General features: G+C 44.5%; 3 protein-coding genes across 5 annotated transcripts; 2 read left to right on the plus strand and 1 right to left on the minus strand.

Moving 5' to 3' along the window:
* Nucleotides 1-37,697: 37,697 nt before the first annotated feature.
* Nucleotides 37,698-99,160, minus strand: slc30a6 (solute carrier family 30 member 6). The gene is made up of 15 exons (XM_087849949.1): nucleotides 98,863-99,160; nucleotides 97,748-97,794; nucleotides 96,569-96,655; nucleotides 86,543-86,627; nucleotides 71,709-71,751; nucleotides 70,031-70,096; nucleotides 63,196-63,276; nucleotides 58,571-58,606; nucleotides 55,395-55,489; nucleotides 51,228-51,276; nucleotides 41,990-42,109; nucleotides 41,638-41,740; nucleotides 41,491-41,538; nucleotides 40,798-40,866; nucleotides 37,698-38,626 (listed from the first exon to the last, which is right to left on the minus strand). The coding sequence occupies exons 1-15, from the start codon at nucleotides 99,158-99,160 to the stop codon at nucleotides 38,012-38,014; spliced, it is 1,842 nt and encodes a 613-aa protein (XP_087706075.1). The 3' UTR covers nucleotides 37,698-38,011.
* A 20,313-nt stretch (nucleotides 99,161-119,473) lies between these two features.
* Nucleotides 119,474-129,225, plus strand: sult6b1 (sulfotransferase family, cytosolic, 6b, member 1). 2 transcript variants are annotated; one of them, XR_015719905.1, is made up of 8 exons: nucleotides 119,474-119,767; nucleotides 120,874-120,986; nucleotides 122,950-123,039; nucleotides 123,332-123,458; nucleotides 126,386-126,480; nucleotides 126,564-126,720; nucleotides 126,845-127,022; nucleotides 127,560-129,225. XR_015719905.1 is itself a non-coding variant. In XM_087849950.1 (7 exons), the coding sequence occupies exons 1-7, from the start codon at nucleotides 119,572-119,574 to the stop codon at nucleotides 126,970-126,972; spliced, it is 906 nt and encodes a 301-aa protein (XP_087706076.1). In that variant the 5' UTR covers nucleotides 119,474-119,571; the 3' UTR covers nucleotides 126,973-129,225. The 2 variants fall into 2 exon arrangements, 1 of the variants encoding a protein (XP_087706076.1); XM_087849950.1 differs by having other exon boundaries at nucleotides 126,845-129,225.
* A 2,288-nt stretch (nucleotides 129,226-131,513) lies between these two features.
* On the plus strand, nucleotides 131,514-140,610 carry znf365 (zinc finger protein 365). Of its 2 annotated transcripts, none has more exons than XM_087849951.1 (6): nucleotides 131,514-131,674; nucleotides 132,481-133,154; nucleotides 133,237-133,546; nucleotides 134,016-134,187; nucleotides 134,396-134,445; nucleotides 135,619-140,610. In XM_087849951.1, the coding sequence occupies exons 2-6, from the start codon at nucleotides 132,491-132,493 to the stop codon at nucleotides 135,842-135,844; spliced, it is 1,422 nt and encodes a 473-aa protein (XP_087706077.1). In that variant the 5' UTR covers nucleotides 131,514-131,674; nucleotides 132,481-132,490; the 3' UTR covers nucleotides 135,845-140,610. The 2 variants fall into 2 exon arrangements, with proteins under 2 accessions (XP_087706077.1, XP_087706078.1); XM_087849952.1 differs by having other exon boundaries at nucleotides 134,399-134,445.
* The last annotated feature ends 3,569 nt before the right edge of the window (nucleotides 140,611-144,179 follow it).

A 144,179-nucleotide genomic window follows, 5' to 3' on the forward strand; every position in this document is an offset into this window, starting at 1 on the left:
TCTAAAAACTTTGCACTGTAGTCGTTAAAATCTCATTCTAATAACAGTTAAAAGCACATTCAGTTATTAGGTTTATAGGGTTATTGAATTATGGTGAACGGTTGGTAGAATTGTTTTTAACATTATCTGCACCCTTCTCCAAATCTGTGCCCCCACCTGCCCCCCCAGCAAAAATTTTCTAGACATGACACTGAGTATCTCGGAGCTTTTATTGTTGCTGCTTTTACAGCAATAATATTTTTGGTTGTTTATTTTTATTCTGCACTCACAGAATTAATATGTCATCAATAATGTTGAAATACTTTTTTCACAATTTTTTGTTTTTGTATACTTCATTGATCCCTGCAGGGAAATTACTCTCTGCATGTAACCCACTCACTCAGTGAGGCAGGGGGCAGTGCTTAGGGACGGTGCCTTGCTCAGGGGTACCTCAGGGTAGCTGTTCAGTGGATTTGAACCCCTGACCTTCCGATTACGGGGCGAGCGATCTACCTACTGAGTGAAAAGTTAAATGTAGAGCTCGATTACTGAACTTAAAGTTCAGGTTTATAATCTAAACTTAAATTTATTCACATTTTATAATAAAAAAACATGACAGCACAAAATAACAAGAAAAGTTTTTACTGAAGTTTAAATCCGTCGGGATAATTTATCACTGAAAAAACCTCTATCCCCAAAATGTTGACTGAAATGTGATTACTGCAGGTTTCTGTGTGTTTACAATTTAAATGTCAAATCTGGTCACATTAAGTGTAATTGACTGGCACACGTTCAGCACCAAACACATTCCTGAATGATTCACTATGTGAACCCTGACGCTGACTGTGACCTGATGCTAAACTAATAAAATGTGTTCGTGTAAAGCAGCTTCAGCCGCGGCTCAGCAGCCAGCACGGCCGTCTGCAGCTCACGTTTGCCGTCTGTTTTCCACGATAGTGAGCCGTGGCTTAGACGAGGCCTCTGCGTTTACAGTACAACTTAAACTTTGGGACAGATGGCCTGACGTGATCTTTAAGCTCAGAGGGTTTCCCGCCAGCATACTGTAAGCCCGGCGACCCACCACGCCTAAGGTGCCCCCTGTCGGGGCTCAGCATCCGAGGAATATTAGACATAAACAACAGCACGTAAATAAGATATTCATTAGGGCTGGGTATTGTCACTGATTTCTAGAATCGATTCGATTCCGATTTGATTCAATTCGATTTAAATCTGGGACATTTTGACTCAGACAGTCAGAAATATTATAATTCAGATCAATACATTTACATATTTTTGTATCTATAAAAAGGAAGCTGACACTTTCCAGACTTTATCAAAGGTGTGAGCATCACACATGAAGATGAAGATAAAAAATGAAGGTGATTTTCCTGGCCTTGGATTTTATACAAAATATTCTGCAGTACATCAAAAACGAAAGAAAACCATTAATAAACATATGAACGTTACCTCTGAAGTTACAGCGGTTTTATTAGAGACACAGCGTTTTGCATTTTGCAAATTTTTTTATAAAGTTTAAATTTGTTCAGTATTGAACGGCAGAAATGAGGTTTTCTTTTCGGAAGTAAGTAGAAGGAAAATAAAACATCGGCCGACAGCCTGTAACCAACGGTAGATTTGTGCGTAACAAGCAAGCGAATAATGCAGGAAACAGATTTTTAGACGGGAAACTGTTCTTGAAGTACAGAGAGAGAAAGAGAGAGATTTTATCCTGGTGGAAGCAAAACAGTAAAAGTCAGAGGAAATACATGAGGATGTTTATGTGAAGCGTAGTTTGGATCTTCTTTTGCTGCTGGTTTGGTCAATATTGTTTGGAGAGAGATCAAACTAACAGCTTTAGAATCGGCGCAAAAAGGGCGTGAACACAAAGCGCGGACCCGCCGACAGATCAGAATGAGCGAGCTGTCGGCTTTCGCGCTGTGTGTTTACGTCTCTGTGCAGAATCCGTGTTCCTGCTCTCAGTTACTGTCTTAGCTGTTTGGTGGTTGTTGAAATTTTGTGAGATTTCACCTGAGATTCTGGCATTTCGGGCAAAATTAATTTATATTAAAAAATCAATTCAGGATTTTAATGAATCGATTTCACGTTATCCAAGCCAGAATCGATTTTAATCGATAAATCGATTTTAAAAACCCACCCCTAATTTTCATCGTTTTGACCTGCTGCACACTAGGGGTGGGGAAAAAATGGATACTGTGTAGCATGGTGATATTTTGTTTGCTAATAATGTATGGATACAGGGACAGCAGAAATCGATATTTTGTTACAAAAAGGTTTTTGTGCTCTGACTTCAGAGCATGTTGATCCTTTTTCTGAGCAAGAATCCTGACATTCCTTCACTGTCCAAATGTGACAGTTTACTTATTTTAATTTAAGACATGTTTTATTTTAATTAAGTTTAAAACTTTTTTATTTAATGTAAAATTATATTTTGTTTTAATTTACTTTCAAATTCTTCAGTTGCTGAAGGGGCTGCATAGTTTTCATAAACTGCATAGTTCAGAATAGCTATAATTGTACCAGATGGTTGATTCAGTTAAGTTGGACTAGACTGTAATACAAACCGTTCAGTTTGTCAACAATAAAACTGAAATGAGAGAAAGACTGAGTGTGAGACTTTGATATTAGAGAAAATGAATATTGATAAAGTTTACCTTTATGTACAGAATCTGAATATCGCAAAATATTTTAAAAAATTGCAATAATATCGTATCGTGGGATGTGTGGAGATTCCCACCTCTACTGCACACCTGTGCAGGATGCACTCTGCATATGAGAGCATCAGGCTGCAGAGATCGAGGCTGTAACGCTGATCTAATCAGACTGTAGTTATGTGGTTTCAATAAATGTTTTGATGAGCTTAATAAAACCAATCAATCAATTAAACAGGAGATATGAGCGTGCTGTCAAACTGCAATAACAGACACACAAGTGTGTGTGTGCTGTAAAACACACAGAAACTTGCAGATGTTCTCTACCCAGCCCTCAAGAAAACACACACAGACAAAATTGCTCATTTATGTACAACATTTACACACATGCAGTCAGGCAGACAAACGTGTATGAAGTCACATTTTTTCACTACAGTGTCTCAGACTCCACAAACACACACAGACGTGATGACACACAGCACGTCTGATCCAAACTGCAGGCCGGGACAGCAGATGAGTCCCGGGGGCAGAAACAGTGAACCACACGGCTAAAAATAAACACAAATACACATAATACAGCTAAAGTGAGCGCGGCGCTCATGGTCGCGGGGTCGACAGTCATCCGCTCGTTAAATCCAACTGATTAACTGTTTACGGGGCCAGGTTCTTTTTTCATGTCCTCAAAACTAACTGGGAACCAGTTTGAAACACTTAGTTCTCCCAGGTGTTAGAATAAAGCGACACCCATGTAAACTAAAATTTACAACGACTGCCAAGTTAGGAGGAAGTTAACTACAGACGATGTTAAAAAACAAAAACCTTCAGCTCAGCTGGAAGAAAAGAAAACGAAATCTCAGCCATGTTTGGAGGAGAGGTCGGGCCAGCTGACAGACACGGGGCAGGTGGAGGAAAGTATCAGACGCCAAAAACAGACCAAACTTCAGCTGAGAGAATGTGACCAACGAGACGATCAGCGTTCGGCGAGGCCGTGAGCTTGAAGACGAGCTGACTGTGAACAGAGCCGGAAAGGCCCAACGAGTGTTTAAGGTCTCTGATTTAAAGAGTTAAAAGCACCTCGTCCGCTGTAGGAGACGCTCAGATATCAACACTTATTTACTATGGATACAGTTGCATTTCAATTTGGCAACAGTCGTGTTAAAGGCAGCTGTGGAGGAGAGCGCGCACAGAGCGAGGGGATGATGAAGAGAAGCGTGCTGGTGATGAAGCTGAGCGAGCAGCGGCGTGGCTCCATGCTGATGACGGTCCGTTATAAGCATCAGAAAGGAGGGTTTCTATTATTCGCTCACGATTTGTCAGCACGGTGAAGTCACGGTGGCTACGTCACGTTCACGACAGATGCAGGTGACTAAGTATGCACGGTAGAAAAATGGATGAATAATAAAATCAGGCAACGTCAAACAGAGAAGATCTTTGCGCCTGAGTTATTCTGGGTGTTGTGAAGCTTCCTAATGTGCCAGCTGTGCTTTTGATGCTTCTGCACCTCCGTCACCGTGATGGAGGCCGTCCTCTCTGCTGTGGGGAGACATCGTGGAGGTCGGAGGAGTCGTAGGGACTTTGTTTCCAGAGTTCTGCTGAGTTTGCACATTTTTTCTCTTTTGCTCCGCCTTCCGCTCGACGGTCATGTTGATGTTGTAAAAACGACTCGGTGAAAGATGGGGGAGATTTGTGGTTTGGGTTAAAACGACCCGTTAACGGCGACGAGCCCGTTCGTTCACACATAACGGGAGTGACCGATCGCTGTCGCCTTTGACATCAAGCACAGAGCCACAGCACGCACGGCTCTGCAGACTCCCATCAGCCACGGCGGCAGACTGAGGCCTCGCCGATCAGCCTGGCCGGACTGCTACAGCGCTTCCAAGTGTAGGCGTCTCAAACCAGATGCTGACTGATGTGCACATGAAGCCCGAAGCTGACGTCTCCGTAGAGGGACGAGGCGTTGCTGCTGCTGCGTCACGTTTCAGCCACGTTGATCAAACTTGTCTTGAACTTTAAGATCTCGCTGTTACCATTTGTGCAGACAAACAGTCAAATGTGTGAACTCAACATTTTAAACACATAATACACCCTAATGCTCACACACACACACACACACAGACAGACTTATGGCTCGCTGCCAGCGTCCAGCTGTACAGCCGTTAATGATCAGTGAAGTGCCGACCACCAACGGACTGGTAATGAACCGAGCCAGACAATGAAAGAAGCGTCTGCACGCACCGCCACACTGCACGCACATTTACACTACATTGTAATGGAACAAGATGGCCGATGCATCAACACAGAGGTCACTGGGTGTGTTGGGGGCAAAGCGAGGCTGTCGGGGGTTAATGGCGTGAGGGTGTGGGGTTCACACACACTCACACTCCGGGGTTTGTTTTTGAAACAAAAACCTTCAGCTCTGCTGGAAGAAAAGAAAACGAAATCAGCCATGTTCGGAGGAGCGGTCGGGCCAGCGGACACGGGGCAGGACGAGCGCTCGACTCAGTAAAAGTTCATTTCGTGTGCAGGCGTCGCCCGCTCGCACACGAGGGGAAGCGAAGGCGGCGGTGAAAACAAGGAGCTTCCTTCCAGTCTGCAAAAGTTTTCCAAACAAATCAACTGCAACCGAAAACGGTTTGCGGACACAAAATGGCGGCGCTGGCCGTGGGTGCTTTGGTGGCGCTGTAGTCCTGCAGGAAGGAGGCGACGCTCTCCTGGTTTTTGCTGCAAAAAGAACATTTTTCCTCCTCCGGTGCTTCTGCCGTCGAGCCCGAGCCGAGCCAGCTTCTGTGAGGTGCGTTCAGGGTCGTCGTCGTCTTGTTAAATGAAGTCGTTTCCACTCAGTCTTCGTTTTAGTCTCTGACAGTGGAGCAACTCTGTGTGATCCTCTCAAAGGGAATTAACATCACGGCTGTTTGGGCTTTCTTGATGCAATAAAATAGAAACACCTACAGAAAGCGTGCGAGACGCCGTCGCAGTTTCACGACACTGAAAAATCCTGAAAGTGGAGATAAAATCGTCCCGTTCGAGTCGAGATTACGTTCCTCTTCTCACTTTATTCAACGTTTTCCTACAATTACACGTAATTTACTCGACCGCAGAGCAGCGACCTGGTGATCGTCTGTGTCCAAAACATCAACCGAGCTTTAATTAAAGAACAGCATGAATGTAAAAGAGCTCCAGGTTGAATCCATCGTTTTAAATGTCGCACTTTGAATTTACCGTCAACAGTGCAGCGATTTCATATTTCTGCTTTTAAACCGTTACAGCTTTGCTTCCAAACCAAGTCAGGACATCAGAGTGTTTGTGTATGAAGACTTCAAAGATGTAAAAGAAATACGGAAAATTAGGAATTTTTATTCCGTTACTGAGTTAATTAACTTTAATGTCAGAGCGGTGGGTTTTATTTTAGCAGGTAAAGACACTAAAAAAAATGAATAGAACAGGATATTAAATAAATGTATTATTTAATATATATGTATATGTGTTTATTTGTGTTTTAATGAAGCGTTTCATCTCTGGAGGTAAAAAAGAAAAAACACAAAATATGTAAAATATTTCCAGTGACGTGAGTTTTAAAAACAATCCAGACGAGTTATTAAGAACTAATTATAGAGTAAAAAAATTTCTCTGGTAATAATTTTTAAAGATTATTACAAATATACAGTTACACCTCATTTAAATAATAAATGTATTTTACACAGCATATATTTGTTACCTATAACAGAAGCAGACGATCGTTGTTTTATTGAGGTTTCATTATCAAACTCTTTCTGGATGCTTCCTTACGTTTGTGTGGGAAAAATGAGATTTTTCAATCACTTTGATGTTTACATGCATTATTACAGCCTTTCATTTATTACTGCAGTAATGCTTCACTTGGTTTGTGCAGGATTAAAGGAAAAATAACCCGCAGCAGGTTTATGATGCATAGATGTGGCCGAACGTTGATCAGACATTGGTGAATAAATCAGTGCTCCTTTATGTTGACTATGTTTAAGTGTAAATGATGGAAAATAAGTGCAATAGTGAAATTAACTGACTGTTGCTGCTCCGGGAGCGGGATTGTAATTGTTCCCTAGATTTAGTCAAAACGTGGTGCGGCGAATCGATGTTTTGGTAATAACTGTTAATAAGCAAGATTTGTGCGGTTGTGTTCACAGTGTCGTGTCCACAGTGTCGTGTTCACAGTGTTGTGTTCACAGTGTCGTGTCCACAGTGTCGTGTCCACACAGACGACAGACGAGCCGCCGTTAAAAAGAGGAACTTCCTGTTGGGAGCCTCACGTTTAGCGCGACGTCTCATCGTGTTTTTGACCCCGTGTTGTTGTATAAACTCGTGTCAGGTTATGTCAACATTAAAGTAAAGTTCAGCCATCCACACTTCCTGTAGAGCACCTGCCAATCACAGGGTGTGGGCGGGCCCAGTTACATCATCACATGTAGCCTAGGATGTGCCCCGCCCCTCGCCCAGTATGAGCTGGGAGAGGCACTGCGACCCTCTGCCGGGTGACAGTGGTACCACCGTGAAGTGTTTTGCCTCTGATTACAGCAACTTTATTTATTTAGTTGTTTCTGATATGAAATGAATAAAATAGTAACTTTTAATGTTCAGGTGTCACGCTGTGCTGTTTCGTGTCGGGCAGAAGAAATCAGAGCTCGACGTCTGCGTGGTTGTCAAACGCTTGCTGGTCGACAGGGTCAAAAAAGATTTCAGATTTTAAATCTATCCACTGCTTTAATCAATCGTAAACAAAGGTAAATATAACAGCTGTTAGGCTACAGATGACCAAAACTACAAATACAGAAACTTTAAAATAATATTAATGTGGGCAAAATTACACAAAATTCAAAGATTTTGAACTCTAATATAAATTAATTATATATAAACAATTCTAATATTTAACACAGTAACAATTTTCAGCTGGTTTATATTAGAATATAACGGTTTGTGTAACGCTGAATTAAAAGCAAAAATGCAAATAAAATTAATTTATAGATATAAAATAAAATAACATAAGACGCAAATGTCAGAAATCCATTTGTCACATCTTATATCTGAACACCCACACTTTAATATATTTATGTTATTACTATATATTTCCTGAGGTGTACAGTGAGGTGTGTCCCTTTTGGGAAACTATCCCATCTCTCCTGATCTACATTGTGGGAAACTTTCCGAGGCTCTAGTTCAGAAAGTTAAGACTTGTGAGTGTGAACGGGAAGTTTATCTGAACTCTGGATACGTCCATCCTGAAACTCCGAGGTAATACGGAGCAGAAGTGAGAGCTAACATAGTAAAGTGCTGGTTTCGTGGAAAAGTGGAAACAGGATATGACCGAGTACAAACACCGTCACAGTCTGTGACCTGCACGGTTTATCTGTGAGCCAGGTCCTAATCTGCTTTGGTTTTAGAAAATGAGAAAAACTGGAATAATTAAGTTTTCCCGTGAAAATATCTCAGATGAAACTGGATCCAGAGATCACTCTGGTTTCACAGGCTTACTTCAAGTCTCACAAGTCTCTGAATGCTTTACATGAACTTCACTTCGGCCCTCCGCACAAACATTTTCCTGACACTAACAACACGAGCACGAACACGGTCCCGTCCTTCAGTGCTGTTCTCCGCTTTGTATAGTTACAAGTTTGAGGGAACCGTTTCTTATTTGCGTGATCTATTGTCTCATCATTCAGGTAGGAAACGCTAATCTATCCTCAAATATCGGGAATTCCTTTGTTCACAAACATAAAAGTGTATGCTCTGATATTAAATTTTAAAAAATACTAAAAGAAATAATTTAGTTTATTGTAAAGTGTAATTTTGGACAGACGGATCAACAAACGCAGCTCTATCACCTTTTTTTAAACCCACCACACTTCCATCACAAAATATTCAAGGTTAACAAATGCTGATTTTTTTCAAAACATTATGTTCTTCCTCATCTCATTTATTTCTTATTTAATGATTTATTAATTAATCTAAGTATTTGTACCTAAAACGGGCCAAAGCCTGCCCCGTCCTCATCTCCTCGGTGTGAGTGAACTTGCCCCACGCTGCCCTCTGGATGCAGAGAACAAGCGTTGCTGGAACCTGGAGCACAGAAGCTGCGTCTGGTTGTATTTCAGACTTTGTGTACTTTGTGTTTGCAAAGAGCTCAGAGCTGGTTTCCACTCTGCTGCACATCCACACTGGGAGCTGCCCAGTACGAACACACGCTGTGCTTTTAATAATTACTGTCCACTTCCATGCATGATATTATTGTATTACTGTAGGGTCTACCTTCAAAAAATAAAGATGAATATTCTGATCTTACAGCTGACATCTCTAATTATAGTTTAATAAGAGGTATTTTGTGAATAAATAAAACCTATAATTTATTTATACTGTATGAATATTAAAAGTACTTCTACAATAAAACATAAAAAATTAATAGTTTCAAACAATTTAAATGAAAAAACATTTTTACGTGTATTTATGTCTAAAGTTGTTTCAGTTTATATTCCTGAGATTTTACATTACAAGCAGTAAAAAAAATGCAAATATGAAACCTGCTAAAAATAAATAGATAAATCCCCACAAACACTTTCTTACATGTAACAACCGTCTTCGTGATAATGCTGACCCCCAAACTTTATGAACTGGTCTGAGTCTGGATGTACCGTGTACGGTACTTTACATTTGGTTCTTTCTCACTCGCCTGCTGCACTAAGACGTTCTTTCGAGTACTGATACACAACATGTACACTGTATGCACTCACTGTGAGAGTACTTTAAAACTGTGTTGCTCAGTAAGACTGGAAACACAATCAATTACTGATTGCCACCATTGACTGTGACGCAGAGGCTGTTCACGTGTACGGGAGGATTTTTCCTCAGCACAGTAAACTCAAATGTAGAAGAATGTGAAGAAGAATTTACCTTAAAATCTGAGATTATTGTACAAAATCTGTCACGTAATAGGACAGAGGGTTAAACCTTTCTGTATTTGTAACATGTGGTAGTGCAACAAAACGCACACACACACAAACTTACGTTAACATGAATGATTCTAATGTTTTTGGCCACTTCACAACATTTAAGATTAAAACAGGTCGGTGCAAGTAACATATAATACAGCATAAATATATGCGATCAAATTTTAGTTTAAAATATTTGTAAGTATTTAAATTATTTTAATTCGTTTATTACATTTACAATAATTAATTTTGATAACGTACAAACATTTTGCTTTGAATTGTTCTGAACTCTACAGTAAGGAACTGTTCAAAAGTAAAAATAGTTGATTACAAGTCTGGAACTTTGTTAATGTATAAAAGTGTTCAAGTATTTTCAGCAAAGTATTTGTACATTGTATGTACGTCGTAATTATGCAGCAGAAAAAACCCTGTTTAAAACTGTCAGTCACGTATGGAGTAAAACGTCTGGTTTTTATATCGTTTGCACTTTTCCAACTAAGTTTTTAAAATAAAGTTCAGCATGTTATTGGTATTACAGATGAAGAAAAATGAAAATGTAATTATACGATAATAAATGCACAGACAATAAAGGCAAGCTTCAGGATGTTTTTCTTTGTCCACATTTCTATTATTTAGGAATTAACGGGATGGACAAAATAACAGAAACAGCTCGATACAAGAATAACCTCATATAATTTTCTACATTCTCCTTTTCACTGCTAAATTTCACCAAAAACAATCTTAACCAAATGTTGGATTTCTTTGCAACCCGACTCTGAGGTATTTTTGACAGTTTGTCTTCTTCTTTCTTAAACTTTCTCTGAACTTTCAAACTATTTCTTACCACGACCACAAAGTTGATTATTTTTATGTCTTGTACATCAAGTTTAAAATATTAGCATAGTGTGTTGGTGTCACGAAAGGTCATACAACCCCTTTCTATGACACTATCAGGAACACTGATCATAAAACTAATAAAGGTGTAATGTATCACAGAATAGTGTGCCTAATAAACTGGCAGCTGTGTGTTTGTAACGCTGCTGTTTGTTTGAGTCATAGCTGAACTGTTCGTACAGAGTTTGGTGTGTTTGAATAAAGGAAGGAGACGTTTTATTTTTCATCCCCGCTCCTAAAAAACAGAAACGTGTAGATTAATCCTGACCTTACAGATGTAATCAAGGATGTAAACAACATCCAATTCCTCCTTGGGGTCACTGAACGCAGCCGAGGTCGGCCCCTGAAAACGAGATTTAAACCTCCACGAGCGATTGTGTGTTTGGGAGTAAAGGGATCGCTGATTTTAAAAATACAATAACTGCTGTTAATCTTTCACCTCCAGAATCGGACTGAAATAATAACATGCAACAATATTTAGAGACTGCAGAGCTCCTGTAATCTCATTACAGTGAAGTCTGAAAAGCAAACTTGCACTCACATGTGTTTTGTCTGTTGCTGAACGACCTCAGCTCGGTTTTAATCCCATGAAACTTCCTGTTATTTCCATTTTATGATCCAGATTTAAGGTCAGTTCTCCTTATCCAACACCTCTTACAACAACAACAACCAGCACATGGCTCTTCTGCTTTCATTTCCCTTCCACCTCCACGTTTTAGACTCCCCCAAACACACCGGCACAAACAACCTCAGACCATGGGGTGGTCCAGGAGGGACTCTACTGCCCCCTCATGGACCCCAACTGAACGTTTCCCACAGCAGCTCGTTCACATATGGACCAGTATGCTGACATATTTGGTCCTGTGCTATTTACTCTGTATGTTAGCAACCTGAATTAAAGCGAACGACCTGCTACAACTTCACAGATGTACGCTGATGATGCCATCAACTATCCACACGCTAAACCAAACAGGAGACTGCAGAAGAACTCTGAGTTATACTGGTCCACATATCCGATCCATGTTTGCGTCCTAGTGTCAGTAACACTCTGGAAAGGGATCCAGATGTGTTTCAGTATCAGAAAATATGAATGTAACAAACTTAAAACACAGCGAAGAGACTTAAAAGTAGTTTGCCTAACTTCAGACATCTCCTCCTGAGAATGGAGGGAAATTTTTTTCGTGATTTCCTTCCTTTTTGGAGCTAAAAGAGGTCACTCAAACGCACCAGATATCCAGAAAGCCCAGGATGTGTCCTCGACGACGGGGCAGCTCAAAAGATAGACCAAAAACAAATGTGCATTAAAGAGGACATTAATTAATACGTTGGTTCCCATAAGGATACTGTAGGCTCTTTAGTTTACATTATAAACCACTTTGATGTGACTGCTGTTGTGTTTTGGCTCTATGTAAATTTAAGTGAATTAAATTGAATATTAGGAAGAATTTGTGTTCTTTAAGTTTGACGGGATACATGGTTATGTGTTTGTTTTATCATCCACATGCTCTAGATTTCTAGATTTAGCGTCTACAAATAGGCTGCAGATAAAGAGTATGTTCAGATAAATTACACAGACTTTGAAACTCTCCTGCCTGCAAAGCAGCTCCGTCCAAACCATCAAACCTGTAGCATCTGCTTCAACACAGAACAGCACAAACCTGTCCCGCTGTCCCGTCTTATGTGGGACTGCATTGAGGTTATAGTCTTTACATTCTGATGGTGTCCAGTATTTCCAAGTCAACGCTTCTTTAACTTGAACACCACAGCAGCAGTCGGCCTCCTGCGGACCGGTCAACCACGGATCATGTGCCTCAGTGGCGATCTGGAGCAGTGATGGAGCACCGATAAAGAATGAAAGTTATCTTTGCTATATTATTCAGTTATGCAGAGTTTACTGAGACAAACAGCTTCATGGATTTAAGGGAATAAATGAGTGTAGTAATGCATGTTTATATTATTCACATAGAGATTGAGCTGGGGTAAAATACAGTATATTTGTCTGTCACATGCTGAATGCCAGACTGGTATCCTGCACACGAGTCACATTTTCACCTGCCAAACTGTGGGCAGGGTGAACGGGTCAGGGGGGTCTCAGATCCAGGATTAGATCCAGTCTGGCTTAGAGTAGACCTCAGATCCATCACAACTGTTTCCACATCCCAATGCATTATTCAGGCTTTCCTATCCTATCTTTAATTCCTCTGGGTGCATATCCGTGGTTCAGTAGTGTATGCTTTAATGTTCTGTTAATCAATAATTCATTAAGTTTGTCTATATTAACAGCTCGTGTGGTCATGTCTTTGTTTCTCTTTTGTTTAAGTGTAAGAAAATGTGTTATAGAAATCAAATTTTCATTTCAAGTCGCTGCTATTTTTTCTCTTTAATAAAAAATACATCAGTTATTGCTCCTACTTAAATAAAATACAAGTTCTATTATTTTTTGCTCTTTTTAAAGACGTGCATGCTTACACTGTGAAAGAGTAAAATTACCATTCTTGGTAAAATTTGTTCTGCACGTTTTTTAAATCCTTTGTTGAAATCGTTATCATCAGCAGGTTCTGTTTTTGGTAGCATTCGTGTGCATTCGTGTCCCTCTGTAAACACCACAGCTCATTTTCAAGTTTTGACTTTATGCTGATAAAACTCAGTGGGGTCGTGTCTACGATCCATAAAAAAATGTAGCTGACATTAATTTAGCTCTTTAAGGTCAACTTAATGAATTATTGGTGGAAAATTGACAAAAAGCCTTAAAATTTAGGATGTTTGATGCTTCTAAATTTATTAATGTGCTTTTATTTGATCTTAGATTTTTAGAATATTTGTTCATATTTAAATATCCAGTAACATTGACTTTATTGGTAATCAAAAGATAAGATTACAGCTAATTCACACAGTTATTCAGGTGAAATGTGTTGTGAGTATCACAGAAAACTAGCTCTCCGTTTCTACTTCCAGTTTAAGCTCTCGGTTGTGTTTGTATGAGCCATACAGTGTTGCCAACTCCTCAGTAAGGAAAATCGCTATTGGCTGTCCTAAAAGTCGCTAGAAGTCGCTAAATGACGTCATCACCTAATTTGCATAATTGGTCATGCTAATGTAATTGTAATCTACGTTGTTGGAGAGAGAAATAACATCGTGGACGAGACATAAAGTGAGTAAAAAACGTCCTAAATGCATTTAGAGTTTATTTAGAACTACAAATTAAATTTATTTTAGCAATTATTGTTTTTTTAATGTCACAATTCCAACCCTGCTCCTTTACCCGGGCTTGGACCGGCAAAAGTGACCCGAAATAGGCACTCTGGTGGAGTTACTTTGAGTGTGTGTGTTTATAAGTAGTTTTAAACCTTGTGATCCACAAAACAGCATAAGAGTAAAAGAAGAACTGACTGCGTTACAGCACCCGCTGCTTGTTGAGAGTAAAAGCGATATGCGCTTTCACGTCTTTTTTTTTAGTGACTTTTTGTAGAAAAAAAGTCGCTAGGGGGTCTGAAAACTCGCTAAATATAGCGACAAAGTCGCTAAGTTGGCAACACTGGAGCCGTATGTCATAAACTGCTGCAAATATTTTTTAGAATCACTAACCAATGACAACAGCGTCAAGTCACGTAAGTTTGAAAAGCTGCGTTCATGGAAAAAGCCTAAACAGAGCAGGACTGAAACCCTCGTGATGCCGTCCACGTGAGTTCGAGGTCCAGGCTCCTCTTTTTCCTGTGTTGTTTAAAAATCTAATGCCACATCTAAAAAATTCAATATACTTTCAGTTATTTATCAATTTGATGCAACACATTTTAAGACCACAGTTTTGTGTTGGAGTAAGCCCAAAGCTCTGGCTCGTTTAAGCAATCAAACCCCAGCAACACTTTTGACGCAGCTTCAACACTGTTTATACGTTTATAACACATTTATAACCTGAGAAAAGTCCATTGTGGTGTGAAATTGATCATACTTGTAATGCTGAGATATGCTTTAACATGCAATAGTGGGACAGTTCCTCACACTGCAGGATGCAAACACAAACATTTAATTAAATGGATTCAATTCAGTTTCATTTACACAACATGTCACCTCATACAGTAATGCTGCTTTTATCTGTCATCATGAGAAACATGAGCCCAGTGTGACCTCATGTGGGCAAGATTAATAAAATGACTTAAACATAATTTTGCATTAGTGTAAAAAGTTCACTCTAAAAATCCAACTTTACTTATAGAGCAAAAATAACACCATTGACCAAAGTGCTTTCCAGTAAAAACCAGATAAATCTCATACATTCAACAGACAAAGAAAATTAAATATGAACAAAATAAAGAAGACTAAAAACCTGACTACACGCTAACTCTGGTACTACTCCTAAAATGGAAAAACTGTGTTTTTAAAAGGCCGGACTGGAGACTTGGGCGGGCCGGGTCTGGATCCGTGGCTCTCACAGTCCCGATGGGACAGAGCGGCTGCAGGGGGGAATATGAACTAATGAACTCGAGGGCTAGAAAAACAAGATGACACGGTGCCAGGTTTGTGTTACTGCGCTGGGTTTTTGTGATATAATTGAGTTTTGAGCCTGTTGTTGGCCTCAGAGCTCCCACTGTTCGGATCCCCCTGATTTGTTTCTGCAGGTTTGGTTTCTTGGCTTTATGTCACTTTTTAATTTTTTTAATCATTCATAATTGGGGTTGCTCTAAGTTACTTTCACTTCCTTGTCCCTCACATTTAAATCTACGACACCATGAAAAGAGTTTGCGATGCCATCCTGCTGACCTTTGTTTGACTCGACGTCGACGTGTTTAAAATCGCGGCCTCGCGTTGTTTTTGATTTTTAAGGATGAGGGAGAAACACAGACAGGGCCTTAAAAGATGTGACTGCACAAAATTAACATAAAACAATTAGATTTCAAAATGATGCGGGGTGTTTCATTTTGGGGGGGGGGGGGGGCTGTATGGTTGGCAGTATGAGTTATTTATAATAGGATAAGAGCTGTATGCATTATTCTGTGAAACGTTAGTTATGCATGGTTTTCGATATAATTGTGGTGTTCAAAGACAAATTACACTCATCTGGTGGCTGACCTGTGTAATACAAGTAAATAAACCACTTTGCCAGCAAACCACACAAACCCAGCAGCTCTGTAGGGGCTGTAATGGCGGCAGTTTCATCAAACACGTGGACGTGAGCTTAGATTCACAGGCAAAGCCAACAAACAGGCCGATGAGCCGGGAAAGCTGGTGTCCGCTCACTCAGGACTCACCAACGACATATTGCACAATACATTAAATCTGCCGTCCCCAGCCTCTTTTGCACCACAGACCAGTTTATGGCTGACAAAATTTTCACGGACTGACCTTTAAGGTGTCGCGGATAAATGCTACAAATAAAACCAGTACTGGTACCAAAAAAATATTTATTAATAACACACAGGAAAACAGGGAAACAGAGTTAACGATAAAAACAATAAAAAAATAACGATAAAAACCCTGAAAACCATAAATTTCACACCTGAGCTTCTCGCGGCCCAGTACCAAACGACTCGGGCACCAGTACTGGTCTGTGGTCCGGGGGTTGGGGACCGCTGCATTAAATAACCAGCTGCTAGCTTCCTGCTCTCTTAGCACAGGCCTTTAGCCCGTCATCATGTGACCTGATGCTAACGGTCGGCTAAGGTAAAGAATATGACTCCATTTGTGAGCCAATATATCGGCTTTTTAAAATACCACAAATAACTGATACAACAGATTTAATCACAGTCCAGTTAGTAGTAGCTGGAAGTGCTGCCAGAACCCGCTTGAGCACCACTGAAACGAGCATTTCAGCATTTGAACGCTAACGTTTAATTTATTAAAACTGGTGGAAAGAAAAACAAGATGTAAGCCCCGGCTAATCCTGCAGTCACACGAGGGAGAAACAGGGGGTGCTTTAGTGACGAAGACCAACCACTAACTATAGGACTTTAACCAGAATACAACCCGTTGGCATCCAGCTTAGTCAAGTCCCCTACTGCAAAGACACGTCATAGATGATCCGAGTTAATCGATGCAGACCAGCTTAGATTGTTTACAACCTGCATTTATAAATCAGACTGTAATTATTTGGACAGTGATTGTTGGACTGTTTGCAGACCGGTTGCTTCCTGTCAGGAAAATTATACCAATCAGTCTCTGACAGCAAAAACACTGAATGCAACCACTGATTGTTGGTCATCACGGGGAGGTTACTGTGCTCTGGTGTTCACTCTGGTGTGACTAAACCCTACGTTTCAGTGGTGATAATTATGAGCTGGTGTTTGGAACATTTCAAGTTGCTATACATCAATACAACCATTATAGCCCAGATTTTAATAATATGTCTGCATTAAGTGCATAGTAATTACATAAATTGCAAAAAAGTGCAATAAACTACAAAAAAATTGAAAATCGTTTTTGTTTTTTTAACATATATTTCTAGTTAGAGAAATTTAAGAGGCTTATCCCTCAAAACTGTAAATACAAAAAAGTTGCACAAAATAGTTTCCCACCACAGGAAATTTATTTTGAGTGTCTTCATAGTTTTATTTTTGAAATACACCAATTTTTATATACTGCAGGAAAAACGAAAATAAATATTATAATGCAAATTTGCAAAAAAGCAGCATATGCATCAAAATAAACTATTTCCAGCAGTGCAATATGAGTCCTAAGCATCCCAGAAACGATACAGAAAGTCATAAAGTCAAACATAACTTTTAAAAACAACAGTATAGGCTCATGAGGCCCTGATGGTAAAAAACTACATTTCCGCAAAATGACGTCACTTCTGGTTTCGGGCAGGTCATGGCGGACATGCGATAGTTCACGCTGATGTCTATTCTAACGTAGGAAGTGTTATGAACAGCTGATCGGATCGGCAAAGCGTGTTTCTGGAATATTATGTTTTTGTTGCTGCAAGTGCTTTTTATGCAGTTTTTGCAAAACTATATGTGGAAGGAAACTGTGACCGAGGACAAGCTGATGGCATAAGATGTATGTATGTAAAAAATGCATTTGCTTTGTTGACAAAAAAACAATTGTAACTTTTTATTTTAATTTTTTTTTCCTTCAATCTGTTTTCAGCTTTCCAGCTGAACCAAACTGCACAGTTAATTCACTGTATATAAAAGATGGCCTGAACCACTGTGACATCACCCATCGAGATGTCCAGTCTGGTTCGTCCTCCTTAGATTGTTGCTGGTGTTTACAGAAATAACCTGAGCTCTCGAGCTTCTCCTTAGCTGAGGACTGGCTGTCTCTGCTTGCAGTTTGTTACCTGCACGCTGATTGATATTGGCAGAATATCGCCTCCATTACAGGTATCCAGTTATTTAAATCCACACCTTCCAACCAATCAGAATTCAGAAGTTTCAGCATAACAGCACCGAAGCCACCAGCCAGACTGAGCTGAGAGTCAACAGCTGCTGTCTCAGTATGAAAACACGAGTCTTACCTTAAACCTCTCCGTCACCTGAAGGCGCGCTCAGTGGATGTCCAGGCAGCCAATCAGAGCCACCGCGGTGCCGCTCGTTCAGAGCCGATGAACCGCGCCAAACGGCCTCCAAATCTGCTGCTGCTGTTGTGCAGTGCTGGACTGAAGACCCATAGCGCCGCAGGTCCAGACAGAGACGCCCTCCCGTGCCTCTCCCAGCAGCCTTCAGGAGTGTGTGGCTGAAATACAAAAGAAGAAAGAGGCCGAGGGATAAGTGAGCGCTTCGGCGTGCAGAGGAATGTCTTAATGACTGACTGTCTGTGTATCTAACCTCGTGTTCGTCGTCCCGCTGCTCTTTTATGCTCCAAACCGAGCGTGTGACCTCAGTGCGTGTGAATTAGAGCTTAAACAGACGTAAATGAGGCACACAGCGCCTGAGAGAGTCTGAGTATCGTCCACAGTCAACAGAAAACCTGCAAGACGTGAAAACATGACATTTAATTTCATGCAAGCAGAGAAACACGATTAAATACACTCGACTGACTTACAGCATCACATCTGCGTTGTACTGTCATTTTACACTGTGCTGCTACACAGCGCACATACATGTGACAAATATACTGAAATATTCAAAGACTGACAGTGAAAAATGTGTTTTTTAAATGTATTGAAATGCACTCATATCAAATAAAATTAGCTATTTGTTAGCTAGCAAAGCAAAGCAGGTGCATGTGGTTCTCACTTGAAGAGGTGGATACTGGCGTATTGCTTTACTTTGCTCTTTATTTCGTGCTCGAGGGCGTAAAAATCCTGCACCGATGTGTTGATTGCAGTGTCACGTTTATCCATTAACACTTCAGGGGAGGATTGTTTTTCACCTGTTGAGAGAAAGAAATAATGTGCAAGGTAAAATAAGAAATGAGGTAATGCAAAAAGGCTGAGTAGAAAATGTTGTTTTACTCAAATCAAATCTGCATTTTAGCATTTATGTCACTGAACTGATACGAGATAGTGTCCCATCTTAGGACAACCTTACGGTGGCCCTGAGAGGCCAAACGGACTGCAACTAAAGGAAACACCAGCAATAAGAAAAACGCTGCAAAAGCACACAAAACACAACGGAAAAAGGAAAAAGCACAAGGGAAGTGTTTCCGGGGAGACAATAACCCGACGGACCAGTTGCAGGAACCAAAATATGCTGAGAGACACTTAAAAGTGGAGGATCTGTCGGTTTTGTGAGGAAAGAAAAGATGAAGTGTGTTAGCCTAACTATTAGCATAAAAATCCGTCATCAGTATTTTATGAATCATGATAAACCACACCCACCATGTTTTGAGTTCCTGCAACTGGTCCGTCGGGTTATTGTCTCCCCAGAAACACTTCCCTTGTGCTTTTTCCTATTTCCGTTGTTTTTTGTGTGTTTTTGCAGCGTTTTCCATTAATGTTCGCTAACCTTCACTTCCTGTTACGGAAAACGTTTAGCTGGTAGTTTCAAGAATCCTGTTTTACCCCCCGGACGGTCATAAAAATGGGATTTACTTAAAGGGGTTAACTATTCATAAATCGATAGGCTGAGTGCTTGAAGAGATGATTATGAAGCTACATATCAGACTTTAGCATTTTTAATTTCAGCCTCAGCGGGCTGATGATTGAAAAATGGAGATATTCTATATATGAATGCTTCTGCTCAATGTCTTCGAATGGTTGATTCTGTGTATCGTGCTTCTCTGAGGTTCATCACTAACCGTAAATCTCAGACTCACCACTGTGAGTTATACTCTCAGGTAGGACGTCCTGCTTTGGTAAGTCGGAGGAACTCTCATTTATACAGTTTTATATATAAGGCGATACTTGGGTTGCTGCCTTCTTATCTATGTTCCCTGCTAGCAATGAAACATGCTGGTCGGTATTCTCTTCGTCCGCATGGCTACTTGTTGCTTTCTGTTCCATTTGCCCGAACTGAACTTGGTAAAAGAGCTTTTGTCCATTTAGCTCCCTCGGCTTGGAACAAACTGCAGAAGGAAAATGACTGAATTTATTTCATTAAGTGCTTTTAAATCTAAACTACGAATCCTTGAGGCCAAGTCCATAACATGCAACTGTTTCAATTAGATTGATTGTGATTTTAACAGATTTATTTATTTATTTATTTATATTTGAATTTAATTTTATTTGTATTCTTTCACTTATTGTTGCATGTGTGTTGTTGCTGCCTGTGTTTGAGTAATTTCTGTAACTGTGAGACACCTGCTGCTGCCTATCTTGGCCAGGTCTCCCTTGAAAAAGAGGTTTTTAATCTCAGTGGGATTTTCCTGGTTAAATAAAGGTTAATAAAATAAATAAATAAATAAATGCTCTGACACGCAGTTTTATCAGGTAACTGAAAGTATCAAAGTAGTTGTGAGTATTTCCCAATTGTTATTAATATTATCATTGTTTTACTATTTAGTGAGTCCAATTTTCCATATTTCAAATATTATTTTATATACTTTAAAAAAATACAGAATATACATATTCTATATAAATATTTAGATAAAAACGTTACTGGAAACATTTCTGTTGTAATACTACCAAGCCAAACACAATAAATCCACAGCACCAGATATAAAATCTTCATTTATGGATTTCTGGCTGTCAATAATCCAAAGAACAGCTTTGATAATTGAAGCTCAGATATGGAAACGCAACAAAGACGAGAGAAACACGAGGTTTAAACAACGTTATTTTACACGTTTGTTTCTTTAACTGAAGCCCAAAAAGTTGTATTTCACTATATTGAGATATCTCAGAGATGAAACATGTTCCCAAAATTTGCAGTGGGACAAGTGAGGAAGTAATGACCAGCAGGTGAACCAATCAGGGAGGAGCAGACCATCACAAACACTGACATGAACGCTCAAGGAGGCACCAAGTCCAGTAAATAAAAACAACAACAGTAGAAACCACAAAGTGAAACAGAAATAATGGAGACATGAAGCAAAACACAGGATCGCACGACAGCCAATCAGAAAACCACAAACAGAAGCAGGATCTCAACGATATGACAAGAAATCAGAGTCAGCGTTAGAAGAATAACGAACTCTTTCAAAGCTTCAAACACTAGAATAAAAACCCAAACAGGAAGTTAAGCATATGACACCAAGACCTCTCACCATCAGCGACCATCAGCGGCCTGTGCCTCCAACAAAGCCTTTAAATCAAAACTAATTTTTCTCGCGACCAGTTTGGCAGCGTGGCTGTCGATCATGTCGATCATGTGATGGTAGCAGCAGACATGCGCCAGTCCCAGGAGAGTCTGCAGCCGTGGCTTGGATGGCGTTGCTACAGCAAAGCAGCAGATCTGCTCCGTCTCCTCATCGCTGACACGATCCAAACACAGACGCTTGGTTCCATCACAGGAAGTGAAAAAGAAGTTGAGGTTACACCTTCTGTCCAACGTTAACGTGAAGCAGTCTACCTGTACCTGATGACCACAGGATGAGGTTAAAGGTCACTCGCAGGATCAAATCCACTGATTTAGAAACAGATTTTTAAAATATCACCTGATATTGTCCAGATGTGACTTTGTGTGAAACACGTCTGCTCCAAAGACAGTAAAACTACAAAACGGACAAAAAAACTACAGATTTAAACATTTAGTGACGTCATGCATGTTTCCCATAATGCAGTGCAGTCTGCAGTTATTACTGCACAAGAGGGTTCAGAGTTAATGTGCATGATACACAGCACCTACATGCAAATAGGAGACATGTAGTATAGTGTGTGTGTGTGTGTGTGTGTATGTGTGTGTGTGTGTTGTTGAGACAGAGCCCCCCCCCACAGACAGTCTGGCGTTCAGCCAGGACTGATCGGGGTCCCGAGACGTCCCAGAGAGTGACCCAAAGACTCGGCTGTCGGTCCGCATGAGCATCAAACACACACACACACACACACACACACACCAGCTAGTAGAGTGTGTGTGTGTGGGGGGTGCTATCTGAAGGTAAAGGAGGGGTAAACTCCTCTCTCTCTCTCTCTCTCTCTCTCTTGGCTCCCTCTCTTGGACCAATCACAGATCTACAGGCTGGTGGAGCTTAAATCACAGAACAATAAACTTCTGATCAAATAATCCTTAAAAATAAGTAAAGAGTTGAGACGCGACTGCAGATACATGAAGAGGAAGGACTCGCGCTGTGAGGGCCGACGATTCAAAGTACGGACAGAATGTAGTAATAATGTTTGCAGATGTCACACAGACTCAAACTGTCAAAATCAACACAAATAAAAATCATAAAATCATTTATTTGCTAACTGACACATGCAGACAGCGTGACAGCCTCTGCAGCTGCACCGAAACACCTCTGTGCTCTTATTTTGAAGGATGAGTTCAATTTTGAATATGGTCAGTAAACAAAAACTGCATGTGCACAAAATCCTGTCACATCTGAGGAAACTCATTAATCTGCCCATAAATAAAGTTCAACGTCTGTCATCATTAGTGTTTATTTTATTTTGTTTTGACTTTTGACTTTGTTTGTTTGAGTTTCTGCTGCAGGTTTGCTTGTTTATTGATTTCAGTGTCAGATCTACAGCGCAGGTGTTAAATATAAAAACACTGATTTTTGTAAACAGACTCTCACGGATCATCCAAAGCCTCGTTAGATGAACGACTTCTAAAACTTTATTTTTATTAATTATATTTATAAGGATATTTTTTTTTCATAAAATGCTTGTTTCAAGTGCATTTTATTATTATTCTAATAATCTTGGTTAGAATTATCGTATCAAGCTGTTGTTGGATGTACAGATCCAGAGTTTGACTTTTACATATCTCCTGTGAACGTCCCACGCTGAGCAGAGTTACCGTGTTCCTGAAGTTGTGGCACGTGCACATTTTTCTCCCGGGAACACGCAGCAGCTGAACCTTCGCACACAGTCAGGGTGAGATTTGTTTCTCTGGTCAAAGCGCTGCTTTGTTAGAAGTGACCTTCAGTTTTTAAAAGCTTCCTCCGCTCCCTCCTCTTCATCAGCCTGAGAAGAGCAGGTGGAAGGAAGAAGGTTGGTCTGTGGAGTATTTACTTCAAAAAAAATTATCACAGTTAATATTATTGCATCTGTCAGATTTAATTATTTGTTTATCACCTCCAGACAGAGTCAGAGAGTCTTTGAATAAAGGAACAAAATCCAGAAAAGCATCATCATCAAAGCTCATGTCGCCTCCAGCTCTGTGATGAGCTGATCATCTGGAACCAGCAGTTTAATTCAATTCAATTCAGTTTTATTTATATGGCGCCAAATCACAACAAAAGTCGCCTCAAGGCGCTTCATAGATACAGAGAAAAACCCAACAATCATATGACCCCCTATGAGCAGCACTTTGGCGACAGTGGGAAGGAAAAACTCCCTTTTAACAGGAAGAAACCTCCAGCAGAACCAGGCTCAGGGAGGGGCGGGGCCATCTGCTGTGATTGGTTGGGGTGAGAGAAGGAAGACAGGATAAAGACATGCTGTGGAAGAGAGACAGAGATTAATAACAGATATGATTCAATACAGAGAGGTCTATTAATACATAGTGAGTGAGAAAGGTGACTGGAAAGGAAAAACTCAATGCATCATGGGAATCCCCGGCAGCCTACATCTATTGCAGCATAACTAAGGGAGGATTCAGGGTCACCTGGTCCAGCCCTAACTATATGCTTTAGCAAAAAGGAAAGTTTGAAGCCTAATCTTGAAAGTAGAGATAGTGTCTGTCTCCTGAATCCAAACTGGAAGCTGGTTCCACAGAAGAGGGGCCTGAAAACTGAAGGCTCTGCCTCCCATTCTACTTTTAAATACTCTAGGAACAACAAGTAGGCCTGCAGAGCGAGAGCGAAGTGCTCTAATAGGGTGATATGGTACTACAAGGTCATTAAGATAAGATGGGGCCTGATTATCTAGTTTAGGTAAAACGATCCTGGGAGTCTGACTCCACTCTGCCCTGTGTGACTGCAGCATGGACGCCCTCCACCCTGGTTCTCGGAGGCTCGCCGGAGTGCACATGTGCTCCACAGATATCAGCTGTTTCCTCACCTGAAACTAAAAGTATATTTAGAAAACAAACACGTCGTACGTGTTATTATCCTGCCTCCAATTTTCTGCAACATGCAGTCCGACCTTCAAACCAGAGATATTGAGGTCACATGTTCAGATTTCTGATCTCTGGGCCTTGTTTACCCCTTCTCTCTCTCTCCCTCCCTCTATCCCCTTATTCACACACACACACACACACACACACAGACACACACCCCCCTCAACCCTCTGGCAGTTATCTGTTGTATGGAAACACAGCTAACCCTGCTGCCCTCCGATTGTTCCTGCTAAACCAACCAACCAACCCAGCTGTCCATCCATCCATTCATCCACAGTCAATACGTTACCTACTGTTAACCACACACACACACACACACACACACACACACGCACACACACAAACACACACAAACACAAACACACACACACACACGCTGACATTTGCAGCTGAAACACGGTGGAAACTCAAGCTGGTATCGACTTGAAATTTGGAGAGATTTGCTCAGTGCAGCAAACTGCATCCACACACTCAGCTGCTCCTGTTTCTACTGCCCCGGGCTCAAACGCTGACATTTTATCTGCCGCCGCGTCGCCGCTGAAAACGTCTGACTGTGATTGATTAATGTGCCAACACGGAGTTATGTATCTGCACTTCTGATGATTAATGCCAAACGATTTTAAAGACTAAAGGCCGATAACTCTTTAATGAAAGCGTCTCAGGCTCCAGAGGTTTGTGTTCACTGTTGTAAAACTCAGTAAGTTACATTTGTCTGCAGGTGAGACAAAGCAGGACAAAGCAGGACACTGTGTGATGCTAACAGGTTGATTTTAGTTCTTCGTCACCTTTAAGAAAAAAGTTTTTTGGTACCATTTTCATTCTTCATTTATATTTAAAATTAAGGAATAGTTTGTTTTTCAGTTTACATTTATTTAATTCTATTAAATAATATGATTTGAATTACTAATATTACTAATATTTAATTTTAATTATGAATTAAAGAAAGGACATATTTAAGGTGTACTTGCAGTGCATAGCACAGGAACGCTGCTGGCTTTAAACCAGGGGTGGGCAACTCCAGGCCTCGAGGGCCGATGTCCTGCAGGTTTTAGACCTCACCCTGGGTCAACACACCTGAATCACATGGTTAGTTCGTTACCAGGCCTCTGGAGAACTTCAAGACATGTTGAGGTCGTTTAGCCGGAGGGACAACGATCTGCTATGATGCTTGAGGGCTAAAAATGAGCATATGACATCATTATATGCTGATGATGTAGTGCTGTTTAAAACAATATTATTAAGAACAGACTGAGAACAGAGGTCAAATTCAGGGGCTCCAGTTAGCTGAGGCAAAGCCTCGCGGACAGCTAGCACCTATACAGTCATCTGTGACATCATTCAGTTGTCAGTCAAAGAGGCCACGCCCCTAATAATGCAAAATTTGAGCCTACACAGGTGAGTTAAAAATAAAACCCTCTGGGTTGTTATAAATGGGGAAGTAATGATAGAGAGCACCGTATCAGGCTGCAAACATGCTGCAGGTGGAGCAGAAGGACGCCCGTTTTAATTTTTGAACATTTAAAACAGAAAGTTCAGAAAGTGAAGAAGGAGGTCTGAATATTAAGATCCTATTATCACTTTGATCTCACTGATCTGTGGTTGGAGCTCTCAGAAAAAAAATCCAGGATTTAAACAAGTTGACAAATCAGCTACAAGAAAAACAAGTCTGTGTGTGTGTGTGTGTGTGTGTGTGTGTGTGTGTGTGATAAAAAAGATTTAAATAAAATATGTGTTTAGATAAATTATTATGAACAAAACAAGAATATAAATATAATCAAAGTCTTTTTTCCCTCTCTATGAATGTTAAATATTTCAGGCATATTTAAGTCCACAAAGGTTTAAACTAACCTGCAGTTCCTCTGATGCCCAGCAGGGCGGCAGCAGTGAGTCAGGCCCCATAGACTCCCATGTTAAACCTTTACAGCAGAAATAAACACGTTTACAGGCTGATACACAAACTGATTGGTCTCTGTAGATAATTTCCTTTCAAAACACCTGCACGAGTTTTTATAACTTAAACTGTATCAAGGCTCAACATCTGTATTATTAAGGCCTCTTAGCTACCATAGTATTACCTGATAATTTAGTGGTTCACCTGTCCTAAAGGGGTTTGGCTCTTTAAAACTAGGATGGCGATGACCACAGTGGGGTCTCAGATCAAACCAGTGATGTCACCACTGGGTGGTGTCTCGGTGGCTACGTCCATCATTAATATATTACAGCCTCTGGATTACTATTGTCTAGTGACAACTGCAATTATTTTTAAGGAATATGGACGAGGTGGGGCTGATGGATCCATCATGGATACATGGTGATGATGTCATGTCGACATGGAGCTAAATCTCTGAGGAATGTTTGCAGCTGCTTGTTGAATCTGTGAAATGAAGAATTCAAACAAGTCTGAAGGTAAAATAACAAAGTGTACCTAATGAAGTGGCTGCTGAGTTATTTTTCATCAGTGGAATACCCCCCACTGTGCAGGACAGGGATAACCAGCGTGCAGTACTATTACTACCAGCAGTGGTACTGAAATACTGCTGGTAGTAATAAAGAAAAGATGGAAGCAGCGGTGTCACAGTAACTGTAGGATCAAGTACTGGAGTCAGCATTCAGAAAGCCAAACACACACACACACACACACACACCCTATCCATTGTTAATGGGAGTGAAGCACTCAGTGTTTGACTGTGGGTGAGCGAGGAGGCGGCAGGACGTCAAACAGCATCAACGTCAAAACGAGCAGCATTCAAACTCAGCTCAACGGCGCCGCCCTGCTGCTGCAGCAGGAGCACTGCACCTCATCAGCCTGTGTTCTCTTTAACTGTCTGCAGTTTTACACGATTGAATCTGCTCTCAGCTCACATTTATCAGACTGTACAATGAGAGGAAAGCAGTTTGTTCTCACGGTAACTCAGTCTATGAAGATATACTGACATGGAGCTGTGAGCTGAAGACGTCGCTCTAACCTACGGTGACCGACGGCTTTGACTGGTCATTGTAGGCATTGTTTGTATTTTGAGGAAAGTTTCTGCAGGAATTGTGTGTTTGTGCATCTCCACACATTTCCTGCCATCATGGGTTCAGATCACAGCAGGAGCATTTCAGAGGAACGTTTTAGCTGCAGAGTCTTTGGAATTGAAAGCTTTGTCTTCAGTGGGAACAAATGGAGGTGATCTCGGTGTATTCCTGGGAATTCTACTGTCAGCTACACTTCCTGTCTTTGTCAGTTTGCCCTCCTTTCTAACTGGCCCATCTCCTGTCTGAGCCCCACACATTTGCATCATCGCTTGGAGGCGTTACCCGTTCTGAGGTAAGCTAGCCTCAGGTGGAAGGATGTCGTAAAGTCCTCCAATACAGCATCTGCACTGATGCTGCCTGCAAACCGCACTCTGAAGGTGCTGCGAGTGCTTATGTTCCTGAGCCCATCATCTCAGACTGGAAGTCTTTTTGCAGCCACAGTTATTGCCCCCAGTGGCTATTAAAAGTAATGCAGCTTTAAGCTTGCAGTGCATAGCACAGGAACACTGCTGGCTTTAAACCAGGGGTGGGCAACTCCAGGCCTCGAGGGCCGGTGTCCTGCAGGTTTTAGACCTCACCCTGGGTCAACACACCTGAATCACATGATTAGTTCATTACCAGGTGGTCGTTTAGCCGGAGGGACAACAATCTGCTATGATGCTTGAGGGCTAAAAATAAGCATATGACATCATTATATGCTGATGATTAGGGATGGGTACGGTATCGCACCGGTTCTGACATAAACGGTAATAACCAGACTGAAAAGCAGCGCACATTTCGGTGCTTTTTTTTCCTGAGCTGTGATACACTTTAGATTCTAGCCAATCATTTTACGTTTCCAAGGATAGTAGGCGGGTCCAGGTACGTACGTTCTTTTAGAGCAGAGCTACAGATTAAAAATGCCCAAGGCGAAGCGTCAAAGTCTGGCTGTACTTCACAGCAAAAGATGCAAACTCAGCAGCTGCAACAAGTGCTTTAAGCTGATACTGTGATACTGTCAAAGGAGGTAACACCTCAAATCTGATGAAACACCTGGCGACGCATAGCGTTTTTTTAAAAGCAGAGAAATGCGCCGTATTTGATAGCTTGCTGCGAGACCTCACACCGAGCACATCTACTGCGGGTGTGGTGCCTGTTATCGACCCGGAGTTAGCAACATCCCCCAAAAACCCGAAGAGGAGAGTCCTGGCCCCTAGCCCTGCCAGTGTAGCAGAAATGATGAGGATGATGATGGCAGCAGCAGCCGTTCTTCTCTGCTTGAGTAGCTTAATGTTGTTCGTGTGTAATTTATGTTGAGTAGGCTAACCACGTTATTACATTAATGCATGTAAGGTGAACTAGCAAACATCATCATAGCTACATGCGGCTGTCTTCTTGTTTGATGGCAGATACTCCCTTCACCCTGGACAAAAAGGCTAAAATGACCAAAGAAAAAGTGGAAAACAGTTAAACATGAGAGGTTTTTGGACAAAGTTTGTGTTTTTTCCATTGTTTAAGCTGCTTCCAGCCAAGAGTGATACCATATATGCCCCATAGCTGCAGAAAAGGCTAACATTATCTTTTTACAAAAAAACAGCTGAACATGAGAGGTTTTTGGACCAATTTTGTGTTCTCCATTCTTTAAGCACCGGTTTGAGCACCGTTTAAGCATCGGCACTGTTTCAAAAGTACCGGTTTGGCACCGGTATCGGATAAAACCTAAACGATACCCATCCCTACTGATGATGTAGTGCTGTTTAAAACAATATTATTAAGAACAGACTGAGCACAGAGGTCAAAATCAGGGACTCCAGTTAGCTGAGGCGAAGCCTCGCGGACAGCTAGCACCTATACAGTCATCTGTGACATCATTCAGTTGTCAGTCAAAGAGGCCACGCCCCTAATGATGCAAAATTTGAGCCTACACAGGTGAGTTAAAAATAAAACCCCTCTGGGTTGTTATAAATGGGGAAGTAACGATAGAGAGCACCGTATCAGGCTGCAAACATTCTGCAGGTGGAGCAGAAGGACGCCCGTTTTAATTATTGAACATTTAAAACAGAAAGTGTAGAAAGTGAAGAAGGAGGTCTGAATATTAAGATCCTATTATCACTTTGATCTCACTGATCTGTGGTTGGAGCTCTCAGAAAAAAAAATCCAGGATTTAAACAAGTTGACAAATCAGCTACAAGAAAAACAAGTCTGTGTGTGTGTGTGTGTGTGTGTGTGTGTGTGTGTGATAAAAAAGATTTTGGTTGCTTTAAGAGAGGGAAGCAGCTGTAGTGTGTGTGTGTGTGTTGCTGGATGTTAAACAGACAGTGATTGTGGCTCTAAGTGTTTTTGTTCGACCTCGGGGGATTAGGTCGTTGACTTTAATGTTCCCGCGGCGCTCGGCGCTGTGTGTGTGTGTTGCGTCGGATTAGTCTCTATTTGAAGTGTGAGGTCGCATCTAATCTGCAGGTCGCTGTAAACAGATGCAGTGATCCCTCCTGTCTGAACACAGTGTTCACTGCCAGCGTTACACAACACGCGGAGATTAACACAGTGATTTCACTCTGATCACACAACTGCTTCCTGTGGACGTTTCAAACGAGGCTCCGAGGAATCAGAAAATGACAGCGGGAAGAATTACAGTGACGCACAGCCGCAGGTAGAGATCAGGTGATTCACGCTCTGATTTTTAACCAACTTTAACAAGAAAACGTGGACAAAATCGATTGTACACTCGCTGTGTGGGGCTTTTATTGTGAAAGGCGAGGATGGGAGGAAAACCTTTTCCCACGTGATTAAAACTAATCGTTTTTCAACAACTGGATCAGGCTGAGACAGATGTGAACAAAATGCAGTCGGGTTACGACTGATCAGGAGTGGTTCTCCGTCGCTCTCGACCCTGAGCTGCAGGGAGTGACCAAGAAAACGAGGTCAAAGACACAAGTGGTGGAAATGAGCTTCCTTTGTCTGAGTTCAGCAGATGTGACGACGGTGGGGTGAAAAAGACTTGATGTTTTACCCAGTACGAACCAAAAAGGAGTCACTGTAAACGTCTTGATGCATTCTCAATCATCCAGGAAAATAAATCTCCAAAAGTTGATTCTGTTCATCTGGACGTAGCGTTTTCTGGGAGAAACGTTTCGTCACTCATCCAAGTGACTTCCAAGTTCCCAGCTGGACTTTTGTCAAAGCTGGAAAGGCTCCTAAAGAAAGCTCCAGCCGATCCAGGAGAGAAGGACAACCGCTGCCCAAGCAAAAACCTGTAGTGATCCCATATGCGTCAGGAGTATCGGAGCAGTTGAGACGCATTTTTTCTAAACACCGGGTCTCTGTGGCTTTTAAACCCCAAAACACGCTGCGCCAAAAACTGGTCCACCCCAAGGATCGGGTCCTCCGACACAAACAGAGTAACATAGTGTAGCTGTTAAGTGCAGGAGGATTACCAGGATTTATACATCGGGGAAACCAAACAACCTCTGGCGAAGAGGATGGCACAACACAGAAGAGCTACCTCATCAGGCCAGGACTCTGCAGTCTATTCACACCTACAGGCCTGAATGGGACTCATGGCCATTGATCAGTGGGTTTTGGTCAGTGGTTGTTGAATTTGCATAATTAAGATTAAGGAACTGACCTCACAGCCCATTGTTCCTTCAGTGGGCTGGTTTCAGTCATTATGCAAATGTTCTGTTTATAAGATTGAAAACTGCAGTCAGAGACTGAAGACGTCACCTGGATGATGACGAAACGTTTCTCCTAGAAAACGCTACGTCCAGATGAACAGAATCAACTTTTGGACAGTCACTGTAAACTCACCAGAAACCAGCTTCGACTTCCTGTCGAGTGCCAACACAGGTGCTGCCCCCTAGTGGTTCATTAAAGAGAATCCAGCATCAATAAACTTCCATAACAGCTCCACGGTGCTGTGACCACAGTGGTACGATGTGCAGGCAGACCTCAGATTTCTGGAAGCTGCTGGATATGAAACGACTGAATTTAGTCTAAACGTCTGCGTTCAGAGGTATTTATAAAGATTGGCAGTTGTTTTGAACTCATTCATTTTACATTTCAGTCCTGATTTTCTTTTACTCGTTTCCTGTTTTTCTGCCACCAGAATGATCCTGCACATTAACAGGAGCATGTGATGCCTGGGAATTAGGAAGTATTGTTAAAGCTCGACTGTACAGCAGCCAGAAGGACCCATGTGAGGCTAATAGATAATTTATCACACTGAGCTTATATATCTCCTACAGACCGCGTGCAGGATGATAGCGCTGTCTCCCACAGGACGCAAGACATCACTGAATGTTGTGCCGAGGATGAAAATGATGTGAATCTCATGCTAACTCTATAATGGGGAAAAATCAATACAGCATAGTTTCCCGATGACGTATTGATCCAGGGACAAAACACAATGCATGTGATTGGCAACTCTGCAGCAGTCAGTTGCAGACTGACTGTAGTGAGAGTTTGTTTGCTTCACCATCTCAAAAAGATCAAAGGTGACGTGAGAAACAAAATCACAATATTTGTTATTCCGACACTGCGTTTGACAAAACGTTAAAAATCTGGAGATTCCCACTTTGTGCTAACTCCTTCAGTCCTCGTATCTCAGCCCAACCGAACACTGATGGTGGATTTTCAATCTTCATCCTCATCATCAAAGCATAAAACCATGAGGAGAAGAAAAGCTGCAGAATGAAAAGCTCGATGTTGGCTTTTCCTTTAATCTGTCACCCGTATAAACGATGCGATCATCTCTGAAAGTCGATTCAGGCGACCAGACGTCAGTGAGGTCACAGGCCCCGCCCTTCCCCTCCAGTTTTTCTGCTCCAGTTGGCGCAGCTGAGGTCAGGGTTTGTGACCTCATAGGACCTCTGACATCATTCTCGCCCCCGCGGCTGCTGCTGCCATGACGGCACTGAGCACGTGCACCACATCCCTGCTTTTCATGCAGATATCCTTCTGCGCTGTAATCCTTCTTAACCCGACATATTCCTAAAAGACCAGCAGAGCCTCAGTCACCTCCCTGCAGCCGCGCTCCACCTCCAGCAGGCTGCCCTACATACGCTGCTCTCCTCCTCCTCCTCCTCCTCCTCATCATCATCGTCGTGGTGTTCCAGTCAGTTTTTTTATCCTCAGAAATCACACGAGAAAAATAAGCATGCAAACTTGCACTAAAAATCTGTGAAACAGCGAGGTGAAAGGTGAACCGCGTTATAGCGAGGGACCGCTGTAACTTTGAAGGTAAGTCACAACATACCCTTCGTACATACTAATGTATAGAAACTATACTTGTTACTTTGTTACTACACAGAGATGCTTCTGAATGTGGACGATGTGTCTGCTGCAGTTCTGCTTGTGTTGAGTGTAAACAACTGATCGATCGAAACTCTTTAAACGATCATTAGATTTTTTATGACACAGCAGTGGTGAGTGTTCCCACCTTCTGCTCTTTGTAACTTAACGCCATCTTTCCGTTTTCGAGTTTTGGACATAATTTCGGAGGATATCTTCGCAGCAGCGATTAACCGCAAAGTAAAGCTACCAGAAATGTACAACCCCACATCCGGTCTCAAACCAGGAAGTTAAGGTCTATCAGCTCAAATCCAACGGCAGCCTTTGTAACAGGAACTATTATTACTACTAGACCAGCGGTCTCCAACCTTTTTTGCGCCATGGACCGGTTTATGCGCGACAATAGTTTCACGGACCAGCCTTTAAGGTGTCGCGGATAAATACAACAAAATAAAACTAGTACCGGTACCAAAAAAAAGAAGATTCATTCATAACACACGTGAAAAGACCCAGGAAAACCGAGTTAACGATAAAAACGATAACAAAATAACGCTGAAAACTGATAAAAACCCTGAAAACTATACATTTCACACCTGAGCCTCAACTCTCGCGGCCCGGTACCAAACGACTCACGGACCGGTACCGGTCCGAGGTCCGGGGGTTGGGGACCGCTGCTCTAGAGACACTGAGACTGTGAAGGAGACCAAACAGGTGTGCTCGAAGTAAAGAGATCTTCACTCTGTACATTAACTTTACATCAGCAGGTGTTTGCTTGTGCATAAACCCTCCAACACTGCCTATAAATATCATCGTGGTCGCTCATTTAGGGCCAAGACATTTGTCCAGATCTATTTTTTTCAGCTTGTTTGGTTTTTTAAGGTGAGATCCTGACTCCGCCCTCCTGAAAGAGTAGTGGGATGTCAGAAAGCAGTACTCGAGTAAATGTACTTCTACTTTCCTCGTTAGGTTGCGCGTACGCAGTCGGCCGGTGTGTCCTGAGCTGACCGTGGGGCGGGCAGCGTCGACCTCGGCGGTGTCAGATTTGACCCAGAAAGTAGCGGCGCTGCACTGATCCTGTTCATTTGGGGGGATTTTGGTCACAGATTACAAAAGCTCAATACCATTTGTTTAGTAACAAGCATGTGAAGTCAACACTAATAAAAACGCTGCAGGACCTCGTTACAGGCTTAAGGGCTGTTGAGCACATCCAGCGCTGAGGGAGCAGAAGCTCCCGCTAAGCTTTCCAAGTACTTCTTTGATTGTTCGGTCAAAATCTCCTCCGAAAGCCGCAGAACAAAACCAGAGGAGGGATTATCCTCCTTTGGAGAGGAAATGAAATTCTTCAGAGGCACTTAAACGGGTTCCAGCTTCTGCGAGTGTGTGTTGGGGGTAAATACGAGCGGCGCTGTACGACTTGTTAGCTCCAACAATTTGACACATCATCCAAAAAACGAGGCTCCCTCATTAGAACAACAGAAAGCGCAGCTCGGCAAAACCAAACATCAAATCCTGAAAGATGAAGCCAATGAGGAGGGAAAAGCTGCAGTTCCTCTAACGTCCAGCAGAGGCACCAGCAGTGAGTCAGTCCCCATAGAAATAAACATGTTTACAGCCTGACACACAAACTGCTTCGTCTCTGTGGATAATTACCACCTCTGTAACACCTGTACAGGTGGAGAATGCTTAAATTGTATTAAAGCTTAACATTTGCGATAATAGGGGCGTGGCCTCTTTGACTGACATCACTAGCATTACCTGATAACTTAGTGCTTTACCTGTCTTGCAAAAACCAGGACGGTGATGACCACAATACTTAAACCAGTGATGTCACAGTAGCTACAGCCATCATTTATTTACAGCTTATATTTTTAAGACACACCCTCTAATGATAGCTGTAACAATGACTGAAGGAGGGGGGGGAGGTCAGGTTGATGGACAGGAAACTGATGTTTATGTCCAGTTTCAAATCAGTATCTTAACCACATCTGTGCCTGTGTGATGCACAATTACAGTTTATTAGTGCATCTTCTTCATGGAGCTTGCTAGCATTAGCTTATAGCGCAGCACTCTACCCTCGGGTGCTGAATGTAGTCCCTTCTGGCATTATCCAGAGCACTACTGTTGAGACTTCAGCCTTTTATGTACAGCCTAAGGTTTACCATCAAGGCCTGAATCTGTCGAGCTAAGCAGACAGCAGCTTTTCTTTGCTGTTCGCTGTAGTTAGCGTGTACGCATTAACAAGCTAACTACAGTAGCTTGTTAATGCGTACAAGCTACTGTAGTTAGCTTGTACGCATTAACAAGCTAACTACAGTAGCTTGTTAATGCGTACAAGCTACTGTAGTTAGCTTGTACGCATTAACAAGCTACTGTAGTTAGCTTGTACGCATTAACAAGCTAACTACAGTAGCTTGTTAACATACAGCTTTCATTGTCATCTGCCTGCTTAAGCTAGTGGTAGAAAGGGACAGAGAGGTGGTTAGGGTGGATGGATGGGTCAGTAGACTTGCCGTTATCTGTGTGATGTAGCCATACATGCTAACACTTTGCATCCCATGCTAACACTTTGCATCCCATGCTAGCTAGCATTAGCAGATAGCTTCCACACCACGTGGGCAAACGTTTGAGGCTAAAAAACAAAAGCCGTGGCTTCAAAATCTGAAGCCAAGAAACCAGTGAGTGACCTCATGATGATAGCGTGGAAGCTGGATCCCCATCTTTTATGTACAGTCTTTGCATTCGAACTAAAGTCGGATTGTTGGGTTTGTAGCAGAGCTGAAAACGTGAACCAAACTAGGCCAGTTTAAGTGGCAGCAAAGTGCAACTTTGTTCTTCTGAAAGGTGAAAGGCGTTGTGCTGAGGACATACGGAGGTGATCAGCTGCCTCTTCAGTGAGTTTTTGTCTCAAAGATGGACTCGAGGATGTCATCTATCCTCAGTGTTTTACTTCTGCTGCTGAAATTTATGATAAAGTTTCATTTGGTGGAGAGCTGTGTCTCATGTAGTTGAAAGTCCTCAGATTTGAGCCGAGCCCTGCAGGGATCCTGATCACAGAGGAAACATGAAGCTCGGAGTAAAACGTGTGAATGTTTCATGGGGAAGGAAATGCATTTGTCAGTTTGTGTGAGGCTCAGCGATGCGTTTCTGTGAGAGATGAGCATCACTGCGTTTACCGCAGAGGGAGCCCGAGAGGGGACGAGGTGTGTCGGTAAACATTTGGTCGCGTTTGGCACATTCTGGGACAAAGTTTTGAACACGCACCTCTTTAGTAAACTCCTGGGAAAACGGCGAGCTTCCCTCCGTGCCCAATCTTCTCCCCGTCGTTGGATTTGAACAAACACAGTGATCAATGTGCGCCGAGCTGGAAAAAAGCAAAACTTGGGCCTATTAGCGGTTTTTGGAGACCAGGCGGGTCCCTCAGTAACGGGGTCAGGAGTCTGTTGGCCTCCTAACACGTTGCGACTCCGTCGGCCTCGAAGCTGTCTCCTCGCTTCATTCTCATTCGCCGGCCTGCGGCGTCTCTCACTCATTTGAATATTTTCTGGGCTGATGAGGATGCGAGGGCGGCGAACCGAGGGCAGAGAGGGTAACGTAATTGCAGGGGACAAAATAATGACCAGTTGCAGCAAAGTCGCTAAAGTGTGTCATCCATTAAAATGCAAGCGTGTGGCTGAGCACGCTTTGTGGCGTCGGCCTCGTTGGATGTGACAGCAGAAACAAGATGAAGTGAGGACACGCCACAGCGGCGTGCTCAGACCCTGTGATGCTTCCAGGGTTTGAAAACTGTTCAGGACCTCACAGGTCCATGAGCTCCACGTCACAAAATGATCGCAGCGAAAAATTGAACAGCGAAAAATGAAACTTCAAATCTGAGCGAGCGCGCTGCCACGGGAACGTGACTTTCACAGAGAAACCCCCGGATCCCCCCACTGACACGACCGCTGTGGGCAAACCTCCACCCGCCCCACTCCACCTAAACAGGTGACAACAGATTTTAGAGCTGCTCAGTCTTTGATTTTATTTATTTTCTGCTGTGTTTTACTCGCATCTATTTGAAAGAGTGCAAACACAAAACATGATTTTATTTTATTTATATGGTTGAATATGCAGACAATAGGTTTAAACGTTAAACACATTTCTTCTTGCATATAGTTTAATTTTTGCTTGATGCAACGTGCATAAAGTTAAAAGATTAAAACTAAATAAAAGTTTTAACAGGAGACGTTTTCATCTGATTCAGTTTATATGATGCAGAAAAAATAGAACTGGGCTGGAAGGTCTTTGTCTTTATTACTCAGGTTGTGTATCATGCTTTTAAAGAGTAACTAAGTAACTAATTACTTTTGAAAATAAGTAACTTTAAACGTGTTTTTCTGCCGTCATTATGAAGTTCAGCAGAGCAGCCAAAAAAACTGGAAACATAATTTAAAAGTACTAAATCGAGGTCCTGTAAAATATTCATAATATGAAGGTAAAACTTTGGATTTATTAAATATAATAAAGTTATTAATCTAAAAAAATCAGCTGATTCTGAGGGTCAGGTGAACCAATGAGGACCTGTCTGTGTTTGTGTTGGGCGTGAGAGAGGACGGGCAGAGGATCATCAGGCCAAAGATGAGAGGTCAGGAGGTCACCAGCGTCCTACAGGACACGACGATTCCAACGAGCTCGTGTTCACAAAATCAGACGAAGCTTCAGATGTTGAGAGTCGAGAATGTCTTCAGTCAACTTCCAACCTCAGAAAACGAAAATTTAAGAAGTCGGGAAGTTTTCCCGGCTCGGACTTCAGAACTTCAACGATTTGTTTTTAATGACTGGAGCGTCACAGCCGACATTTAGTGTCATTAGGAATGTTTGAGTTCGTTTGGCTTCACTCGGTTCTCCTTCAATCATTCCCTCGACCTCCTGAGACTGAAGGACAGCGAGGAGGAAGAGGAGGAAGAGGAGCTGATCTGTGCGACTGTATCCAGAGCCTCATGGCCTCTTTGTGAGCTCGTCTGTTGGGGATGTGCAGCCCTGACTTCCTGATTAGGACCCGCCTAAATAAAAGCTGCTCTCCTCCTCCTCATCATCTCCACACGCCGGGACGCGGGAAACCTCGTACAGGCGCGGAGTCACTGATGGTGTTTAAAGTTTAATAGTTGATGGACTGAGCAGATCGGATAAATGGATTTATCGGATAAAGATCTGGGAAGTTTCCTGATCACTTAGCTCACCTTTCCGTGACGCGGAGCTCCACCACGAAGTCGGTCTGTGAGGAAGTTCTTCGTTAATAAAATCGACTCAAACGAAAAGATAAACGTTTCTGATGTTCGGTGAATCTCGCTGTGATGTTTCACGTAATGCTGGAAATATTAAACATCAAACTCTTAAAGGATTCAGACTCAAAGACTTTTATTTTTTTAAGGAATGTTTGCAGGAAAGAAAAGCTTACAAAGTACGAGCACGCCACTTTCTAACCGCCAAACCTCGCGATCAGTCCCATGACAAAGAAAGCACTCAAAGATACGCGGTGGTCCCCTCGCCCGGACAATAAATACGTCACCACCATCGCTCCTCTGAAGTCATCGACATCTAACACCAGAAACTGGCGCCGTCATCGATGCTGTGACGCCGCTGCCCGACTCGACGTTCCCGAGGAGCCGACTGTCACAAATGAATTTACCTGAAAGTCCTGAACCCGCCGGAGCGGTCACGGCCGGTACTGTCGGTACTGCGACTGTGAAGCCAGAGGGTTTCCGAAGCGCAGCGGCGCCGTCGACCCGCCAAACGCAGTTCTGTAGCTCTGAGAGGATGGCCCCCCGCCCAGTCCGAGCCCGACCCCCAGACCCTGTGTGCCCAGTCCCATCCCGCCACCCGGCCGCGCCAGGCCCTGATTCAGCATCCCTGTGTAGGGGGTCGACCCGTAGGAGAGTCCCAGGCCGCCGTACGGCCTGTGGGTGTGGTGTCCCAAAGCGGCGAGGACCATCGGCTGCACGTTCCTCCCCGGAGTGTCGAAGGAGAACTCCGGAGGGGGGCTGGTGGGTTTGGAGGGGGTGGAGGTCAGCGGGTCGAACTCTCCTCCCGGGGATAAGAGCAGAGGAGGCAGCGAGGAGGCGAGGGCGGCGTAGCCATCGGCAGCACCCAGCGGGGAGGCAGCGGGCGAGGAGGACGAGGAGAGGGCCCCGGTGAGGAGGGGCCGGGACCAGTCGTCTTTGAAGATCTGCACGGTCAGCGTGGAGACGAGCGGCAGCAGCCGGTTGGTGACGTGAGCCAGAACCAGCTGCTCGTTGGCGTCGCGGCGGATCCGGACGTGGGCGGAGCCAGCCTGAAACACAAGAACAGAGAGAGAGAAGAGCTGACGCTTCAGTAACTGCTCAACAAAGCGATTAAATACAAACACGCTCCAGATTACAGTGAGCCTGATCATGCAGTTCCTCTGACGTCCACACGGGGCTCACTCCACATACACGCCCATGTTAAATGCCCAAATATGGTCGTATCTGTCCCCAAAAACCCAAAATGAAGCAAAAAAAGCTTCAAAATGCAGAAACCAGCGGGTTATGTGACGTGGCCACGCCCACACGGCCTGAAGTGTCTTCCAGTCCGTGACGCCGTTATCGGTGCGCAGACACGAGAGCGATCATCTGATCCGAAATCATGCAAACAGTTCAGATGCAAACTCGGAGACGGACAAAGACGTCTCCCGTGTTCCTGCAGCGCTGAACGGGAAAACCGAGCGGCGTCACAAACGTGAAACGAAGCTGGACTCTAAAAGCTGTTAAACTCAACCTCTGACCTTAAAACATTAAACACAGTTTGTCTGTTGTTGGAATATTCAGACCTCACAAGGACAGACTCTCTCTCTCTCACACACACACACACGCACACACGCACACACACACACACACACGCACACACGCACACACACACACACACACACGCACACACACACACACACGCACACACACACACACACACACACACGCGCACACACGCACACACACACACACACACACGCACACACACACACACACACACACACGCGCACACGCGCACACACACACACACACACAGCGAATCGCCCCATGGGGCAGAAGTGCAGTCAGGGGTCAAATCAGTTTGGACAGCTGCTTTGTTAGCAGTGGGCCAACAACCAACAGTTGTGTAACTGCAGCAGCATCACAAACGACAACACGAGGGGCGGCGGCATCGACAACACGATCACAAACAATAAAAACAGCATCAGGGCGAGGTAAACACGGGCGCTGCGCCGCCCGGAGGCAGGCGGAGGAACGGCGGCCTTCATCCTTCATACCAGAGAGGAGCTTTCAGCAGACACACGCCTAAGGTTTGGCCTGTAACCATGGATACTGTGGTGATGTCATCTTTAACCACAGACACGAGGCTCGGCTGGAAACGCCTCCGTGCCTCGCAGCTCTTCGTTTACAGGAGATCCAAGAAGAAGTCTAAACTCAACCTGAAGTCGCCGATTTCAACCAAATTTAAACCTCAAAGCTCCCACCCCTCCCCCCACCCGACCCCACCACCCCACCCATCTAAACCCCGGGAACCAATGGGTGTGTTCCCTGAAGTCTCGAGGGCGCTGCAGGGTGGATAAATTTGACTAAACGTTGTGTTTTGGTTTCATTAGCATGTACGAGCCGGGTGCTATCAAACTGTGCTAGCCTTATGTTAGCGTCTCAGTACAAAACTCCAATAGGAAAACTGCTAATTTAAGACAATAAGCTATAAGCAGAACTGAACGCTGACTCATGAAGCACAGACGAACTATTTTATCCCTGTTTGAACTTTGTTGTTTTTCATTAGCGTCTGCTTCACTTTTACTTCCTCACTTTGTTTTTAGGACGTTAAAAAAAACGCAGGAAGTGGACAGGAAGTTCTCCTCGCGTGAACCTTCAGGCTCAACAGCAGCACGGTTAAATTATCCATAAATTATAATGAGCATCTGAGCCCGGCAGAGGAGACTGTCGGTGTGTGCGCTCCTCGCTTCCCGCCCTGAAAGCCAGCTGGGTTTGTTTGCGTCGCGACGACAGCAACACGAACAACAACACGAACAACAACAACAACAACAACAACGCACCCCCAAACAACAGAGAGGGAGAGGAGGGGGGGGGGGCAAGTCTCCGCATGAATGAGTCGTTCCTTCTTTTCGTCTCGTTGAACAAATCCCTGCAGATCATCGCTCTAATCCGACGAATGACGGAGGAGCGGACGGAGACGGGACAAACTCAACAGGAAGAGGAAGAACCGTCGAGAGGAACTGATCAGCAGACCCTGAGAGACCTCTGACCCCGCGCACAGCGAGCGGCTGTAAGTAACCCGAGTCATTTCTTTAAAAGAGATCGCGGCGCCCTCACTCATTTATTTACTACGAGTCTGCAGAGCCGCACTCAGGCTCAGCCCAGGATACGTTTTCCTTATCGGGCTTCACTGATTCCGACGCCGCGATTAACCGGATAAGTTAATGTCACTCACCAGACATCCAAAGCCAACAGTCCAGAAGTGCTCGTTTCGGACCTCCAGCACCCCGTCCAGAGTCGACACCTGATTGGACACAAGAAGGCACAAACAGCCAATCATAATCAGTCATAATCAGTCAGTTTAACGTCGTTTACGGTGTTTGCTCGCTGGTTTCCGTCTGACGTTGACCTCGTGTTGTGTCTGAAGGACTCAGAAACTAAGCTGCCGTCACCGTGGACATGAATGAAGGAAACATGAACAGCAGCCATGTTTGAAAGCTCAGGACTCGTTAACTCTCTTTAATTAAAGTTCATGTTGGGAGATGAACGCCATCGTGCGACAGGAAGCTGAAAACGGAAGCTGTGAAATGATCCGCTCAGTCAGTAATCTGCTACTTCGTGGTTTGGACTGACTGAACGAAGTCGAGATGCTGAGCGTCGGCTCCGAGGCGTCCGGTCAGCTGCAGAGGTTTCTGCACAGTTTGATGGTGCAGTGTGCTGGACACCCGATCGACACGTTTGAAATTTGATCTTAAAAGCCAAAAGTGAGAGTTTTATGTAACAATCTGGACTCGATGTAAGTGATTCATGAGAATTTGATTTGTGGATTTGCTCCAGTTTGTTTGGATTTTAAACTCTGGGATAAAACTCAGCAGCAGAAACACTTCCTGTTGTTGCAGTAACGCTGCGATAAAGCGCCGGCTCTCACCTCTCTCAGAAGCTTGTCCAGCTGCCCGATGATGTGGGAGGGCGTGGTCTGTGGGCGAGAGGCGGTTAATAATCACACGGCTTCCATACCTGCATCGTATTTTGGGGTTAAAGGTCAAAGGGGAGCGCACTGCCTCGTCTGTCTCACCTGCAGCAGCACTTTGCCGCTGTACACGCTCATGGGATACATGGTGCCGAAGGTCATGAGGGCGATGGCGACCGCAGACGCCGTGTCCACCGCGTTGAAGTTACTGAGCACACAGATCACAACAGGAGAGAAGAAACGGTTCAAACATGAAGAAGATTTCCACTTTTCTAAAATAAATAAACGACATCACCGTCACCACCACAGATAATTCATCCGTGCACGTTTGCCGCTCTGAGCTCAGCACCGCTGAAGATAAAAGGGAAGCAGGGCTGGAAACAGGAAGCTGAGCACACTCGGGCTCGTGGACGAGCGTGAACGTGAGGATTTACATCCACACAGATTAAATTCTTACTTGATTTCGATGAGCATGTAGGTGATGCACAGGGACAGAGCTCCCGCCATGTTGATCAGGACGAAGGGGTTCATGCGAGGCAGCAGCACGCTGCTCAGGCCGGGAACGATGCCACACAAACTGCACACAGACACACAAACAGAAACAGGATTAGTGCACACGATCACCTCCACATTCTCCCACTGAACGAACTGCAAAAGCTCCTCCAGCGTCAATAAAACAGAAAAAAGATTAAAACACGACCGAAACATGAAACAGGTCACTTCCTAAGGAAGCTTCCTTTACCTGTTTCCTACATCCTAGTTTTGATTTATGATTTTTGTTTGATTTTCTAACTGTATGTTATTAAAAATAAGTGCAGTTATGCTCCCGTGCATATTCTTTATGATTAAAATGAAATTGTTTTAAGTAGTTTTAAAGTAAGCTGCCCTTGAACTCGGTGAAGATGCACCTGAAACCATTTAAAGTCATTAAAATCAGACGAACACTCGGAGGAGCAAGGACGGATGTGTGACAGTCACCTCCCCGTCGCACGAGCTCGTTGGTCGTGCAGCGAGCAAATTAAAAACAAAACTGTAAACATCACGTACGATGCGTCCCGGAGGCGTCAGATGATCCATGAATCACTCAGCCTCAGCTTAATAACTCCACGTCTCACGTTTTGCGATGCAGAAGAAAACTTTCTGCCGAAGTTAAAATCTTTGGTTGGATTTGCTTCTGTTCACGTCGGCTTCGCTGCACAAAATCAGACTGTGTAAAAATAGGTGTGAATGCACCTGAGGGGTTCTCGACTGATGACCTCACAGGGTCACCCTCACCTCATTGGCTCATCACAGACACAGCAGCAGGTTCAACTGGTTAATAAAAGGTCAAATTCTCGCACCTGAGTCTGTGTGCTCTTTCTGGCGTCAAACAGGTAACAGGTGCACAAAGGTATGAATTTAAACTGACTTCATAGTTTCATCGTATCTGAAACCCAGCAGCGTCTCTGGGAGGCAGCGCCCTGAATCCTCTGGTGTTTATATTTGTCTTCAGGTTTAGGCCTTTAACCCGATCACGCCATCATAATGGACTTTAGGGGGATTTGAACTGAACCTGATGGGATCATTCTTGTTTTGTTTCGTGTTAGTTTAAGCTCCCATCGAGCTCCCGCACATCCTGCCTGAGCATCGGAGCCGTCACACGAAAAACTCCCTCTGAGTTCATGCCAACAGCAGCAAACGGTTTAATGTGGGAGGAGCTGACGGGAACGCTGATGTAAACGATCCCGGGAGTTAAACACTAAGGACGCTCCAAGAAGCAGCGACCCCGACTCCATGATCATCAGAAGGAAATAGGCTCTGAAGATGAAATATAGTTTCTCCCACAGTACAAAAGAAAACCCTGATAAATGATAATAATACAGAAATATCAAAAAGAATTTAAATTGGTTTATTATATATATATATATATATAAAAAAATATATTTAAAAAAAAAAAAATATATATATATATATAAAAAAATATATTAAAAAAAAAAAAAAATATATATATATATATATATATATATATATATATATATATAATTATTATTAAATACAGTCAAATGTATCAGACAACAGCAGATATTAATATTTATACAGATACATTTTCATTATTTGCTGCTGGTTGGATAATAATAATAATAATAATAATAAAGAAGAAGAAGTAACAAATATAATAAAGGTGTGTGATGAAAGTCGACCACCTGCAGGAACAGTTTGACCCCTCGACCTTTATTGTTCCTCTCAGCTGAGGTCAAAGGTCACGCTAGCGTAAACAGCACCTGTGGAGCTGCGGAAAGTTTCGGTTTCTTGCTCAAAGGCACTTCAGCAGGAAACGATGCATCTGACAGGACCTGATGTGATGTGACAGCGTGACGTGATGCAACGCGGCGTGACACACGAAGACGCGGTGGCGGGATGGAGCGTCACAGAGACAGCGGCATGGCGCCGGATGTTCAGCCTGAGAAGACTCGACTGAACGAGGTCAGAGAGGACGCCCGTCGATGACGCCTCGTCCGTGGACGAAGATCGAACGCAGCCTGTGGACGGACTTTAAAAAGGCTCGCCGTCATTTTGTAACCAGCTAAAGAGAAACGTTGGCCTCAGGACACGCTGCCAGAAATCCTGCTGTAGAGAAGTGAAGTATCCTGTAATCTTCAGACAATAAGAAAAGGACATCCTCCGTCCTAATCCCGCCCCAAAACCTAAAAGAGCCCGGCTACGGAGGACCCACAGTGCCAACAACCAAAATCAGAGACTGAATATGTCACACGGCCGCACTCTGTCCGCTGCCTGGGCGTGTATCATTAGATGATGATTAGAAAGAACGCAGCGACACGCATGTCAACACGTAATTAACGTCAAACGTGTCATTCAGAGAGGCGTGTGCTCGCCACGGGCGGAGCTGGAGGAACAGACGGGGGGGGGGGGGGGGGGGGGCATCACATGTTTAGCAACAACAACAGAAACGCACGTGCTCCTCCTTTAATGTCTTCAAGGTCGGCTGACGGCGTCATCAGATCCTGCGGCGGCTCCTCGGACGGTGAATAATGGAGGGCCGGGCAGGACGCGGTGACGTTAGCGGGATACTCGAGCACATGTTGTGATTCACCGGAGGACGCGTTCATCTCTGAGCCACGGCGAGGAAACCTGAGCGATGAGTCACGACACGGGAGCTGCCGGGTTCCCCTCGCCAGGCTTAGGAGGTGCTTTTATGTCCCCGCAGGACCTTTGAGGCGTGCAGAAATAATCTTCCTCATCATCATCGTCTCTGCTCGTAGCTTTAAGATTCATCAGAATCATTTCATTAAAGCAAAAATGGATGTTTAAAGAGTTTTTTCCTTTAATTTACGTAAAACTGAGGCACAGACGAAACAAAATGATCATCTGATCTGAAGGAAAGCTCCGCCTCTTTAATCTGACACTCAGTGAAAACTGAGACTTCTTGTCTTTGTTGGAACGAGCAAAAGACAAAAAGGAGGCGAGACTCAGAGTGTCGAGGATGAGCCTGACAATCCCAGCGATCCCATAATCCGCGCTGATGCATTGATATAATTTGACATGTGACCTTGTGCGTGCTCATCCAGAGCGGCTGCAGGATTTAAGCAAAGTCACAAACGGACTCTTGATACCCCGTGGCGCTCTGCCGGCTCCACAACGAACCCCATAACAAGACAAACGCCCAAACTGCAACCCGTTAACCTGTGGGAAAACTCCAGGTAAGGGGCGGAGCCTGGACACAGCGCTGCAGGAGGCAGGACCACGACTACTCGATCACTGTGAACTCTCCAGGCTGAACGCGGCTCGACTGAAGCGCCGTCTGAAGCATGCAGCGATCTGCTCAGGGGACCAATCACATTTAAAGCTGCTGCTGTTCACGCCCAGTGGAGACGAACGATTGTTTATTTGAAACAACGACAGCGTAGTCGGTATAAATGCACGCGGTCCAGCGCTGAAGCTTTGAACTCGGCGTTTTCACTGATACCATCCGAGGAACACCTGACCCTCATTAACCACTGAGCACACCTGGGATAACCCTCTAAAGCCCGTCCACGTTTAAACCAATTAACTTGTTGCGTACACTTTGTAGCCGGTCACTAGTGGACATTCGTAGATAAACCTTTAATGCTTTTACCACCTCGTGCATCCATCAGCTGCATCCTCGACTCACACTGAGAGAAGCTCGATGCAGGTTTGAATCTCTGTCAGAGGTTCTGATGGAGCTGCAGGGATGGACCGATATCACGCATCGGTCCGATACTGACCTAAATTACTGGATCGGAGAGAAATAAAAAATCTAATCTGATCCATTCAATATCACCAAATCACCTCCCAAAACTAGCGACACGGCGTAACTCAGCTCATAACGTTAGCACGTCGGAGCAGTATGGCCCTTTCTCAATTCTCAAGTACGCGAGTACGTACTCACCGAGAACGCGAGCACGGACTCGCGATTTGTACAATTGGAACACCAGCGTACTTGATGATGTCACAGGTCCGGAGCTTTTACTGCCGTCCTTAATTTAACTGTGAGTAATATGTTATGAAGCTTAACTTTAATCACAGCCAAACCGGTTTACTCAGGAACAAATAAAACACTGAAATAAACCAAACATTAACATTTAGAAGTGATCTAAGTGACTTATATATCATGTTTAACCTCAGTAGTGAAATCTCTATTAATAAAAATAGTGTACATGTACATACGTGTACATACCTTAATAAAAACAAGCAGGTGAGATGCTAGAACGCTTTTATTTTATACAATAGACAGCTACTGGGGTTTGTTTAACCTGAGTAGCAAAAAGACCGCAGGGGGTTGAAAACGATGTGCCGGGAGTCCGCTGTTCTCGCCGGCTGTAATAATCCTCGACCTCGCTGTCTGCTGTGGAGCTGGCGGGTCACAGACGTCTCCGAAAACGTCGGACCTCGTTTGGAAATATATGATATCTTGATAAATCGAGCCGATATTTGAAGTTTACACAGCTACATTCTCGCTTGAAAAGAACTTAAAAGTTTATTTTGTGACCCAGAAAGAGTAATATTTAAAAGTTTTTAGCCCCGCTCGTCCGCCATTACCGCGTTTGAGTTTTGGACGAAATTCTGGGATATTTCGCTGTACCAAGTCCACACAAGTCACCACCGATGCATGCTCGATAAAACGGGCAGAGCGAGAACACATCCGGGACTGATGACGTATCACGAGTACACGAGAACGCAAGTACGCACAAGTACGTATATTGAGAAAGGCCTTATGTGTCACGTGATAGAGCAGCTGTGGCGTGCCAGACCTGTCGGCGGTCTGGTGGCGCATTTGAAGCCTCGCTACCAAACCGGCATTTCAAAGTAACAAAGTGGTATCGCGCCGTCTCTAATTTCTACACTGCAGTATGTTTATAAATAACGTCGTTCCCGTGGCTACGCTTTTAGCATCTAGTTCCAGAAAACATCTGCAGGAAAAAAACTCCAGATCAACACAATTTAAGACAAACTGGTTTCCAGTCTCAGCTTCCACCCACAAATATCAGGTGTGCAGATATTCAGCTCCCTGCAGCCTCACTCGAGTTCACAGTGAACGGTGACAGACCCGTGGAGTATGAAACAATAATTTACATCCAGCCTGTGAGCACATAAAGGCATCAGGAAAGGTAAAATTCATGCAAGGTGAAGTGTTATTGGAGCCAGTGTGACTGCCCCCTGCTGGCCGTCAGAAACACTTCTCTGTGTGCGACACGTCTCAGATCCGGGAGCTACGGCCCGACGGCTCCCGAGGGAAACGTCTGCGTTTCGAGCCGCTAAAAGCTTCTCCGTGTTCAGCGGCGAGCGTCTGACTGAGCCGTGTCTGTTTGCTGCTGAGCAGGTACTCCGCTGTGGCTTTTTAGAGCTTCTCCTCTGAACACAGACGCCTGCTGCGAGTGAAAACAACGCTACGGGCAACCGCTCTCGCGCTGTCACAATATTTTCACATCGTCATTAGAAAAAAACGCCAGTTTAAAAAGAGAGAGAAGAAGACGCTCAGTGATACAGCGAGTGTGTTTTTACTTCACTGCAAAAGGAGCCCTGCAAACACAGCAGCTCAATGTAAACATCACACGATCTGCAGGGGAAACAAATATGTGTAAAGACTTCAGTTCAATGATGAACATCTGCAGTCACATCTGTCTGCTGCCCGGGCTAATCTAAGCTCATTGTGACATCACTAGTCTAGTCCAATCATCTGTGTGCTGGTCTTCTCCAGGCCAATCAATTAGATGGACAAAGGAAAACAAAGAGAAAATGAAATTACCAACAAATGTCGAATGATTTTGACTGTGGTGACGTCCTGCCTGCACAGACAGAAAAAGACGTGGGACTCCGTGACCGCCGTGGCACAATCACGTCTCCTGTGACCAACAAGTCGGCTCCATCAGAGGTCAACCATCCATCATGTTATCACGGTGATGCAGACACTAGTCTCCGCCCCCCTGAGAGCACAGGTAGAAGCTCCCTTGACCCTGAGAGGTTTGCGCGCAGACTGAATCTGGGGGTGGCTGATGCCGTCCTCTGCATGCACGGTTAGAAACGCCTCCTCTGGTTCCTCACGTGCGTTGACGCGATTCAGCAGCTGCTACTGAGAGAGAAGCTGCAGGAAACACCTCAGGAGGCGATAACGTCTCCGTTCCTGCTCACCTTCCACACTTTGAGGTCAGAAACACTCTGGATGTGTTAGTGATGTTCAGGAGGACAGATCTGCTCCTGCATGTGATAGCAGCAGAGATGGTGAGAGGACGGCTACACAGCTGACGTCTGGGACAGGATGTCAGGGAGGTCCGAGAGTCGCGTACCTGGGCGCCGCACTGATAACAGGCCGAGCTCAAGACCAGTGCAGAGGCTGGATACGAGAAGGATCCGAGCAGGCTCTGCTTCCAGGGTGGATTTCTGCAGTAAGATGGGGGAGCAGCATCGAGCTGCAGGCTCCAGCAGACGGGATAAACTGATCAGGAAGTCGGGCTCTGGGATTGGAGGCCACCAAGAAACAGTGATCCATCATGGATAATCCCGACCACCTCCTCTCCTCCTCTAACACAGGAGCTGCCCTGAGCGCAGACGCAGGAAGACACATCTGCCAGATGTTGTGACTCTTCATCATGTCTGCCGTAACAAACGCACAAATCCAGGAATAATAAAGAATTTCTCATCTCTGTATGCAGACGTAGACAAATGTGTTGTATTTTGTGCATGTGTGTTTTAAATAAAGTTACTATTTAAAAAAACTGGAGACGGTGCAGCGATGCTTGGAAGTAACGGACGAGCAGGATCAGGGCTTGTTAATCCAAATCTGCACGTTTTTTACTTCCTCTGTCTCTCTCCTCCCCAGTGGCAACTTACACACACACACACGCACACACACATGCACGCACACACACACACACACATGCATGCACACACACACACACACACACGCGTGCACACAGAGCTCAGGCTTCTGGCTGGTGAGGCTGACCGAGCAGCAGGCTTTATATAACCCAGTTGGCCCTCAGACCATGCTGGGGTTAAGTGGGGACAGGCTGTGATAACACACACACAGTAACACACACACACAGTAACACACACACAGTAACACACACACAGTAACACGCACACACGCAGTCAAAGAGTGGAAACTAGGCTGGGACGTCCTGTTCACTTCTGCCCTCTCAGCCAATCACGGCGCAGTTCTGTTGCACAACTCTCCAGGCTGTCACCCTGAGTAACCCGCGCCGACTGAGCCGCTGACTCTCAGCGTGTGCGTGTGTGCGTGCGTGCGTGCGTGCGTGTGTGCGTGTGCGTGCAGACATCGTATATTTCACCCACTTCGGATGCCGGAGCGATGCAGCAGCATGGAATATTTATCACAGGAGCAGCAGAGGCTTCAGAGCCGGTCGACGGGCTGCACGCAGGAAGTTGCCTTTGGCGTTTCATCAGACGCGACGACACAATCATCAAACAGCGATTAATGCTTCGTGCTTTAATTGCATAACTTGACAGAAGGAAGCTGAATTCTGGGAAGCGTTTCAAATTCCTGATTCCATGTTTCTATTTTTGGATTCGACTGCAGCAGCTTTGCACGATTCACTGTTAAAATAATCAACGTTTACCTCACCTGCTGGTTAATAAGCCCCGCCCACATATTAAGCACATCGTGCGTCACCCGACTGCCACCTAGTGGACAGTCCTTGCTACTCGCTCTCACGCGTCCGTAAAGAGCATCCTTTGTTCTCATTGGCAGTCACTGGGTTTGGACTGATTTCATCAGCCAGCAACCACACGCCAACCACTCGCCAACCACTCGCCAACCACTCGCCAACCACACGCCAACCACTCGCCAACCACACGTCAGAGGGTCATCTCGCCAACCACTCGCCAACCACTCACCAACCACACGCCAACCACTCGCCCACCACTCACCAACCACACGCCAACCACTCACCAACCACTCACCCACCACACGCCAACCACTCGCCCACCACTCGCCAACCACTCGCCAACCACTCACCAACCACACGCCAACCACTCGCCCACCACTCGCCCACCACTCACCAACCACTCACCAACCACTCGCCAACCACACGCCAACCACACGCCAACGACTCACCAACCACACGCCAACCACTGGCCAACGACTCACCAACCACACGCCAACCACTCGCCAACCACTCGCCAACCACACGCCAACCACTCGCCCACCACTCGCCCACCACTCGCCAACCACTCGCCAACCACACGCCAACCACACGCCAACCACACGCCAACCACTGGCCAACCACTCGCCAACCACTCGCCAACCACTCGCCAACCACTCGCCAACCACTGGCCAACGACTCGCCAACCACACGCCAACCACTGGCCAACCACTCGCCAACCACTCGCCAACCACTCGCCAACCACTGGCCAACCACTGGCCAACCACTCGCCAACCACACGCCAACCACACGCCAACCACTCGCCAACCACACGCCAACCACTCGGGGAACACAAACTTTTTCCTGGAGGCGTTTGGCTGTCAGAGGGTCATCTGCCAGTCTGTGCGTCTGCGTCACTGACGCCTTATTTCGCTTTCATTTGCTTAATGTCACTTCCTGTGGTACGCCCCCTGAGGTCATCTGCCATTGTCCAACTCTAAAAATCAAACTCTGCGGCGCCGCTGAGACTCAAAACGTCCAAATCCCTCCAGTTCAAACGGACGGACCGGTGTGGCTGTTTCCCCGGGTCGGCCACGACCCAGGCTGAGCGTGACGGGTGCAGTTTGATGATGCTGCAGAAGAGTCGTGCCTGTTGTTGCTGACGTCTCATTCTCTTAAACGCCATCGATCGGCCTCAGAAAGACTCGCGGTTACGATAATATTCACTGAACTAACGCAGCATCGGTGGCGTAGCTTCGCAGGCTTTTCCTTCCTGACCAAGGAAAACGTCGGCAGTTCTTCTGGGCGCTGATCCTCCGGATCAACAGAATTTAAGACAAACTCTGCTCTGGTGCAAAGTCTCAGCTTCCAACCACAAATATCAGGTGACCAGAAACTGTCAGCGGGGGGATATTCAGCCCCCTGCTGCCTCGCCTCTGCGGACAGAAACTGATCTAACAGCTGTTTCTGAGAAGACGAATCAATGAGGCTGACCTTTGACCCCAGAGGACATACACCTGGGCAGGATAGATGTGTGTGTGTGTGAGTGTAAGCAGAGCGAGGAAGCGTCCTTACCTTCGACTTAAATCTGCCACGTGCTCCTGAAGCCAACTGCTGCTGGCCGCTGAGGAGAGAGAAAGATCGGTTTAATACAGCAGCCTGTCTGAGGGTCCGAGGGTGGAGCGAGGGTGGAGCGAGGGTGGAGCGAGGGTGGAGCAGTGCACGGACATGATGAGCCCGGCTCATCGATGGCTGCACTTGTTAAACTGTTCAGATCAAACACGAGGAAACTGGGGTCAGTGTCGCATTTAAAACCAAAGGAAGCTCGAACTGTTATTTTTAACCGCCGAACTCTTTGATGGCGTTTTTAATCTTTGCTATCTGAGCTGATCGGGACCTGATCAATGTGAAAACAAAGAGTTGCCTGATTTTTGTTTCTGACAAAAATGTGATGTCCACACATGAGGAGCCGGGTCCTCGCAGGTTAAACTGAGTTCACTTTCTTATTTTTTTTAAACTTTTCTGTTTTGGAAAATGTGGTTTCTGCCCTTCGAGCGCTTCATGATGTCACTCCTGTATTTAACGCCTCTCAATGAATACAAACGTGATTGGTCGGATCATCGACACTGATCGCAGAGCCTCTCACCTGCGCCGTATTAATCTTACAGTTCTCATTGGATGAGAGCATGGGCGGTGCTGGAGGGTAACTTATTACATTTACTCGAATACTTCTGTGCTGTGGTGCCATGGTTTTCTGGAAATGCATCAAATACTCAACTTTGTAATTTATACTTGTACAAGGGAATTATTTTAAGTTTAAGATTCTGTATGATTAAAGTTCATGTTTAGATTAGAGTGAAGATTAAAGAATAAAGTTTTTTATATTTATGTGCTCGCCACACACGTATGACCCCAGCTGTAGGAATATTTTATGATCATAAAATTGTTTCCTGTTTCTCCTCCTGCATCTTTTCACTACAGGCTTTGATTTTGTCGAACACAGCTGAGCTACAAGATTCACCGCTGCAGGTACTCAGTGCTCGAAGTGACGATTAAAAGAGCCCAGCTGACAGAGATGAGTCGGGCTTATGAACAAACTGATAGAAAACCATATCGGATCTCTGTAGAGGAAGCAGGTGTGACAGACTCCGCCCAGCCTGCGTCCTGGCCCGAGTCCTTCAGCGTTACAGTTTCAGACACGATGACGCTTGTTGTGGAGGAACGGAGAAGCTCGAGATGGAGAGTGGAGGACACGTTTCTGTCTCAGTGTCCCAGCTGTTTCACTCCACAGCTGCCTCTATCAGCTCCGTCCTATAGATCTGACACTCGCAGTTACCAGATTTCTTCTTCTTCTTTTTTGGTTGTTGGGTGGGCGGGGGTGGGGGGAATCTGATTACAGTGTTTAAAGTGAGGAGGGCGTCGCCGCCTCCACGATGAGGGATAAAAATACCTCCCGCTCGTCTTTAAAAAAAGATTAGCGCTCTCGCTCGGCTGCGCCGTCCCACCTTTAATGTTTGAAGACGCCGCGAAGCCCGAAGGCTCGGCGTCGGGTCAAAGGCCCTTCACATCCCATCCTGCTCAACCCCCGAGTGTGTGTGTGTGTGTGTGTGAGGGAGAGTGTGTGTGCTCTGTTTGTTTTGCTAGCAGGGTGAGTCAGTCTAAACAAACATTTTAATGGAGTGACTTATTTATGATCCGTGTGCACGAGGACGCCGCGTGTGTGTGTGTGTGTGTGTGTGTGAGTGTGTTGGCATGTCTTTCTGCTCGCATGGCCCCCTGGCACACTACATTACCACTGTCTGGAACATGGTTGCGTAATGCACTTTTAGTCTCGCTCCATCAGAGATGCTGTGTGTGTGCGTGCATGTGTGTGTGCGTGCATGTGTGTGTGCGTGCATGTGTGTGTGCGTGCATGTGTGTGTGCGTGCATGTGTGTGTGTGTGCATGTGTGTGTGCGTGCATGTGTGTGTGTAATGAGTGAGAGATTGTGTGCTTCAGCAAAGTTAAGTGCCCGTGTGTGTTTGTGTGCGAGCGCGTGCAGCTTCATCCCCCTCCTGTTCCAAAATGTCAGATGTTAAGTGATGTTGAGACTGCTCCGAACGCAAGAACAGACAGCTGACGAACACACACACACACACACACACACACACACACACACACACACACACACACACACACACTCTCTCTGACCTCATTCATCGGTAGACTGTTCATGCAGTGAGTCAGCCGGAGAGGAGAGGAGACGAGGGGAACACATGAGAGGAAAGGAGAGGAGGAGAGGATCTGTCGTCTCCTTCCATCTTTTTATTTCTCCACATGATGACGGTTTGGATTTTTAAGGAGAAATGATGGGAAAAGGAGGCTGGAGTGAAGGAATGAAGGGAGCAAAGAAGGCTCTAAGCTGTGTGGCTTGTTGTTTATGGACCTTTCAGGCTCCTCCTCCCTGCACAGGTGTACACCTGGTTGCCCAGGTATATTCTGAGGTTTATTTTTACTTTTTCATCCATCAGATTTTTAAAGTTCAGTTATCGCTACGAAGCTCAGGTGGACTTCAACTCCAACATTAGTCCTTGTTCTGCTCTGGAGAATTTTAATTCAGGTGATTATAGGCAGGGTGGAGCGGGTGGAGCGGGTGGAGCGGGTGGAGACGAGTGTCAGGGGTGAGCTGTGACAGGAGGAGAGCAGGAAGACTGAAAGAGGAGGTTTAAAGATGGCGCTGAGAGCTCCTGTGATGGTTTGGAGACGGAGCTGAGCTGATGTTCACTGGGAGCGAGCGGGAAGTCTGTATCCTACGTGGGTGGACGGCGAGTCGACTCCTGGTGCTTTTAAATGTTCTTAAAAGGGACTTCAGGAAACCTTCAGGAGCATGGAGCCGCTTTAACCTTTAAGACCGACCATAGAACCAAGTCCGCCAGAGCTTATATTATATGTTTACATGCTGTGGAGCCATTTTTGGGAGCATTTCAAGTTGCTATACATCAATACAACCATTACAGCCTAAATTTTAATAATATGTCTGCATTAAGTGCATAGTAATTACATAAATTGCAAAAAAGTGCAATAAACTACAAAAAAATGTAAAATCGTTTTTGTTTTTTTAACATATATTTCTAGTTAGAGAAATTTAAGAGGCTTATCCCTCAAAACTGTAAATACAAAAAAGTTGCACAAAATAGTTTCCCACCACAGGAAATTTATTTTGAGTGTCTTCAGAGTTTTATTTTTGAAATACACCAATTTTTATACACTGCAGGAAAAACGAAAATAAATATTATAATGCAAATTTGAAAAAAAGCAGCATATGCATCAAAATAAACTATTTCCAGCAGTGCAATATGAGTCCTAAGCATCCCAGAAACCACACAGAAAGTCAGAAAGTCAAACATAACTTATAAAAACACCAGTATAGGCTCATGAGGCCCTGATGGTAAAAAACTACTATTTTCCGCGAAAATGACGTCACTTCCGGTTTCGGGCAGGTCATGGCGGACATGCGATAGTTCGCGCTGACGTCTATTCTAATGTAGGAAGTGTTATGAACAGCTGATCGGATCGGCAAAGCGTGTTTCTGGAATATTATGTTTTTGTTGCTGCAAGTGCTTTTTATGCAGTTTTTGCAAAACTATATGTGGAAGGAAACTGTGACCGAGGACAAGCTGATGGCATAAGATGTAAGTACAACTCCTCCGGTTTCATATGCAAAAAAAATTATTGCGTTAGCTTACGTGGTTGCAGAGCTACCGGGATTTAAAAATAGTTACGCAAAACAGAGCGTGCCGGCTTTAAAGGGTTAAAGCTTCAAATCTAAAGACATTCATTTCACTCTTGTTTGTAAAAGGCTCTGAATCCATTAGGTTTGGGTTGAACTGAGTGTTTTTGATATGTGCTTCAAAATGATGCCCCAAAACCTTTAGATAACACGTCTCACAGAAACCTTAGTGATGGGTTCAGATAACAATAGCAACTGCAAACACACATTCTCGTTTTGCTATCTTAGTGAGGACATCTACTTGAAAAATAAATGCTAACCCTTAGCCTGAGCCTGACCATAACCCAACTGTAACCCTGACACTAAAGCCACATTTTGAGTCTCAAAAAATGCCTTCAAGCTTGTGGGGACCCCACGAAGATATGAATACACACACACACACACACACACACACACACACACACACACACACACACACACACAGCAGGTGAGGACACGCGCTGGTTTAACTGCGATGAAGAGGCAGGACGTACCTTCTGAGACGTAGGCGAATGGTTTGTTCCTGACCGACAGTAAAGTCAGCAGGTTGAAGAAGAGAGCGACGAAGGTCCCGACCAGCAGACGCCCGCTGCAGACAGAGAGGAACACGTTCAACATGTTATCCAGACACGGTTAGGTCTGCAGACGTTCCCACAGGAACACGAGGTTCACATGTAGACAGATCTGAATCAAAGGACTCTGATCGCCTCAATTCAAGGAGCCAAACACAAATATTGCTTTAAAGGTTTATGACTGCAGTCGCTTTTGTTCATTTTCAGATGAAGAAGTAGAATAAAGTCCATGAAAAAATCTAAGATACACTTTTTGTATTTTAAACATACATGTTAAAGGAATGACGGTCGATTGTGGATTAAGATGCTGGAACGATGAACTTATATTTGCTTTTTCTTTCTATTTAAATGAAATAATTTGTGCTGGCAACCTCAGGTGTGCCATCTTCTTTATATTTTGCGTTCACTGAGATTTTTGTATTTTTTAGCTGCGGCTCTTTGAGCATCGAGCTCTGATCAGGGATGGATTTCCATCGATCAGAGTTGGATTCAGGAGCTGATGATCGGCTTGCTGCACGAGGTTATTGTAGTTATCTAAAACTAAAAACTTAAACCTTTAAAAAACTGAAACCTCGAGGGTTTCACTTACTAAACAAACACTGAAACGATGAAGTGGAGCAAACAGACTGAACCCCCACGTGGCCACACCCTCGCCTCCCCGAGACCTTTCCCAGCGATCGGGCCCTCAGATCATCTGACCGCGCTCTCAAGGCTGTACCTCCTAAAGTGTGACCCTGAAAGCGCACGTTTACAGGGTCGCCTTCATCTGTCATCACTGATCTGAGCTACAGCCATGCATGCTGGGATATGTACGCCTCTTTAATGGGTGAAGCACTGCTCTAAGACCTGCTGTACACATGAAGGTAAAACGTTTAGAGTTTGTCAAAGTAAACCAACAATTTTAAGGTTTGAAACATTTTAACAAGTGAAATCTAAAAAAAGTCGTCGTCAGCTAAACAGCTGAAGTACAGATTAGTGTTTTTAATTAACATCCTTGTAATAAGAGCCTGTAAATAGATGCTCAGTAAACCGTGTTAATGAGACTTAATAAACAAACAAACAGAGTTTGAGCTCGACGGCCGTTTGAGTGATTAAAATTTAATGGTTAATGTTTTTAAGGCTTTGTCTTTGTGTCCCCAGAAGAAGTCGAGTGACTGTGTAGTGTGAGCACAGATTCACACACACACACACACACACACACACACACACACACACACACACACACACACTCACACTAATCACACGGGACAATCCATTTAAGAGCCTAGAAATTTGGTCCAAACAATCAGCGGGAGGCGAAACGCTGCCCGACGGTGAGCCAGAATAACTGGATGATAACCTCCTCCTCCCTTTAAAAAGGAGATTAAAGAGAGAGAGAGTGTGTGGATGTCTCTCGCTCGGCGGACACCTTTCATGCCGTCCAATCACATCTCGTCAGAGAGGAGAGAGAGAGAGAGCGGAGTGGGGGGGTAATCTCGTCACAAGAGACAGGTTTAAAGCTCGCTGTTTTATTTTATAAAAGCCGTCGCTAATCTGCTTTAGAACCGAGAGATGGACAAAGACGGAGAGGGGACGAGCGAGAGAGGAGAAATTATATTGCAGAAATCAATAATCGTGATTGTTTTGGTCAGATTTTAAAATAACTATCACTGACTCTGGGTCGTCTGGTTGGGAGTTTAGGGGAGTCGTCGTGTAATCAGTATAAAAGAGAGCCGCAGTTTCTGAAACACGAAGCCGATACTGCCTTAAACCTGCATTCTGTTTAACATCCACCAGGGGGCGACAGGTGTGGGACGAAAAAGACTTCCAGTCCTGCTGAAACTAAGAGAAAACTCAAAATCAACAACCTGTAGTGATGACTGGAAAAATAACAATCGGTGAGCTGGTTCTAAAAGCGAGGTTGAGACAAGCGATGGAGGCAACCGCCAATCAGAGTGAAGGGTACGATGGATTGACTTATTCTGAGTGGTAAACATATCAGAGATATGGATCCTGTGGATCCTGAAATACCAACCACCAGATACAAAACAGTGCAGGAAACTTAAACTAAAGTTATTGAAGGATCACTTTGCATGAAGGCGGGACATCAGCACGAGGTGCTTCTGACATGGAAGGCCAGCCTGAAACCTCCACCATGAGAAGTATTGCTGCGTCACGTGGGGGTAACGAGAAGCTTGGGCAGCATCAGGTTATCCCCAAGCTTTCCTGGACTAACCCGGGGTCTCCTTTTGGTTTGGCGTCCTGATATCCAGGAGACGAACTCGGCTGACCACTTCCATCTGAGTTCACGACCGTTAGCGACTCAGCTCCCTTTACCGCGATGGTTTGGTACAGTGCTCGCATCACTGGGACCAATCTGGAGTCAGCGTCTCACTCCATCTTCAGTCACCGCTGAACAAAATCGCAGGTTTTCTAAAGTCCTCTCGCTCGTCACTCTGGTTCTAAAAGACCAAGATGGCGCCTGTGAGAGTTCTCAGCTCACAGCTTCAGAACACGCATCCATCATTCTGCTGTCTGTGCTGAAGAGACTCGCACTCCTGTACCGTCGACAAACTAAAATATAGACCAGAGACTTCCCATTCAGACGCAAACTGAGTTAAACTTTGGTGTTTGGCTGCGCTGACGCCTCAAAGGTTCAGTAAAACCTCCACGCTCCACCTTCCCAACGCTCATATCTCCACTCTGATTACCTTGATGTTTATTTCAGACGTGACAAGAAATCTGAACAACCTACAGAAAACTCTGACACCAGGAAAACACTCGGTAGGTATGGAAAACATAAACGATACCACTAACGATACTGGTCTGCTTTAGTTGGTGTATGCAGACTGGTCAGTGAAGGAGGCGAGGGTTCAGCGTGCTGCTGTGGACAAACACCATCCTCCGACTCAGTCCCAATCCCGCCGTGTTTGTGGGTCTGTCTGACCCAGTTTGTTTGGGATGTTCTGTTCTGACAACAGCTGGCAGGCTCTGTGTGTGTGCTTTTACAGACACACACGGGGGTATCATGCTGTGTCTGTTTATTTTACAATGTCACATGGGAATGTGTGTGTGTGTGTGTGTGTGTGTGTGTGTGTGGGTGCAGGGGTAATACTTACGTATGGACCTCAGGCTGCTCCATGAAGCGCTCCACACTAACAAAACAGAAACAAACACCGTCAACAACAGCGGCCAGGTGGGACTACACTGTGTGTGTGTGTGTGTGTGTGTGCGTGTGTGTGTGTGTGTGTGTGAGAGCTAGAGGCAGAGTGATCGAGACAAATGAAATGAATGAAAGGAGACAAGGGGTGAACAAACAGAGAGAAAACAGGAAATACATTAACACACATGCACGCACAAGCATGCATGACATGGTTTCATCTGGCTCCGCCCCCTGTGCTGCTGCCCTACTGAGCCTTTCATGGTGTGCACAGATGCCCCCCCCTCCCCCAACATGCACGCGCACACACACACAAATCTTTGTGTGTGTGTGCGCTGCCTCGCTCACAGGGAGGAGCAGAAACGAAGAAAATCACAGACCTTTAAATTAAACAGCAGCATCAAAGCCGTGAACGTCCACCAGCAGCACACAGGAAGATTTAACCCTCGAGTGCCTGGCCTGGTGCACAGTCACCAAACATGAGTGTATCAGATGAAATGGTCACGACTTTTAACCTGTTCATTTGAGTTTCTACTCGTAACTGCAAATCCTCCAAAGAGAGCCATGTTTCCTGACTTTCTTTCCTAAACCACCTCAACCTGACGGAGCTGCAACTCCACGCCGCCTTCAGAGCTCCTCCTGTCTGAGCTCCTCCCCGTACCTCGAAAGACAAATCTCATTCCTGCTGTTTGCATCTGCAGCCTCATGGTTCTGGTCATCCAAGAGTTCATGACAGAGGGAGCCACAGACAGAGGGAGCCACAGACAGAGGGACACAAGGACAGAGGGAGCCACCGACAGAGGGACACAAGGACAGAGGGAGCCACAGACAGAGGAACCCACCGACAGAGGGACACAAGGACAGAGGGAGCCACAGACAGAGGAACCCACAGACAGAGGGAGCCACAGACAGAGGGAGCCACAGACAGAGGGAGCCACAGACAGAGGGACCCAAGGACAGAGGGACACAAGGACAGAGGGAGCCACCGACAGAGGGACACAAGGACAGAGGGAGCCACAGACAGAGGAACCCACAGACAGAGGGACACAAGGACAGAGGAACCCACAGACAGAGGGAGCCACGGACAGAGGAACCCACAGACAGAGGAACCCACAGACAGAGGAACCCACAGACAGAGGGACACAAGGACAGAGGGACACAAGGACGGAGGGAGCCACAGACAGAGGGACACAAGGACAGAGGGAGCCACAGACAGAGGGAGCCACAGACAGAGGGAGCCACAGACAGAGGGACCCAAGGACAGAGGGACACAAGGACAGAGGGAGCCACCGACAGAGGGACACAGACAGAGGGAGCCACAGACAGAGGAACCCACCGACAGAGGGACACAAGGACAGAGGGAGCCACAGACAGAGGGAGCCACAGACAGAGGGAGCCACAGACAGAGGGACCCAAGGACAGAGGGAGCCACCGACAGAGGGACACAAGGACAGAGGGAGCCACAGACAGAGGAACCCACAGACACAAGGACAGAGGGAGCCACAGACAGAGGAACCCACAGACAGAGGAACCCACAGACAGAGGAACCCACAGACAGAGGGAGCCACGGACAGAGGAACCCACAGACAGAGGAACCCACAGACAGAGGAACCCACAGACAGAGGGACACAAGGACAGAGGGAGCCACAGACAGAGGAACCCCCCAGACAGAGGAACCCACAGACAGAGGGACACAAGGACAGAGGGACACAAGGACAGAGGGAGCCACAGACAGAGGGACCCACAGACAGAGGGAGCCACAGACAGAGGGACACAAGGACAGAGGGAGCCACCGACAGAGGGAGCCACCGACAGAGGGAGCCACAGACAGAGGAACCCACAGACAGAGGGACCCACAGACAGAGGGACCCACAGACAGAAGGACCCACAGACAGAGGAACCCACAGACAGAGGGACACAAGGACAGAGGGAGCCACAGACAGAGGGAGCCACAGACAGAGGAACCCACAGACAGAGGGACCCACAGACAGAGGGACACAAGGACAGAGGGACCCACAGACAGAAGGACCCACAGACAGAGGAACCCACAGACAGAGGGACACAAGGACAGAGGGAGCCACAGACAGAGGGACACAAGGACAGAGGGAGCCACAGACAGAGGGACCCACAGACAGATGGACCCACGGACAGAGGGAGCCACAGACAGAGGGTAGGTGGACTGACAGATCTAAAGCTGAGCTCAGTCTGATAACACGTCTGTATCAAACCTCACATTCCTCCTTTGCATCACTCGTGAAGAAGAACATCCCAGAATATCTGCGCGCTCTCTCAGCCCTGAGGTTCTGGGACTAAACACCTTCATGGTTAAATTTAGGCACTGAAAATGAGGTGCAGGCTGTTTTTCATCCATGTCACCTCCGTGAATCTGCACAGAGAGACAGACTCTGCAGCAGTAAATCTCGTGACCCTCGGTGTGTTAGGTCGGAATTAGAAGCTCGCCACACCGATGATCCAGCTGATGTACGAGTCGTGGTGAACTTGACGTGTTGAATTTACCTGAGACATTTCACTGACAGCTGCAGTGCTGTTTTTGTTTTTCACAGGTCTGAACTGAAGACTTTAACCTCACTGAACCACAAACCGATCGGCCGTATTTAACCCTGATGAGATTTTTGCTTTTATTAATGGAGCTAATCAAGTTTACTCGGAGTAAATCACTTTATGCAGCATTCAGGTTTGCAATATTAAAACTAAGACCCAGGCTAAGCTGCAGAGTCCTGACTGAGCGCAGACAGAGAGCACATTTCCCCATCATTAGTGTCTCTGTGGAGAAATGAATTTAAAATCCTTAAACGTCAGGCCCGATTAAAGACCTCGTAGCAGCACATCCTCCACACACTGCAGGCTGACTCGTGGTTTGCAGAGTAACTCAACGTTATAATGGAAGGCACAGCAGTCAGGACGCTCTCCTGTGGAGCGAGTCGCAGTAATAAATACAAATGAACTTTCTGTGAATCTCATTTTGCTCTTACACAAAGGCCACGTTTACAAACTGCTCTGTGCTATTTTAGGTGTGTGTGGTCAGTTTTCCTCGACGCTCCGTTAATAAATGCATTTATGCGGATTGATAAATGCTGAGGCCAATATTCCCAAAACACACACATGTGTCTGCAGATGAAAGTGTGAACAGACCTGTGTGTGTGTCTGTGTGTGTTTCAGTTTACTGGAAAGGGAAAGGAACCCCTCCCTCCCCTGAGAACTGACCGCAGGACAACCTCACACAGACCACCTGAAGGTGTGACTGTGTGTTTGTGTGTGTGTTACACTGACAGACACAGCTAGGCAGTGACATTCCCACAGTCTGAAAAACATCTCACACACACACACACACACACACACACACACACACTACAGAAACCCACTTGGCCAAAAAGTGTTTGTGTTTTAGAGTTTAGCAGAAAAACTATTTCACACCCATTTTTGTCCAGTTGTTTAACCCTTTAAGACCTACCATAGAACCAAGTCCGCCAGAGCTTATATTATATGTTTACATGCTGTGGAGCCATTTTTGGGAGCATTTCAAGTTGCTATACATCAATACAACCATTACAGCCTACATTTTAATAATATGTCTGCATTAAGTGCATAGTAATTACATAAATTGCAAGAAAGTGCAATAAACTACAAAAAAATTGAAAATCGTTTTTGCTTTTTTAACATATATTTCTAGTTAGAGAAATTTAAGAGGCTTATCCCTCAAAACTGTAAATACAAAAAAGTTGCACAAAATAGTTTCCCACCACAGGAAATTTATTTTGAGTGTCTTCATAGTTTTATTTTTGAAATACACCAATTTTTATACACTGCAGGAAAAACGAAAATAAATATTATGATGCAAATTTGCAAAAAAGCAGCATATGCATCAAAATAAACTATTTCCAGCAGTGCAATATGAGTCCTAAGCATCCCAGAAACCACACAGAAAGTCATAAAGTCAAACATAACTTTTAAAAACACCAGTATAGGCTCATGAGGCCCTGATGGTAAAAAACTACATTTCCGCGAAAATGACGTCACTTCCGGTTTCGAGCAGGTCATGGCGGACATGCAAAAGTTCGCACTGATGGACGTAGGAAGTGTTACGAACAGCTGATCGGATCGGCAAAGCGTGTTTCTGGAATATTATGTTTTTGTTGCTGCAAGTGCTTTTTATGCAGTTTTTGCAAAACTTATGTGGAAGGAAACTGTGACCGAGGACAAGCTGATGGCATAAGATGTAAGTACAACTCCTCCGGTTTCATATGCAAAAAAAAATTATTGTGCTAGCTTATGTGGTTGCAGAGCTACCGGGATTTAAAAATAGTTACGCAAAACGGAGCATGCTGCTCTGACCGGTTTTAAAGGGTTAACATCAGTCTCATCACAGTTTGCAAGAACTATAACTGTCAGTTTGTGAGATCACTGTTTGAAAAACGCTGGCAGGAGTAAAGAAAGAAGGACTTTTTCCACTTAGACGTGAATGAAGTGTGTGTTCACACTTTTACCCGAACAAACCACGGGTTCACAAACGTTTGAATGTTCCTACAGGAGGATTAAAAGTGTGTGTTAGAGAGACCTACACACCTTTCCTTCAGGATGAACAAAGCTCCCAGCTGGACGAGAACAGTGGAGGCAAAAACTGCCAAAACTTCCAGTCTTTCAAACCTGCAGACAAGAGGAACACACACACACACATAGTCAGATATATATACACACGACACACCAACACACTCATCAAAATCCAAAAACGCTGATGTTTTGGACTCATGCGGTCAGTTCCTGGCGGCTTTGAGCACCTATGAGCAATATTCCCACTGCAGCAGCTTCGGCGGCCGAGGGAGATCTGCTCAGCATCTACAGGGTTGGATGCTTGATTCAGATTCTAGGTCTAAATGTTTCCCTGAAACACCTCAAGAAAAAGAGATTACGATTTCTATTTTCATGGGCCTCTGTCAAAAACAAAAAAGTAAAAATCGGTAGATTAAGAGCAAAAAAAGGAAAATTACGGAGTAAAAATAGTCAAATATAGAATAAAACAGAATGGAGTTTATTGCTTCCAGACTCAAACATGAAGCTGAGGTCTGTCGTCTCCGAGCCTCGGCACACGTCCCTGCTTTGGCTTCACACTTTAATGCTCATGCACAGGAACACAGCCTGACATAACCTCTCCACAGGGAGACAAAGGAACCGCTCCACTCTCTAACACCAGCTTTACTGAAGCATATTCAAATATAGTCACTCAAATATACATTAGATCCAACTCACTACAATAACCTGAACCAGGATGTGCCACAGCTGCAGATGCATGTCAAATCAAAACGAAGCAAGCGTCGGCCTCAGGGCGAAGAGATGAAGCTGCGACTCAAAGTACTACAGCTGCAGTTCCTCTAGTGTCCACCAGAGGCTCCGTCAGTGAGTCCGTCTCCATTAGGGCTGGGTATCGATTTTGATTTCTGTGATCAATTCGATTTAATTCAATTTGGACTCAAACGGTCAGAAATATTATAATTCTGATCATTTATCAGCACATCGCCATACTTTATATATGTATAAAAACAAGGCTGACGCTGCGAGACTTCATCAGAGGAGTGAGCATCACAGCAGACGCCTTTGTGTCAAAGTCACTGAGGATAAAACAGAAAAACATGAAGCACATGTTCCTGTTCTGGCTTTTTCTAACAGAGAACCTTAAAAATATTCTGCAGTCGGTCAAAAACTGAAGAAAACCACGAATCAACATCTTTACGTTACCTGATGCTGCTGAAGTGAAGCAGAGCAAAGTTACAGAGGTTTGATTACACGCACAGCGAAGAGTTTTGTAATTTGGCATCACTTTAAAAAGTTTACAGAAATGAGGCTTTACTGTCATTTTTGGAGGAAAAAAACCAGCGGCCGACAGCACTGAACACAACTGTAGACTCGTACGTAACAAGCAACAGAATAATGCAGAAAACTGAGATGTTTGATGGTAAACTGGAGTACGCTGAGAGAGAGAGCTGTGAGGAAGTGTGATTTTATCGTGGTGGAAGCAAAAGTAAAAGAGAATTCATGACGATGTTTATCGAACGTGTAGTTTGGATCTTCTTTTGCTGCTGGTTCAGTGAACTTTGGCTGGAGTGATGAAACCTGCAGCCTCAGAATCTGTGAGACGTCGGCTTTCAGCCCCGGGGGCGTGTCCGTACCATCGAGTGACCGTGTACCTGCTCTCATTTACTGTTTCACCGGTTTGGCAGGTGCTGAAATAGTTTTGTGACCTTTAACCTGAGATTCTGGCGTTTCTGGCAAAATATATTTACAGTTAAAAATCGATTCAGGATTTAATGAATGAATATCGTTTTATTCAAACTAAAATCATTTTGAATTGGAAAAAATGATTTTTTAAACCCACCCCGAGTCCCCTCAGACTCTCAGGTTAAAGTTTACATCCTGATGCACTGATGTAAATTTAAGGAGGACTGGTTCGGTTTGATCCATTCGATCCCTGTACAACCGTTGCAAGAGCTTGGTTCGCGTTGCCGGCAATAAGTCGGACTCGTTCCCGGTGGGTGATGGGCTCCGCCAGGGCTGCCCTTTGTCACCGGTTCTGTTCATAATTTTTATGGACAGGATTTCTAGGCGCAGCCAAGTGGCGGAGGGCTTTCGCTTTGGTGGCCTCAGAATCTCATCTCTGCTTTTTGCGGATGATGTGGTTCTGTTGGCTTCATCGGGTGAGGGCCTCCAGCTCGCACTGGAGCGGTTCGCAGTCGAGTGTGAAGCAGCGGGAATGAGGATCAGCACCTCCAAATCTGAGGCCATGGTTCTCAGCCGGAAAAGGGTGGAGTGCCCACTCCGGGTCGGGGATGAGTTCCTGCCCCAAGTGGAGGAGTTCAAGTACCTCGGGGTCTTGTTCGCGAGTGATGGGAGAAGGGAGCCGGAGATCGACAGACGGATTGGGGCTGCAGCTGCAGTAATGCAGACGCTGCACCGGTCCGTCGTGGTGAAGAGGGAGCTGAGTGTAAAAGCGAAGCTCTCAATTTACCGGTCGATCTACGTCCCTACCCTCACCTATGGCCACGAGCTGTGGGTAGTGACGCAAAGAACGAGATCGCGGATACAAGCGGCAGAAATGAGCTTCCTCCGAAGGGTGGCTGGCCTCTCCCTTAGAGATAGGGTGAGAGCTTCGGCCATCCGGGAGGGGCTCAGAGTAGAGCCGCTGCTGCTCCACATCGAAAGGAGCCAGCTGAGGTGGTTCGGGCATCTGACAAGGATGCCTCCTGGGCGCCTCCTGGGAGAGGTGTTCCAGGCATGTCCCACCGGGAGGAGGCCCCGGGGCAGACCCAGGATACGCTGGAGAGATTATATCTCTCGGCTGGCCTGGGAACGCCTTGGTGTTCCCCCGGATAAGCTGGAGGAGGTGGCTGGGGAGAGGGAGGTCTGGGCCTCTTTGCTTAGGCTGCTGCCCCCGCGACCCGGCCTCGGATAAAGCGGATGAAGATGGATGGATGGTTCGGTTTGAGTCTGCAGTCTCAGAGGAGGAAGCTCAGGTAAAACATACTGACGGCTGCATTACGTGTGAGTATTCTCTGTGAGGAACCAAAGCTCAACACCAGCTGATTCAGACCGGAGTAAACCCTTTTGTCACCAATAACAACCATGAATACACCTGAGTTTAACTCCACCCTCTCACATCCACCCTGTTTATCGCACACATTCACACGTTCTTTCCTTTCACAGGAAGTACAGTTTCTCTCAGAAGACACTTTGATTTCCAGGTGCCTGTTTAGCCCCTCCCTCTCGCAGTCATCTGTCCTGACCCTGCAGGTCTTGTTGAGGTGAACAGATCGGGACTAAGAGGCTGAGTGGATTCAGTCTCAGCTCTAAAGAACAAACTTGGCTGCACAGTTAGAGGTTTGGTTTCTGAATGTGACCGCGTTCAGAAATCTCTGAACCTCTCAGCCGGTGTCGTCACCGCCGCTCCGTTTGTGGCAGCACATCGTGTGGGCGGGACTCGTCACCGGGGAAAAATGGGGATGTCTATTTCCGAGCAGCGAGATAAGGCGGACAGAGACAGGAATGGGGCGACGCCAGTCCTTCGCACAATGGTGGCGACAGTGGTGATGAGCTGTCAAGATACTGTTGCCATAGAGACAAAAACCAGAGACTTATGAAGCGACTGGATTTGTCCAAAGTCCTTCAATCTCAGAAAAACCCTGTTTAAGTGCGAACACTGATGGATCTGAACTCTTCCATACTTATTTTTCCTAAAGATAACTATAACATGTGCCAATTCCTGTTTTTGATTTTAGACCAATAAGATTCAGCAGCTCGTAGGACCGCCTTCAGCAACAGTAAGCTGCTGTGATGGTGTCTACTCTTCTTTACGGCGTTGCTTCAGCTCACAGAGGTTTTCAGCACAGCTCGTTGAAGCTGCAGCATCTCAGTCAAGCTGAGCTCTGCGCTGTGACATCACCATCGCTGCAGCTTCATTCTGTCCTTCTTCAGCTGTTCTGTTGCAGGTTTGCTGCTGTGATTGGATCTTTGTCCTGTAGCTGTGGGACACATGTATACTGAGGAGTTCACGGTCCACTCCACGTGCTCACAGCTGGTCTGAGGAGTTGGTTTTGTGCATTAACGTCTCCTCTGTGGTCTCGTCTGTTCCAGCCGTCTTGTTCTTTGTTCAGATGCAGCTTTGCAAACCTCAGCTGTGCTGCTAGCCTTTCCAAACCTGCCATGACCTTTAACCTTCAGCCTGCTAACTGAGGCCTGTAGAGTCTGCAGTGGAGCACAGCCCGGTCTGACCTCAGGGGGACTTTGCTGGACGTCCATTCCTGAGAGGACTGTGGCATTAACACACCTGAGCGCTCCAAACCTCTGCTTTACAGATGTGCTCACTCTTACTGATGCTCAACTAATCAAGTGCGTTGATTAGCAGCACCTGCCTGGTAATCCAAACAACAAATATGTGTGTGTGGTGGGGACGGGGGGGACGGGGGGACAAGGTCTTGTGAGAGACTTTACTCGACGCCAGCGGACTAACTCCCAACGCCTTCAGGTTAATGGGTTCCTCGTCTCACCAGGACTGCAGAGTGGGGACGCTCACATATGACCCACTGATGTGGGGTCAAAGGTCACACTCTGCTCTGCAACCTCCTGTGGTTAATCTACACAGGCTCCACGTGAAGCTGCCGTCTCCTCCGAGTTAAAGATAAGATCGATATTGATCGTACATGAAGTCAGAGTTTAGTGAGGACGCGTTATTACCGTCCATCACGCCGCTGACTGAGTCACTGCTCAACCTGGAAACGCGCTCAGTGCTAATGAATCGACACCACGCTGTCGGGTGATGACGATGATGTTTTGGGGGAAACAGAATTAGAAGCTGCCTCTTCGTTCTGACAGCCCTGTCACAGTGCAGATGACAGCTGCGCTATTCATGGTTTATAATTGGTTCAAACATTTGAGTCTAAACATTTATTCACCCTGTAAATCCACTTTGTGTTATAGTCACACACTAATGCAGCGTATGAAAGCTCTTGGTTACTTTTAGAATTTAACTGTTATTATGTGAAATTATTTTCATGTATCTGAGATATTTTATTTCTAACAGTTTGCATTTAGTGTTTAATTTCATGTTCTTAACGTCTGGGATGAATAAAAGAATATTTCTGATTAAAAATACTTATGGGGATAGTTTTGACTGCTAATTTAAATGTTTGAATGATAACGTCCCACTGTGATCAGGTGGTCATCACCGAGTTAAGATCTGGATCATGTTGATCTTTTTTGATGTCCCTTATTAAATTGTACATTTACTGTTTTCTTGTTTTTATGCATCATGTCTTAATTTTAATGAACTGTAAATTGTCTTTATCAGCATCATTTCATACAATTTATTTTATTTGTATATTCTAAACATACTCTGGGTATAATTACAGTTAATTGGTCATTTTGGGCAGATAAGCTCCGCCCACCTACTGATCAAACCTTTGGTTTGTGAAGGATGCCCAATCAGAAGAACGCTGATTTCATGGAGGAATTAAAATAGTTTGATGATCCTACAGGCTGCAGAAAAGCACAGAATCAGTAAAATATGGATTATTTCGAACTGTGAATCATGCAAAGCTGCTCTAACAGAGTTAGAATAAAAATATGGAGCTGGATAACTTTCATGATAAGCTACTGTGATCAAACTAAACTGCAGCCTGAGGTGAAGAATTAGAACAAACATGGATCAGGCTAATTCCTGAAGAGACCAGTCCAGCTCCGGTGGGGTTTAAAGGAGTCAGACACTGGTTGAACTGGGCTGTGGGCCATTTAGGTACTGAAAGTCCATTAGGACACACACACAACTGCAGACACACAAACACACACTTGGGCATTATGGGTGTCAACTGAAGCTGAAAAGCAGATTTCCACACGATCACCAGTCTCCCACACCTCAAGGTCAGAGATCACCTGTCAGCTGCAAAAGCACTGTTTAGCCAGCTCACAGACACACACAGACAGTAAACTGGCTGTGTGTGTGTGTTCGTGAGAGACACACAAACAAATGACAGCACATAAACAAACACATATGGAGCCCAAACCAAAAACAAGAAAGCGATGCTGATACATTCATGTCAGTAACGACTGCAGTAAATATAAACCAACGGATGCCTAAAAGTAAAACTCTCAGGTCTGGACCTGGAAAATGAGTCTACAGTCTGGAGTGGATCACGGCCACAGAAGGTCGCTGCTAATTTCACTTTTCAGAGACAACGTTTAACAATGAAAACCGAAAGCAAAGGCGCAAAGGATCCCACAAATCTGCTCAGAAATACTGCAGCGTGCGCTAAAAAGGACGGGCTCGCTCAAAATTACACTTCAAAAGAAGTACAGCAAAGCATAGACTGTATAATAAAGATGGAGCTAATCACTGTGCATTAAGTCCAATTTTTATGCTTCAACTTAAGCATTTTACACAGACAGAAATACCTGCTAATTAATGCTGGAGACGTCACAGACAGTCTGTTCAAACGATATCTGGTCCAACTGTAAAAACACGGCCCAGAGGTCCCGTTCAGAGGACAGCTAGCAGCTGTCAGTCAAAGAGGCCACGCCCATAATAATGGAAACATTTTGGTTTTAATACAATTTAAACAGCTAAGTTATAAAAACCTTTTCTCCCTGTACAGTTGTTGTGAAATTATCTATAAAAACCAGAACAGTTTGTGCATCGAGCTGCAAACACGTTTATTTCTGCTGTAAAGTTTAACATGGGAGTCAATGGTGACGGACTCACTGCTGACTCTGCTGGACGCTAGAGGAACCTCAACATGGAGGTGGTTTGATCTAAACCAGGCAGAATTTACTGATGTTTGTTTATATGTTTATTCAAAGAAAATGTATATAAGTATAACTGTGGTGTACAACACGTTCTGGATTATTATGGTGGACTCACCCAAACGAGTAAACCTGGCTGGGTTTCTTCATGGTCACCCAGGAGCTGATGAGACAGGTGATCAAACTGCAGGTCAGAGGAAGGAGAAGAGGAGGATGAGGATGAGAGGAAGCAAGGGTGATGGCAGGGAAAGAGAAATTGGGTGATTGATGGAGTGGATGGAGGAGGACAGACGAGAGAAGAGCAGATAGGAAGAGTCAGCGAGAGACAAGCGGCAGAAAAAAGAAACCAACACGACACAGAGGTCGGCCCAAGTTCACCTCCTCCTGATTTATTTTTCATTCATAACAATCTCAGAAGTTATTTTTATAAGGAGCAGAATAGGGCTGCCACAAACGATTATTTTTGCGATTAGTCGACTAATCAGATCATCATCCATCTGCTCTTATATAACTATCATTAGCTTACAGCTTTAAGTGTTTAAGGTATGTGCTAACTAAAAATAAAGACAAGAAGATAGTTTGTTAAATTTTAATGAAATTTGCAGATTGTTTCGGTGAAGTTTAATAAACTCCTTGCTATCTAAAATATAACAGGACACCGGAGTAAATTCTCCAGCATCTCACACTTCTGATAATCAGCTGTCTGCTTGACGTTTATTCAGCTGTGTAAAAACTATAACTTTAATCTCAGCCAAACCGATTTACTCAGGAACAAATAAAATACTAAATAAGCCAAACAATAACATTTTTAAGTTATCTAAGTGACTTATATATCATGTTTAACCTGAGTAGCGAAAGACGGCGGTGGGTTTGGAAACGATTTGCCGGGAGTGTCACGGCTCTAGTGAGCCTAGCCCCCGGCTAGCTATCGAGCTAGTGGGTAACAGACGTCTCCGAAAACGTCGGAGCGCTTTTGAAAATATGTGGTGTCTTGATAAACTGAGCAGATATTTGAGGTTTACACAGCTACATTCTCGCCTGAAAATATGTTAAACGTTTATTTTGTGACCCAGAAAGAATAATAAGAGTAATATTAAAACTAACTAGCTGCCGCCATTGTTGGAAACTGAGCTGGGCTGCGCTATGAATTCTGGGACACAGCTTCTTCTTCTTCGGGGTTTAACGGCATCTGGCATCCTTGTACATGCAGTGCTGCCATCTTCTGTTTCAGTCCGTTATTACACTCTTAAATCCTACTACTTATTCCTGCGTCTTTTGTGATCTTACAAAGCTTCAAACGACGCGTCGACTATTAAATCAGTCGTTGACGATTTTGATAGTCGACGTAATCGTGACTATTCGACTAATCGTGGCAGCCCTAGAGCAGAACATGAAAGTACAAAGCTACGCTGAGCAGGCTGAGTGCAATCTGCCATCAGTTTCTGCGCTCAACCCATCGATCAACCTGCCAAACATCTTCAACCGACTCTAATCTATTAGACTAGTCTAGTCTGCAACCTGCTCCAGGGTTTCTGTAACACTCCCAAGACTGTTAAAGACCTCAATAAATACAAACTAAGACCAAACAACCACATTTTGTGTCACATTAGAGTTTTTATTTTTTTAATGGAAACCTGCAGACACCAGTGGCAAACCTGTTCTGCAGAAGCTTTGAGTTTATCAGTTATCCAAAACTACACTCCCACGTTTTAATAAACTATAATAATAATAAACTTTAAAGTGCCAATAAAATCAGAGGAAACAGAAATATGAGGTAACACAGGTAACCCACTCACCTGAAGAGGTCAAAGATGGTGAGGTACGTGTAGGCAGTTAAAGCTGAAACGACAAAACAAAAGACGGTCGAGTTAGAATTTTTGTAATTTCATGTATTTGAAGATTTATCTTCATCTACATTCTGGACGCGTGTATACGCATAAAAGAGGTAACTGACAAGAATAAGACATTTAATAAAATTACCCACAACATTTAAATTGTCTTCATTTGGTGAATTAAATGTCATGAATACAACTCAGTGTATTAACCAGCATCTGTAATGAAGCGAGAGGTTGATTCATCAAAAACAGTTCTAACGTCAAACTGCGTCTGATGGAGTTTGGCAAAAACACACAAACTGAAACACAAAGTTAGTCTGACCTGCAGATCTGTTGCCATCATCTGGTACTTACAGTTGCAGCAGATCCTCAGAAACCATTAAATGTTTTTCACTGACTGTAAAGTGAGTGAAGGTGCTACAATCAGTTTGTTAGCAATGAACGGTCGGACACCCATCCATCAGGGTAAAGAGAACTGAACAAAGTTTGTACACAGAAGTCGAGCTCAGCGCTATAAAATGCCAAATCCACAGTGCTTGCCTATGAAAATCTAAAAATAAACATAAATTAAAAGCCAAAGTGAAATCTCTCCTTATATATCGAACAGCGTTCTGTTCTATAATCTCCTCTCGCTGCCTGTTTGCATCCGTCCTTTAATCACTGCCATCATACGGTCACAGTTTGCTATTGTCTCTGGAAGCAAGGCCTGAATCTGTCGAGCTGAGCAGACAGCAGCTTTTCTTTGCTGTTTGCTGTAGTTAGCTTGTACGCATTACCAAGCTAACTACAGTAGCTTGTTAATGCGTACAAGCTAACTACAGTAGCTTGTTAATGCGTACAAGCTAACTACAGTAGCTTGTTAATGCGTACAAGCTAACTACAGTAGCTTGTTAATGCGTACAAGCTACTGTAGTTAGCTTGTACGCATTAACAAGCTACTGTAGTTAGCTTGTACGCATTAACAAGCTAACTACAGTAGCTTGTACGCATTAACAAGCTACTGTAGTTTGCTTGTACGCATTAACAAGCTACTGTAGTTAGCTTATACAGTAGTTAGCTAACTACAGTAGCTTGTTAATGCGTACAAGCTACTGTAGTTAGCTTGTACGCATTAACAAGCTAACTACAGTAGCTTGTACGCATTAACAAGCTACTGTAGTTAGCTTGTTAATGCATACAAGCTAACTACAGTAGCTTGTTAATGCGTACAAGCTAACTACAGTAGCTTGTTAACATATAGCTTTCATTGTCATCTGCCTCCTTAAGCTAGTGGTAGAAAGCTAACAGCTAGGTATTAAGTGAGGTAAGACGTTCTTCTTTGATCTCAGAGATGGTAAAGCTTAGCTTTCTAACAGTATCGAGTCAGAAATGGTAAATATATTTCATGTTCATTTATTCTGGTCTTATTGACCACTCAAGGTACCCGATGCTACAAAAACATGCCCATTAGTGCAGCATGTAATCTATCACAAACACACATATACACTGATGGATGCATTGGGGACAATTGGGTGTTCTGTCTATGGCCCTTCCAAGCCACTGTAGATTATTTTGGGATGCTAAAATAATCCCTAGGCTTAGTGAAATCTAATATTTTTACCCAGTTTGGGGCATTTTGTTGGCATTTCATCCTTCAGTTGTACAGTGTGAGGTTTACTGTTCGTAAATTAACTTCCACGTAATCCAGTGGTTGCTGGTGCGATCGGGGGGACACACGGAGACTTTTACGACTGTCCAAATGAAATGGGTCGGTTTATACAGACTGTTTACTACCAAGCTTGACTGCAAGCCACTAAATCAGTCACTGAGTTAACAAGTCAGTAAATCACGCGGGCAGACAGTCAGCCAGGCTTTCACCGAGTTAATCACCCAGACTAATTACCTGGCTCGTTTCCAGCCAGGTAAGCTGAAGCGGCAGTTAGCCAGTTAGCAGACCAATTAGGCAGTCGGCCAACAAAGTAATCAGTGTGTTAACCAGCCAGATACAAATATCGGCCTGGCTTAAACCCTGCCAACCTGCCAGTCCGTCTGTCGATCTTTCGGCCTGTCTGTCTGTCCTAATGCTTGCCTTCCTGTAATCAGGCTGTGCTGTGGGGGATGAGGGGAGCGGATTAGAGCGGCTTTGTGCTGAGAGGAACATTTTGTTTCCCCACCACCGCCGTTCATGTTGGCCAACCTGACGTCCTGTAATCCTGACAGAGAGGCCCCGCGGCAAAAACCCAAAGAGAGGCAGACGGACAGAGAGGGAGACGGGCGGGAGGGCTGAGTGACAGATCGACAGGCTGGGAGAGGGAGGCGGGGGGAGACAGATGGATGGATCGAGGCAGGGAGACGGGCAGAGAGAGGGAGGTGAGAAGGCGGATAGACAGCATGATGGACGTGTGGACGGACGGGTGCAAAGAGGGAAAGTGAAAGAGTGAGAAAGAGTGAGAGACGACCCCTAAATGTGGCGAGAGCAGACAAGAAAAGGGAGACTGAACCAAAGAAAAGTGTTTGATAACAATGGTTTGATTCTAAAAGAAAAATCTATCCACATGCTCCTCGTGGAGAATAAAGTATGACTAGTCTCTGTACAGGCGCCGGTGCGACCAACAGCATTTATTTCAGCTTTGACGAGCAGGAAGTTGTCAACAGTTCATGGAAAGACAAGAAGCCCTTCTTACATACCGATCCTTCAGATTGATTGCTAACAGCTGTGGCTCTGATAAACTATTAATAAATTATTTACAGTTAGATTACTGCTCAGTGCTCCAAATCAATACCCACATTCATCATGTGTTCAGCCTTTTAATCACATCCTGCTGTCACAGAAGGACCAGAATAGTTTTTTCCAAACTTAACGTAAGAACTCTTCAATAACACTAATTAAAACCGGGCGATATGACCAAAAATATCACGATATACATTTGAAAATTTGCGATAACGATATAACTGACGATATAACTGACACAAGACAAAATACTTTACAACTCCACAACTTTATTAGTGCAAAAAACCCCATCAATGTATTTTCACTTAAACAAGCAGCTGTTTTTTTATGTGCATTAAAGTTATATAAAAATTTAACAGTGCAAATGCAAATTCCTCGCTGACAGTTTAACCAAAAGACATTTCCAGTGGAAACTGGCCGACATATCCTCAGCATAACCATGTATAATATCCACAAAACTTAAAAAGAGGTCATACACACACAATACGGTAATATTATGTTGAAGCGCAGTACGTATCACTCCGCGAGGCTCCGCCTACGATGCTGTAATGCTCCGACAATCCATCAAGCGGTGCGGCTTCGTAGCTCAGCAAAGTCGTACTGAAACATTTGACAGATTTTCGAGCGCCGTGCACATAAAATCGTTTCGAGGTCAGTAAACACAAACAGAGTTCATACATAAGGCACACGGGATTATAAGGGGCTCTGTCGACTTTCAGAAAAATCAAAGGATTGATTTTAAGTGCGCCGTATTTTCCAAACAACACGGTAATAACGACGGCCCGCTAGCATGCGCTACCAAAAATAGTGCTTTGTTGTGTATCTGACGGACGAAAGCTAAACCAGTTCCACACCAGTGAAGCTGCAGCATTTTTACAAACCAGTTCAGGTTCATCTGTTTCATTCAACGATCCACTTTCGCTCTTCTCATTCTGCATCGCCGCCATGTGCGTATGTAAACAAAGGCTCTGCGCATGCGCGTTTTACCCATATCCTATCGCGATATTTAATTTTCTTATCGTTGCCCAACATTATACCGGTATTACATGAACGGTATGATATGGCCCAGCCCTAACACTGATAATCTAATTAAAATGTGAATTAAAATACATTCATGTCAGTTTCACTTTGACACCATCCACCTGCTTCATCGCGGCCCGGCACGCTCCAACAGCCAGTCAGACAAATTTGCTTCGTAACAAAAACCTCTGAGAAAACAGCAAAGTGTGAAGCCGGCCTCCAAACCAGTCCAGAGGGATCAGAACTGAGACACTGGGCCCTGATTTAGGGGCTTTTCCTCCCCACTGTTACTGTGCTGGCTCATCGTAGGGTCTTACACTCCTCGAGGAAACTGCTGCTGGGATTTATCACCATATAAACAACTTTACTGCACTAAATCTGACCTCTGACCTCAGTCAACACTCCCCTGTTGAGTTTCTGGTCCCGCGCTAGCGAACAAGTGTGCGGGTCCCAGTTTCTGTTCGCTTGACAGCTTAAAACAAGATGGCGAGCCCCACAAAAAGGCGACGCTACGTGGGGTGCATCGCCTTTCACACGGACAGCAGCTACACGGAGCGGACTGTGCTGGGTGCATCAGACTGTTAAAGCTTCAAATCAAGTGTGAAGTGGCACCTCCACGCCTCAGCCTGTGGTTCTCTTAGATTTCACCTGAGCCTTTAAAGTTTACCCAGAATGCAATTTTTGACGTTTTCTCCAGGATCAGAAACCTTTGGTATGATTCTGCTGCTCAAAGCTGGTCACAGACGCAGGAACCTGTGTTCCTGGTTGACTTACAGTAATATAAAATAATTTTCAGAAGGTCCTTTTGCTGACTTTATTTTGATATGCAGCAGCTCATCTCTCCACAGGGATCAATGAGCGTTGATGTCACTGTGTTGAATCAAGAGCTGCAGACAATAAAAGCAATAATAATACAAACGCTGACATCACAGTGACCCTGAAACAGGCCGCAGCCAATCAATACCTGGGCTGAAATTTCCCCTTGCTGTGCTCAGATAGGTTTACATGTACACTGCAGACACACACACACACACACACACACACACACACAGTTGAATTCCTGTCCCAGCCTCCTGCTTACAAACACTGACACCCAGAGGACGTGTGGATGTGATACCAGAGCTGCAAACACAGCAGACGGGACATTATTCATCTGTAACACACACTCAAGCTAAAAGGAACAGATGGAGAACATTACGCTGAGCTACAAAACAAGAAAACACACACATGTATATTAGAACATGTAGACACATAAAGGCCCCAGAGGACCTGAACTCAATACTCAGGACAGAACGAGAGGATTAAGATCCCTGTGTTTGTTTTCAGGAATGATCGATGGAGGGGAGGGCAGCAAATCTGTCACAAACACTCGTCTCTCTTCATTTTTTGGCCTAACTCTTCTGTTCTCTTTGCTCCACGTCTTTCCCGGGTTTGTTTCTTCTAAAACATCGAAGGAGGAAAGCAAAGTGTGAGGATTTAACACAGAAGGAAGAAGGAAAGCAGCCGGGAGTGGACGGACAGATGAGAGAGGAGAAATACGAGCAGCAGGATGAATATTTAATGGTGTCTGCAGAGGAGAAGCCCAAACACACACACACAGGAATCAGAGTTAAAACTATAAGCGCACACTGGCAGACGGACGCTGCACCTTCACAGGTTGCAGATTCTCTAAGAAAGTTTCTACGAGTGCGTCTAAACCAGCTGCCCCTCCCGTAACCATCACGCCCTCATGATGGACTCCTGCTTCACGGTCTTGGACTGCAGCTGGTGGTCTTTGGGGCATTGAAGCAGCTCTCCACCTGCTGCAGGGTCTGGTTAGCGTGGCCTTCCACCTCTCACCACCTCCAGGCCAGAAGGACCTCCATCAGCAGCTGTGACACTGGAAGAAACCTATCAGAGAGAAGCTAGACCAACCAGCCCAATGAGCCGGCCTGCAGAGCAAACAGGACAGCTGGTTAGGACCGCCATCACCAGCTGCATCACAGCAAGCACCGCCTCAACAGCAGCCCGACCAGCAGCAGGCACAAAGATGGCAGAACTGCAGGGAGAGCATCACCCATTCGTTCTGATCTTCGACGCGTCAACGTCACATTTTAGATGCCGCCATGTTGTTTTGATATGGATGAAAGGGCGGAGCTTTAGCCAATAAGCTAAAGCTTCTATGGTTAGCAACAGCATCCACACTGATCTGCACTAATTAACGCGACATGAAAAACGATTTAAATACCAAGAAAACTGGAGCTGAGTTAGTACAGTGACCTCACAGCAGCACGACTTCCACCTCACCGCTTTCTGTTTGGGGCAACAGTTACACACAAAAACACACTCAGATACTCTTTACTCTGACATGATGCCCAACCCTGACCCTGACCCAACTGTAACCCTGACACTAAAACCACATTTTTGTCGTGTCCAAATTCATGGGCTGCTTCACCTGAGGCCGCATTTGTAGACCGATTACGTCACAGCGACGCGCCGAAGGCTGTCCAAATTCGTAGACTCCTCCGAATGCGGCCGACAAATGCGTCCTCCTTTTCCCCGAATTTGAAGGATGGGTCGGGTGTGTCCTTCTTGGCCCACCATATCTCAGAATTCATAGCGCGGCCCAGCCGAACTCCAGTTTCCAACAATGGCGGCCGCTACTAAGTTTTAAAATTACTCTTACTAATCTTTCTGGGCCACAAAATAAACTTTTAACATATTTTCAGGCGAGAAAGTAGCTGTGTAAACATCAAATATCTGCTCGGTTTATCAAGATATCACATATTTGCAAAAGTGCTTCGACGTTTTCGGAGACGTCTGTTACGACCAGCTCGACAGCTCGCCGGGAACTCGAGGGTCACTGATGCGGCCGAGAACGGCACAACTCCCGGCACATCATTTTCAGATCACCGCGGACTTTCGCTGCTCGGGTTAAACGTAATATATAAGTCACTTAGACAACCTAAAAATGTTATTGTTGGGCTTTTTTCAGTGTTTTGTTTGTTCCTGAGTAAATCTGTTTGGCTGAGATTAAAGTTATTAGATTAGATAAAATAAAACTTTATTAATCCCCCGGGTGGGTTCCTCCTTAATTTTTACACAGCTGACTAAACGTCAAACAGAAAACTGATTAAACAGAAGTGTGAGACGGTCGAGAGTTTACTCCAGTGTCCTGTTATATTTTAGACAGCAAGGAGCAGACGGCGAGTTTATTAAACTCCACCGAGACAGCGGTGACGCTAATCAGAAGGCTAGACCGTCCAATTTCACGGCCGTTTACTTCCGGCCTACCCGACCTTCTGAGGACCCGGCCCACGTAGACCGCGAAGGCCGGGTCCTCAGGAGGATGCAGCCCATGAATTTGGACACGACCTTTGAGTCTCAAACTTATGGGGACCAGGCTTTTGGTCCCCACAAAGATATGAATACACACACACACACCAAATCGGGATCTGGATGTGCTAACCACAGAAAATAGCAGCTTAGTGTCATTGGTTCCGGCAACCAGTAAACTGACACACACACACACACACACACACAGCGGTCGTGGTGTCAGTTCAGCTCTTATGTGGTGCAGATGTAAACTAAAAGCTTCTATCGAACGCCTCAACTGCTGCGGTGAGGAGGAGGATCCTCGGGGACGAGGAAGAAGATGAGGAGGAGGAAGAGGAGACGGCCGGGACACGGGAGGAGGAGGAGGTGCACTGCTGACCACTGAGGAGGAAACTTTAAACTGGAGAAGGCAACACACACACACACACACACACACACACAGTCTTCATCAGCTTAATGTGAGGAAATAAGCTGGAGATCAATCAAATCAGACTGGGGACCGTCGTGTCCATACGATCATATTTTAATTATTTAATTGGTCAAACAGAAACAGACACGCCCTCGTCATCCTCGGCAGATCTTCGTCGATATGAAACCAGAGCGACGGCGCTCTCAGTCAGACTCTCGTGTCTCCACGTGGGAGTTCAGAGGCAGCTGGCTCTGATATGTTAAACCACACAGCCCCCCCCTCGCTCTGACCCCGCAGCCCCCTCCTCTGGCACTGCTGATGAGGATAATCAATAAAACACGATGAAGATAAGCAGCAGGGCTGTGTTAAGGCTGCCTCTGCTGACTTGGATCTGCATTTAGGAAGAATTTCAGAGCCAAAGGACGATCTTCATGACAGATCAGGTCACCCTGATCCTGCTTTTCAATCATTTTCCAGAGTCCTCGTGATCCCATAAAGTGCTGCAAACACTCACATGAACTTTCAGCACAGAAAACTGCAACAAATCAGTTTTCCAATTTCTCCAAAATCGGTTTATTAATGACCGGGTGGAGCTCTGCTGTGGTGGGATCTGTGGTAGCCTCAATAAAGAGCTTCATGTCTTAGGAAGCGAGCGTTGTTACCCTGCATGTTGGTTCTGATTTCCTCTAAGTTTGGGACCGTGTGGGACGGACGGCTGCTCAAAACAGGCGACGGCACATTAACCCTCCATGTTTGGTTCAGGCCGGCCCACGCGTTAAGGCGAGCACGGAGCACATACAGTCGAATCACTCGGTCCTGCAGTCTGAACCCAAACAAGCCGTCGTTATAATGAAGTGACTGCAGTTTGCAGCAGGCTGCGGCTTTAAAGGTGGGACCGCTGGGAGCACAGTCACAGACATCAGTGTGTTTAGGAGATCGAGTCATAGGAAGAGCCAGGAGCACATGTGGTGGCTGTTTGGGGAGCAAGAGGAGTGGATCTCTCACACACACACACACACACACACACACACACACACAGCTACAGCAAATGTGTGTGTGTTGGCTGTACTGAAGGCCCCGTGGGACGAACTGCTTCACCAGCTGTGTTCTGACACACAGGAACACTGAGGGCCTGGGGACAGCGCACACACACACACACACACACACACACACACACACACAGATAACATGTGTGCACTCAACCGTGTCGGGATGAGAAACAAACAAACTCATGGATATGCACACAAACACTGCAACAGCCGAAAACACGACTGAAATATTCCAACTTCTACAGTCAGAGCAGGAAAACCGTCGTTTCTACTCGAATTTAAAACAAAACTGCAGAAAACATCAGATTCTTTTATCATCTGTCTCAGAAACACGACGAACAAAATCAAACTAAGCTCTGCACATCACAAACCCCCACACAGAGGGCAGGTCTTCTATCCTGAAATCACACACCTATCCTTTCATTGTCTTAATGTGAGAAAGTCGAACACACACACACACACACACACACAGACACACACACACACACACACACACAGGCTCACTCTTCAACTCTCCGGAGGACGGAGGACGTGTGTTTATTCGTCTGTTGACGACACTTGACCTGGTTTGTCTGAGCTGCTCTGGGCCGAAAAACAGCTGGAGACACACACACACACACACACACACACACACACACACTCAAAATATTTAAACTATATATTGAACCTGGGCATTAACCCTTTAAGACCTACCATAGAACCAAGTCCGCCAGAGCTTATATTATATGTTTACATGCTGTGGAGCCATTTTTGGGAGCATTTCAAGTTGCTATACATCAATACAACCATTACAGCCCAAATTTTAATAATATGTCTGCATTAAGTGCATAGTAATTACATAAATTTCAAAAAAGTGCAATAAACTACCAAAAAAATTAAAATCGTTTTTGTCTTTTTAACATATATTTGTAGTTAGAGAAATTTAAGAGGCTTATCCCTCAAAACTGTAAATACAAAAAAGTTGCACAAAATAGTTTCCCACCACAGGAAATTTATTTTGAGTGTCTTCATAGTTTTATTTTTGAAATACACCAATTTTTATACACTGCAGGAAAAACGAAAATAAATATTATAATGCAAATTTGCAAAAAAGCAGCATATGCATCAAAATAAACTATTTCCAGCAGTGCAATATGAGTCCTAAGCATCCCAGAAACCACACAGAAAGTCATAAAGTCAAAGATAACTTTTAAAAACACCAGTATAGGCTCATGAGGCCCTGATGGTAAAAAACTACATTTCCGCAAAATGACGTCACTTCCGGTTTCGGGCAGGTCATGGCGGACATGCGATAGTTCGCGCTGATGGACGTAGGAAGTGTTACGAGCAGCTGATCGGATCAGCAAAGCGTGTTTCTGGAATATTATGTTTTTGTTGCTGCAAGTGCTTTTTATGCAGTTTTTGCAAAGCTATATGTGGAAGGAAACTGTGACCGAGGACAAGCTGATGGCATAAGATGTAAGTACAACTCCTCCGGTTTCATATGCAAAAAAAATTATTGCGCTAGCTCACGTGGTTGCAGAGCTACCGGGATTTAAAAATAGTTACGCAAAACGGAGCGTGCTGCTCCGACCGGCTTTAAAGGGTTAATGTGGGTTGTATGATTTTAGAAATGTTAATTCAGTGATATATTCAGCTGCAGGATCCACCCTGCACATCTGCACTGACTGTACGGGTGAAGATCTCAGGCAGGGTACAAACCACCACCCCCCTAACGCTTTTAAAGACAGCAGTTATTTTAAATAAATCCACAAGTACGGTCTGCCATCAGAAACCATTTCTGGGTCCAAACACTCGACTGGTGCCATCAAATGATCGGTGCACACCGCGAAAACTGAGCTCAGAGTCGTGCAGATGAAAGCCTGGAGAGGCCGAGGACGACCACGGCAGAGTTTTAGGGGGACGTCTGTGCTCTGAAATAAATAAAACTGAATTAAGAGACGAGAGGCTCGTCCCACCCAGGAGCTGCTGCAGGGAATAAAGTGACAACGTTTATTCAGCCTGGAAGCCTCGAAGCAAACATGCACGTGCAATTAGGTCCAACTGTGTGAAAGGAGGAGGAGAACATGAAGATGGAGCAGCCATGAGCTGGGAGGAGGGTGGAGGGTGGAAGGTGGGGTCAGGGGTTGAGACAGGCAGGAGAGAGAGAAGGAGGTGAGTTCAGGTAAGTGCTGAGAGGTGTGTGTTTGTCAGGGAAACAGAGGGGGAGACGGGATCAGTGTGTGTGTGTGTGTGTGTGTGTGTGTGTGTGTGTGTGTGTGTGTGTGTGTGTGTGTGTGTGTCCATATCAAATTGTGCAGTGGATCACTGGATCGTTTTTCAGCTTTCTACAAAATGAAGACATCAGCTTTTTGTCTCTCACACACACACACAGATCTGAAGAATCATCATCAGATTAAGTTTCAGCAACACTGGCTGCTTAAACAGCGTGCACACGCACACACACACACACACACACACACACACACACACACACACACACACACACACACACACGCACACACACACACACACACAGTCTGAGCTCTCACATTTAAAGAGCTTTTTGTAGTTTCCCTCTGCAGTGCTCGACTAAAACTTCCACCAGCAGGGGGCAGAGTTTCACCAGCGTGGTGACATGTTTCGTGTGCCGCAGGTTTCGCTTTTTCACTTTTATATAAGCCCACGTGTCCCACAGAGCTGTAACGAACACCTTCCTCATTAACACTGACATAAAGATTACAGCACTGCGCCACCTTGTGGTATAAAATGGTACTGACTACAATGGTGCAGCGTGGTTCGACTTCTGTGTATAGCGATGGTTTCGTCCAACGCTGTTGATGCCTGTGGTCGTTTGCATTGAACCGTTTTTAAACCTTTTTAAGCATCGTTGACGGAGCCTGCGTTAAACTGAACATTCACATCGTTGCTTCACATGATGTCAGCTAATAAATAATCAGATTCATCATATTAGGCAATCTCAGTCGGCTCGCTCGTGATGTAACACTAAAGTTTCATTTATTCATGACAGGCAACGTGTTTACAGGTAACTACAGAGTGTGTTTTTATGTCTTCAGATATATTTTTTCATTAATTTGATTTATTTGATGTATATTTTATCATTTGTAGGATCACCTTAGAGTCTCTGTATCTGTCCCTGATTTAGCTTTAAATACCTGCTCCTCTCCAGCATTTAAACCAGGTTCCTGTCTGTTGTCTGTTTCTCACAGTTATGCAGACCACCCTGACATGCCTTCATCTGGATACAAGTGCTGTACAAAAGGCCTGAACCACCCTCATTTCTTCCTTTTTTGCGTAGATGTGTTGTTAGGTTGGGATCAAGTAAGATTAGGCTGAGATTAGATCAAAAGTTCAGGAAACTGACTGTAGAGAACATACCATCCTCTGATGGCTGTAGATCTATGGTGTGTATTTAAACGTCAGCTAAGCCGTTAGTCGTGAGCTAAAGAGTGTGTGCAAAGGGAGGTCAGCGGGTACACGTCTGCGTGTGTGTGGGCGGAGTCACATGTATGTGGCTCATGCTTCATTTAAAGGCTGCCTCTGCACCACAGGTGCTGGATGTACACATTTTATTTCAAACGCACCAGAAAACACCAGCAGCTGCAGTGAAGTACGAGCAAATTAACCTCCAAGTTAAACTGCATAAAAGTGTCCAATAAGTCGCCTGTAAATGAGGCATTAAATTTGTCTCCGAGCGTGACATCATTGAGAATGTTGGCATGATTTAACTGAGCTGGTCGGCTCCTGTGATGCTGCTGTGATGCTCTGTGTGCTCAGGCCCACAGCAGCATCACAGCAGCATCACAGCAGCATCACAGCTCCACCCTCCCTGCACTCGCTTTGATGGTTGACCCAGGGCATTTAAACTCATCCACCTTCATCTCCTCTGCTCCTCACATGTTCACCTTTCTTCTACTGACTTTCACTCCTCTCCTCTCCAGAGCATACCTCCACCCGCTCCACATCACAGCGTTGCCTGCTCACACCACAGTCCAGAGACTCCTGCCTGACCCCATCCATCAGCCTGTCCATGACCCCTGCTCGTATGCAGGTCACATCCATCCATTCGCTTCCGCTTCTCCTTTTCAGGGTCGTGGGGGGCGCTGGAGCCTATCCCAGCTGTCATTGGGCGAGAGGCGGGGTACACCCTGGACAGGTCGCCAGTCTGTCGCAGGGCCAACACACAGGGACAGACAACCATTCACGCTCACATTCACACCTAGTGACAATTTGGATTATCAATTAACCTATCCCCACAAGCTGCATGTCTTTGGACGGTGGGAGGAAGCCGGAGTACCCGGAGGGAACCCACACAAACATGGGGAGAACATGCAAACTCCACACAGAAAGACCTGATGTTGGAATTGAACTCAGGACCTTCTTGCTGTGCGGCAACAGTGCTAACCACCTGCTGCCGTCAGGTCACATCCATTTTGTCTGAATGACGCTGGAGCAAAGGTCAGAAATCACCGACATCCTTCAGATTCTCTGCGTCAGTGACGGAAGCACTGATGTTGCGTATTAAATCTAAAACATCCGATGTTCTTCAGCGCTGGTGACGTTGATGATGAAAGAATGAGGAAGAACACATTCAATCAGATAACAGAGTTTTTAGGAAGGATTTTCCAGTGACTCCATCTGAGAAGTTCAGAGAAGCTCTTCTTCTAAAAACTCCGGCCAGGATGGAGACGAGGAAAACTCTGTTTTTGCATTTACGTGTGGACGAGGAAAACGGAGAAAACGCAGCGTCAAAGGTGTGCGCCTTTTTTGACGTCACACTGTGCGCCACGTTATTGTTTCGGTGAAATGAATTTCTACAATACTGTTACTGTTAATTGTACTCTCTGCAGTGTTTAAATGCTTACATATACACACACAGTTACTGTCCCTCCACACATACGACTCGGTTCTGCTTCTATGCCCCATCTTTGTTTACTATTTCCCACCGAGGCTTCTAGACTTCTGATTGGCCAACATTTCTACACGGTTAGGAATATAGTGCCACCTGCTGCTTTGGCATGTTCCTAGCAGCGTTTTCCTTCATTTCTGCCTTTACGTGTGGATGTAGCCTCAGTTTCTGTTTAGATCAGTTTTAGTTAAATGTAAGCAGTATCAGTCTAAATACAATTAGGGAGTCTTTACATGCCAGAAAAAGGGGCGGAGCCTGGACTGGAATCATGAGCTGCACAAACGCCGCCCAACAAACACGAACGTAGCGGACGCCGCAGCGTGAGCGCCGCTGTCTTTTTCTCAAAGGGTGCCTCCATAAACACCAGCACGTGTCGTACTTCCTCGTAACCTGTGTTAAAGTTGTGTTTGCTGCCGAGGTCGGAGGAGACTTCCTCGCTGCAGAGGACTGTCTGCAGCGTTGAGACCGGCCCGCTGTCTGCGCCCGTTCTCCTCGGGGCCAAGTATCGACAGCGGTGTCGCCTTCCCCTGTTTGTTCGATACCTCTGTTCTCTGCTTCCTGTCTGCGCGACACCCGACGCCACCGCCCCGTGTGTGCGCGTCTCGGTGCGCGCGTGTCTGCAGTATTTGCAGGCAGAGCAGGGGATAAAGTTGCATGTTGTTCTTTTCATGGCAGCGTTTTTCTGAGCGATGGATCCCTGAGAGGATTTAATGTTGGTGGGCATACACGGGCCTCGCTGACCATAAACACGCCGCCTCACCCTGCTGGAGGCAGACGGAGCATCAGCACAAACACTAAATAATCAAACCTGAGCCTGTAACACTCACACGAGTTTAAGCTGTGACAACCGATATTCCAGGCTTTGGGAAGTTTCTCTCCTCGGCATCATTCCCACTGATCTATGAATCCACCAACCTGTGAGCAGACGTCTCCTTCCCGTCAGCTGAGAGACTGATTTAAACCCGTCGCTTTCATACACGGCGAGCACAGAGCTACGAGGTGGAACGGCTCTGCTGTGCCGCTGAGTTTGGAGAGGGAAAAATAAAGCGTGCCTGTCAATATGACAGATGTGTTCTCTGTGTTGTAGCACCGGAGGGCGAAAGCAGACGCTGTGAAGGACTCTGTTTCTTCAACGTGCCCTTTAAAGTGCAATATTTTGACTGAGGTGACCTCCCCGCCGCCGCCGCCTCAGACACACGCACACAGCAGCATCAGGATCAGCCTGACCCCCTGCGGCGAGACGATCCTGCCTGTGTGTGTGTGTCAATCTGTGTTTACGGTGTGTCGACAGGTATCTCTGCCGGTTAACATCCGCGACTGTGTGTGTGTGTGTGTGTGTGTGTGTGTGTGTGTGTGTGTGTGTGTGTGTGTGTGTGTGCTCACCCATGCTGTTGGTGGAGCTGCACCACATCAGCAGACAGCCGGTGCACAGCAGGTTGAGCACCCCGAACAGCAGGATCCTCCACGACTGCAAACGACAACAAACAAACAAGAAAGCCGTCAGAGAGCGGCGGCTCAAGCTCCGGGTCGAGGCCCCGCTGAGGCCCCGTCATACCAATAAGCGGTCCTTTAATCAGCATCACATCAGCGAGAGGCACGAGGGACTTTACTTCACTCATAGTGCTGAAGAGATGTTTTGAAGCCGTTTTGAAGCTTTTTACCGACTGAGATGGATCAGTGTGGTTAACCATATGAAGCAGAACAGATACAATCATTTTAACCCTGGAGAACCAATGGGGTCGGATCTGACCCCATTGGTTCTCCAGGGTTAAGTTTATTTGCACATGTGAGGCAAATCTTTTTCGAACATGCAATAAAAACAAAAAGGTTCATAAACGAGCAGGAACCAGCGCTCCTCAGACATCTTTACATCCGGCGAGCGAGGAGCAACGTCAGCTGATCAGAGTCAGGCTTTGATCAGCTGACGCTCTGTAAACCAAACAAAACTCAGAGTGACACAAGATTTCTTTATTTTTTAAATACATTTTTTGATCACGTCTCAACCGCTCACTACAGACAGCTCTCCTCTAACAGGCAATCAGAGCTCCAATCAGACTGGGAGCTGCTGGTTTTGGCTCTTGGACGGCAAGGGTGAGTTTCCCACCTGCAGTCCCGCCGCTCTGAGCTCGGTGAGATTTAAGTAAACGCTCTGAGTGAACGAGGCTCGGCCTTGGCGGGACACGCTCGCTGAGGTCTGAATCAGAAACACGAGCCCAGAGGAAGGTCACATTCAGAGCAGGAAACGGGCTCGGTGATGACAAAGAGCAGCTCTGCCCGTCAGGAACGTCTGCAGGGCCGAGCCTCTTGTTCCAAACAGAGAAATAAACGAAGCAGAACGCCAAGCGTATACAGCGCTGAGCCACGCCTCATTTCTTTAGATTTTTAAGTTGTTCTCTGGACATCGGCTGCTTCTTCACTCATTTCCAGTGCGGTCCATGTACTTGATCATTTTCACTGCAGTTTCATGTTTAAACCACCTACGACTCATTCAAGCAGAAATAGCTTCAAACTCAAAGGATGAATCAGTGTTATGTCGACACACAACTGAGCGCCTGTTACCAGCAGGTGTTTCCATTTCTTTAGTAGAATCTATGAAAAATGCCAAAATCTGACATAAAATAGTATTTTTGCACCAACAAGGTGAAAAAAATAGCTGAAAACTTGGCATATGGAGCACAAAAGAAGAATTTCTTCTTCTCCTTATTATTTACAACAGATCAGAGACGACCTGGACCTTCAGCTGATCGTCTACTGCTGACTGAAGCCTCCTCAGAAATGTCTTGTGGAAGGGCGGCTGTCAGTATTTCCATGTATGTTTGCATGTTTCAATAAATTACTGCATCTATTACTGCAGCAACACATAAAGAAGGGCTGGCTCAAGACTTTCACACAGTGCTGTGTTTCTTAGCATTCAATGATACGCACCAGCAGACCCGTACGCAGCATTTATAAAGACAAAGACATAAAATAGGCCTAAAGCAGGACCTCCGTATGTCATGGTGGCTCAACTTTACCTGAGAAAGCTACACCAGTGTTAGCTTCTGTCTTCATGTATGGTTTGTGCTGGTAACCAGTAACGAGGCGACATCAGTGATTACTGGATGTTATTCCCAACAGGAAACCTTGACTCAAAGAAAATCCTGCTATTAAACTTCCTTCTCTCAGCCCAACCAATCACAGCAGATGGCCCCGCCCCTCCCTGAGCCTGGTTCTGTCGGAGGTTTCTTCCTGTTAAAAGGGAGTTTTTCCTTCCCACTGTCGCCAAAATGCTGCTCATAGGAGTCATATACATTTTCTCTGTAGGGTCTACCTTACAGTATAAAGCACCTTGAGGCGACTGTTGTGATTTGGCGCTGTATAAATAAAACTGAATTGAGAAGATTTCACTTTTAACAACAGAACAGCTGATCAAAGTGCTGTACAAAAACAAAAAGAAAAGAAATAAGAGAGCAAGAAAAAAAATAATAAATCCGTACAGGTGCATAAACTCACACTGGTTTAAAAGCCAAGGAGAAAAGGGATGGAGCTGCCTGACCTCCAGAGGCAGCTCGTTCCTCATTATAGGAGCCAACACCGCAAAGGCTCCGTCTCCTCAGGATTTATAAAAACAGTCAGCCTGGTTCTGATCTAAGCTGATCATGGGGCGATCGTGGCTGATCATGGGGCGATCGTGGCTCAAGAGTTGGCAGTTCGTCTTGTAATCGGAAGGTCGCCGGTTCGAGCCCCGGCTCGGACAGTCGTTGCGTCCTTGGGCAAGACACTTCACGCTACTGGTGATGCCGCGATATGGCAGCCTCGCTTCTAAGTAAGTAAAATTTTATTCATATAGCACCTTTCAAGATAAAAATCACAAAGTGCTTCACAGAAGCTAAAACCTAAAAATAAAAATCAACCAAAAGCAAGTTTAAAAAGATGAGTTTTTAGCTGTTTTTTAAAAGTGACCACTGAGTCCACAGATCTCAGCTCAAAGGGAGACAGTTCCACAATCTGGGGCCACAGTCACAAAAGCTTTGTCGCCTTTTGTTTTCAGCCTCGTGTGTTGGACAGCAAGCAAGCCCTGGTCACATGACCTCAGGGACCTGCTGGGAATGTATGGATGTAAAAGTTCACTTCTATATGTTGGTGCTTGTCCATGCAGAGCCCTGAAGGTCAAGGTCAAAACCTTAAAGTGGATTCTGAATTTAACGGGGAGCCAGCGCAGCTGGATCAGCAGGGGTGTGACATGGGAGGACTTGGAGGACTTGGTCAGAAGCTTTGCAGCAGCGTTCTGAACAACTTGCAGACGCTCCAAAGAGGCTTTACATGAACAAGTAAACAAAGAATTACAATAATCCAGACGAGATGAAACAAATGCATCAATGACAATTTCCAATTCGGAGCGCGATACAACGGGACTCAGCTTAGCAATGTTTCTCAAGTGATAAAAACAGGAACGAACCAAAGATTTTACATGAGCATCCAAAGTCAGAGCTGAGTCAATAGTAACACCAAGGCTCCTGATAGACGGTTTGGCAAATGTAGCAAGTGGACCCAAGTTTTCCATAACACTAGGTACAAACAAGAACTTCAGTCTTCTCCTCATTTAGTTGAAGAACGTTTCCACCCATCCAGCCTCTAATGGAGTCTATGCACTTATGCAAAATCTGTAGCTTGGAAACATCACGGGGCTTAAAGGAGATATATAACTGAATATCATCTGCATAGCAGTGATACGAAATGTCCTTAAAAGTGCTCAATAAGTGCTGAAGAGGAAGTAAATATAGCAAGAACAATAAAGGCCCCAAAACTGAACCTTGTGGCACACCGTAGGCAAGAAAAGTAGAAGAGGAACTGTGCTTAGAGGTAGCCACAGAGAAGGATCGTTCATGCAAATAGGATTCAAACCTGTCCAAAGCAGCCCCTGATATACCCACCCAGTGTCTCAGCCTATCTAGCAGAATATGATGGTCCACAGTATCAAAGGCGGAGGTCAGGTCCAACATCAACAGAACGGAGCATTCTCCTGCATCACACTCTGTCAGTCTGCCCCAGGGCAGCTGTGGCTACACCTGCAGCTGCCTCCACCAGTGTGTTAGAGTGAATGAATGGTGTAATTCTAAAGCGCTTTGAGGGTCTCGAAAAGTGCTATATAAATGCAATCCATTATTATTATTATTATTATTATAAGAGCACTCGACGGCACGTGAGGGTGAAGCTCGCACAAATAAGAAGGGGCAAGAGACGCATTCCTGTTGTCTGCATAAAGCTTTGTTGTTACAATTTGTTTTACAGCCTTTAGTTAACAGTCAACAAAAGAAATTTAACTGCGTCTTCCTACAATGACAAATAAAAGATCTCAATCTTAACCTTAATAAAAAGCATTTGTGGGTTTTATGGGCAAACACACAAAGGTGACACAACTCCAACAGAGTCCGCAGGTAAACGTTCAGTGTTTGTACTGTGAGTACAGCCCGTTCCCTCAGCCTGGATGTGCAATCAGCAGAATTTTCAATGAAGAGAAAAAACCTTGAGTCCAGGCTGCGTGTGTGCGTGTGCGTGTGCGTGCACGCCTGTGTGTGTCAGAGGGGAGAGAAACGAGAAATGGAGCGAGGCGGGCGAGCGACTGTGTGTTTGTGTCCTGGCCTGTCACTTCGTGTTGGAGTCATACGCCGTGGTGGGGAGCGCCGAGTGCTGTGAAATCTACAATTACTGTGGTGTGCTGTGTTATGACAGCGTCGGGGCGTCTGGTGACAGCACTAGCCAGCGACGGGCATGGGAGACCTTCAGTGTGTGTGTGTGTGTGTGTGTGTGTGTGTGTGTGTGTGTGTGTGTGTGTGTGTGTGTGTGCAAACACAGAGACAGCACTCGAGCCAAAACACCCCCCCACCTTCGCTTCCCTCCACGTACGCAGAGCGCCCAGGGGAGCGCGCACGGCGGCCACATTGCGACGCTCTGCTGCCCCCGTTTGTCCGTCGGCGGCCTCGCCCGGCCGTCCGGCGGCAGCGTGACGGCGTGCAGGCATATTGAGGCTTCATGTGACACTGGAGTGACAGAGGGTCGGTCGCCAGGTACTGTATTAAAATCCCGAGTCGCTGCTGATGCCAGGCGCACCGCCACGTAGCGCCAGCCACATGTGTGTCATCGTGGCGAGCAGAGGTGTGACTCACACCAGTCTCGAGACTTTGTGCAGAGCGGGATTGTGGGATATTTTTTTGCGTGTGGCGAAACCCGCCGAGGCTCGCTTTAGGTGGCAATTAAAACACAAGGACTGACCTCCGATGACCTCGGTGTGGCGCTCAGACCGCGCCGACAGGCCTCGCTGTCTCCAGGGTGGCAGTGTTCTCCTCTCAAAATAAACCCTCTTACATAATGAAGCGGCGGCGGCTGCAGACGAGTTTTCCCGCTCGTTTGAAGCCTGCCCGTCTCTCCCTGCCGCCCTGCGGTCGTGTCCTTCCTGATGTCCCCGTTCAGCTTCGTCGGGACATTTTGCTTTCAGAACGTCGATGCAGCTCCGCAACCCTGTGCTGAGGGAGAGCTGCAAGAAGCTTCCACTTCTTCTTCCCAGGTCTAAAGTCTCCTCCTGTGTTGGAGGAGGATCTCATCAGCATCGTGTCTCCAGCTGGTCTTCGTGGCACAGTGGTCAGCGCCGGTGCAACCGACAGTCCAGGGTTTGAATTCAGTTTGAACACGTGACCGTTCAGCTCAACTTGTGATTCTAAATTGTCTGTAGGTGAATGTGACTCTCTGTTAGACCTGTGATGGACCAGCGACCTGTCCAGGTGTACCCGCCCCTGTCCCGCCCTGTGTCAGCTGGGATTGGCCCAACCCCCCTCAGCTGACGTTTGGTTCGTTTTCAGTGTCTTCTTCCTGCCGTGTGATGTCGTTTGTCTTGACGAAGCTCTGAAGATTGTTTTTTGGTTTTTAAGCCCTTCAGTCTCAGATGCCGTCCGATGGTTATGGGGCTGCAGTCGCACCAGTAACGGCCTTATATTGGGTCGAGGATCGTCCAGTGTCTCAAAAGACAGCCAATCAGACATTTTTTGGGGTCTTCCACTTGATTCTTTTGTTCCGTAACCCTCAGGATCCTTTAAGACCAAATGACCGTCTCACTGCGTCCCTGTTTATGCAACACGACCACGTTCAGGGTTTGTTTACCTTTGCCATCAGGACTACCTAACAGAACATGACAATGAATCCACATTTTTGCACCGATTTAAAGACACGTGGTTCTAAACCTTTGATCACCTGTTTCGATTTAAGTGTTGTTTTCAATAAATTGCTCAAAAAAGTTTCTGTCTCACTCACATTTCTTCTTGTTGCATGTTGAAGCTCTACTTGGAACCTTGTTGAGATCCAACAACGCAAAATATAATTTTTGTTGTTGTTGTTGTCATTTTTAAAGTGGTTTTAAACTTCTGATCAGGACTGCACCATCTCTCTGGCCGACTACCATTACATTTGAACTAGCCTGACTTCAGTGCTGCTGATTTTCCTCCATCATTTGTACGTTTTAGAAATCCTTCAGACTCCTTTAAGTTCTGCTCCTTGTAAATCCTCGTTTTAACGTAACAGCTGGGAGGAGAGCCGCACTGATCGCTGCATGGGCCGTTTTTAACGCTCAGTTTGTCTGATGTCAGGAACTAAAAGAAATGGCTGAGAGCAGAACATACAGCTGGAAGTCTGACAGTAACATAATCACACAGTCACAGCCGTTTCTGTAGGCCGTGAAGCCGCAGGAAGCTGCTGCAGTATTCTCCTGAGCAACAGGTGTTGCCACTCAGACGATCTACCACACATATGAAAGGAAGATTCAAAACTAGAAGCAAAGCCATTAAAAGGTGTTTTTATTTTTAACAGATTGTTTCATCGTTTTGAACATCTGCAGCATGTCGGTCTATAAAAATCTGAATCTGTGAGCTTCTGAATGGATGTGTCATTAACACGCTGGTCAAAGCTGACACGATCGTACACTCGCGTCTTCAACCAAGAGCTGCACCACCAACCGAAAAGACATCAAAGCTGCCACTCGCACCGGTGGATGCGATGCCAAATTGGTGGCACAGATTTCTTCCATTTAAACCACTGGATACGTCTATTTCCTGGTTTGCTGCCTCTTTTTAAAATAAAACTTCTAAACGATTGTCCTGGGTTTCACTGAGCCACACTCACACCTTTACACTGCTTCTCTCCACTACATCTACATCAGGGGTGTCCAACTCCAGGCCTCGAGGGCCGGTGTCCTGCAGGTGTTAGATGTGTCCTTGATCCAACACAGCTGATTTAAAGGCTAAATGACCTCCTCAACATGTCTTGAAGTTCTCCAGAGGCTGGTAATGAACTAATCAGTTGATTCAGGGTGAGATCTAAAACCTGCAGGACACCGGCCCTTCAGGCCTGGAGATGTCCACCCCTGGTCTACATACTACTCTTTTTCCATCATCACACAGCTCGCCGTTTGTGCCTCTTTCACACGAACTCGTAGTCAGACTGGGAGAGCCCGCGCTGACTTTTCCAGTTGGTGACCACCTTTATGTGACCGCTTGGCTGACATTAGGAAACGAAGGCCATCCCCCAGCCGGCACAGGACGCACGTTCACTTTGAGGCACATTTAGGCAGCGAGACGCCGACTTCGTTTCACAGAGCTAATGTCAGTATTTATGGCATAAAACCTGCAGATTTCAGCGATCAGTAAAACCTCAAATCAGATGTTGACGAGCTTTATTGCACAAACAGGAGGTGTAAGCGGAGACTGGAGGCGAGGCGCTGAGGGAGCACGTCTCAACTTTTGCTGCTTTGAATCGCGTTTGGTCGCTAAGCCGTGTACGACACCGCGTAATCCAATCCCGGGCTCTACGGGGAGGCCGGACCCCCTGCTAGTGCATCACCAAAGTGGATTATAGCACAATAACACACGCACGCACACGCACGCACACACACACACACACATTTAATCCTTTCACATTCATTACCATGCCTTCAGTGTTTTTGCTTTTTTTGTCCTGTCCTGAAACATTTTTAGCTCCACATCTGTGCCTGTTTTGTTTTGGCTCTACCTTATTTTTTAATGCACTGTAATTGTATTTTTATTTATAAGCAGGAATCAGTACAAACTCTGCTTCTGCTCCCTGTTTTTATGTTGTTGTTGAATATTTAATTTATGTGCATGGGGGAAATCGCAGAAGAACCCGCCCTGGGATTTAAAGTCGTGTTGCAGGAAGAGATGCTGACGAGACGCCTACAGCAGGCGGCGTGAACCGGAGGCTGCAGCAGGAGCCAGAAGCAGGAAAACGCGATGTCTGAAGCACTAACATTTGCACTACACAGCTCCTACCAGCATTAAATTCAAGCTGCTCAGATTTAGGAACTTTCAGATGATGATCTGAGCTCTCGGAGCGACGACAGCTGGATTTCAGTGAGAGCAAACCAAAGGACCACTCAGTATATTTATTCCATGTCACTGTTTTTCTTTTTTTATACACTGGGATTATTCTGCGTGTTACAGCTGGAGATGTTTTCACATTTTGTGATGGACTGATCCAACTTTTTCCCGTTCTCCTCCGATACTGCGGCTTTGGGAATCGGTTGACCCCGAGCACTGATCTGATGTGTTAAAATAATACCGGGGTCAAGTCCTCCCCTTTGCCGTGGATCCGTGTTTTCAGGCCGTGCCAGGCATCATGATTCAGGCCCGGACGCTAAACGCTCACCTACGAGCCCGGCCCGGCCTTAGAGATGAGCGGAGGAGTTAAAAATAGATCCGCTGCTCCTCGTGTTGAAAGCGAGCCAGCTGAGGCGGCTCAGGCGTCTGCTTTGGATGCATCCAGAGCGCCTCCCTTTGGAGGTTTTCTGAGGACATCCAGCTGGGAGGAAACCTCGGGGTAGACCCAGAGAGAGAAACCCAAACCTTAGCGTGATAAAAGCGTGTTCCCATTTCTGCTCAGTCTTTCTTTCCCTTTTTATTCTAAACCGCACGAGTTCTAATGACTGTTTATTCACTTCATCTTTTACCTCTATCACCTCCCGTTTCAAGTGGAACTTCAGAGTTAAATGTGCTCAGATTTGGTCACCGAGCAGCGATCTCTGCTGGAAACGCCGCTAATAAGTCAGAGGTGGTGGAAAGCTCACGGGGTTGATGGAGGGTTGTTTTAAAGGCCTGGAGTTTGGTGTTAAAGGATTATCTGGATCCAGACCGAGCGTGGACATCGACCAAATGAAGTGACAGGCTGACGGCGATCACCCACAGAGAGTGGCCACCTCCTGGTGTGGGTGATCCTGGTGAGGGCGTGCCATTTGCTTTTACAGCCTGTGATTTGGTCATTCGAGGGCGAGTCGGAGTGATGCAGGAGACTTTAAATTAAAAACACATAATATATCCACACAGCCTTTAATCTGATGACCTCTTCACTCAATTCAGCACATACATGCAGACTTTGGGAATCTACAGGGATCTCCCTCTTTTTCACCAACATCAGCCACAGCTGCAGTAAATATCACTCAGACGGAGCACAAACACAAACTCAAAGGTTTCACTGCCAGAAATCTCGCTCCCGTGTGTTCATGTGTTCATAGAAATGAAACCTTACACTCAAAGTAAGCCCGATCTGCGATTAGGTGTGTGTGGCATTCCCAGTGAGTTTTTACCATTGCAGTTAAAACACCCAGCGCTGCATGTTCATAAAAAACATGATTAAACTCTTTTTTTTAAAATCTACGGGTCTTTATGATGTCAGAGAGAGAGACTCGTGTGCAGAAGCCCCACCCACCTGCTTTTCAAACCTTATTTTTCCAAAAGCAGCCAATCAGAAGAAAGTCTTTGGAGGAAGGAGGAGCTAAAGCAGCTTGTTTCACACTGGATGAACCGAGGGCGCCATATAAGAAAACTTATTCTGAGCTGTTAATCATGCAGAGCTCACCACAGGGCTGTTTTTACCTGCCACGGCTCATCTAGTGTGGAACAAACAATAAAAGCTGGTTTCTGAACAGATTTTGAAACTGCAGGTTGAGTCATGAAAGTTTGAGGGAAAGGTTTGCTACTAAAATCCTAAATTCTACTCGGTTTAATCTTCCAATCAGAGGGAATATCCTAAACTTTAACCGAAAAGCAGCAGCAAACAGATGAGAGCAGGAAGCAGATGAACGGAGGCTCTGCCGGCGCTCCGAGGACCTTTAACGAGCTAAAGAACGTGAAATCAGCTCACGAATGACGATGTTTTCCTCTGAGGGTTTCATCCCTGCTGGAACACGGTGACCTTTCAGGAAAACAGGATTACAGGAGGTGTTTGGGCTGGGCTCGGTGTATGACACACAGCGTCTAACCAGCTTATCGGGATTATAACGTGAGGATCCTTCAGATGATCGCCGCTCAGTGAAAACGAGAGGAGGCCAAACAACCAAAGCCCGGAGAGGACACGACGTGTTTCATCACTTACTCGTCTGTCTGAGGACACCAGCCTGAACTCCTGCAGAAGCTTCCCAAAGATGGATCTGTGCGTCTTCCTGAACGGGTGAATAGTCCCCTGAAAATTCAAAGCACACGAGGAAGAGCCATCAGAAGCAAAATAAAAGCCCTTGGTCCGGCTGTCAGTGAAATTAAACTACGATCAGGTCCAGCAGAGCAGCAGGCAAACATTGACCTACACCGCCACCATGTGGCCGCGTGTTGTAGCACATTTATTTCAGCTTCCTGATAACCTGAAGAACAACTTTATTCTAAGTTTGTAACACTGAAGGAAAATAAATCGCAGTGAAGTCGGCTCAGTTTTCCATCCTGGGTCAGATCCTCTGATCTTCATGGGCTGGACGAGTGACACTTTGCCTTCTGTCAGTGTAAACAAGTTTAATTACACATTTAAAATCCCTGCTACATGTTAATACAACAAAAAACACACATCTCAGCTTTTCTTCATGAGACACAGATTTGCTGTAGAAAATGGAAAAATGTCTTTTTGTAAAATGTTAATTCTAAAATTCATTGTTTATCGGTCACTTTGGTGCAGGATGAATCAGCCGTGAGCTCTTTATCAGCAGGAAAGCTGCAAAACTTTGAGACGCCCTCCTTCACTTTTTCCAAAGCTTGGAGACATTTTTCAGGGAAATGTGCAGAGACGGGCTGACAGATTCATGCAGGGAAACAGTTTATGATTAAAAGTGTCACAGCCTGGCCAAAGCAGCACTCACATTAGAGGCACTGAGAGCGATCAGACCAGAGTTTCAGCTAAAATTCTGCAGATTTTAAAGAAGACAGAAATGTTTTGAGGTGATACCAAATTAAGTCTAACAGTTTTCAGCTTTTCGATGTCGTCAGATGACGACTAATAACTCTGTAAAACCCAAGCGTGTGCTTAAAAACAGCTGAAACCCAGAAAAACCACAAAATGTTCATTTAAATATTTTATATTTGCATTTTTCTGACAAATGACTGTTTTGCATCACACATGAAAGCCTTAATTAAAGCTTTGCTTGGCTTCTTTCTACAAATCCTTTGTTCCAGTTTCACACTGGAGAGAATTTCTCTCTCTGTGGCCAACCCTCCACTCCTCGGAGTTTGACACGTGGACCATTGGAGACATAAGAGAGAAACTATGACTGTGAAACCTGAGGAAACTCACCAGGACGTAGGTGTCGTGCTCGTGCTTCTTCCTGTGCATCGGGACGTCTGTGGACGACAAAAATCAGTCAGTGTGTTACAGCACAACTACAGAAGGACTCAAAAGTGTGATTACAGCCTTATAGGACAGAAACGTTTGTCCCGTCTCAGGTTTTCCAGGTTTCCAGCTTTTGATTGACTGGGTCACAGCTGATGTGGTCCTCGATGCCATCACTAGTTCTCAGAAGAACTATTTTAAGCTGGAGCACTTTTTTCTGCTTTGCAGCCTCCTTTAACTCATCAGAGCTGCACATAAACCAGTTCTCCACCTGCTGCAGGTGCTGATCCTTCATCTTGTAGCAAACAGACAGTCAGGTCAGCCACAGCAATCTAACCAGGGCTTTCCACAGATCAGGTCCCTTCCGTTGTTCAGCAAAAGGGTGTTTTTGATCCAAGTGGTTGACAATTTTAAAGATTTATCTGATTATTCATAAGAGGTCCAAACTGATATTAACACACTGAGCATGTTTCAGCTGATTTCACATCAACCACGAGACAGCAGGACATAAAGAGATTCTTCCATCCACTGTCTCGTCCAGCTTCTCCATCTAAAAGGAACTAGTTTCCTATAAAATACCTGCACACACACTTCACAGGTGTAGTGAGCAGATATTAGTGAGTCTTTCTTTAACAATAAGATGAAATGGAGCAGTTACCATCAGGTTCTGCTGACTCCAACAGAAAGGTGGCCCTAACCCTGTCGCTTTTACAGATGTGCTGGTTGTTGCTGGATCCACCGAGAAGGACCAAAAGAGCCACGTTAGGCTGATTATTTAGCTGATTATTTCACGGGAGCCGGTGAAGGACTCCTGCTTCACCCTTTTCCATTAAAGGGAGGAAGCAGGAATGGTGGAGGAGTGCAAATACGCCGTTTAAACGTTAAACTGCTTTCTACGAACTGATTATCCGGATACATCCCTCACCAAAAAAAGACGACAGGTCTAACTGACTCAAACCGGCCGTTAGCCACGGTGCTAGTGTCGTTTCAGCCGGTAAACAGCCGGTAACTAGTCGGTAAACTCCGGAGCAGCTGATTGAATACGTGTTGTTAGCCGTTAGCCTGCTAGCATAACAAACCTGAATCCTTGATGTTGAGGACATCCACCGACACCATGTCCGGTTTATCCAGCGGCCCCACCTTCCTCTCCGTCACCCCGGACGGCACCACGTCCGGCTTCGGGCCGAACTTTCTCGGGTAAAAGTCCCCGGCATTGTGATAAGATAGACCCGAGGACGTGGACATCATTCCGTCCATCGCCATTTTGGACTTCCTGTTCCCATCAGTCTGTTCGTTCTTTTGGTTGCGCCGCGCATGCGCCACTCCACCAATCAGCGGAAGCGCTGAACGTTTACAGCTCAAGCTATGGAAGACCATTTGGGCTAAGGCTTTTTTTATATATACAATTTAGAAATTGAAAAATTAGAATTTAAAAACTGTTAGTGTTTGCTCCAAGTCCTGAGAAATTAAAAGACAGGGCATCCTGCGCCAAATCAAACATGTTACAATGGAGAGTGATGAAGGAAAAGCTCACGTGTAGAGGTGAGGGTAGGGACAGCAACTTAAGAAAACACAGGCAAATAGAAACACGCTGCAAAAGTGCACAAAATACAACAATTGTTGGTAAAAACAAACAATATCTGGCGACATAGTAACTTGACGGACCGGATGCGGAAGTGACAAGCTAACAGTAAACAGCAAACTCTAGCTGTATCCCAATTCAGGGTCTGCAGCCTTAAAGTACGCAGTCTCAACAATCCTCAAGGGCCGCTGTAGAAATGTTTAGCTGATTTAGAGTTTAGAAATGTGTTAACATAGAATCTAGAATTATTGTAGAGACACTGACACTGCCCTCAATGTAATAAAGGCCTGATGGTGTCCTGAATTTAGGAGCAGAGTATAGGAGACCCTCCCCAGTTGAACTGTGAAAGTAAAACAGAGAGGAGTTAATCCTGAGAGGAAATTCCCCAGAGAATGTTTGGGTGGGGGTCTCAACATTTGACCTGGATAACTGTGGTCTGGAAGGGAAATGGGTTTTTTATGACCTCTAGGGAGTCACCTACACCCACAGTGTTTTAACTGTCACGCACACTCACTTACGTGCACACACATACACACAGGTATGCGTACACAGTCACACACGAGCACTCACATAGACAGACACAGAGTTTGCAGCACACCGTAGGGGGGTTTTATGATGGGGACACCTCTATAAAGCTGGCTGTAACTAACAAAGGGGTGAAGATTTTGCAGAGGGACACACCGGCCTCGTCTTCCCTTCTAGAAGTGCATGCTTAAATGAAGATGAATAAAGATGAATAAAAGTTTTGTGAAAATGATACTGAGTTCCGGTGCCGTCTCTGGAAGTTTCGACGAATAAAAGAACAGGGGTAAAACTGATTTCGCAACAGTTTTGGTGCCGAAACCCTGGGATTCGCTCGAGGCCCAGAGAGGATGAATTGGCAGAGCTGAGATCGTGAAACGAGGCGAACAGAGAGCTAGCTCACATGATTAAAAGGTAAGCACTAGGGGTGCAACGATACAACAAAATTCACGGTTCGGTTCGGTTCGATACTTTGGTGTCACGGTTCGATATTTTTTCGATACAAAAAAAATGTTCATGCCTTTTTATTAATTTGTCATTTATTAAATTTTCACGGCACATTCTGCACCACCTCTCTGTGCGTTCATCATTTGTTTGAAGCCAGCTCACCTCCTGCAAACACTTTTCCGAGAATACGTGCTTCTTTTGTGGTTCGGACTCCTTCTGACATTTCTTTGGAGGTGGAGGAACATCACAGTAATTGTTTAAAGGAGCTTCTTCGACATCTTTAAGAGTTCTAAACAAATGTCTGTCCTCTTCCTTAAAATCTTATGTACGCAAACACGCGTTGCAACTTCTTATCTTGTGCGGGTTTTTATTTTGACAGCGAATGCGCACCTGCGGACCACTTATGTGCAGCCCTGGTTATTTAGCTCGTCATATTGCAGCCACAGAAATTCTTTTGTCCATGAAACCATAAAGCTGCACTTTCTTTTTGCCTTATAGTCTGATTTGTCATAACCTTTCCGTTTTGTCACTTCTTCACCCTGACCTGTCTTATTTGGCTCAGCAGAACTAAAATATATATCCTGCTGCTTTTACACACGCACTAACATAACGCTCAGCGATTCTCTGCGCGATCAACCTCTCACATGTTTAAGCTGCGGGAGATTTCACTTGTCATGTTTGCATAGTAAGCTAACGATTGATAAGACGATGTCAGAGGAATTGGTGCGCAAATTATCATCACTCACCAATCAGTACTGTCGCTTTCTATACACAGTTCACGCGATTGCAAAGTGAAAGCAAAAAACAAGCGCAAATTCAAACGCGATTTCAGTATGTCACATATTGACAGTGGCCGATGCCAATGACATAATTACCCAGCTACATTTCCGAAAGAATGCAAAAGCATTGACATATATTTTTCCTTCCTACGATAGGCCGACGGGCAGGGCAGAGATAGATTTTGGTAGCCCGACTGGAAAAAAGCCCCAGGACGTCGGGCTAGCGATTTTGTGAGCCCTGTATCTGATTGAGGAATCACTCATCTTTGGAAAAGAGAGTTTATTATGGAGAAATGTCTCTTTCCAAAATAAAAGCTATACTATACGCTTCTTCTGGGCTATATTCTCAGCAGCATATTAAACATATCAGGTCCCCATAAGGAGAATCATGTGCTAACGGCTGTCTAAATGACTCGGGTAAAGTTTGTAGCATGCGTGCTTGTTTTTGTCTGCTTCCACTTGTCTTTGCACTAGGATGATGTCGGAGTAAATGTGCAGTCATATTGGTTGTGTTCCCACTAGTGCTGTCAGCGTTAATCTGAAATGACGTTAAGGTCACAACACGGCAAATCTCCGTTAACGAGCTACCGCGGATCGCCTCATGAGTGGGGCTGGAAGACGTCAACACATTAACGAGCTAACTGCGCTAACACACTAGTTCCCACCAATTGAGCATTGCTGGCACATCCAACATACTGTTTTACTTTTGTCCATGACACGCTTACCTTCAGGGTCATACGTCACATGAAAACCAAAATAGTTCCAAACGCCAGATCTGAATGAGGGTGGGGGAGGTTCAATCTGCCATGTTGCAACGAGCTTAGCTTCTGTCTAGCTAGCTTGCCCTGCGCTCAGTGAATCTGTGTTCGACTACTCCGCCTAGGCTGCACTGTCGAGCGCAGATCCACTGAGCGCTCAACACAGACAGCATCGTCAGAAGGAAAGTTGATAAAATAAATTAAAAATGTTGTATCGTTCGATACATATGCGTACCGAACCGAAAGCACTGTATCGAACGGTTCGATATCGATACGAGTATCGTTGCACCCCTAGTAAGCACGACCTGTTTATTTTCGAACCGTGCATATTGTTTAAAGCCTAAATTATCTGTTCGCTAAGTTGAACGTATCGCAGTGTAAATTCACTCAGTAGAAAAAATAAGGCGGCTAGCGTCCGTCTCAGTGCGTTAAAGCAAGAGACTTTTGTAAGAACTCCAAGTTGATGTTTAGCGTACTGTGAGCGACTAAAGCAAGAGACTTTTCTAAGAACTCCAAGTTGATGTTTAGCGTACTGTGAGCGACTAAAGCAAGAGACTTTTCTAAGAACTCCAAGTTGATGTTTAGCGTACTGTGAGCGACTAAAGCAAGAGACTTTTCTAAGAACTCCAAGTTGATGTTTAGCGTACTGTGAGCGACTAAAGCAAGAGACTTTTGTAAGAACTCCAAGTTGATGTTTAGCGTACTGTGAGCGACTAAAGCAAGAGACTTTTGTAAGAACTCCAAGTTGATGTTTAGCGTACTGTGAGCGACTAAAGCAAGAGACTTTTGTAAGAACTCCAAGTTGATGTTTAGCGTACTGTGAGCGACTAAAGCAAGAGACTTTTCTAAGAACTCCAAGTTGATGTTTAGCGTACTGTGAGCGACTAAAGCAAGAGACTTTTCTAAGAACTCCAAGTTGATGTTTAGCGTACTGTGAGCGACTAAAGCAAGAGACTTTTCTAAGAACTCCAAGTTGATGTTTAGCGTACTGTGAGCGACTAAAGCAAGAGACTTTTCTAAGAACTCCAAGTTGATGTTTAGCGTACTGTGAGCGACTAAAGCAAGAGACTTTTCTAAGAACTCCAAGTTGATGTTTAGCGCCCCGTAAGAACATCTCAGTGCGTTAAAGCAGGAGACGTTTGTTACGGATTAGTAGAATCGGTGTTTCATCCGTCTTAGTTATTAGGAAAAAAAGTGGCGGTGTGTGATCCGTCCTCCGTGCGTTAAAGCAGGAAACGTGTGTTACTATTAGTTAGAAAGCGGGGTTTAAGGCCTCGTCGCCAGCTGAGGGCTGCGTGTGTCACGGGTTTGGTTACCCCACCTAGTCTCGGACGCGGGGCTAGGACCTGTGAGGGCAGGAGATCCAGGGTGGTGACCTGGGGATTCGTGGCTCCTTAAATAACTAAGTCCCTGTCACAGTCTAAAGTATGCATAAAAGCAGGATCGGTTGCTTTCGCCGGTTAGATTCCAAGCTGAGTTGAACCAGTGCCTGATGCAGAAGGAGGACGGTGTAGTGTGTGTGAAAGCGCCGTTAGAGTCGGCGTCTCGTCTGAAGTACGGGAGTCAATTAAAGTAACAAAAAGAATTTGTGTCTAAAAGTGTGTGTTTGTGGTGTGTAGAAATTGCGGCAGGAGGCCGTGTCGCGAATTGTTGCAAACTGTGAAGTCAATTGGGGGGTTTAATTTGGTTTTATTTTTTATGGGGAAGAGAAACTGCGGTATCCAGTCCGTGGCGCAGTTTGAATAATTCGTGAGGCAAATGTGGCGCGATCTGAAGATCGTGAGCCTAATTGTCCTAGTTAGGTTGAGGTGTATAAGAGCGGACGGCACCCGTTTTTTGTTCTGATTAGGGCGTTGTCCTGAATCAGCAGAAGTGTCTCGCAGAAAGTTTGAATGAAGTGTGTGTGTGAGCCAGCCTCGAGGGGCGGGTTCACAGGTGGAACGAACGAGGAGTAAAATGTGCGTGTGTGTGAGAGAGAAAGAAAAGGTGGGGGCGAGTGACCAGCCTGTGAGTGTGTGTGTGAATTCCTTGATGACAAATAGGGAGACAAAGTAGATTAGTTGATTTTCTGTGAAATAATAATAGTCAAGAAATCGTAGTGATCAAATAGGAGAAAATGAACTAAAGTAAATAAAGCAAATTAAAAAGTGGATTAGCGTTAAAGTAATGATAAATAAATCAATAAAACTAATAGTGACATTTAAAGGTGACCAAGTATTCAAGGATGAATGGAGAATTTGATTGTGGACTGTATGAGAGCTGTTGGGGTGAAAGGAAAATGAGGTTGGAGGCGTGAGTTAACAGGTTAATGTGTGGGTGTAAAACAATGAGGTAAAAAGAGAGAGAGAGAGAGAGAAAGAAAATGATGAAAACAAAGAAAATAAAAAGTGTGGAAGTGTGAGTGGGAAATTGTCTCCAACTGGGGGAAGCAGTGACACTACAGGTCACCTTCTTCCCCTGCTGGACACAAAACAAAAATAATTTGGAGTGTTGTGGATGAAAAGAATTAATAACAACATCAAGAAGATTTTTTGTGTTTGCGGTTAAGATCAAATAAAAATTTCATTTTTGGGGTTTGAAGTCAGTAGAGTTCAAAACAAAATAAATAGAGATGTGTTGCTTTAGGAGTGATGAAAACATCTGCAGTCACAGTGAATAATGAAAGTCTCTCAGTCTGTCGATTACAGGTGGGGAACGGACCTGGATCAATTCTCCATGGGCAGCAGTCGGAAGAAAATTATAGGTTAAAATCATTAGTAAAATAAAATAGAAACACCCAGCCAGAACTTTTGGCTGAATTGTTTTGCAGCTTCCAGTCCTCATCCTGAACAAGCAAGCTCCAAGGAAGCTAATCTCTCCCTGAAGACACCGAGTGCAGTTCCAGAAGCACGAGCATGAACATCAACAGTGGACAGCAGTCCAAGAGACAATACCAGAGTTCTGAGCAGAGAGGTCCAGCAGTGCTGTGGGCAAACGACATCAGAAAGAGAAGATCCACCATCTAGATTGGATGGATGGAGATGCGTTTCCAGCAAGCTGCAACCTCACTGTGTGTGAAGGACTTTTGAGAAGACTGTCTGAGTTTGACGTTTGCCATGTTTGGAGCGAGATGGCAATGAAAGAGACAGTGGGACAAAGAGATACACGGGACAAAGCTGAAAAGAACTGACTGCCATTGGACAGAAAAGTGGGAGAGAAGAACGGAGAGAAAGGAGCAGAAGAGGACTGAGGCTGCTGTTTTAGTTTGGGGAATTAAATTGGGTTAAGGAATCCAGGGAGACAAACGACTGCCTGGAAGTGGAGGATTGACACAGTGTCCAGACCACCACAAAAGGGGGAGGAAGACAAGCACTGAGGTATGCAAGAGTACTGTTAGAAAAATGGAAAGTGACACCACACATGCACATGATATGCACTAGAGATAACACCAAATCATACACAAAGTCGCACACATCCAAAGAGGGTATTTTTAGAAGGGGTTAACAACACACAGCGTGGTTGCCGATGGTAACCTGCAAGCATTTGGGGTTTAACTGTGCCTGACTATGCCAGAGTTTTTCATTTAGATGTTTCTGAAACAAAATTTAGAGTGAACGGAGTTTTGTTTCAGAAAAAAGGGGGAAGGTACATAAAAGGATACATAGAAATAAAAAATGTATTAACCCGACTAACACACACACACACACACACACACACACACACACACACACACACACACACACACACACACACATAATGAAGCTCATCAGGATCAAACACAATTTTAAGTAGGCAATACTGTAACCATCATCCTGTCTGGTTTATTGAGTGGGTTGAGAAATGATACATAGATGACTGAATCAGTATTATTTTGGGGAACATGATAGCAGGGGCCCCACGACCCTGAAAAGGATAGGCGGAAGCGAATGGATGGATGGATGATAGCAGGGGTGAACAGAATCCTGCAGCCAGAGTTTAAAAGAGTGAAAGTAGCAGATTTTTTGTTTGTTTTAGATTTGGTGTTTTCTCACCTATAAGAAAAAGAATATTCTGTGACAAGTCCTAAGACCGGGCTTCTGTATTTTTATTTACTTTTGTTTTTCAGTTTTATCTTTTATTTTTCATTTAATTTTTATTTTTGAACAGTGCACTGATTTTTGTTTGTGAATTTCTTTTGTTTAAGCAGATCTGCACGTCGGGAATTAAAAGTGGTACACGTCGTCGAGAAAATTGTTGCAAGTGAGTTTCTCCACATTAAAATGGGCTCTGGAGAAAGCCACTTATTTGGGACAATTAGAAAATGAGAGTCCCTGCCTAAAAAGGATTCAGCGAGGTAATCCGACCTAAAGTTCTTCTTTTTCTTTTTGAAATGACGTCATTTTGCTGAGGGTGGAAATCAAATGCGGCGATGGTTTCCACTATCAGCAAAGAAAGAAAGAATGGATGAATGAATGAATGAATGAATGAATGGAAATAAAAACAAACTGACTGACCGGTAAAAGCTGACAAGACTTGACCACGACTCAAAGTTAACCTCCACCTAGACAGGACAAAAGGGTGGATGAATTTATGTGTTTCTTTTTACAGGAGCAGAAAGATGACAGCAACATCTGAGGTTGCGTGAGCTTTGGCCGTACCGATTTAACTTGTAAAGGCCACTTTCTGTGTTTGTGAATCTACTAGGGGTGTGTTATTCAGAGGCTTGTGTTGCTCACAGAGATTACTGTGAGAAAGTGTGTATACATCTGCGCAGCGCTAACATTTACATTCTCTTCTCTACAGCATTACAGTTCTTAATGTGACTTGATGATGTGATTTATAACAGAACAATTGGTTGATGTTTGTTTCTCTACTACAGGATTGATGATGCTGTTACACTGTGTTGTTGGGAAAATGTTGAAGGTTACTTTGACGATGTGAATAACGTGAGAAATTTCCTGTGTTGAAACCAGTGTCATTCCTTTTACAGCAGGCTTAATTTTATGGCCTTTTACGGCACCTCTGGAACCTATCGACCTGCGCCTGACCACCAGGATTGTCTATGTGTGCTCCTAATGTTTGTTTTTTCTAGGAGTGGATGTAGAGCATTCAGCAGAAAACAGACAAGTGACATGAGGAAACAAATAAGAGATGCAGTGTTTATGGAATAGTTGAATATGAGCTCATTAGCTGGCCACTACTGAGCTCATAGTGATAAAATGGGTGGAGTGACATTGTTTAAGGGAAGTCACTGATTAAATTGTGGAATAAATTGGGATGATTCATGATTTGGGACAAATTACGGTAATAATAGTGATTTAATGATTGGAGAAAACCTGCACATGATACTTGTCTTTTATGCTGAATACTTTATCACTCTTATGATCTACAGTTGGTTGCAAATGTGAAGTTTGTTTTAACAGATTTGTCTTCCAGGATACAGGCTCCAGGTGGAGCTGGGAGTTAAATAAGCTGAACATGTAACTGCTGATTAATGTTTTTACACGGGGTTACAGGTTGGAGTATGGCTGCTCCAAGTGGGAAACCCTGGAGATTGTTTTAGCGAGAATGTGCAACATTCTTGTACATGTCTCATTGGGGAGTTGACACATGGTGGAAGCCATGTGGGGAGAGGAGTGTTATTTTTTAATCTGTAGATGTCGTGAGGTGCCATGACGAGAAGGAGTGGCTGAGAGGATCGTCCACAAGATGGGAGCTGAGGCCAGGAGAGAGGCTTCAGGAGGATCCGAGATCATCTTCAGCACAGCAGAGATCACACAGAGAGCTGTGCTACTGAGCTTCCAGGAGATCAAGAGGAGACTTCCCACAGCAAGATTTTAAATAAAATGAGAGATTCATCGTTGACATTGAGGAAGACAACTAAGGTGTACGACGTGCTCTGCCTTAAATCTTCAGCAGCGTTGGACGCGACAACTCGAGGGATGGAGAGAGCGTGCCAAGCTCCAAAAGTGACAGCGCAGAGGAAGTCCAGCGATGGAATTGTGTTTCTGTGTGAAGCACAAATACTAGGAGACTGGGAAATAGTTGACACCACTTTTCCCAAGGATGAAGATCACCTAAAGTGTGTCACTTTGCCATGCAGATTTGATGCTCTGCAGAGAAGCCTTCCGCGAGGGAGGGATGTAAACAGACGAGCCTTTCATCTACATTTAATTCATGTCAACTTCTTTAGGCTGGTTGAGGGGGAATTGGAGAGAAACGGTTGTGTTAGGTGTGACTGTTGTAATTGTAACTGTGATTTTTTTAAAAAGTGAATTGCCCAGAGACAGATCTGAGTCCACTCTGGGGATACCACCATCACAGGCCACCGTGAAGCGAACCAAACGTAGTGAAACAGGTCAATCAGATGAGTGTTTTGATTATTATGGCGGTATAGAGTTGGACTACGTTAAAGGGTCCACAATCTCGTATACATTTGATCTTTGCGCTGTCATTAAATGTAAGGGCTTGCTGAACAGTTGGGTCCAACATGTTTAATGGCAGTACAAAATCAGATGGCGTTAGATATGTTGTTGGGAGAAAAAGGGGGCGTCTGCGCGATGTTTGGGGATATGTATTGTACTTTTATTCCAAATAACACAGTCCCCCGATGGCTCTGTGACCCGAGTTCTGGAAGGCCTAAAGACGTTGTCCACCACAATGTATGAGCATTCGGGATTGGATAACCCGCTGGAAGCGTGGATGACCTCTGTCTTTGGCAATGAAAAGGTTTCATTATGTCAATTATGGTTTCTTTGTGTTTTTATTGCAGTATCAGTGACATGTGGGTGTTGTTGTGTGCCTTGTATCAGAGCCTTGTTCGTAAGACTCATCAATCGTGCTGTGGGAGAATCTGATACAAAGGCAGACATCATGATGCCACTTTTGGGAAATGGGGAGTCACAGTATGAAAACATTATGGTGAAAGATTTAGTGTAGTTTTATCTGCCATAGGGCAGATAAAAAGGGGGATTTGTAGAAATGTTTAGCTGATTTAGAGTTTAGAAATGTGTTAACATAGAATCTAGAATTATTGTGGAGACATTGACACTGCCCTCAATGTAATAAAGGCCTGATGGTGTCCTGAATTTAGGAGCAGAGTATAGGAGACCCTCCCCAGTTGAACTGTGAAAGTAAAACAGAGAGGAGTTAATCCTGAGAGGAAATTCCCCAGAGAATGTTTGGGTGGGGGTCTCAACATTTGACCTGGATAACTGTGGTCTGGAAGGGAAATGGGTTTTTTATGACCTCTAGGGAGTCACCTACACCCACAGTGTTTTAACTGTCACGCACACTCACTTACGTGCACACACATACACACAGGTATGCGTACACAGTCACACACGAGCACTCACATAGACAGACACAGAGTTTGCAGCACACCGTAGGGGGGTTTTATGATGGGGACACCTCTATAAAGCTGACTGTAACTAACAAAGGGGTGAAGATTTTGCAGAGGGACACACCGCCCTCGTCTTCCCTTCTAGAAGTGCATGCTTAAATGAAGATGAATAAAGATGAATAAAAGTTTTGTGAAAATGATACTGAGTTCCGGTGCCGTCTCTGGAAGTTTCGACGAATAAAAGAACAGGGGTAAAACTGATTTCGCAACACCGCGTACTTAAAGACCGCTAAGGTCGGAAGTGCGAGGCTTGTGAAATGGGACGGTGTAGCCTCCGTTGCGCTGCCCAGGTTGCCTAGCAACCATGATACTAACAGCTGGAAACGTTTCATACAGCTTTGTTTGACAGAAATGAAGGAGAAAATCTTTTGTTCATGTGTTTGTTTGTTTCTACATGAGCTTTGATCATTCTCTGATTAAGCTCAGCTATTGAACGGCGTATATTTTAAAGTAAAGGCTTTAAAACCAAGTTAGTACAAACGTCACTAATGTCACATGACTTTGCCGACATGTGGCCAACAGTAATGTTTTAATGTTCTTCGTTATTAAACATTTGCACATAAATAAGTGACATAATATTCAGTACTTACTTAAAGTTTACTCTTCCGGCGTCCCTCATCCGCCGTTTTTTTCCCGGCAAAATTATCCACACCCACCGCCGTGCTATGCATTCTTGGATATGTTGGGCCACGAAGTCTACACCGCCACGTCCTAAAAATTCAGGGAAATGAAGGACGCATTTGAGGGCCGCATTTCGAGCAGCCTTTGAATTGGGACAGCCTTCGTCGCGTCGCGGTGACATAATCGGCCTTAAAATGCGGCCTTTAAGGCTGCATGTCATGAGACATGAGACCATTGTCTATCACACTTTGGTAATTTAATGTACATATAATATGTCAGACATTACATTTATTGTATTAAATTAGATGAATTTAATTAGAAAATTTAAACCTGTTTCAAATACCATTTGAGGTGCAGATATTTCTATTTCCTATCACTTTGTATCTTGTTCATCTCAAAGACAAATATCCTTTACACTGTATATAAGGATGCATTATCTATGAAAGAGATAAATATTGTTCTTTTAATATATGGTACCCCTACATTTGTCTGAAAGCTTACCTGTATGGGCAAAAATAAATCACAAGATGTGATTAATTACAAGTTTCTGATGAAAGAATTTGACTAATATATTAAATTTTCCTTTATTGGGTGAGAAACGTCAGGCCACATCATAACTGTCTTAGTTCATATAGAATAGATGAGAAATGATCCTTTAAACAGGCTGATTTTGCTAAATGGGTCAAACACATAACATCCTTATGAAATATGATGTAACACTATAGGTCATCATAAAGCGTATAAACAAAAACAAAAACATGGCGGCTTGATTACTTTCTCCCACACTGAAAACTTTAATGATAACATTATTTGAACATTAAAAGACAGATGTTGGAGAGATAATTTTAATTTAAACATTTGTGGCTCAGAGAGCAGTCTCTCAGCTGGTGCTGGCTCTTCCTCCTCCTCCTCTTCCTCGCACATGGCTGTTTGTCCTAGTGTGATATCAGGGGTGGAGAGCCTCCGTCCCATCAGAGACACCACAGTCCTCACTCTGGACACTTGCACTTCATGGAAATCTAACATGTGATAAGCTGCAGGATTCAAGTTCATACTTTTATTTTACAATCAGAGAGAAAAAGAGAGGAAGGGAAACGTGCAGGACAGACAGAGAAGTGACGGGCTCAGGTGGTGTACAGAACTACAAAAACAGTACAAGGAGTACTTCCTGTTTGTGTTAGTATTAGAGCTACTAAATAAGATGAGAGCTACATGTTCCCCCACGGGCCAAGCGTCCGGCTCCTGTGAACAGTGTTGGGAAGGTTACTTTTAAAATGTATTCCATTACAGATTACAGATTACATGCCCCAAAATGTATTCTGTAATGTATTCCGTTACGTTACTCAATGAGAGTAACGTATTCTGAATACTTTGGATTACTTAATATATTATCATGCTGTTTACAACTACATGAATGTACTATTGCTGTGATTTATTACTGTTACTGAAGGTCCGCGGCTCCGAACCGTAGTAAAGGGACCTCTGGCTAATACGGTGGGTTCTGTGTCGGCTCGTAGCTGAAAACTAGCTTTACTTTGTTGTCTGGGTCAACTTTGCTAGCAGAGACAGAGAGAGGCGTTGAAAGGCTGCTCCAACAGAACTTATTGTTTCAGAGGAAAACACGAACACGGTGTACAGTCGAGTCTTAATAGCTTACTTACAGCTGGGCTCGTCAGGCTCTCTTCTTGGCTGCAGTGGTTATTATTATATTTACATGCTTCCAGCTCCCGTTTTTGCTCGATGACAGCTCGTACTTTTTCTTTTTCTCCCTCCCTCGCTCACAGATACATAACGTGTATGGCAGTCCATTCTCCCTGCAGCACGGACTACACTGCCCATGATGCTACATTCTTTAGAGCTATACCTGTAGCATTCTGCCTGTTAGCTTAGCACAACAACAACAAAAAGGCCTCTCTCACCCAGGAAACACGCAGAGCGAGAGCGTCACCCTGTAACCATGGCAACCGTAACGCTGCCGCCTGGAACAACAGAACGTAGCTGTCAAACAAAACCCAAACAGTCCTGACCCGCCACAATATGAAACAGGGAAGTACCGCCGTGTAATCCATTTATTTCAACAAAGTAACTGTATTCTAAATACCACCTTTTTAAATGGTAACTGTAACAGAATACAGTTACTCATATTTTGTATTTTAAATACGTAACGGCGGTACATGTATTCCGTTACTCCCCAACACTGCCTGTGAATAAACTTGTTTCTCCTTAAAACAAACGTCATTTTAGCTCGACACCAGCAGAACCAGCTTAGTGTAATCGACCCTGATGTTTGTGCATCACTGTAAAAGTGAAATTCAGCTGAGTGTTGCCAGCATGTGTGTGGGTGTCACATGTTCCGTTTTGGGATAGTCTGCCATTATTTATCTATAACATCGTAATCGCTCTGTAAGGTTGATGTCAGTCTGTGAACGCCGTGCGTCATAAAGGCTTTGTGAGAGCCGTTTAATCTTTGTGAGATTAAACGCAGTACACTTTTAGAAGTTTACTCTTTGGCTGTCGGTCATTAAAAAATGATCCACCGCCACACTTCCATCAAATCACTTTCCCAGAAACACTTCTGATTTCTTTCCAGATTTTTTTCTTTTTCCTTTGCAGCGTTTTCCCATTTCTGTTGTGTTTTATGTGCTTTTGCAGAGTTTTCTATTTGCAGTTCGCTTGGCCTCTGAGGGCCACCGTGCATTCAGCTCTCACAGGTAGTTCAGCAGAATACTGACGTATTGCACTTAAAAACCAGATTCATTGATAGAGCCCGATCACTGCGCTGTGTGCGGCTTATTTAGTGAGTGAAGCTCCTGAACAAACACGCGAGGCACATTTGTGATTCAGCTTTCTCTGTTTGCCTGATTACTCTCTGCAAAACCTAACTAAAACCTTCACCACCAGGGGGCGGCGATGTGACAGTAGGTGTTTTATCTTCTCCTTATCCAGCTCAGGGTCACCGTGAGGTCACAGCTTTAAAATCTTGATATTTAACTTTAGCTAACCTCAGTTTTCACAAGACAGAAATTCTACTGATTTCTCTTTCTCATAAAATTTATGCCAAAAATATTAATAGTATAAAGTGGCTAATATTTTTTAAACGTTTTGCTAGATGTAAATATTTTTGTCCATGTTGCCACTGAGCAGCGTCCTCTTCTCTAACATCAGTCTGTGATAGTCTGATGGAGGATTCCAGCTGCTCCAGATGTTCCAGATGGCGGGCCGGTTCAGCGGCTTTTCTCCTACGAAGCCGTGCTCAAACACGAAGGCCTCCTTCAACAACACATCTGGATGGAGCCTTTCCAGATGTGCCAGCTGCCAGTTCCATAGACACTGATGCCCCTCCTCCTTTGACCTGAGCGCTGATAACGAGCCTCCTCCTTAGTCTGAGGACACGGCGTCCACGTTTGGATGGGTCTGACCTCAGATCAGTTTTAGGGAGCTTCGGTCCACGGTCACGGTCACACGAGCGTCCAGCACGGCGAGCTGCTCACAGAGCCCGTGCACCGATTTCATCAGAGTCACAGTTATCAGCCTGATCTCTAGATGACGAGATGTTCACAGTGAGGAACATGATTCCAAAACTCTTCCAATAAGTTTTAGACGCAGCTCCAACTTGTGCCTCGCTAAGATGCTGTTTTAAACCTGATCATGTGACTGACCTGCAGCCTGTTCACCTGTAAAATCTGCCTCCAGCTATTCCAGCCTGTTGTTGCCATGAAATAATAAAACATGTCAGTTTGAACATTTCATTTGTTTTGTCGTCTATGGTGAATAAATGATGAGGTTATGAAAACTGCAGAATCAATGCATTCTGTTTTTACTCACATTTCATGCAAACTTACAACTTTTTGAGAATTTTGATACAAAGAAATAGTAAACTGAGATATGTTCATACTTATAAACTTCAGCCAATCTGTGTTCTTCCGTTTTACTCAAACCTCTGCTGCCTTTTATTTACTTTCTAATCGTTATTATGGCGATGAGTAAAGCTCGGGAACAGGCCTGGCATCATCCTGATGAAGTGAAATCATTCCCAGCAGAAACAGACGCGTCTTTGTAGGTGTTTGAAACGCCAGCAGGAGAAGTCAGCAGGGTGTAAAATCATCCATTAATTAAACACTTTAAGAGAAAGACGAGGAAGCGTGACAGATTCAGGCATGGAAATGTGTGTGTGTGTGGAATCTGCTCCTTTGCGTGGAGCTGAATGGAGTTTTTTGTTTGGGACAGTTTGCAAATGACACCGTGAGGCCCCGATCGCCACTGTGGCCGAGAGGGGCCCCGGGCGGAGAGCCAGGATGTAAGACAGCGGGTGAAGAGGGGAGGGGGAGGGGAGTTATCTGAGGACAGCAAAGAGGAAGGGTGAGGGACCAGAAGGACAAGCGAGCGATTCAGACTTGCAGATTCTTTTGTTTTTAGACCAAAGGTATTTTTCTCTGTCCGGCTTCATCTCAGAGCCCTGAAGAAGGATCTGCTTCTGCCACATCTGCAAACCTTCAGAACAAAAGTGCCGCGGTGCAGCAGGGATGCTGCTGATCGTTTGAGCTTTTAGATTTTGGTGCAAATCAAACTAAGACGTAGCATCACTGAGTTCCATCTTCAGTCTCTCTCCTGATTTCTCCGCTCTACGTGACCCGAAGAGAAAAACGTTGCGAGTAAAACCAGCCGGCTCAGAAATTATGAGATGAAATGTTTCATCTAAATCTACAGAGAAAAAGACACAAACATGCAGATGATGGAAAAACACCCCAGATCAATAAAAATGGAAATGTTTGATTTATTTTAAAGGTTTACAAATTTAAAAGACAAAAACATCAAAATCGTCTGTAATTTTTTAGAAAACTGACATTTATGAATGAAAGCAGTTTCTGCATACAGATGACATTAACGTTGCATGTTAGGATATAAAATAAGGTCAGGTTTATTTATTAAGCGCTTTTCGTAGACAGGCAACAAAGGTTAAAATAAAGAAAACAGTAAGTAATAAAATATAATCAATGCAAATTCAAAACAATTCAAAAGTGTTGATTAACTGCTTTTTAAAGGAGTCAACAAACGTAGTTGTGGTGGGAAACTGTTCCACAGCCTTGGTGCCACAGACTGAAAGGCTCCGCCCCCTTTTCACCAACCAACAAACTGTGAGCAAAGACAGCGAGCAGCAGTGTAACAATAACATTTTTAACATACGTCAGAGTTGGCTCAGAGCGATCCTGCCACAGCGAGTCCTCGTGTGCAGCTGCTAAGTGACGAGGGGCGTATGTGTGTTGATGATGCAAATAACGGACACATGCAAACACAAGCAAGGAGACCAAGCAGAAAAGGGACGAATAAAACACGACCTAGAACATGTTACGAGTAAATGGTGACCTCATGTCTCAGGATAACTCCACCTGAAGACCTGAAAGCATTTTGATAATGACGTGTTTACAGTGTTCAGTACTCTTAAATAAAGGGTGTATTTGATGGTAATTATTATACAGTTTGTCGATTGCTGTTCTTCATTCTTTTCAGACGTCAGACGTCTATTTTGTCGTCACACTGTGACTCAGGTGTGAGCCCCCTGGACAGCTTTAGTGGACAGATGTTAAACTTTAACAGTATTAAGTTCTGTAGTTTTTCCTGTTGATAAAGACTCCCACCACTCATTGCACGACAGTGCTGTCAGGGTTCCTGGTCTCCCCACCCAGCATGTTTAGTTCTTCGTGATTTTTGTATTATTGTACTTGTGAGTTATTCTATGGTTTCTAGTTTCGATCCCTTGCCCTTCATGTCTCTCTGTCTCCCCTCTGTTCTGTCTGCATGTTTGAGTTTCCCTCTGTGTCTTTCGGTTCTTAGACCTCTGCCTTGTGGTTTATGTCTCTGTGTTTCTTAGTTGCTGTCTCCACCGTGTCAAGTTCGCATCTCTGTGTCATACTTCCTGTTTTACTTTGAAGGTCTGCTTTGCTTGTCTCGTCAGTCCTGATTTCTCCCAGCTGTGCTCTCCTTCTGTGTCTCATTCCCCTCGTTACTTCCCAGTGTATTTAAACCCTGTTTCTCTGAGTCAGTGTCGTGTCGTCCCTCATGCTGTGTGTGTCTCCCTGTGAGTTTAGTTTGTCGTTCTCCAGTTTAGTATGCTTTTCCCAGCCAGCAAATAAAGCTGTGGTTTTGAGTTCCTCCCTCGTGTCTAAGAGCCTGCATTCCTGCCTGCATGACAAGTACGAGGACATTTTCTGTGAATAAATGAATTTTCTACACATTTATCTTTTTATGTCCCGTCCGGCTCTGCAGCAATCTCAGTTATTGTCTGAAGGACAAGAAAAATACCCAACAGATTTATTTTCCCAAGTAGGCCATACTATACTACTACTACTACTATACTGGTTTACTTGATTGTCATATTTTATTTGACCTTTATTATAATTATTTATTTATTTTTATTTTGAGTTATTACAATCCGAATGCACAGGACGGGGGAAGAATGAGAGGTGAAGGGTTTTAATGAAGGAGGAATAAACTGCTTGTGGCCTTTTACGTGATAACTTATGGTAACTGCAGCTACTGCACGTAGCGCCATTAAAAGTGTTGCATAAAGCAGCTCCTCCTCATCCTGTTTCTTCACGTGTTTGCGGGACTGACGACTCACCATGACACATTATTTTCGTGTAAAAAGATTATGTCACCGTCCTGACCCATGCACTAGATGATTTCCTAATTCCTCGTCTTCCCCGTTTCAATCTTGCTCTTCCTGTTTGCTTGAATGTGGGCGTGTCGCTGCCCTCTGTACCTGCTGAGGGTTGAACCACAGACAGTGTTATGGTACCTAAAGTAATCCATTGAACCTCTGACTCCATCTTAATCTCACAAATCCTTCAGTCACGTCTCCAGGTGGGCCACACCTGGACGGGTCACACGGCTGTCTCAGTGGAGACACACAGCCATTCAGCTCCATGCAGGTCCTCCCACAGCACTTTGTGTGTGTTGGATTCAAACCCAAGACCTTCCTGCTGCGAGCCAACAGTGCTAACCACAGCACCACTACTTTATGCTTAATCACCTAATGTCAGTGCGCCTCTGCGTTCTCTGCCGACTTCATTAAACACACTAAAGCTGCTGTTCAGAAATCAGTCAGCTGATTCTGAGCTCTTCCCCACAGGTTCATTGTTTTAACAAAATGATTTCATGATGATTTATCTGTTTACAACACTGGCGAGAACAATAACAATGTAGATCCTAATGAAAAACAGTTTCTGTCACAGTGACGCGAGCAGGAGGAGGCTCTCGTTGAGCTGCAGAAGAATATAAAGACATAGACGCCCGATGGGAGCCCGAGTTAATGACATGATGCAGCTTAAATCTAATATTTGAATGTTTCACTGATCAGTGTCAAAATCCACCCACGTCTACTAGGGGTGCAACGATACACAAAATTTACGGTTTGGTTCGATACTTTGGTGTCACGGTTCGATATTTTTTCGATACAAAAAAATGTTCATGTTTTTTTAATTTGTCATTTATTAAAATTATAAATATATATTTTAACTCAAAAGTACAGTTTTTAAATGTAATGTTGCTGAAACAACAAAGTAATAAAATAATAAATCTATCTGATGGAGAAATCACTCATCTTTGGAAAAGAGAGTTTATTACAGAGAAATGTCTCTTTCCAAAATAAAAGCTATACTATACGCTTCTTCTGGGCTATATTCTCAGCAGCATATTAAACATATCAGGTCCCCATAAGGAGAATCATGTGCTAACGGCTGTCTAAATGACTCGGGTAAAGCTTGTAGCATGCGTGCTTGTTGTTTTTGTCTGCTTCCACTTGTCTTTGCACTAGGATGATGTCGGAGTAAATGTGCAGTCATATTCGTTGTGTTCCCACTAGTGCTGTCAGCGTTAATCTGAAATGACGTTAACGCCACAACGCGGCAAATCTCCGTTAACGAGCTACCGCGGATCGCCGTTAGCGAGCTAACTTCGCTAACACACTAGTTCCCACCAATGTAAATGAGCATTGCTGGCACATCCAACATACTGTTTTACTTTTGTCCATGACGCGCTTACCTTCAGGGTCATACGTCACATGAAAACCAAAATAGTTCCTAACGCCAGATCTGAATGAGGGTGGGGGAGGTTCAATTTGCCATGTTGCAACGAGCTTAGCATCTGTCTTGCTAGCTTGCGCTGCGCTCAGTGGATCTGCGCTCGACAGTGCAGCCTAGGCGGAGTAGTCGAACGCAGATCCACTGAGCGCTCAACACAGACAGCATTGTCAGAAGATAAGTTGATAAAATAAATTTAAAAATTTGTATTGTTCAATACATATGCGTACCAAACCGAAAGCACTGTATCAAACGGTTCAATATCAATACGAGTATCGTTGCACCCCTAACGTCTTGAGTATTCTACTCAATGTAACAGCAAAACAATTTCTTTTGCTCTTTTTTGGGACAAACTTGCCTACAACGCAAATATGAAACAAACAAAGAGTCCCTGCAGTCCTCAGCTGCTCTTTGATATTTGATAAGCAGACATTTTTACATTAATAATAATTATAAATGAGAGAGTGAATAACAGTCGTGTCCCGATCGCTGCGTCTGTTCCCAGAGCTTCACTCGTTTCAGTTTGTGAGATATTTCAGACTGACTTTCTGTTCTTAGAGTTAGTTGAATCTTGTAGTTCTCACAGTAGTTTAGCTTTGTTAGAGCATTTGTATCTGCTGAGTTGTAAAGCTTGGTGCTGTCTCGATGCTGAACAACTTTATTGTCGCGGCGCGTTTGAGGAATGTGACATGTTTTTCTTGTCAGGGAAATGTTTACTTTCCAACGACTTTTGCACAGCAGCTCGCTGACACGAAGGCAGACGAGTGACTCGCGTGTGGAGGACTGTTAGATAACTCACAGCCTCACCCACAGGGACCCGCATGGACCGGGGCTGAGCTGGGCGCTTCTCCTCTGGAGGAATGTAGCTGTGCGCAGCCACCGAGGCCTCTTTCTAAGAGACTGACACATAATAGCTTCCTGAGGTTTGTGTGATAAATGAATGAGGATTAGCCCCGCCCACTTATAGCACGCTCTGCTCTTGGAGCCTGGCTCTCGTTTTGCCCACGAAACAAGTTTTCTTAACTTTTTCGGTGTCCAGGAATTAGACACGGCCTTAAATAAAGGCTTCACTTGTATTCAGGTGTCAGGCTATGAAACCACACAACTGGTTAGTTGTGCAGCAGGAGTGATGGGCTGAGTTGGTCACGTGAGAGACAAATACATGACAAAAAAGACACGAAGGCTTAAATGTGTTTCACTAAAGCAACAGTTTCTAAAGCTTCCTGTGCCACTCGTCATTGTCGGCTAATAGTTCACATTTAGAGGATCGCTTCAGGAAGCTGTTTACAATTCACCGACCAGAAAGGAGCACAGGAAGCTCATCTGTAACGCTTTTGTGTGTGTGTGTGTGTGTGAGTCAGTCTGGCACCTCCATATGGTGAACTTTGTCCAGAGATCCCCATTCAGCCTTCAGCCACGCCTCCATGAATCCAGGGTTTTCTGCATATATGTGTGTGTGTGTGTGTGTGTGTGGAGGGGGAGGTGCTTATGCCTCCTCCTCCTCCTGTTGTTCCTACTTTACACACACACCCTTTTCCCTCTGTGTCTCAGTTCTGCTTTCTCACTTTCAGCTCCAGCAGCGTCTGCAGCTTCTCCCGAGTTTCCTTCCTCTTTGAGCCTCTGCTCCGTGCGTAAGTCAGGATGAGCGACGAGGGACCGATGGGCCCGTTGCAGGCCAAGATGCTGAAGGCGAAGGAGATGAGTGAGGAGGAGAAGGTGTACAGATACAATGGTGTGCTGTACTTGACCCTCCTGTCTCCCGAGGAGCATTTAAAGTGTGTGGAGAAGATGCAGGCCAGAGAGGACGACACCATGCTGGTGGCTTACCCCAAATGTGGTGAGTGATGCTGATCGAGTCAAAAAGATCTGTCAATGAGCTGAAGATGAGAGCCTTTCATTTAAAAACACCAACATGTTTTTAGTCGTGTTTAAACTCCATCAGACGGTGTGACCTCTGACCTATAAGCTTTCTAGGTGCAATCCCTGAACTCTTCACTCTGCAGCAGCCAGACTCACTCGAGAGTGCACAACAATGTGCAATCAATCATGAGCCGACTACTGAGAGATGATTTAAAAGGCGAGGAAAAGGTTCAACACGCCGGATATTAATCAGAGCAGGAAAACAAATCCAACAGCTGTAAAACAAAGACAGACAGAAGGTGAACTTTAGGGGCAAAGATTACAACAGCGGGAAACACGTGAAAGCAGGAAGTGACGAGTCTGAAATGAGAGCACAAAAAACAAACAGACGAATATCAGGAAAAACGGGGAAGCCACAGTTGAAGTTTGGGACCTGCTCGGCTCATTTTTACTTCCTTATTTTGTTCTTAGACAGCTGTGCACGACTAACAGCTCAACACTGATCCTTTTCCTCAGACAGGGATACCCCTCTCTGTGACATCATGCAGATCTGAGAGTATAACAGCTGTGTGAGCTTTAGTCTCACAGGGAAACACTGAGCTCAGCATTAGAAACATTCACCACCACTTCAAACCAAACCTACCAGGTTACAGCAAAAGTTGAAACTTGTTTTCTGTTGGAGAAACTTTTTAAAGGCCGTCAGTGGCTGATAGCTGAGTCTGACACTCTCCTGATGACTTCCTGCTCTTGGCTGCTTATTTCAGGTCATATTGAATAACAGGTTTTAGCTCAGTTAGAAAAATGTAGATTTTTGGTCATTGAAGTGTCAGAAAGGATTATCCAATATATTCTCATTGACTAACAGCTGATGATTGACAAGGCGTTAGCCAGTGAGCGTGCAGCTCGTTGGCTAATGCTCCACCAAAGCCAGCGTCACGCAAATATAAGCAAACAGATCTGCACAGAAACGACCAAAGAGAGCTCCACCTCTCCCCCGAGGTTCACGAAAGGGTTGTAGGCCTTATATCTGTGTAATCTCTGCAATGATAGGACAACCGCATGTGTGTGTGTGTGTGTGTGCAGGTTTCAACTGGATGGTCGGGGTGATAAAGAAGATCATCACAGCGTCTACAGGCGTGAAGTCGGAAAGCAAAATCCCGCCGCTGATCGAGTTTCATGGACCAGAAAATTTTAAGGTAAGTCAGTGAGCTGATCTCAGACCAGCAGGGCAGCTTTTCATTCATTGAATCCAAAACTGGCTGCAGAGACCAGCTGCAGGAAAGACCTGCAGAGCTTTGGACACTGTGTCGGTGCATGTCTGTCGGTGTGTGTGTGTGGGTTATATAATGTATATCAGTCATTATTATTACAGTTATTGTTAGAAGCCGGCCTCCTGTCTGCAGGTGTGCTGTACAGGTGAAAGGTTGCAGAGCGTCTCTGTGTTTGCGTGACACACCTGCTCCTGTGCAGACAGCAGATACCATCTAACAGAGCGGGCGCGGCGACACGCCTGAAGCACGTGTGTGCGTGGTGCTTTTAGCTATGTGATAAACAGCATGGTTTAAGAAACTGGCAGGCTTTGCTCCAGGGGAGGCACATTCACTGTCTGCAGCGTTCGTGTCTCTCAGTGCAGTTTATACCCGTAACCTTCTGATGAAAATAAAGACGTCATTCAAACCCAGAAACCACAGAAATGCATTTTCCCCTCGTGCATTCTTCTTTAATGTGAGCTCATTTTTACTGTCAGGCTCCACTACAGTGGCTTTGCATGATTCCCGCTTCAGAATAATCTGCATTTATATCGTACTGGGCCGACTGTGGGCTAAAACCCGGGAGAAGGCTGTCCGTTTTCTACAGTTTTGGCCTCATCGTTACAACTTTAAACCAAAACACATCAAATAAATGAAAGAAGCAGGTCTCGTTGTACTGGAACCTTTACAGCACAGTACTGACGAGGTCCCTGATCCACATCTGGATTCCTGTCAGGCTTCTCCTCAGCGTTCAGTCACTGAGCTGCTTCAACATTGCAGATTTTATGAGATGAAAGGTTTAAATCAGACCCTGAGATGAGATCATATCTATGTAAAAACAGAGCAAAATATCTTTTCAGTCTTTGCTTTCTTCAGGAAGTTGGTTTGTCTGCTCCCATGTGGAAGTCATTTACTTCCTGATTCCTACACAGTTCATGTTTAGAGTATGGAGGCCTTTCCCTCAGTTTCTTTTGACAGCACTGATATGATCCCAGAGTCGCCTGAGGAAGAAAAACCAGTAAAACCTGTGTTTAATAACTGCACGTTAAAAAGTGCAGTTAGATCACACGTGCCTGCCTAAAGTAGAAGAACTAATATATTTGTATGAAGTCATATCAAGTGAAAGGTTGGATTCAAGCGCGCCAACTTAACTGTGATCAAACAGTTTGTGAATATTTTAAAAGAATAAATCCTGAAACTACGTTTAAACGTTTGTGTTTGCAGCTTGACTGCAGCTGAAATCACTTCCAGGTGTGACGTAATCACGTGAAGCAGCTGCTTTGTTTGTTCCTGTTTGGATTTACAGCGTTTTCCTCATAATTTTCCAAAACTTAAATTCGGTTTAGCTGGAAATAAATCAAAGATACTTAAAAATAAAAAAATTAATTAAATTAGTATTTAAATAGCAGCTTTCAAGACAGAATCACAAAGTGCTGCACATATAGCAGTCAACAAAGTCCACAGAGTTCAGCATTTTTGTGGTTTGACTCTGGGAAAAGCAGCTGATTGGCTCACTGAGGAGCAGATGTGATTCCCTGAAGGTGCTTTTTCACTTCCTGTTTGAAAGAAAAGGCACATCTGGGTGTGTTGCAGCTGTTCAGTCAGAAACGTGCAGACAGTAATTCACCGTGAGTCGAACCCTGTAGCATTACAACCCTGACAAATTACAGCACAGGAAGCAAAATCCTTAAAAGCAAAGCAAATGTGCTTTAAGCAGACTGACTCGACCCAGAGAATGTGAAGCTGCAGACCGCTGCTGGTCCTTTGGTACACTGGGTTCCTGAAAAGCCTCACCCTGGGCCAAAGTGTTTGCACAAGCAACGCCTTCCCTGCTCTCACCACAACAAGACTCCAGGAAAGTGCATGTCACAAAATGTTGGTAAATATGGTATGTTGTGTCCACCCTCAGAAAGTGGAAGAAGCTCCTTCTCCAAGATTCCTGGGGACTCACCTTCACCCCGACAACATTCCTGCTTCCTTCTACGAAAAGAAGACTAAGGTGAGTTTCACGAGCTCTGCAGGAGACGTTCAGCTGCATACTGCTGCCACAAGCATCTCAGTCCCACAACGAACTGCAGCTTTTCCAAATGTAACCCCAGGATTTAGATGCTTGGTTGATGACAGTGGAAACTAAGAAAAAGAACAGACCGACGCATGGACCCTGCTTTGAGGAAAAATGTGGCCAATGTTCAGAGTAGTTGTAACTGTTGTTCCTGTCTTTCTGTTCTTGTATCCTTTCTCTCCTGTCTCCACGTCAATAAAATCTAATTTGTGTGGTTTTTCTTGCACAGATTCTGGTGGTCTTCAGAAACCCGAAAGACACAATGGTCTCCTTCTATCATTTCTCCAACAGCAACCCAGCGCTCCCATCCGCAAAGTCCTGGGACACCTTTTACTCCCAGTTCATGAGTGGAGAAGGTGAGCAAACAAACCGAGCATAATACTTATTAATGTGAGGAACGCCGGAACGCTGTGGTCCAAACTTTGTCCCTAAAACCAGCTTTTGTTTCACTCTTTGATTTGGTTTCATAATCCTGAGCTTTGCTGCACTTGTGGCCTCACAAACAGCACATAGTGCTGACTCAGCAGGGTCACAGTGGAAGTGTTGGATTGGTCCAAGTGGGGCAAAGAGCTGCAGTTGCCCCACTTAGTGAGTTTTCTATGCCAGCACAGCAATAAAACAGCTCGTTTAGATGCTTATCAGGCCTGTACTGAGCACAGAGATGCTTGTCAGAGCAGAATAAACACAGATACCATAACCTGGAAGTTTGAGATTTATGATGTCTAGGGATGCAACGATACCAATTTTTTCAAACCGATACGATACCGATACTTGGATCTGAGTACTTGCCGATACAGAGTACAAAAACCGATACTTCTACCACACACACACACACACACACAAATGCAATGAATTGGAAGACAGGTTTTATTTTATTATCTGCCGATAAAAAATAAAATCTTAATAAAAATGACCACAAAAAAATTTCAAGTGAAAAATAAGCACTTCTGTTAAATTATTGCAGAGTCTCCACATTGTAATTTAACAAAATATCACTGAACTATTGGCACTGTCTCGAGCTTTCAGAACAATAAATAAACACTTCTGTTTGGAATAAAATAAATACAAATTAGATTTGAGAATAAAATAAACTTTTAAATTATTGCAGAGTGTCCATATTGTAAACAAACAAACAAAATGATGAAAGTATTTGGCATTGACGAACTCCTCATCTGCGCGTGGATAATCAGTCCACTGTGCCGTTAAACCAAGAACTGACATCGCGCACACACTGCTTGTCTTTACCTCTTTAGAAAGTTTTGTCACCATTATCTCCCTGATTTTCCACGACCGGCATTGGCTGGTCATCCAGAACGATAAAATGAGTCAGAGCCTCTGTTATTTAAACTGCCCGTGGATTTTCTCTTGACATTTTTCATCGCTTTGCCAAAACCTGAGTTAAAGTTGGCTGTTCCACACTGCTGACATTTTGTTTAGCCTAGCTACAGCAGCCTCCAGTTTCTCTTTTTTATCTGGAGCTGCCAGTCTCACTCGTCTAACCCTGTGCCTGTTTAGCGCGGGATGTCCCCCTAGTGGCCAATCTAAAAAACTACAACAGAAATGACAAGCCACCCTCTGATTAATGAAATAAGTTGGTATCGGTTCATGGTATCGGTTAACTTTTACGAGTATGAGTACACGCACATTTTACAGTATCGGCCCCGATACCCGATACCAGTATTGGTATCGGTGCATCCCTAATAATGTCCATTAAAAGAGAAAAAGTACAGAAGAAATACTCGGTCCAAGACTGTGAGTTTCTGTGATTCTGAAATTGGATTTAAAAAGAGCAAAAACTATTTAAAATAAATTCTTCTGACTGTAAAGAAAACTATCAACGAGTGGTACAGAAGTTACTGCCAAGAGAGTATTAAAAAAAAGCCTTGGTTAGCTTGAGACGCCAGAGATTATTCCATCAGGTTGGTTTGCTATAAAGGTGCTAAAATTACTCAGCTTTAGGTGTGTCTGTGAAGGTTCTCAGTCATCCAGGTCATCGTAGTCAAAGGAGCTTGCAAAGAAAAGCGTCTGGACTTCTGAAGCTTCTTCAGTTCTAAGGTCATTGTCATTGTGGCCAGGTTTCACAATGAACTCACCCGAAACTCTGGCTGATTGGGACCCACACCCAGTTCCACACCTTGGCTCAGGCGATTAGAGGATCATCAGGGGGTCCTTTTGTCCCTCTGTGGGGGGAAACTCCCACTAGGTTTAAATCTGGGACTCTCCACCATTTGACCTTAGAACTGAAGAAGCTTCTCGGATGAAGGTGAAACGTCTTTAAGCAACTTAAAGAAGTCCAGACACTTTTCTTTGCAAACTCCTTTGTCAGCTTTAGGTGCTAAAAACTATTTAGTCAAAGGAGCTTGGATAGAAAACTATCTGGACTTCTTTAAGTTACTTGAAGACGTTTCACCTTCATCCGAGAAGCGTCTTCAGTTCTAAGGTCAAATGGTGGAGAGTCCCAGATTTAAACCTAGTGGGAGTTTCCCCCCACAGAGGGACAAAAGGACCCCCTGATGATCCTCTAATCGCCTGAGCCAAGGTGTGGAACTGGGTGTGGGTCCCAATCAGCCAGAGTTTCAGGTGAGCTCATTGTGAAACCTGGCCCCACCCTGTCATGTGATTTCCTGAGGTCAGATGACCCAGGATGTGAGTGGGCGACTGGGCACCATGACCCTCATGGGGACACTCCTATAGGCCTTAAAATCTGTGACTCTCCACCAGTTGCTTTTATAACAGAAGAAGCTTCTTGGGTGACGCTTTTCTTTCCGAGCTCCTCAGACTACGATGACTGAGAACCTTCACAGACATAAAAACTATTTAGTTTAGCTTTGGATGCTAAAAATATCTTGGTCAAATTTAGGCGTTAAGAATGGGTTAAGAAATAATCTGGTTACCTTTAGGTCCTAAAAATGACTTCAGAGCTTCCGAAAAAAAACTGTTTCTGAAGCATTAGAATGAATGAGATTATTGATTTGGAAATCAAGCCATCGTCAGTACTGGGAAGAACCCTGACAATATGTTTTTGTGAAAAAATGACTGTTTTTGATTAATTCATTCGAACCTAGACCTGGAAATTACACGTCTCAAATTGAGATATTCTGATATGATATAATTTATTCAGATTAAAAAAATCTATAAAATTTGATTTTAAATCTGAAGACTAGAATTACAGAAGCATTTCTAAGCATGGGAAAGAGTAGCTTCAATTTTGGAGGCCATCTTCTGACCTGGACATCTTTCTTACTTTGTAATTCATTAATTTTTTGTCATTGTTTGTGTGTAGTTGTCTGGGGGTCATACTTTGACCACGCCTTAGGTTGGGAGAAGAAGATGGACGACCCCAACGTCATGGTCGTTACATATGAAGAGATGAAACAGGTAAAGCTGCATTTGACGTAGAACAGTTAGACGCCGCAGGGGTTTGTGGTAATGTGCGGTAATGATTCTTCTGTTTCCCGTAGGACCTAAGCGAGAACATCCGTAAGGTCTCCAGCTTCTACGGCTTCAGCCTGACAGAGGCTCAGGTGCAGCAGATCGCAGATGCGAGCACCTTCAAAGCCATGAAGGAAAACTCCAGCAGCTCCCACGGCAATATGGGGAATGTCTTCTTCAGGAAAGGTGCCCAGAAAGTAGCCTAGAAAATGAGAAATGCATACTGCGATACTTAGCCAACATCTTATCAATCCTCAGGTGGAATCCAAATGCAGGTGTTTCACTTTGTGATGTTTGTGTCCCTGCAAAGGTGAGGTTGGAGACTGGAAGAACTATTTCACACCAGAGCAGAGCCGAGAGATGGACGAGGTCTTCAACAAACGTCTGGCAGGAACAAAGATAGGAGCCAAACTTAACTATCAAGCACACTGTCAGTAGGAGGAAGACCAAGGAAGACGCAGGAGAGCTTTTGGAAAAGGCATCTTTATGTGGGTTTACCTTTAATATTGTTAAACTTAAATTAGTGGATGAGGCTCAGTTCACAGCCCAAAGACCCACTGTTAAAATCTCAAGTCAAGGGAAAACCGATCTCATGATTCAAGCATTTTAACTCCAATATGCAAACGTAGTTTCAACCGAAGTCTGATTGTGTTGTGATTAGAACCTATCCTGCTCATTTCCAGCTCCATATTTCTATCCTTGGACTGGAGTAACTTTGCATTATTCACAGCACCAGTACTCAAGCTATATATGCACCACCCACTTCTCAATTTGAACATCAGATGGGGCTCCTGTGCCTCAGATGACCTCTTTTTGACATCATACAGATCCAAGAGTAGAAAAAACTGTCACAAACTGAGTGTTTATAGCAGTCTGCAACCGGAGCTTTTGACTGACAGGGATTATTGTGTCTCATTATTTAAAACTCTGGTCAAGTTTAATATGAACATCCATCATTAGACCAGGAAATAAGGAAAACTAACTCAAACTAAAACTGCTTTTTGTTTCCTTTAAATCACATAAAGTAGATAAAGTGAGAGATGTTTGGTGCAGTCCTGATGGATTCAAACCAAATGAGCACACTCGTTCGACCGGCAGCTACCTGGAACCATGATGGTGCCCAGGGGCGATTCTAGAATCAGAGCTTTGGGGGTGCTGAGCACCCAGAGAGCTGCCCAGCCAGGCAAGATAAACCTGTCTCTGTCAGTCCCTGCATCCTTAAATGTTGTCCCGAGTTCTCTCTGACTGTCACTTTGGTGCATTTAAACCCCTGTTCCTCCCTGTCCTCATCGTCTGTTGTCTTCATCTCCATTATCAGTCATCATAATTTTACCATCTCTGTGTAAGTCTGCAAATTTCTTTATTAAATCATAAGATTCTTAAATTCATCAAGTCTCTCTGTGCCTGGGTCCTCGTCACAAAACATGACATCACTGTTTTGTACATTTTAACACAATTTAATCCCACATTTGTGAAAGAAAAGCAAAACACTTTTTTGAAAAGTCTGTAACAAAACCTTCAAATCTGATCAAGGTTATTTAAATGCTGCTAAAGAAGAATGGATTGGAATAAAAAAAATACATATCCTAACCTTAATTACTGGGTGAGAATAATGAATGATGCTCATAGTGAGTAAGAAGTAAACTGAGTGCATTTTTTGGACAGAGATTCACATTTAATGTGTATGTATAATACAGATGCATAAAAAACACTCCCGAAACAGAATAAATTGTTACAAATAAATTATTACATAATATTAATAAAAACTATAAAAATGGAGGCAACTTTGCCTGTGGTAGAATGTATACAATGTGTACAATGTATGCAGATACTAATTTTACTAATTTAATAATACTAATTTTGTGTTGTAAGATTTATGAGTTTCATGCTTTCATAGTGGTACTTAGGAGAGCTTGACATTTTATCAGGTGGTACACACTGTAAAAAGTTTGAGAAACACTGAGAAGTGTATGTGTGCTTTTGGAAAACATTTAAAGCTGCAGTACAGAATCTTTGAAACAAGCTTAAAACATTTTTAGAATATAAACAGAGCACTCTGCTTCTCTTTACAGCTCCTCACTCCACCAGGGCTGTTTGGCACTTTCTGATAGTGTGCAAATGTGATGTACGTACTGTGGCAGTCATACAGACAACTGGACGGTCCAAAAGCTGGCCTACCTATTACTGGCTGAGGTTTTAGAAGAGTTGTGGCTGAACCACATAAAAATATATCTTTAATTTTAATTTCCCCAACCAATGATAACGTTATGTTGGAATGTTGTTAAAGAGGGTCAAAATGTTTCAACCCAGTTTGTTTTGCAGATTCTGTATAGCAGCTTTAATATAGGGAGGACACAACTTCCTGATTGTGTGAGTTTGTGTTGTGCCTGTCACTGTTCCCTGTCTGTTTTCTTACCTGGTTCTTCCTGACCTTGCCCTTTCTCCTCAGATTCCCCTCTTTCCTCTCTCCCTCTTTGGACTGACAATCATACACAAATAGATTGTATTCAATTAGATGAAAATTAAATTAATATGAAAAAATACTATTAAGATCACTAATAAAAAAGTCCTCTCTCAGTGTACTTTCAACCAAAAGGCAAATAACCAAACCACATGAACATCTAATAAAAGATATAAATATTGAAACACTGATCCAACATTATTCTTGATTGACGGACCATTTGATTTTACACTTTTACCTGAATGTGGCTCCTTTTTTTGAAAAAACTCCATTTTTATCCATTATCCATTATGAACCTGGCTGTCTCTCTGTACACACACACACACACACACACAACAGGAGTTATAAGGTTAATGGGCATTCAGTCAGTTAGCTAGTTAGTATCCATTTAAAACAGGACAGCGGTAACAACTTTAGGCTACGGAAAATTTAAAGTTTTAGATTTTTAAATAGGCTGTATACATTTCAATGGGAGGAACAGGACGGTGAAATGTCGCTGAATTTACTACAGAGCAGGACGGATTGTAGGGTAGCAAACATTGTCGGAAAACACGTTTTCAACACTGCAGGTTACCTGGTGTAATGTTTTTCAGTTAAAACGAAACATGGTCTGACTCCTACCAACTATATAAAGAGTAACTGAAGGTTAAATGCAGCTAATATGTCCTGTTTTAAGCCAGGCACTCACACCTCCGCTCCGCTGTGTCTCAGCCACCAGCAGCAAGAGCTCTAGAGCCAGAGCAGGAGAGAGCTGGAACAAACCATTTTGGGAGGGAGGGGGGGGGTTATCTATACTTTTGTTGTTAAAATGTTACGTCTCAAACAAGTACAGTACTGTATGCTTTTTATATTTTTAGTAGTGTGTCACACAAACAGCAAATATTGTCAAAAAAAGTAAGAAATCTTTGGGGGTGCTTTGCTGAAGCACCCCCAAAAATGGGCTAAAATCGCCCCTGATGGTGCCGTTCAGGAAACACTCCTGTGGCTGATTCTGTGGCAATCAAACAACACTGTAAAACAGTCACATTTTGAGTTGCATGTACATCACTACAAACAGCACATCGCTGGAAGATATCATTGCAATAAACAATAGATCTCTTTTGTCTTGACTCTGTCGGGTTTTTTATGATGAAACAATTTTAAAGTTTACTCTCGGGGGACATCTGAATGTTTTGAGGAAGTTGGATGACTTTAATCTTAAATCTCAAAAGTTTAGTTTTTCCATCTTAATTTAAGGTACAGTCAGTACTTTTTCTGGCTATTTTATCTTTTTTAAAAAAAAGCATACTGTATCCATAAATGTCCATGGAACAGTGTGTAATTAAATTATCCAACAAACTGTTCATTTTTGTATTTCCTGATCTTTTGCTAAGTGATGATATTATTCAAATATGTTCAAATGTAATTTGTATGAAAAGTATTTCTTAAACAAACTGTGGTAGAAATATACCAGCCAGCTGTGGCTGTTAAGAGATAAAATCTGATGGTAATGTTTTTTATCTATAGCTGACAAAAACCTGTTTGTCCTATAACAGCCACCATAGCTGGAATAATACACTTAAATTGGGAGAAGTTAGAAAAAAGAATTCAGCTGATTGCAACCTGCAATCTACTGACATCTAGTGGTGAAAAAATTCTACACACTGTACCTTTAAGCTATTTGTTTAATGTTGTGTTGAAAGTAACTGCTGTTACAAAGGAATTTTCCACTTTTGAGATAAATAAAGTATCTAAAAAGAAATAAAAATGATATCTATCCCCAGAAGTTAAGTTATTGTGTTACAGTAGCCAAAACTAAGCTAATAAAATAGCTTCAAATGTTATAAAATAATAAAAAGATATTTTTGTAAAAATAAAAGATTGCTCAAAATGGTAAAAATAAAACATAACAAAAAGTAACAATAAGTAACATTTTAAATAAGACAGATTCAAGGCTTTTTTTGGTCATTCTTACACATGTATTCACATGAAACGAACATTTGCACCCAAGTCCAGCGAGACCTGAAAACCAAAAAGAGTGAAGGCACAAAAGCAACAGAACAGAAAACACATTTACAGTCTTATTTAGTATACATAAGAAAATCTTTTATTATTATTATTATTATTATTATTATTATTATTATTATTATTGTAAACAAGAAAATGTTCAGGCAGAGAGTGAACATTTCAGAGGCTCCAGAGCAGTGCCAGAGTTCAACAGTCTTACAACTTGCTGGAAAAAGTTCCTCAGTTGTTCATGCATCGATTACTGCACTAGTTTTCACAGTCCTGCATGTCAGTCTCATCGTTGGTGGTGATGCATCCCCATCCCAGCTTTCAGGTTTTACCTGAGCATATAATATGACAGCAGTAAAAGTAAAAAAGAGGAAAAATCCTAATAAGTACGTTTAAAATGAAAAAAAAAGAAAGAAAGAATAAAAACCTTGAATATGAATAAATGAACAAAACGAACAGTTTCGCCCGCACCCTGGACGGAAGTGACGCATTTGATCTTATTTTGAAACGTTTTCCCGGATGTGGCTGGTCAGCGGCGCTGCTAGCTTGCTGTCTGGTCCTATGTGTCCTGAATGAATGACATCATGCAGGCTGCTGTTTGCGTCGGGCTGCGAGCGGACTCCTTCAGACAGTAACGGGTCGTCTGGGAGTGTCATCTGAAGGCAGCCGTTAAAGCTGCGCGCGGTAAGAGAGTTTAAATGCTTCCGCCGTGATTCAGCGATTGTTTCGGTCTCTGCTAACCCGCTTGGCTAGGCTAGGCTAGCAGCTGCAGCCAGGTAAAGCTAACAGTGCAGCTGTGTGATAACGACAGGTACCTGTTGTTCAGACTCGGGATCAAACGGACTCTGAGGGGGAACCGAGGGGGAAGTCCTCTCCGTTTGTGCTCAGCCGGTCCGAGCTCACTTAAAATCACATATTTTCAATCTATATTAACTATAAACACAATAATCCTCTAAGGTAACAGAAACTTAACATTAGCCCAGGTGTACATGACTATGTATATGTGTTTAAAACCCCCAAAACAAAACAAATAAGCTGTGTAAAATGAGGCTTTCATCGCCCATAATAATCTTTTTTGTCTTTTTATTGTAAAAAAAGAAATGCAATGTACATTTAAATAAATTAAATAAATGAATTGAAACGAGGATGTGATGTTGCACTGTGTCTTTGTGGATCTACAGAAACCATATGATAGACTGTCAAGTATGTGAAGGTGGTGCAGGATATGTATGAGGTGTGTGAAGGGCTGACAGGTGGGTTTACATCAGGGGTCTGATCTGAGCCCCTTGTTGTTTGCAGTGGTGATGGACAGATGAGGTCAGGCAGGATTATCTGTAGACACCCTAAAGGTTACCAAGTTTGTGTCTGCTGTAAAGTTGGACATTCTAACCTGGGAGTCTATGGAGTGGGTGTTTGAGCTGATGCAGCTTTTGTAGTCAGTAAATTAGGGTCTTCAGTCTTTCAGCACTAATCCCTTCCGTACTTCTCAGGTGTAAAGTGATGCAGCAGAAGTTGTGTTCCCGAGGTTCTGGATCCTTCCTTTTAGAGAGGAACGGCCAGGCCTGCGGCGCGATTGTGGACGCTGTCACTCCCTGTGACCTCCCCTTCCGCTGTCCCCGCTGTGGCGAGCAAGAGCGTTTCCGCAGTTTGGCTTCCCTCCGCGCTCACCTCGAGTACCGCCACTCGTATCGCTCACCAGACATGGTCACTGGAGGGTTCAGCATTACCGGGAAGCTCCCCGACCCGCTGACGGCAGCTATCCCGTGGCACGACATGAGCCTCCCGACGCGTAGGGGGCAGCAAAGTACAGGGAGGCCACCTCATGTCCGCTCTCTCAGCGACAGCAGAGACAGCGGATACCTCCACTCATATGGGTCTGCGAGGAGGCGCACCCAGAGCGTTGGGGTAGGGACGCAGGCGGAGGAGGACGAGGAGGAGGATGAGGAAATCGATGTGGGGACAGAAGATGAAGATGTGGAAGAAGACGAGGAGGAGGACGATGAGGGTGAAGAGAGAAGTGGAAGTAGAAATGAGGAGGATTTGAAAACTTCCTCAAAAAAGTCAGACCATCACCACATCAACCACCATCACATACTGTTCCCGCCTCCGGCTTCTCTTGGCCCTCCACTGGACCCAGATCTGGACCTGGATCTGGATCTGACTGGTGGGTTTCTGGAGCAGAGTGTTGCAGTATCAGAATACATCTGTTTTTTGCAGTAACGTCTCGTCTTGTTTGCACCTACCAGAGCATAACTCCTACTCCGGTTTGGAGACGGCAGCAGCCTCGGCTGCAGTGCGGCAGCGGCTGGCCAGCATTCTGAGGGCGGCCGACAGCACCATGCAGCGCCGGCTGGCCAGGGTGAGCACCGAGCTGGCTCATACCGACACGGAGCTCCTGTGTGAGCGTGCTCACTCACAGCATCTGGCCCAGGAGAGGCAGGAAGTTGCAGACAAGGAGAGGTCGCTTAGCCGACAGGTGGATGTGGCTGTGATGGTGATTGCCGCGTTGAGGGAGCAGCTCAACGCCTCAGAGAATGAGCTGGAGCGGCGAGAGAGGTGAGGCGGGCAGGATGTCACTGATGTGGTCTGGAGCAGCGGTCCCCAACCCCCGGGCCACGGACCAGAGTCGTTTGGTACTGGGCCGCGAGAGTGGAGGTTCGGGTGTGAAATTTATGTTTTCAGGGTTTATTTTTTTGTTTGTTAAGAATAAATCTTCCTTTTTTTTTTTGGTACCAGTACTAGTTTTATTTTGTTGTATTTATGCGCGACACCTTAAACACCAGCCCATTAAAATATTGTCGACCATAAAATGGTCCATGGCGCAAAAAAGGTTGGGGACCGCTGGTCTGGAGGATGTGCCAGGTGGATGGTGCTGGACTCCAGGGTTGCTCCTTGTCTCTGATCCTGCTTATTATTCATGGACAGGATCTGAAGGTGCAGCCTGTTATTTCCCTTTTGCCTCTCTTGCATAGCTGGGGGTGAAGGGTATATTTAAGTTATGAATTGGGTGATTTTTGCTTTGCAGGGAAGTGTTAACCATCCAGAAGTTTCTGGAGGCGGCGGTTCGCCAGGAGACGTGCGGCAAAGTTCGAATCCAGCGCTTCATCGAGAATCTGCTGAGACGTATCGCTCTGGCCGAGAGGCTGGTGGAGTATTACCAGGTCAACGGTAGTCCGCCACAGTGCAACCACTACAAGGTACTGTCTTTGGTTTTTATTCATTCATTTATTTATTCTAGTTGTTTTGTAAGTCTTTGTGTTTCTTTGTCATTTTATGTTTGTTTTTTTTTTAAATAACTTTTACACTGACAGACTGAATTAATCCTGACTTTTCCAGTTATATGTTTTACTGTGGTGGGTTATTGCTCTGATGAAGGCCTGATTCTTGTGATTTTTATGACCTCAGCAGCACCAGCAGAAAACTGATAACGGCCCTCACAGAATAACTAAGAGCAGGTGAGTCCATCATTACTTTAAATAAACAGTAATAGCGAATTTTCAGACTGAAATAAAGGAGAAATATTAAAGTGTTAACTGGACACAAACAGGTTGAACCTTATATTATTAAATACTGCTAACAAATGTAGGATTTAAAATCTTATTAAACTCTGGCCGCCCTTCTCTGAGCCTGCTTCTACAGGAGGTTTCTTCCTGTTAAAAAAGAGTTTTTCCTTCCCACTGTCACCAAATGTTTTCTCATACAGGTTTGTCTGATTGTTGCGGTTTTCTCTGTATAATTACATCATAAAGTGCCCTCTGGTTGTTGTGAATTTGTGCTATATAAATAAAGTAGATTTGAATTCATATGTGTTCCTCTGAAAGTGCAGCATTACAGCAGCTGTTTCCTTTTCCTCTTGGCTTTTTATTGCAAATCATTTGAATTTGAGCTGAGTGGGAGGAAAGTCGTCAGTAACCGATGGGGTGTAGGTGTAAAAAGGTTCTAACAGAGCAGGTAATCTGCTGCTGTTGGTCGAAATCAAAGTCAAAAGGTGACGGAGTTGGTGGTAAATCATCCAGGAGCTTTCGCGTGTCATCTGTCGGGTTTCTCTGTGGTGTCCTCATGTTTCATTCATGGCTCGACATGGGATGCTTTGTGCTTTCGCTCAGTGACTGCAGAGGGATTACCACACTCTCTCTGTGTGCGCTCAGGTCAGATGCTGTTTATCTTCAAAGGTTCTTGTTGAACTTTATTCGTCGTGTGAGTCCAGCTGTTCGGTCCAGCGTGTCCGTAAAAACCGACTCATGTTGCACAGCAGGTTCTGTCTGTTTTTGCAGTTAGATGGAAGTTTTCATGTCTTACCTGATCGGGTTACTCTTGTGTCTTCGATGTAAAGTTGCTGAACATAAAAGGATGTTTGGTGCATTTTTCTTTCTGGTTTCGTGTCAAACTCATAAGGATTTGTTGAGCTGAGATCATCAGTGATGCAGGTGAAAAGGCAGCATTTGAGGTGCTGATGGTCTCCAGGCTGGACACCAACCAGGGACAGTTCTGGTTTATCATCAGTGTGACTGGCTACCCACTCCTACTGTGTAAAACTGTATTTAAGGCGTGAATGTTTCCATCATATGAAGTTAAAATGACAGCTTCCTTCTCTCGTTTGTTTGTTCATGTCTGAATTTCGTCTCCAGGTCAGCAGGAGGTCAGCTGTCCTCGTCTGGTCTCGCTGACAGCAGAACTCAGTCCTCGTCCCAGTTCGGCGGACGTCCTCTGTCATCCAAACCAGGCGGAGACCGAGATCGGGAGCGGGAACACCGGGAGCGCCTAGCTCAGTCATCCCGGCTGTTCTGCCGGCCTGAACACAGAGACGACATCTGGAACCATCAGCGGCGCCGGTCCGCTGGGTACGAGGACTAGACCAGCAGAGAAAGACCAGAGGGAGGGGTGTCAGGGGGCAAGACTTTATCACACCGTGACTTCATTCCAGTACGTTAACCTATGGAAAAGTAGCTCCCATCAACATCCGACTTCTTTTACACCACTTCTCATCTTAAAGCTGGATTTGTTAGTCCGACTCCCAGGAGTCCAAAAGTTAACAGTAATAAATTTGGCATGAATATTTTTGTCATTGCAAATTTAGACCAAATTTTCTAAAATGATTTTAAAAAGGATATTTTTGTGTCTGGCAGATTATTTAAAAATATTTAAATATTTATACTTTAGTGCTTCTCCTCCTGAAAACTCCATAAATGACCCGTGACCTCTAATAATAATGGAGGGAAGACTATATAAAAGATGGACGTAGCTTCCAGGTCTGAGAAGTGGTGCCAGTGTGGAAGTGCCTTAAACCTGCATTCTTTCTAATGGCCAGCAGGGGGCGGAGTCTGATGACAAGAAGAAGGCTATGCCACCATTAAAGGCTCTGCTTACTTGGTTTTTGACCCAGTACATCCAGCTTTTACATAAAATCTATTGGATAAAATAATTCTGAAGATGACAGATTATCATGGCTGCTTCCTCCTAACAGGGTTTACAACATAAAGCAATAACAAATGTGACTCCATGAGCTCTTTGCATCAGACACATTCCACTTTTAATTGATTGCTGTAATTTTGTTACTTTTCCATAGATTATTAAACTGGAGTGGAAGTGTAAACTGTTACACTTGGTTCTTTTTCCTTTGGATGTATGACTGGGTAAACCTTCCATATTGAAACATAGAGCTGAATTCTGTCTGTTAAGTATAATAGTTCATTTTATCTTCAGGTACAAAGGTGTGCTTTCTATTCGTCTGTTGATTTATGATTTAATGCTGATCACAGAATTTGAATTTGACGCCTGGTGACACGTCCTCTCCTCTGGTCAGACCTTCACATCCTGGCCTGGTTCGCTCAAAAACTCCTGATCAGTCAAGTTATCGTGTCTCTGCCTGTGCTTTCTAAGCCAAATCATCACCCGAGACCGTCTCGATAGTTTAAGATTTGTTTAGTCTGTTATTGTTCAATCACATCTCAACAACCCATCACGAGTGAAACTTTGGCTTTCTGCTGAAGAAGGAGGTACAAGGAGCTAAATTCTTACTATTCCAAGAGAAATGCTGGGTCCTTGCCTTTGCATGGTGCACCAACTCTACTGTCTATCCTTTCTAGCAGTGACTGTTTTGGGCTGTGCCCAACTGGTTCCATGTTTCAAGGCTGCTTTAACGCTCTGGTTTAAATCCCTTTCCGCTCGTAGTCTGGGCTATTCCTCTCCAACGGAGGGTCCTGGTATGTAAAGGGTTTGCATAGCCACAGTCCTTTTTCTTTGCTTGATGGAACCAATTTCAGTGCCATTGTAGTCGTGGCTATTTCAGGTGATACCCAACTCCAGCTCTTTTGGGCTCCACCCATCACCATTACCCCTGGTTTGGCTTTGATAGCTTCTGGGCAACCTTTATCACTTCTAGTTGTCAGTTTTTCTTGAGGTTACTCAGAAAAGAAAACCAAACAGACCTGGGATCTGTTCGCCTTGGAAAACTCTAGCAGGGTTTTTTTTTCTCAAACAGTGATGTTCCCAGGATCACGGAGGCACACAGCCCTCTTCACCAGCATAATGAGCTGATTCTTCAGTGAGCGTATCTGGGAAAATGTACATCTGAGAATCCCATTCACGAGTAAAGTGATAATAAGACTGAGGGTGATGTGCAGTCAGCTGTTGATGACCACCAGTTTAGTTTGTACGAAGAGGAATCGGCTGAGGTGGTTTGAGCAATTAGGATGCGCCTGTAACACACACACGACTGGGTTGTGCTTGAACTGTCATTGAGCTACAACGTCTTTCTTTCTGCGGTTTTTTGCACCAGCCTCACAGCCACTCCGACTCTCTCTCAGCTCTTGCTCCTCAATGCGGAAACATAAAACAGGTCTCCCTCATTAAACAGTCCTGTACACCTGTTCCCTCCCCCCGCCTCCGTGCCGCCCTGTGAGCTCACTGTGCCACCCCTCATCTGCAGCAGGCCAAAGACCACGCCCCCGCCACAGCTTCCTTGGCAGAGGTTTTCTGGGCAGACGAGACTCTGAGTTAAGTTGATTTTCAGTAACGCCTCCTTGTCGGCACTGATTTGGTTTTTAAAGCACAGGCACAAGTTCGATGATGCCAGACCCGGGTCAAATCTGTTCAGCATGTAGCTGAGAGGAGTTTCCTTCGAAGATCGATCTGCTTTTGATGCATAGAGAGGAAAGATGACAACAGGTGATAAGTAAACATGGAGGAAACAGCTTCCTTCTACACTACTCAAATAAGGACAAAATGTTGCAAAAATGGGCAATGATATTTTAGCGGTGGGTTTGATGTGGTGCTGACACGCTGCTCGACTCCACCCCACTGGACTTTGGGTGTGGACACTTGTTGGAGTAAAATGATCTGTAGCTGCTCGGTTGCCTGTCTCTTATCATAAGGGGGTGGCTGTAGCTCAGGTGGCAGAGCAGGTCAGCCTCTAATCAGAAGGTCGGTGGTTTGATCCCAAGCTGCCTCCTGGCTGCATGAAATATCCTTGGGCAAGATACTAACCCCATGTTTGCCTACTGGTGGTGGTCAGAGGGCCCTGTGTCCGGCAGCCTCGCCTCTGTCAGTGCGCCCCAGAGCAGCTGTGGCTACAATGTAGCTGCCATCACCAGTGTGTGAATGTGTGAATGACTGAATGTAGTGTAAAAGCGCTTTGGGGTCCTTAAGGACTAGAAAAGCGCTATACAAATGCAGGCCAATGCGGGACCTCGATATCGTGTCTTGAGTCATTACTGCGACATCTGTAGATGATGTCACATGTCCTAGACGATGACGCCCATTTCTAAGATGTTTTAACTTCACTTCTAAGGAGCTGTCATGCTCTCCATCGGTGAGAAACTTACCGACCTGCTGCCAAAGCAGGATTTCATCAGTGGTGTGGCGGACTTAAACCAAACAGCACAACTTTTTGGACAGTTTGTCCCATTTCAGACAATCTGAACTGAAAAAAGACCCGAAGGCTTGTTGGCGTAGCCGACGCCCATTAGTGGAGACGGTTGAAAATAGTCCCCAACAAGTGCAGATGCTTTTGGAGAGGCTAGGCTTGCTTTTTTTAATATAGCTGTCCAGGTACATGAAGGAGCGCTTTGGCCCAGGTCTGGAGGACGCCACACACTTAACGAATGTATGAGTTAATTTATAGCTCACAGTGAAGCGATGCCGTGCTTCAAATCCCGACATTTCGGGCTTTAGCTCGCGCTCCTTCACGTTTAAACGGGTGGAGATTCTCCAATCACACACGAATGACGTCGCGTCAGCGCTTTCATCCAAAGTGACTTAACAGTGCCGTGAATGCGTACAGTCCATTTGCAGTATTCTTAACGACTCACGACGGCTTAACAGAATCATTCCTCGATCCGTTTACATTTCTGCACTCATCTAACGTTAGAATGTAAATGTAAAAAAGGCAGTATTTGGTGTAAACTGTATCTTTGCTGTCGTCGGTTTAGGTTTTGTTGATGGTGTTGATATTTTATATACAGAGCTGTTACATGTCAGCAAGTGGAGGTGGTGGTCCTACAGTACTATAACTTGACAGGACTTTTGTATGACTTGCAAATAGAAATCATTTTATGTCTAACAGGGTGCAGGTTCTGGAAACATTTGGGTATTTCCTTAATTATGTCATGCAAATTCGTCTTGGAAATATGTAATTATGGAAGCATATTACCCTGCTGCTGCTGAGGCGCTACAGCATGAAATCTGTATTATCTATTATTCTCTCTTTCTTTCCAGTTAGCCGGTGTGAATTTGACTTTCGATTGACCTTGTCAGATCTTCGAGAATCGAGCTTCCAGGCACCCTTTTTGAATTTCAGATTTACTAGAATATATTTAAAGCCAATTATATGTTTGTGTTTTCATTGGAATCAAACTGAGATGTGAGACGTTTGGTAGTAATGTAGAGTATATCTTTGATATTAATGTTCTGTGGTCAAAAAAACGGATTCGTGTCCCTGAAACGGTATTCTTGAATTTCGCCGCTTGGAGAAACCTGATAGGTTTGGATAAACCGACCACTGAGCACTGCTGTTGTTGACATAAAAACCCCATCTCTTGATGGGCATTAAGCTTAGAATCGGGGAGTAATCCAAACCATCCAGCACCACACTAATGACTAACCTCATGCTGTGGACGGATCTTCTCAGATGTTCTCTCGGCTGATGTTTGCCTAATTTTTTAGCATCTTTTTCCTGCCGTAAGTTGCCATTTGTCTCTGGCCATCGGAGACCTTCATCACGAACAGTTCAACATCATTCTCTGTCTGCCATCTGGTAATGAGTTCATATCCTGGTAGAAGCTTGCTGCATGGTGTTTGACAGGTCTCTACGGAGCCCCGCAGGGGACATGGGAGAAAAAAAAAATTAAGACGGACTTTTTCGCAAGATCTCGCAAAACAAACTCGGGATCTCGCAAAACTTTTGCGAGATCTCGCAAAACAAACTCGGGATCTCGCAAAACAAACTCGGGATCTCGCAAACGTTTTAGCCGCATTCTTCGGACGCTGGCTTGAAGCCGACCGGGAGGTCGAGGCACGATGTGCCGGGAAAGCAGTGTTCCTCCCGGCTGTAGTAGGTCTCGACCTCCCGTTAGCTTCGAGCTAAAACTTCGAGCTAAAACTGCGGCTAAAACTTTAGCGAGATCTCGCAAAAGTTTTGCGAGATCCCGAGTTTGTTTTGCGAGATCTCGCAAAAGTCCGTCTTAAATTTTTTTTCTCCCATGTCCCTTGCGGGGCTCCGTAGGTCTCTGGATATGAAACATAACGGTATTCTTGGGAGACATTACGGCTTTGTAGCTCATGATGTGACAGTCAATAAGTGGTTTTTCACTCCCGTTGGTAAACAGTCAGTGGCTCTGTGCACGTGTGGTTCCTCCACCTACAAGTTGCTGAATTTCATGAAGTTTCTCGAGGTTTCTGGTGACTTCCTCTTCCTGTGTGGATGCCAGTTTACTCTGCCGGTCAGGGATGACTTACCAGCTTTAAGTTTTGGGTTTTTTTATTCAGACAACAGCAGATCTCTTGGAAGTGTGCGGGCGTTGGGTTCGACTCTGAACTGCTTCCTGTTTTGTATTTGGAAAATGGAAGAAGATGCATGAAGCAGCCCTACTACTACTACCACTACTACTACTACTACATATGTAGCTATTGTGTTACTGTGAAAGCATGCTTCATATGTAGCAAAAAAATCCTATAAAATACTGTTATCTTGTACTACCATGTGTACTTTTGTAGCAGAGCGAGGTCTATTTTAATGGTATTTGAAGGAGAGTTGCACTAAACCATCCAAGAGAGCTTCGCTTGGCACTGTTGGATGTCTTTCGATGGGAAGAGGGATGTATAACGGACAATCAGCAGGGTTCGTGCACAGGTTTGAAAGAGTTTTGAAATGTTTGGGGTGATCGATGTGCAAGAGGCGGTTCAAGTGTGCAAGAAAAGAAAAGTATTGTACCTGATGTATTGTTTGTTTGAATATGACTCTCTGCCTTTCTTGCAGTAAGGTGGTAGAGGTGACGTTAGCTTTTCTGTTTGCGTAAAACTGTTCTAGCAGCAGCGTTCTGTTTGATATTCTTGATTTCTCAACTTTTGTCCGTAGGGATTTCATTTGCAGAAGTAATCTCTAGGTTTGTGCCTTCACTCAAGAACTCTGTACTCTGTAAAAAAAAAAAACTTAAAAAAAAAAAAACACTGTGCAAAAATGCAATACTGTGAAGATCTGGAACACTTTATGTTGAATCCCGTCGGTCGGTATGTGTGATAGCCATCGAAGATTAAAGAACAAATATGACGCCAAGACGAGATCTGCGGTTTTGTCTGTTTTTCTTTTATCAAAGATCAACAGAAGTCTTAAAAAGTTGGTCAGTTTCATGCTTCATGTTCATGCTGTCCAAGTTTAACGAGTGATTAATGACATAATGAAGTTTTTGCTACATTAGAAGTGATAATGATGAATGAGCCCCTCGATACGAGGAGACAACATTTCTAGAACATTAAAAAAAAGCAGCGAGGGGTGCATTACCAACCGCTGGCTGTTTGTGGTACACCTGCAGGTTTATGACCTCCCACTGTGCAAGTTCTTCCTCACCAAACAAGCCTGTATGAGCCTCGCTTTGTCACGGCCACGGAGATGTTGGAAGCATTAAATTGTCCAAAGTTTCTTGCAAAACGAACCCATTAATATTTCCCTTCACTGGAACCAAGACGACTCGTGTCATGAAGCTCCTGAAACACAGATTTTGTGCTGATGTTAAAGGAGTTCTGCAGCTGTAGAGTTACTGAGTCAGCCAGGGTTGGTCACTTTTACACACCTCAGCAATCGGTGACCTCACTCTGTAACTCTAGTCTGACATTTAGTCGGTGTCCTGCAGGTTTTAGATCTCACCTTGGGTCAACACACCTGAATCACATGATTAGTTTGTTACCAGGCCTCTGGAGAACTTCAGGACATATCGGCTGTATCCCAATTCAGGGTCTGCAGCCTTAAAGGCCGCATTTTAAGGCCGATTACGTCACAGCGACGCGCCGAAGGCTGTCCCAATTCGAAGGCTGCTCGAAATGTGGCCCTCAAATGCGTCCTTCATTTCCCTGAATTTTAAGGACGTGGCGGTGTAGACTTCGTGGCCCAACATATCCCAGAATGCATAGCGCGGCGGTGGGTGTGGATAATTTTGCCGAAAAAAAATGGCGGATGAAGAGTAACTTAGTAAACTAAGTACTGAATATTATGTCACTTATTTATGTGCAAATGTTTAATAACGAAGAACATTAAAACATTACTGTTGGCCACATGTCGGCAAAGTTATGTGACATTAGTGACGTTTGTACTAATTTGGTTTTAAAGCCTTTACTTTAAAATATACGCCGTTCAATAGCTGAGCTTAATCAGAGAATGATCAAAGCTCATGTAGAAACAAACAAACAAATGAACAAAATATTTTCTCCTTCATTTCTGTCAAACAAAGCTGTATGAAACGTTTCCAGCTGTTAGTATCATGGTTGCTAGGCAACCTGGGCAGCGCAACGGAGGCTAGACCGTCCCATTTCACAAGCCTCGCACTTCCGGCCTTAGCGGTCTTTAAGTACGCGGCCCTTGAGGATCGTTGAGACTGCAGACCCTGAATTGGGATACAGCCATCGAGGACCTAATTTAGCCATTTAAATCAGCTGTGTTGGTTCAAGGACACATCTAAAACCTGCAGGGACACCGGCCCTCGAGGCCTGGAGTTGCCCACCCCTGACTTACAGCGTATTAGGGAAGAAATTTGTTGAGCTGACTTATTGCAGCTGTGGACCCTGGTGCACCTGTGGCAATGGGACTGGGAACGCCTGCATTCAAAGATTACGAGGTGTGACCTAATAACAGTGTACCTGCGAAAAGAAGAGGTAAGTGCAAAGCTAGCATGGCCTACAGATCCCCAACATCCAGATGCACACATTCAGAATAAATTTCAAGCAAGCCTGAAAACTGTGGGAAAAGATGAAAACAAGCAGATTTGTGTGTTTTTGAATGTAACGTTTCCAACACGAAAGTCTTCTGACTGTTGGAAAACTTCCCCCAAGTCTCTGTTCGAGTTAACCAAAGTAACCGACCTGTAGTTATCCAACTGTTTTTATGGTAGTACTCGTATCTGGCCACTTGGTGTCACTCTTCTCACATAAATACAGGTGTGGCAACTTCACTACTTCTTTGGTTGCTATTCTTGCATTTCCCAGAATGCCTTCTGTGAGTGTTCAGGCTGTTATCCTCGCAGTAGATGATTGAGACGTTTCTAAAGCTCTGTCACGCCTGCTCATCGTTGCGTTACAGGTTATGTCCTGTAAACACCATAAAGTCCGGCGCTTCATTGTAAACTGCTTAGGAACAGGCGACTCATACGTGCAGCAGAATCACAGAAAAGAAACGAGAGAGCGGTGTAAAGTCTGTAAACAGGTTTAATGTCTTTACGGTGTTTTTTAGGAATAAGTCAAGATTCCTTCATTAAAAACAAGCCCAGGGGTTCTGAACTTATGGCCCGAGGGCCAGAATTGGACCGCTAAGAGTCCAGCCCGGCCCACTGCGTGGCTCCAGAAGAGAGGGCGCAGATTTTAAAATAAGTGGTAGTAAAATGCTTTCAATATTTTCATTAAAGTTTTTAGGTAATGGATAAAAATTAAATGATTGTAAAAAGAAAATACTTTTTCCTTTGCTTTATTATTTAAGGAGAATCTGGGA

The sequence above is a fragment of the Neolamprologus brichardi genome, chromosome 13 (assembly GCF_056152115.1).
Source record: "Neolamprologus brichardi isolate AB-2024 chromosome 13, ASM5615211v1, whole genome shotgun sequence".
Taxonomy (NCBI): Eukaryota; Metazoa; Chordata; class Actinopteri; order Cichliformes; family Cichlidae; genus Neolamprologus; species Neolamprologus brichardi.

Excerpts from the sequence above, each read along its gene's own strand:
- slc30a6 (XM_087849949.1), bottom strand. The coding sequence starts at position 99,160 with ATGGTCTTCCATAGCTTGAGCTGTAAACGTTCAGCGCTTCCGCTGATT. Across the intron at positions 96,656-97,747 it reads AGCACGACACCTACGTCCTG|GGGACTATTCACCCGTTCAG; the intron begins GTGAGTTTCCTC and ends TTGAATTTTCAG. Across the intron at positions 55,490-58,570 it reads GAGCAGCCTGAGGTCCATAC|CGGGCGTCTGCTGGTCGGGA; the intron begins GTAAGTATTACC and ends CTCTGTCTGCAG.
- znf365 (XM_087849951.1), top strand. The coding sequence starts at position 132,491 with ATGCAGCAGAAGTTGTGTTCCCGAGGTTCTGGATCCTTCCTTTTAGAG. Across the intron at positions 133,155-133,236 it reads CCTGGATCTGGATCTGACTG|AGCATAACTCCTACTCCGGT; the intron begins GTGGGTTTCTGG and ends TGCACCTACCAG. Across the intron at positions 134,188-134,395 it reads CACAGTGCAACCACTACAAG|CAGCACCAGCAGAAAACTGA; the intron begins GTACTGTCTTTG and ends TTATGACCTCAG.
- sult6b1 (XM_087849950.1), top strand. The coding sequence starts at position 119,572 with ATGAGCGACGAGGGACCGATGGGCCCGTTGCAGGCCAAGATGCTGAAG. Across the intron at positions 123,040-123,331 it reads TCTACGAAAAGAAGACTAAG|ATTCTGGTGGTCTTCAGAAA; the intron begins GTGAGTTTCACG and ends TTTCTTGCACAG. Across the intron at positions 126,721-126,844 it reads GAATGTCTTCTTCAGGAAAG|GTGAGGTTGGAGACTGGAAG; the intron begins GTGCCCAGAAAG and ends GTCCCTGCAAAG.